Source organism: Ursus americanus, chromosome 4 (genome assembly GCF_024610735.1).
Source record: "Ursus americanus isolate L20-20 chromosome 4, mUrsAme1.1.p, whole genome shotgun sequence".
NCBI lineage: Eukaryota > Metazoa > Chordata > Mammalia > Carnivora > Ursidae > Ursus > Ursus americanus.
In genome coordinates this window covers 11,133,341-11,255,236 of record NC_142130.1, presented here as the reverse complement: position 1 = coordinate 11,255,236, position 121,896 = coordinate 11,133,341, and the positions used below count along the sequence as shown (strand labels likewise).

Here is a 121,896-nt window from a genome sequence, read left to right as displayed (position 1 = left end):
TCACACTCCCCTTGCTTGTGTTCCCTCTCTCGCTGTCTCTGTCTGTCAAATACATAAATAAAACCTTTTAAAAAAATAAATGACCGTATTAAGGTGCAAAATTATATGTATCAGGTTTTTTAAGGCCTTGTTCAATAAGTTTGGAGCTGTTCTCTTACCACCTCCTTAAAACAGTTCTTCCAAATGTTTTCCTCCTGGATCTCTGGTTGTAATTCTGCTGGTGAAGTTCTTTGCCTCATTCTATATCCACCCTCTCCCCCATGGGAAATCTGGATTCAAATGATTTTTCTGCTATCATTGACCCACTGAAAGAATTTTTTCAGGTGGCATTTCCCTATTTATTTATTCGTGTATATTATTGTAGATTCCTGGCTTTGATGTTCTTTTTAATCCATTAATTATTTATTTGGATGCTAAAATTACCCCAGCTTTAGCTATTGGGAGATTCTTCAGGCTGTCACCTGTGTTGTTTCGACCAGACCCATCATTTTTGAGCACTTCCTTATCTTCTAGCACAACAGACTGGTCTTGTACTTTACTTGTCCCGGCCTTGGAATCACCCTTTCTCCAAAGAGCTAGAAGAGTCCTGGTTCTTTTTATTGGCGAATGAGATTTGGAGACCAAGACGTGGATGCTAGATATACTACTGGCTTGTCACTGATTGAGCTATAGGAATTTATTCTTTTTCCCCCCATGTATCAGTTAGAATTTACATTCCATTGCAAGTCTGGCTCTAGAAGACTGTGGATTTTTATTATCTTTCTCAGTATCTCCATTGTGAATCAAATGGCCCACGGGCTTTGCACACACAGAGAGACTCATCACACTGAAACTATTCTGGGTTCAGCTTGGGATCCTGCAGGCAGGAGTCCTTAGTCACAGGCGTGCAATACAGACCTGTGTCCTCCAGAGTCCGCTGTGCTGCACCCAGCGCAGCCCTGGAGCTTTCTCAAACCTCCAGTGTCTGCAACACTTGCAAGGACATCGAAGAGGAGGCACGTCAGCGCTCCGACTTCCTCCCGACGCCGCCTCTGATTGGCTCCTGGGCGTATCAGAAACCGGTGAATGAGCGGCTGACCCTTACAGAAACTTGCTGGAGGTCTTTGGGTGGCACAGACCTTTCCACCGCGTCCGCGGAGCCCGGGGAGGATGAGGTCGTCCTGTGTCCTGCTCACCGCCCTGGTGGCGCTGGCCGCCTATTACATCTACATCCCCCTGCCCAGCTCCATGTCCGATCCCTGGAAGCTGATGCTGCTGGACGCGACTTTCCGGAGCGCACAGCAAGTGGTGAGACGCAGCCCAGAGCTGATTCTCTCTCCCTCGTCTTAAGTACTATTTGAAGGGGGAAGCAAGGTTTCCGGACCGCGTCCCACGAGAACGCATATTTTTCTAACGCAGTTAGGTGATCGATTTTTAAGGTGGTTCAGTCTGTCGTTTTCAGGATGTCGCATTTGCCTCCTTGCTGGCGGCGGGCTAGATCTGTATCTTCTCGTCTGCGTTGGTGACCGCGAAGGTGAAGTTCCTGAATAGAATTTGACAACTGTTTAACGCTTCGTCTGTCTTAAATACCCCCTCTCTTTCTTGGTTTGCAACGTCAAAAACAAAAAACAAAAACACCTTTCAGCATTTTATAAGCCACCCTTCCCCATTTTCCTTCTGTAGGGGCCAGCAGAGAGTGAGTTAAATGTTTTAGGAAGGCTGTGGGGAAAATAGGCTCTGATTCCTGGCGGTGTGCAGGCACCTTAAAAGCAGAAGCGGGCGCCGGCGATCTCCAGTTCCCTTGACCGTGGAGCTCTCTATTCCTGGGGGCAGTAGGCAGGGCTCCTGTAAGCACTTGAGTAACCGCGGGGATCTTTCGTTTCGTGCGTGGTGCTTATCAGCTCAGCCCAAGAAGGAGGCCAGGAGGCCTGGCTGCCGGTGGAGGGGGCCGCAGCCGCGATTAGCATGATGCACTTGTTTTCTGCCTGCCCTGCAGCATTTATTTTCTGTCCTTGATAGTCAAGGAGATAATCTTTTCCTGAGCCAGGATACTCCTGCTTACCCTGGCAGGGTAACATTTCTGTCTGTTGTATCATGGCTATGGCTTTCTTTTCCCCGTAGACAGTACAGTGTAACTGTCTGCAGTTTATTCTATAGTAAGAGACATTAATTTTAGTGCCAGAGAATCTAAAATCTAAACTGCAGTCTGCAGCCAAGGCTGGGCCCTATTATTCTAACCCTTCTTAATCTCAGGTTATTTTTGTAAGCTCCTGTTTTTTCAGGAGTGACCAGAGAAAGAGAGAAAAAAAAAATCATGATTTTCCTAGAGGGTTGATGTTCCTTTTCCCTGTCCATTCTAAATGTGTGTAAAATCACAGAGTCCCTGACGCTTTGTCCTATCAAAAAGCCCCTGAAGTAGGGTATTGTGACACACTCCTACTAGGGATTTGTTTTTCTTTTTTTTTAATTAATTTTTAAAAAGATTTTATTTTTAAGTAATCTCTACACCCAATGTGGGGCTCAAACTCACAACTCTGAGATCAAGAGCCACATGCTTCACTTACTGAGGCACCCAGGTGCCCCAGGGATTTGTTTTTCTTAAATCCAGCCATGTTTTCCATCCCAAAGTCCCCTGTTGTCTCTTAAGAATGGTCTATGAAGTTATAGATCCCCTTCCTTCCCTCCTGCTGACTGTAATGCCGACAGGGTAGAAGAATGACCATCCCCTTCTATAGCATTTGTTCCAAGAAAGCTGGTCTTCCTGTAGGAAGCCCTGAAGTCCCTCTCTTCCCTCAGAATTATGTAATTTGGGAGTGATATCCTTTAAAAGTTCTGGGGTACAATGGTCTTTACCTGGGTGGGTTATAATGGCCTTCAACAATAAGAAGAATAATGACTGGTAAGAAGAACAAGAAAAACATGAAAAAAGAATCAAACTGCTATGCTGGCTGCAGAGATTAGTCTTAGTTTTCAGGTCACCAAAGAAGTCTTCCCCATCATGTGTCATTTGGGAAAAGCCAGGTTTGGAGAAAGACCATTCTTCCCCAGCTATAGGCTGTCAGCCCATCAACGGCAAGGCCTTTGGACCCTATGATCCTCTATATAGAATGTGCCCTCAGCTGGTGTTTGGGACTGATAATGTGTTGAAAGCCAGGTCACAGAGATAAATGAAGTAACTGATTATCCTCACCTGACACTGTGGCTTGAGAGTGGGTTTGCCCAGAAGTGGCTCTCATCACTTTTCTTCTAAATTCTGAAATACTAGAAAGATCATTCAGGCCACATGGAATCATATTGTACCCAGTAAAGCAATTTACTAATGTCACTTCAAATTGTCCCGGGGAAAAAGCAACATGACTTGAGACATTGTAAGTAAATACAAGCATGCTTGCTAGAGGTATGCCTCCCTGAGTCCCATCCCAACCCCTCCACTTACTGGCACTGAGGCCAGGCAATTTACTAACCTTCTCTGGTCCTCCATTTTCCCTGTAAAATAGGTTTAACACCTACCTGCCAAGGTTGCTATGAGGTTTAACAATGTATTTAAATGCCTGAAACTTAGAGTTATTCCTCTAAGAGTTGTTCCAAAGTTCCACAACGGATTGTGGAGAAAATCTGTGGGGTTGCCCAAGTGTGTTGAAACAGTAAAACAAATGTACACTGGAAAGGGATTTATTGGGGTGCCTGGATGGCTCAGTCGTTAAGTGTCTGCCTTCGGCTCAGGGCGTGATCCCGGGGTCCTGGGATCGAGCCCCACATCGGGCTTCCTGCTTTGCTGGGAGCCTGCTTCTTCCTCTCCCACTCCCCCTGCTTGTGTTCCCTCTCTTGCTGGCTGTCTCTCTCTCTCTGTCAAATAAATAAATAAAATCTTTAAAAAAAAAAAAAAGGAAAGGGATTTATCCCCTTGAAACCTTGGGGAGCTACCACTAAATCACACGGCGTAAAGTTTGTTACCCAAGCAATTTCAGTTAGAGTTGATTTGCTCAATTAAAAAAGCCACTGAAGCCACTTCAGAGGTGAAGCTTGGCCCATACTTAGCACAGTAGGCACGTGCCCAGCATCAGGAAATGTGAATGCTGCTTTTATTCTTTGTCACTGGCAGCTGCTACACCTCTTCATGCCCATTCTTATCTTCTTTATCTTGTGCAGACGAGTCAGATCATTGAGATTTTGCTCATTGTACTTTTTTTTCCTTGGGACTCCCGTATTACCTAAGAAGAAGCTATGTGAGATCTTTCTCTAAAGTCATCTCTAACACAGATGCTGCATTAAAATCCCCTAGGGAGCTTTAAAAGTCCTGATATACTAGATTTATTCAAAATCTCTGGGAGGTGAGCCTTATTTAAAATCTCTGGGAGGTGAGTCCCGGGCATCAGTAGTTTTAAAAGCTCCCAGGTGATTTCAATGTGCAGTAACATTTGAGAAGCACTGCTCTTCAAGGTAAATCAAATGTGTTGCAGATCAGATAATATGTATTCCTTAAATTGCACTCGGTATCTTGGATGCATGTTGCTGGGAATGAGCCCTTTTACGTTAGCATGGATTAGTTTATCAGATTAGTAGGTTGACACTTCGGCTGTAAGAGTCTAAGGGGATAAAATGCCAGTTAGGCAAATTTCAGTGTTACAGCAAATCCTTCATAAGATGTGAGCTGTGGAAAAGCACAACGGAAGATTTGGGAAAGGCAATGAAGAAGACTGGTGAGCAAGAGACTAGCGGGACAAAAGTAGGGAGCTTGGGGAGGTTCTGGAGACTGATTTCAAAATGCTGTGCAAAGAAAGTTTTTCAAAATGGTAGTGCTGGTACAGGGGAAGATACTGAGAAGTGGACACTGCTGACTTTGACGATGTGCATTGGAAGCAGAAGCAGGTTTATTCTTTGACCCAACAATCCTTCAGTATGAATTAATTTTAAGTAATCAGTGATCTAGGCAAAGCTATAGCTGTAAAGATGGAAACATTGTACAGGGTCAGAAACCTTGTTCAACTAGTCCAAAAGCACTGCTTTAAAAAAAAAAAAGATTTTATTTATTTTGAGAGGGAGAGAGAGAGTGAAGGGAGGGGCAGAGGGAGAGGGAGAGAGAGAATCTCAAGCAGACTCTACACTAAGTGTAGACCTCGGCTTGGGGCTCCATCCCACCACCCCAAGATCATGACCTGAGCTGAAGTTAAGAGTCAGTCACTCAACCGACTGAGCCATCCAGGTGCCCCAGCACTGCTGTTTCGTGAGAAATATGGGGGAATGTTCAGCAACCTTGTTTTGTGTTGTTTTTGCAGCATCATTTAAAAAATGAAAGCAAGAAAAAGAAGAGAATATATAAATTATGGAACACATTTTTTAATACTATACAGTCAAAACACTTAGGTTGTAAAATAATGTTTCATGACCTACAAAAGATATGTACTTTATGTTACATGGGAAAATGCAACAAGACAGCATATATGCCATTATCCCATTTAAAATACTTATATATACCAAAACATATAGTTATGTACATCTATATCTATATCAATCTATCTATTCTTAGAGAAAAAGCAGAAGAGTATAAAGTGTAATGCTTTCTTTTCCCCCTGGGCCATCTACAATTTTCATTTCTATACATTTTAGCTTTTCTACAATGAATGTGTAGTAATAAGAAATCATTTAAAAATTTTTTGTAGGTTTCCTACTTCTAAAGAGGAATTGATGTGCACACACATACCAATGTGATTAATATTTAAGTAATTATTATATAAGAAAATCAGATTTCTTTTGAAAAAAGCATCCTGGATCCCCTGATACAGCTATCACAGTGGCATGCTTCATGCTTAGTCACTTAGACGTGACACAGATGGGAAGCCCACTGTGTGCGGTTTTAGCGAGATGCCAAATGACCTAGAAGAACCTGCAGCCTGGTAAAGTGGAGAAAACATGTTAATACACAGCTATTATAAAGGTAGTTGCTGACAGGCATTACTGAAGAGGCACAGTTCCAGAAGATCATGGGAAGGAGAGGTTACGTACGGTTTAGAGGAAGGTAAAGATGGCAGCTAAAGGCAATAGGTATCTGAAGGGAGTTCAGAGCAATGGCTGGGTTTGGCTTACCTTGATCACTTCCCAATTTACTAATTCCTCTATGATGTATCTTTTTTCTAAAGATTTTATTTATTTATTTATTTGAGAGAGAGAGAAAGAGAGAATGGGTGCAAGTGGGGGAGGAGCAGAGGGACAAACAGACTCCGAGAGGAGCACCGGAGCCTGATGCAGGGCTCGATCCCATGATCCCTAGATCATGACCTGACCTGAAATTGAGAGTGGGACGCTTAACCATCTGAGCCACCCAGGCCCTCCTCTACATCTTTTTTGATGAGATAATGTAAAACACGTTGTTGAAATTGGTGTTTTTGCTGAGTGTTCCCCCTGTTTCTTATGGACAACAGTGCTTTTGAACCAGTTGAACAAGTTTTACATCTTGTAAAATGTCTCCAAACATCAAAATGCAACGTAACTTCACCTGGATGTTCCACGCATGATGTGCTTTCAGGCAGTGTGAGTGTGGTTTAAATCCAGTGAGGCTGGATGCCATGCAGAATTCCAGTCTGCTAACTTTTTTCATAACTATTCACGAACTGAAACGTTTCTACTGTCAGGTAAATTTAACTCAAAAACATTAGTAAATAGTAAGTCTTCTCTGTCGCCTTCTAGACTTGCTGTGATACATATTACTTCATGTAAATTAGAGATTTCACCAATCTCAGTAATTTTTAGCTAACTTGATAGAATTTTTATAAACACTTGGCAGCAGAAATGCCTTAAGAATGCTTCAGGGGCAGGGCACCTTGGTGGCTCAGTCCATTAAGTGACCGACTCTTGATTTTGGCTCAGGTCTTGGTCTCCAGATCATGGGATCGAGCCCTTAACGGGGCCCCACACTCTGTGGGGAGTCTGCTGGAGATTCTCTCTCTCTCCCTCTCCATCTGCCCATCCGCCCCTAAAATAAATAAATAAATCTTAAAAGAAATTAAGGTCCGATTGATTCAACTACCAGGTGTGTTAGACTATGCCTAATTTATAGTTTTCCTGGTTATTTTTCCCAGAACTCTACAAATACAGTCTTCGACACAGGAATGCTATATTACTTAATTTTAGTGGGACCTTCTATTTCTAACGTGTGACATGGGCTTGATCTGAAGACATTTCTGGGAAGTGTGGAAGTGTAGTAATCATTCTTAAACAGTCTGTTAATGCACAATTACTTCTTTTAAAATACTGAGTCTATATTTTCACTGCCAAATGAAATGATGTGGGAGATCATTACTTATTTGCTCCATTTTATGTTTATAAAGAATTAAGAAGTGTAATTGAATGTCCAAGTGGCAAACCTGGTTGTATTCTCTACCCAATTTGTGTCCTATTATGAAATTTTAACGACCTATCTTTCAGTGTTTCCAAAATATAATTAAAATCCTACCCTTTGGAAGTCATTGCTCCTTCAATAACTATTAACTGAACACCAGTTCTAAGAACTGGCAAAACAAAAATGAAAAAGACACATACCTAATCTCAAGGAGTTTACAGTGGAGTGAAGGGAAGATAAGCCTATCGGTAGTTAGAGAGTGTGCTCTCGAATGACAGTTATTGACAGAGGCTTTATGGGTTGTTGCAAGAGCCTTGGAAGGGTCCTCTAATGTAGACCCAGGCAACAGGCCTTGAGGACTATTTCCCTTTGACACTGGCATCTAATCTGATTGTTTACAGTAAAAAAACTAACATCTATCCAGCATATACTGAGATTTACTCTGTGCCAGATACTGTGCTATATGCTTTGTGTGCGATTCATTTCGTCCATGCTGTAATTCTATGTGGTGGATGTTCTTATTCTCCTTCCCTTACATAGGAGGAAACTGAAATGCAAAGAAAAATAACTTGCTCAAGATGACACAGTTTATGAGAGGCAGAATCACAATTCAACTCCTGCCTGTCTCACTCTGAGCCCAAGAGCTTTCCCACTGCACTAGCTTGCCTTTCCATAGGAGCTGAGTGAAGGAGGTGGAGTAGGAGAAGAGGGGGGCAGAAAGGAGGGTGGAAGGGCATTCCAGATGGAAGGGACATTCCGATGGGAGAGGATGGTATAGCTAAGGGACTAAAAGTGGCTTACACCTCAGAGAGGCAAGGCTGGAAGGAAGCACAGGCCAGATAATGAATGGCTCTGTGGTCTGTGAAAGGAGCCACTGAAAGACTTTTCACAGGGAAATTGCATAGTCAAATCTGGGTTCTAGAACAGTCTTTCTCGTGACAGTGTAGAGCCTGGAGTTTAAGAAAGTAAATGAAGGTGAGAGTCCACTGAGGAAGCAATCCAGATGAGAGGTGAGAGCATGAACTTGCAGCGAAGCTGACAGACTTGCTGATGGAGCAGTAGGATGGCGTGAAGGAGAGAAGGGAGTCAAAGGTGGTACCCGAGACAGACTCTGGAGGACCTGCATGAACCGTGACCGTGACCGTGATTCAGGAAATGCAGATCGTAAAGTGAAGATTGTGGAGTTTTGGACCTTGTTTTGAAGTGTCTGTGGGACTAGCCCGAGGACAGCTTCTCATAAGTAGTTTGCATTTGTGAGACCAGAGCCCAGGAGAGGGAGAGCTGGGCTGGAGACATGGATTTGGGAGTGGTCCCGGAAGTAGTGGGAATGGAAGTGCATGGAGTGACAGCAAGACTGAGAGATACTACCAGGGATACCCCAGGGGGATGCCAGTGGCGACACACGGAGAGGAGGCCAGCACTAAGAGAAAAGAGACCCTAAAGGAACATGATGTTTTATTATATTTTACATTTATGTAGCACTCTAGATTTTACAAAAGATTTCACTTAATCTCATTTTTTTTTTTTTTCAAAAAAATCTGTGTTCAGGGGCACCTGGGTGGTGCCGTTGGTTAAGCATCCAACTCTTGATTTTGGCTCCGATTGTGATCTCAGGGTCGTGAGATCAAGCCCCAAGTCTGGCTCTGTGTTTAGTGCAGAATCTGCTTAAGACTCTCTCTGCCCCGCCTCTCTCTCTCTCTCTCCCAAATAAAACACATTTTTAAAAGATTTATTTATTTTAAGTTTTTTTTAAAGTAAGTTCTATGCCCAATGTGTAGCTTGAACTCAAAATCCCAAAAAAAGAGTCACATGCTCCACCAACTGAGCCCCCGAGGCACCCCACCCTTTATTTTATTTTTGTAAGGAATAACTGACTGGCATGAATTACTTCCATTTATCAAGTGAGGAAACAGGTTCAAAAAGGGTCAGTGACATCCCCAAGAACACATGATTCATTTATACTGGCAAAACAGAGACTAGAATCAAATGTCCTGGACTTCTATTTTCCTGCTCTCACTTGCTGAGCCAGGCTGACCGGAAAACAAAGTCCACCATGCTGGATTTCCCCTCTTCGTCTCTGGTGCTGCCTCTGTGACCCACCCTTCGTAGCTGTGGCCACGCACGTGGGAGTGCTCATGATAACTCTGATGCTAGTTCACTGAATCCTGACCTTTTTCTGAGCTCCCATAGTTAAGTTAATGTTAACTGTGGTGCCTCCCAATCTTTTTTCATGCCATAGACTTGATAACATTTGTAAAAGTACGCCAGGGGACACTGGAGAAAATAAGGAGGGATTCAATCTGTATGGGTTTGTAATAGAACTCACAAGATTAATATAGAGGATTATATGAATGGTTCTCAAATAGAATATGAACGTTGATAAGTTTTGAGTAGTAATCTATTTGTGGCACACCTGTTGGGAAGCTCTCCTCTCTACAGTTTATAACTAAATACAAGTTCATTATTATTGTTATTAAACACAGAGATCGTCCCCAACTTACATAGATCTGGATAGTCCTATAACTTATTGTCCAAACCAGGACATTTTTAAGAGTGATAGAGGCTGCTATTAATAATCATGCCAGGACAACTGTTTTAAACCAGAATTATTCCCAAATAAATCTGAGGCTCAGTCTGCTTTTATTTGGCTTACCAACATTTAGCATAACCAAGTCAAAGTTGTAGAATGGTTCCTGGCTCCCTGCTCTGCTCGAATCCAGTGAACCACCCCCCATCTCTTCCCGCACCCCTTGGCTTCCCGTCCCCTACAATAGTGGCAGAATAAAAGTACTGAGTTCCTTAACTGGCACGTAGAGCCTGCCACAGTCAGTCCCACATGGCTGGATGTAGCCTCAGTATTCGCATGATGTCTGCATGCTTGTATCTGACAACTTTCTTCCTGTTACCTCTGCCTCCCATGCCCTCCCACCCGTGGACGTTAGCTCACATTCCACACACCTTTCAACACCCACTCGAAAAGTATCTCTTTTGGAAACTTTGCTTTTTCCCCAGTCAGCCTTAATCTCTCTGTCCTGTATACTCTGCCAGCATTTGTGTGTGTGGCCCCTGTGTGTTTCTTTCCTTAGGTGGGTATTTCTTTATGTGCAAGGTCCCCACCAAATTCTGGGCTTTCTCAGCTATCGTAGACATAATTTCCCTCTTATCTGTTTTAGGGTTTGGTTTTGGTTTGAAGATCATTCATTTTAGAGAAAACCGGAATTCGTGGTTCTGCTTACTTTCAGTCTTCTGTATTACTTCATTTGCCCCGAAGAGCAGACTGAGTGCTCCCATGTGCCTGTGACTCTGAACTTACCCCCAAATGGTTTTTTGCTGCCCTTTGCAACTTTTTTTTTTTTTGCAAGGCTCACTGTTTCCTGGGTTCCTAACTTCCTCATACTATTTTTGTAGATTGATGCTTATTTTTGAGTCTGTAATGAATTTATCTGCCTGCTTCTAGTTAAACGTTAGGCCATCTCCTTAAAAGATCGCTGGTGAATTCCCGCATTCACTCGATATTGTTCTGCCTTTCCCTTTTCCTCTTGAACGGGTAATTGACAAACACTTCATGAGAAATTAATTTGACTGACCGTCTTTTGTGCTGCCTATTCCATAGTATCATCCCTGCTCTGGGATTCACATTACCTTTTCTTTGACTGTTCTGAAGCCTACTCTTCTAAAATGCAAGATGTTTATCTCACTCTTCCTAGTTTATGCCTCACTTCGAAGGGTCACTCCGTCCTAAGCTTGCAGGCCCTTCCATTTCATGGCACAGTTCTCCCCTGTTAGTGAGAAGCAAGTCCACAGCAGCAATAATTCCTGTTTCCTTGACTTTCTTAGCAAGTCAGTTCTGCTTGTAGAAAATGCTCTGCTTTTAATAGAATAAAATTGCTGGCAGATAGGAGTATAATAATGGATCCATTTACTGAATAATAAACACAACCACCAGCAAGGTTAAATGACTGCTGGCTGTGAACCGGGTCTGCTGGGCTCCATAGCCCTTTCCACAATATTCCACAACTTCCTATTATGACTGTTCCATCTTCCCTCCTTCCCTTCCACCCCTGCACTCTGAAATGTTTTGTATTAGTTGTATGACCCACATTAAGAAAGTATCACACAGGGATGTATCATGGATTTACAAATTTCAGTCCTAGAGGATTTTATGTATTATACCTTCAAAATTTTAGTCCTGGAGGATTTTAATATATATTACAAATTGAAGAAGTTCTATGGTTAAATAAGACTGGGAAATAACGAGTTAGAGTTAATCAGGATTTCTTTTTTTTTACTTGTAAGACATTTCGGAATTCCTACCATACTAATGTGTATTTTGAGTCTTAGAATATTCTTACAGTGAGTCCCAAATGTAGCTATAGATAGATCTTCATTTTACAAAAAACTTCATGCTAGGGGCACCTTGGTGGCTCAGTCGGTTAAGTGTCTGCCTTCTGCTCAGGTCGTGATCCTGGGGTCCTGGGATCCAGCCCCGTGTGGGCTAACTCCCTGCTCAGCAGGGAGTCTGCTTCTCCCTCTCCCTCTGCTCCTCCCCCGTTCATTCTCTCTCTCTCTCTCTCTTTCACTCTCTCTCTCAAATAAATAAAATTTAAAAAAGAAACCTTCGTGATACTGATGGTGTTTTACCAAATTTGGGAGACCATTTTCATAGTGCTTAAGAGCATGGATTTGGGGCTCAGGGAGACCTGTGTTCAAATCCAGACTCTGAGCTATTCAGCTGTGTGACCTTGAAGAATGTTTTTTTTTTTTTTAAGATTTTATTTATTTATTTGACAGAGAGAGAGACAGCCAGTGAGAGAGGGAACACAGGCAGCGGGAGTGGGAGAGGAAGAAGCAGGCTCATAACGGAGGAGCCTGATGTGGGGCTCGATCCCAGGACTCTGGGATCACGCCCTGAGCCGAAGGCAGGCGCTTAACGACTGAGCCACCCAGGCACCCCAGAAGAATGTATTTTTAACCTATGAGTTTTTCTTGATCATGTAAATGGTTGTGATACTTAACCCATAATGGTATTATGAAGATTGCATAAGGCAATATGTATAAAGTTTTATTGTTTGTTGTCATTATAACACGTTAGTTAATATGTAAAGGACTTGTGGGGGGAGGGGCAGTGCAGGATCCTGGAATCCGACCCTGCATTGAGCTCCCTGCTCAGTGGGGAGTCTGCTTCTGCCTCTCCCTCTGCCTTCCCCCTACCCTGCTCATGCTCTCTCTCTCTTTCTCTCTCTCTAATAAATAAATAAAGTCTTTTGAAGAAATATGTAAAGAACTTGGAACAGTACCTGACATAAGAAATATATACAGTCCAGATCTGATTTTTCACAACTGTATGCAATATACTCCAATAGTAATATGCTGTTTTGTATTCTTTTATTTTCACTGTTATTCTTGTCAGTCTGCTACTCTTCTTGCTAGCAGACTGGATTTCTATACAGATATAGATCTTCTTGACTTAAACTTTTATTGGCTGTAGCTGCTGGGTTTCACTCCTGGCTTCAGCACTAACTAGTTGTGAAACTAATTGGGGAGGTTACTTGAACTCCGACGTTAGTTTTCTCATCTGTAAAAGTGAGATGATAGTGCTTCCCTTGAGACTTGTTATATGGACTACATGTGATTGCATTTTTAAAATTTTTGCACAGTGCTTGCTGTAAAGAACTAATAACTTCTTCCTATAGTTAAAGTTTTGGAGTCTCTGGGCTGAGTTTGCTGATGTTCTCACTGACTAGATCTATGAATCTTCCTCCTGATAGCTAACTCAACCTTTATAAGAATCCTGTAAGGTAAGTATTATTACTACTCCTATATTGTAAATATAGAAACTGGGCACAGAGGGGTTAAGTATCTTGCCCAAATCGCACACCCAGAGCCAAAACTCTAATTCAGGCACTCTGCCTTTGGAGTTGGTGCTCTAAAGGTCAAAGAAATTGAATGTCTCTTAGGCTTTCACTGCCTTATATCAAAGATCTCCACTGGAGTTTGCCAAGGTATCAATTCATTTTAGAATATGATGTCACCTGAAAAGAGTTCCTAGGCTTTAGGTACCTAAGGTACAGTTGGTGACATGACATTTTGTTATATAAAGTCCTTTATTTGAATTCTGTCCCAGTAGTGAGCCATCTTGCCACACTGTGAAAGTGGTGAAGCAGGGTTGATCTTTTTCTCAACAAAGGGCTTTGAATTTGCCCAAATGCTGCCATCTTTTGTGCCTAGAGATCTGGCCTGTACCTCTAGGAAAGATGACTTTGCCTTCTAAAGTCATTAAAGGCAGGTGTCTTCAGTTGACCACCATAACAGAAGAAATTCACGGTGGCCTCTATCATTCCTTAACGACCATATACCGGGCCCTGGGGTGATAGCAGTTCACAAAACACATGACACTTGGCCTTCCTAGGCTACAATCCCATGCCAAAAATATGTGGCAAGAAAATAAAGTGAATATGGAGAAATTTGTTGGCAGGCCGATGATAATTGAATTCCTATAAAGACATGAAATTCTGTATAGAAACAAGGTTGAATGAGAAGAGAGTAGTTTTAGATCCGAGAAGAGGTGTTGCCAACAAAGGGGGCACAGCAGTCAGGGAACAGTGAGGAAAACTGGAGAAATAAAGTGTCAAAGAGACCAGCAAAGAGTAGTACCAGGAGAGGGTTGTCAACTGTGTTGAATTCTTCTGAGAGGTTGAGGGACGTGAGGTTGGAATGGGGCCCATCAGCCCTACATCCTGGTGTCCTCGAGGTATCAGCCACAAAGGTACTCCCAAGCAACTGTGGAGTTTACATTTCAGGGTGTCAACCCGTAGCCTGTTTGTTGGAATGATTTCAAGAATGTCTGCCAAAACTACTGTTTTGGGTGGTAATGCTCATCATAGTAAGCTATCATTTCTCACAGGAAATAGCCAGAATAAACTACAGCTTATGATTAAAACCTGAGATGGAAGTTATTGATGGATATTACTGAGGTACTAAATAGCTACATATAAAAAATAAATATAAAAGTTATATACATATAACTATTGAGTAGATTAAAAAATATTTGTTTAAAAAAATTTAGGGGCACCTGGCTGGCTCAGTCAGTTAAGCGGTGACTCTTGATCTTGGGGTCATGGGTTCAAGCCCCATGCTGGGTATGGAGATTGCTTAAAAATTAAAAAAAAAAAATCTTTAAAAAATTATAAAGGCAGAAAGAAAGAGTAAAATAGCTAATTTCCCCAAAAAACTAATTTTAAATTTATTTTGGTTGTTTCATCTATGTGGAAACCTATCTTAAAATGTGGACTCTTACAAGCTAAGTAGCTTTTTCTGTCCACATCAGATGAATATTAAACTTTCTCCCTTGTAGAAATGCATATACTTTACTTTCATCAAGAACAGTGGGCCAGTATTTTTTAGGACACACCATGTGCTAGATTTGAGCCTTAGTTAGCAACCATGGAAGCTCTTACTGACCAAGACCAATAACTTGTCAGTCTTATTTACTCACAGAGCAAATTCAAATTGGCATAATTCTGCAACTTAAATGAAGGTATTTTGGATAAAAACAAGAACATTGTTATTATGTCTACAGAAGGAATCTCTTTGGCAATGATTTTTAATTCCTCTACATAGATGATTTCCCAACTCCAGAAAAGCCTATTTTTGGGTAAATCATAGAACTTTAACTGCTTAAAAAGTTGGACTTTCATTTGGGTGTTGTCAGTGTTAAATGTCTTTATGCTATTCCCCCCACCATCCATTTTTTGAGTCTGAAAGGATATAAAGAAACTATCAGATGGGGAAGTAAGGGCATTCCAGGAGAACAGCAGGCGTACAGTTCCGAGGTGGGACAGCATGGCGCCTCCCGGAAGCTACTTCTATTGAGATTCTGAAAGGGATAGGAAGTTTGAAGGAGATCTCTATGTAACTGAACCATGGGTAGAACTAGTCCCAGTCTTGTGTTAAGATCTATTTCACTGTTTTAATTATGCTATCTCTATGTAAGCTAATAGTAAAAGTATGAAAACATCCAACAAAAGTATGATTTTTCATGAAAATAAGTACCACTTGGTGAGGTAAGCTTTAAACCACCTATTAAAAACATTCTGTTTCAAACCTGTAGAATAGCATTTAAATTTTGGTGCCCAAATATATAGTTTGAGAACAATTTATTTTGCTACTGTTATTTGGTTTTAGTACTCTTTTGTCTTAAACAAAAACTTCTTTAAGTCGGTCTTTCCTGTTGTGTCCCCTGTGCGCTGCTTCAGAAAACTCATTCTTTGTTTAAAGTTTAAAACAAACACTGCAGTTATTGCGAACTATGGTGCCTTACTTGAGACAAAAGCTTCTTGAATGCTCATCAGAGGGGTTGAGTCTATGGTTAGAGACCTCTTGTTTTAACCACCCAGTCTAGTTTCTGTCTCATCCCTCCTTCCTTCTGTCACTCCACCCTGTTCTTTCCCTCCATAGAACATATGCTATTGGGAATTGTCTGTTTAATTACTCCTAAGTAATTTGTCTCCCTAAGTAATTCTGTCTTTCTTTCTTGCCAGGCCGGAAGTTCTGTGAGGGGAGGGAGAGTGTCTATGGGTTTACCACCATGTACCCAACTCCTAAAAGTACCTGGCATGGAGTAAATCCTTACATATCTGCTGAGTGAATAAATGGTGACTGACCCAAAGTCCCTGGACAGCTTTTACTGTAAAGAGGGTGGTGGAAATGTCCTGACAGGAAGTTTTCCCTGTACATCCCACTTTTCCAATAAGGCATCAGTAGGACCAGCAGCAAAATGTGCTTGCTATTGTTTTTGGTTTGGGTGTTTCTTCAGATTTATTTAAATTCTAGGTAGTTAACATACAGTGCAATATTGGTTTCAGGAGTAGAATTCAGCAATTCATCACTTACATACAATACCCAGTAAATGTGCTTGCTTTTGCCCTGCATTCCTGTTCCTCTTCATGAAAAGCCCAAGTAGAAAAATGATAAGGGGTAAGCTGCCTGCTTTTTTGAGAACACGAGAACTTAAAAGCAACAAAGAAAGGAAACATAACCTGCACTTTATGAATCCATTCACAGTTAGATTGGGCAAGAGTTACCTCCCAGGGAGTGTGCCCGTCCTATGGGAACAAAGGTGAAGGAGGTAGATGTTACATTATCTCTGTTTCTACAAGTATCGAAGGTAGAAGCTTGAACCAAGCACTAGAGAGCGCAGAGGCAGGAGTGACTGTCTGAGGAGTGAGTAGGGCAGGGTGCCACAGAGGAGGGGGCATTTGCAATGGATCCTAAAGGGTGAACATGAGTTTGGTGAACATGAGAGGAAAAAGGAGAGATTCCAGTAACAGATGGAACTCTACAGTTCAGCCTTCTGTATCTTTGAGGAAGATGTATACTGCATGGGCAAGATAGGCTGTGTAGGCACAGCTGTGTACAGGGAAGTAGCGTGTAGGGATAGGAGTAGGTAAAAGGTGTGTTTGTGCAGTAGGTGGTTATCAGCAGGGAGAGAATGTCGCTGTAAGTTGTATGATCTCTACCTGTCGCAGCTGCTTTAAAATTTTTTACCATAGAAGCATAATTCCTTGAGTAAATTAGAGGACTGAATTATTTTTTATCTACCAGGAGAAATATATGATTATGCTATTGAAAATGTAGAAAATAAAACTTGACTGCAGTCTCCCCTTAACCCAGCCACCATTTCCTTTTTGTTATATTTTCTTCCAGTCTCTTTTTGTGTATGTGTTGGCTTTTGTTAGACGCTATCATACTATACATACAGTTTTACACACAACTTCTTTTACTTATCATTTACCAGAAGGATTTACCGTATCATCACTGCGTAGTATTCCCTTCCCTTGGGAATGGATGTATCAAAGAGCATGTACCATTTTTAAGCTATTTCTCTATTACCATATACTTAGACTAGTTACTTGCTATTATAAATAATGTTACAGTGAACATATTTGAGTATATAATCTTTTTGTTTTTAGGGTTTCTCCTCAAGTGATTGCCCCAAATTAGAACTACCATTCCAAAGAGTATAAATATTTTTACAGGTCTTGTTTCTTATTTCTAAGTTATTTTCCTGTATATGGTTAATAGCAGTGTGAGAGAATGCTAGTTGTTTTATACTCTTTCCAGCATGAAGTATTGGACAGCGGACCATTGAGCAGCACAGCTTTGAACTGAGCATGTCTCCTTATACATGGATTATTTTTCAGTACATACTGTAAATGTATTTTTTCTTCCTTATGCTTTTCTTAATCACATTTTCTTTTCTCTAGCTTACTCTCTGGTAAGAATACAGTATATAAGACATATATGAAATATGTGTTAATCAGTCATTATTGGTAAGTCTTCTGGTTAGCAGTAGGCTATTTGTAGTTAAGTTTGGGAGAGTCAAAAGTTATAAGCAGATTTTCGACTGTGCTAGTGGTTTGGCACCCCTCACTTCTGCGTCGTTCAAGGGTCAACTGCCATTGACTTTTTAAAACTTAATTTAATAGCTTACGTGGATACCTCATTTAACTGTAATTTCTTTGAAAACAGTTGACATTTTCTACACTGCCCTGCAAAGGAAAATATAGGGGCTTGTTAGCAGAGTGCCTATTCCTCCAAGTATCTTCCTCTGAGTTTAATGGACTGGTGAGGACATTGCTGGCACTCAGAACATGTCTGAAACATTTCTGGAGAAATTTGATTCCAAGCCATTACCTGAGGTACACATGAACATCAGTCTCATTGCTTTATAGTCTCACCTTGTTTATGAACAGAGGGCAATCCTCAGCTTCATTACACACCTTTTTATTTAGGGGGACTTTGGCTTTTCTGGAAATTAAATTCAACCTCAGAGAAAGAAGATTTGTCATCATTAAGAGTATACAAAGGAATGAACCAAAGTCCGTGAAAGCAGTTTAAAAAATACTTTAGTCAGTGGTAGCCATGTTGGATCCAACATACGAACTCCCTACTTTGCAAGGGTTAAGTCATTTCCATGCTCTAGAAGTTGCTTTGGTTTTCAGTTTATGTGAAGATTATCAGCTTCCACCCCTGCTTGTATTGTAGGGCCCAGTATGTCCAGAGCAACTCCAAGTGTTTACACATCTGTCAACCTCAAGAAGGGCCAGTGACCCTTAGCATAGTACTGGGCACCTACCATTTTAACACCCAGTTATAAATAGCCCACTTCCTGGCATCCTTGAGGGGTGGCGGTAAAGTTTGGACTTTCTTTCATACTTATACTACATCATGTTATATTATATTCTCTTTAATGTATTTCCCTTTTGAAAAAGAAAAAGGTGGGGCACCTGAATGGCTCAGTTGGTTATGCATCTGATTCTTAGTTTCTGCTCAGGTCATGATCTCATGGGTCGTGGAATCAAGCCCCCAGTTGGGCTCTGAGCTCAGCGAGGAGTCTGAGATTCTCTCCCTGTGCTCCTCCCCCTGCTTTTGTACCTGCTCTCTCTCTCTCTCTCAAGTAAATAAATAAATAAATATTTTTTAAAAAAAACATATTTCCCTTTTGTCTTCTAACTCTTACCCAGTTTATTATCTCAATAAAATTCATCCTTATCCCCCCTTTCTTTTGTAATTCCCTAAGAATGAGTATAATTACCTCTGATAAGAAGACTATACTTAAATCAGCGATAGGGAAATCCGTGTGCTTTGAAGGGAAAAGAAATTTTATTTTATTTTATTTATTTTAATTATTGCTTTGAAAGGAAAAGAAATTTTCAAAAGAAACAAGTGCATCGGCCTCTGTAGTCCTTGAGAGAACCCGTAAGTCCCACGCAGATTTTCCATAATTCCCAGGTCCGTTGTCATTGCTCTCTAAACTGCTTCTATGCATCATTGCAATCTAAAATGCCAAATAAACAAAACCCACAGTCAAATATTTCTAATTTTATGTCTTGGTTTTATTTCTTATTACCCAAGTTTGGAGTTAAAACACTGTCAATTAGGCATATTGTTTGTATGAAAAAATGTGTTCTGACTCTCAGACCACCAACTTGAGAGCCACAGACTGACCTGCAGATGTGTTATATTTGGTCCACATTGTATATTAAATATTTCTATTTTTTATGTTTTTTAAGTTTATTTATTTATTTAAGTCATCTCTACACCCAACATGGGGCTCGAACTCACAACCCCGAGTTGAAGAGTTGCATGCTCTTCCAACTGAGCCAGCCAGGCGCCCCTGTATGTGAAACATTTTTAAATTCATTGCCAATACCTAAAAATTCAGAATATTTCACACAACAGTCTGGACTTCCTGCTTCTCTTGAAAAATCCGATCATCTGGCAACGGTAGGCCAGAATTTCCATATCACACAATCACCTAGGGAGGGCAGCAGCTTCATCCTTATTCCAGGCCTTGTTTCTCCAATTTGCCACAAGCCTCCCATTCCCTGATGTCTTCTAACCTGTTTTACTTATTTGCATTAGCTGCTCTGGCCCCTGCAGACATGAGTTTAAGGCTTCTACAGTAGGCTTAGTGTTGCATGGAAGTTGGCTAGCTGAGGAAACCCAGCACACTCCTATGTGCTAATTAGACGTAGGATCAAGCTGAAATAAAATCAAACATCCACCCTTCTCACCTTCCCGCATAGGAACACTATGTGAACCTTTGTAGTCTATCCCCAGCAAAGAGTTGGACACTAGACATGCTGAAGACCAGAAAGAGTTGGATCTAGCAGGGGAGAAATAATCCTTAGAATAACACTGAGACAGTGGGCCCTGCCTGGGACTCGGAGCTGGATTGGAGGCCTGGTTCTGGCCAAATAGAGGAAGATCTCAGGGAAATCATTCAAATTCATTTTAAGTTTTGATTTGTAAAACAGCAGGGCTGGACCAGGTAAAGCAGTCCCAAACCAGTTTTAAGGGAAGTTAATGGGTGTGAGGAAGTTAAAGAGTAAGCAGAATTCAATAAATCTCTCTCTTATGTCAGGGACTTGTCAGTGTCTTAAAGAGCTGTTGTGCATTGGGAATCTCTGAGAGAAGAATTGATATGTAGTATTTCCCAAGGTTATTTAATCACAGCATCACAGAATCCTTCATCCTTTGTTCTCTGTGCAAAATTATCTCCTCAAGGTGCTGTTTTATAGAGCTCAGCTTGGGAGAAGGCGCTTTGAGCTTTCCTCTCAGCTGTGACACTCTAATATCTAAGTATGTAAGCCAGAGATGTCCAAGAGAGCTCAGAATCAGGTCACGGGACACTGCTAAAAAGATTGCAGATCGTGAGGACTTAGAAAGATGCTGGTGAAACATGGATGCTTCCAGCTCTTGGTCTGGGAAGCAGATGGAACAGTAAGGTGGGATTTTTGTACAATTACATTGTACAAAAATAAGTACAGAGTTAAGCAATTTTGCTATGAAGGGGAAGAGGTAGAAAAGTTAGTGTCTCAGAAACTTTGTGAGATGAATTGGGACTTTTTTCAGTAGAGATGTAGTAAAAACAAAAAACAAACAAACAAAAACCTGTAGCCAGATCCGCCGACCTGGGGTCTAGTTCAAACGTGTCAGTAACTGGATGATTCGGAGTTTGTCAGCTCACCTCTCTGGGCATCAGTTTCCTCAATGTTAAAGAAGAGAGACTATATAGGTAGGCGCTTTACGTTTTGAAATTATACTTTTATTTGCACCTCATTAAGTTAGTAAGGATTGAGTCCTTCAGAAGGGGATTTGGTGAGGAAAGATGTAGGAGCAATCTAGGCTGAGACCTAGATTAGAGAGAATTAGGTCAAGAGAGGTACGTTACAAGCTCCTGGAGGATAAATCTTCAATGGTACTCTGTGAAACTGTGAGTTCCAACTACTGGGGCTTCTCTATAGAATTGCACATGGACTAGAAGGTATTTGCTTGTTGGCTTCTATGCTAACATGGCTTAATTTCCCACTGAACCCCACCACACATCTGACTGGATTGAGTTATCATTACCTGCTCTAAGAAGAGGATTTATTTGATTAGTTTTCCCAGATGTATAGGTTTTTTCATTAATAGAGTACCTGGATAATCGCACTATGGTGAACTTTTGTTTGTAGTCTTGTGATGTTTTCTTGGGCACTTACCAAAGTAAAATTAGTTTTAGTAATCTTAAGATTATGAGACACAGTCATGCATGTCTCAGTAAAGAGTTTCAGATGTATGGGAAGCACCATAGCATTCCATTGTTCAAGTGTTAAATGTATACTTTTGAGTGTGATTTTGGACACTCATTCATTCCACAAGTGTTTGTTGCACACATACTGTATGCCAGGCAGGGTACTAAGTGCTAAGGATGAAGCAGTGAACAAATGTATCATCATTATCTTTATGACCCGGGTGGATGTGTACCTAGCTTCAAAGAAAGAACTGTTGCCTATGCAAACATTAACTCCCTCATTCATTTTTATCTAATGACTCTATTCATTTTAAGTTATAAGAGAATGATAAAATGGGGGCGCCTGGGTGGCTCAGTCGTTAAGCATCTGCCTTCGGCTCAGGGCATGATCCCAGAGTCCTGGGATCAAGGCCCATATCAGGCTCCTCCACTGGGAGCCTGCTTCTTCCTCTCCCACTCCCCCTGCTTGTGTTCCCTCTCTCGCTGGCTGTCTCTCTCTCCCTCTGTCAAATAAATAAATAAAATCTTTTAAAAAAATGATAAAATGGTAACTTTCGGCAAAGTTTACCAGAAAGAAAATATGCTTAGTCACTTTATCTAATATACTACATGAGAGGAAGAAAATGTTTGATAATACTAGATTTTATTAACATCATGGTGGTAAATAACCTTATACCTAGGTTTCTTTGTAAATTGCTGGGTCACATACAATTCAAAACCCCCAAAGAAAGGAACGGTCTTTAAATATGTTCTTCTTGAAAATCCTTAACTGCTGTATGCCAGTCTATCTTCAAGCAAAATTTGATTATGCACCATTTTATATTTACATAGGAAAATGATGAAGCACAACTAATGCAAGCACACTTTAACCTTGTCTCCTTCTGAGCTGGAGGCCGGGGCACACTCCCAGATTGGTGGTTTTCCTGGCCTCATTAACAGTAGTGTCCTGATCGTCAACACCAGCCTCCTCTCTTCTGAAGTGTAAAGGTGGTGGTCTCTGGGTTACAAACAATAGCATTTTTCTTGAATTATGCTTTTTCTACACTAGGACATTTCAGGGCTAAAGGAGTTGAAAAATTAAGCATTGAGGAAATGTCCAGTTTGCGCTTGGGTGTTCCATGTGTAGTGTAAGAGCAGAATGAAGGGTTTCAAAATCAAATTCTTCACTTCATACCTACTTGACAACTTTTTATAAGCCCCAATTTTCTTTTTTTTCCCTTTTTTTTAAAAGATTGTATTTATTTATTTGAGAGAGAGAAAGCCAGCGCACAAGTGGAGGGGAGGGGCAGAGGGAGAAGCAGACCCACCCAGCAGGGGCCCTAATGTGGGGCCCATGCTGGGAGGGGCAGAGGGAGAATCAGACCCACCCAGCAGGGGCCCTAATGTGGGGCCCATGCTAGCCCGACCCCAGGACCCCAGGACGATGACCCAAGCAGAAGGCAGATGCCCAGCCTACTGAGCTAGCCAGGAGCCCCTATAAGCCCCATTTTCAATCCTCATAGAACAAATCATGAAAAAAATAGACTCAAGTTTAACTCCTCTTCTCCAACACATTTGGATATATTGTATTCAGAATGAAACTCAAATTTGAAACTAACGGGCTGGCCAGGATCTGATTGCTTCCAGTTAATATCATTTAGTAATGTCAGAATAGGTTCACATTGTTATTTTACTATTATATTTATTGTTTATATCACATTGTTATATTGTTTATTATTATTTTAAAGTCCAACAATATTTTAAAATATTTTAGTGTTTCTTTTTCTTTTTCCATTTTGTTCTCCTTTTCAATTTCTGCCCCCTCTTATTTCTCTGAGTCTTGAGACACTGCAGAGTGGGGATCTTCCTCATTAGACTCGACTTCATCTTCTTCCTCTTCGTCGTCCTGCTCCCACCTTGTCAGGTCCTCAGCCTCTAAGGTCCACCTGTATCCCTGCATCCTCGGTGAGCTCATGGGTTTTGACAAGTAGGATCTTAGCGACGTCATCGTACTTCTTTCCCAGAGTCTGAAATTCTTATTACGTTTGGCCTCTACGTCCTCACGCCGCTCCTGCAGCTTTGAGCGCAAGGCCTGGGCCTTTCACAGAGCGAGGCGGCTCTCACGAAAGGCATTTGTAGGCGTTGGTGTCCCCTCTGCCCGGCCTGGGCTCCTCTGCCTAGCGCCCAGCGCGCCGTCGGGCTCCACGCCTCGCCCCGCCTGCCCTCCGTGGCCGCCTGGCTCCCTGGGGCCGCCGTCCAGGAGGACGAGAGTTAAAGGCGAAGGGCGAGGGCTTCCGGCGGGGAGGGCAGAGCGGCGGGCCTGTGACTCAGGCGCTGCACCAAACCCCGGCTGCTAGAGAGGCCAGGAAGGCGCCGCCTCCCCTGTCCCCTGTCCCCGGCGGCTTTCCGGCGACCTAAGGCCGTCTCCGCAGCCGTTCATCCCCGCGCACCGGCTGCACGCCCGCCTCGGGGCTCGTGCGCGCCGATGGCCGCAACCGGGTTTCCGCTCTCCGAGTTCAGACACAGACCAGCCCTCGCACGGAGAACGGAGAGGTGCAGCAATGGAGACGCGTTCAAGCCAAGTCGTCACACACGGATCCTGGCAGAGCCGAGCAGTTTTCTGCGGAGCGGGGTGGGGCCGCTGAGGGGTGGGGGACTTCACAGAGGAGGTGTCTGGAAGAATAAATAGGAATTCCGGGAAGGGACCGTTCAATCCTGTGGGAGGCCAGCAGTGCTCCTTCAAACCTTCTACGGTGCCTTGCGTTTGCCTTCAAACCTTCTACGGTTGCCTTAGCAACATTGTCCCAAATCTGTTCACCCGTTACCGTTGCAAAGAAGATCAGTAACAACGAGAGCTGTCCGGGGCACCTGGCTAAAAGGGCACCTGGCTGGCTCTGTCAGTAGAGCATGTGACGCTTGATCTCAGGGTTAAGGGGCTCAAGCCCCACTTAGAGTGTAGAGCTGACATTAAAAAGAACAAAGAAACAAAACTTGTTTAATGAAATACTGTTTTACACTTGGAACCAGACCAGTATTTCTCAGCCTTAAGGTGGAAAAGAACCACCTGGAGAGATTCCTAAGTCCCACCCCAGAGATACTAATTTAATAGGTAGAGTTGGGACACAAGAATTTGCATACAGATGCTGCTAGTCTGTGGACCACTCTTTGAAGAGCCTTGGGTTAGACAACTTGTCTGATTGCTTAACAGTGATAATAGAGCTAAGAGATAAAACTAGTTCTTAATAAACTCTTAAAAACAGGTGGATTTTTTAAATTAATGTTTTGCCAATCCATTGGTGAGCCAAACTCCTTTTGTCTCTTCAGTTGGGAGCTATCTCTTTTAGCTTAGTATAGCCAAAGCCATACTTTGGCTTCCCTGGGTTTTGTCCTGGGGATAGGATGGGGATGGGGGAACACATATTCGTAAAAGTATCATAAAGAACAGATGCAAAATCATCAAATTAAGGCTATTTCTACACATTATAATACAGTGCCAACCCTGTTCTTCTTAGGGCCACGGAACAGTAGTCCATCCCAACTTTCCAATAAGCCTTGCTTTTCTGGACCTTTGTGTGTTACCTTATTATTCCGCTGTGTGGAATGTCCTTCTCCCCCTTTGCTCCTGGCAAATTATTATCTGTTCTTAGAGACACAGCTCAAATGTCGCCAATGCTGTAGACACATTGCAAGCTCCTCTGGGTAGAAATTGTTACTTCTTTTTCTGTGTATGTATCCCTGGTACTTCTCACAGTATTGCATTGTATATATACCCCTTATACAGTGTCAGCTTCTTAAGGATGGAGCCTATGTATTTCCCCTTACCTCCCTACTAGTTTTGGTGTCTGGTATATAATAAAACATTCAAATGTTACTCAACAAGTGGATGAAAAATAGATCCATACCCTTTTCCTTGTAGTGGGATATCTAATGTATAAATTCACCTTAGGAGGGCAATGCAGTTATCTGGTGTATAGATACTTTTATTTAAACTTAGTATTTTAGGGGCTCCTGGGTGGCGGCTCAGTCTTTTAAGCATCTGCCTTAGGCTCAGGTCATAATCCCAGAGTCTGGGGATGGAGTCCTGCATTGGGCTCCCTGCTCAGCAGGGAGCCTGCTTCTCCCCCTGCCCTCCCCCCTTCCTCTGCTTGTGCTGTCTCTCAAAAATAAATAAATAAAATCTTTTCAAAAATAAATGTAATATTTTAGATATTAAACACATTAGATTGTTGTAATTGTGGATCTTGACTACATGTTTGTAAGGAGTAAAATTTTTTTGTTTCCTGAGTCTGTTAAAATGAGAAGCCTCTCCTGGGGCAGAGGTAAAAACCTCCATTTTTAGGGACTCCAGATTCTATCACAATGGCCTGTGCCTTCCTTCTTGAGCCTCTAGGACTGATGGGCCAAGGAATGACTGAACTATCTTAACTTGAAACTGCTGGCTCTAGAAATGCCAATTGCTGTAAAGCTCCTGTACTGTTAGTTTTCATAGGCACTGTGTAAGTTGGCAAACAGGTCCTGCTAACCAGCCTAGCAAATCTGCTGGCAAATATGCCTCTAGCAGAGTGGAGTTTGGGACACGCTTCATGACCTACTTCCCTTCCCCGCCCTGATTTTAAACTTTTCACTCTTAGGTGTGTTCAAAACCTGTGTGATGGGAGAGGCTCGGCTTTAAATAATGGCTTGGTTAATGATTTTCATCTGAGCTCTGAGTATTGACGTTGAGAATGATGGGTCGGTCAGTTGGGCTTTTGGGTTCCAGTACTTGGTTTGTCACTGAGCTTTATGATTCTGGGCAAGACATTTAACTTCTGTAAGCCTCAGATGAGCATAAAATGCGTGTAATACCTGCTCTTCCTATTTCACAGGTCCTTGTGAGATTCAAACTGGTGAAAGTTCAAACGGTCATAAACTGCAAAGCACTGTACAAAAGAGTATTACGAGTTTTATAATTTATTACATGTTTTATATAGTATGCATTAATTTATTATAATCACATTCTGAATGTACACAATGGGGCCTTAATTTATTATAATTGGCATCTGGATCTGGCCCTTCTGACATCTGCAGATATCGATAAAAATCATTTGCTCCGTGTCTTTTGGATTTATATGCCATTTAAGAAACAATTTTCAAAGGTCACATCTGATTTGCTGCTTCCTGCACTTTACCTAAAGCAGAAGATTACCCCAACTTCTGGATTATCCTGTGTAACACACTTGTGAAGTCAGGCGGGAGGCATGAGTGGGCAAGCTCTGAATTGTCATATAGCAGAAGGGAGTTTGGGAGGTTTTGTTGTGAAGTTTCGTTCTTTTGTTCTGTCTTTAGTCAGCTGCTATTTGGAACACTCAAATGAAAACAAATGCTTCTTGTCCTGGCAGTCAAGGGAGGCTTTTAGCAGCTCGGGTATCCTCATGAAGGACATTTGTTTATGACCAGCTGCACGTGGAAAAAAAATTTTTTTTGTTTTTGTTTTTGTCTGTCCCAGGGAGCTCACAATTAGTTATTGCTATTATAGATAACAGATATGTGGATAAAAAAGAATGCAAAGTAATTTTTTAAGGCTCATTTCAACTGTCATGGGTGTGTGTATGGAGAAGAGTGAGATAGGAACAGGACCGAGAAGGAGATGTTGCCAGAGAGAGAACGGTGCTGGTGAGGAAGAGCTGGAGGAGAGGGGGAGATGGAGGGTGCCTCTTCAGCCTGAGTGGTCAGGGCTAGACTGTGCTAGAGCAGCTGACCCTGGGCAAGTCATGTATCCTATCCTTTCCAGGCCTGAGTTTCCCTTTGTGTGTAATATGGGAGGCCAAATATCCATTCCAGATGTAAAATCTTCCAGTTTTCTGAATCAGGTTTGAAACTACATTGACTCTTGAGTGTCAGGTGAGGGTGATGGTTAAGGGACCTGGAACCAGAATGTCTGGTTCAAATCCAGCCCACCACTTCTTGCCTGTGTGACTTGGTCTGAGACTCCCCCAACACTGAGAACAGTGACTGGCAGAGAGCAGGTATCAGTACGTGTGAGCCATTATTGACCTTGATGTACCGTGAGAGGATGTAGGGGGCTTTTGGAGCTAAGCAAACACCTTGGCAATGTAGAACTATTTGTCTTCTGGGTCATAGTAAAAAGTAAACAAAAAGTTTTAGCAACTGGAAAAAGACGAGCCTATCTTTTTTGTGCTCCCCCAGATTGAATTGCAACCCTGGGAGTGAAAGAATAAAGTGGTTTTAGGGTGAAAGGGTTAAGGTGTCAGATCCCTCAATTCTAGGTTACCTTGCTAATTGAACGGCAGGGAGATTCTCCCCAGGTTTGCTTTGTAGCTTGTAATGAAATTCTTAGATGATGCTAAACCAATTTGAAATTTTGTAATAGAGCAATCTCATCAGAGAATCCTACTGTTACATAATTCTATTTGTGTTTCACAGGTTGGTGTAATAATTCTCTCCAGTACTTTGCTGTATGGAGAGAGTGCAGCTGTGCCCCAGCTGAATTTGTTTGGTCCATGCCTACTCTGATAAAAGTTGGTTTTTTGTTTTGTTTTGTTTTACAAAAATAATACTGAGTAAAAGAAATAAGAGAGGTGTGGGAAGGGTCCCTGACCAGATGGCGGTCTGCCACAGACCTGAGCAAGGCCTTTGCCGATTCAGGACCTTGGCGGAGAGGGAACAGCAGTAAGTAATGTGGATTTATGCCTCACATGCAGTGTTTTTCCTTTTTTATCTCGTAACTGGGGCCCACAGAACTTAGGAAGCTTGCCCAGGTCATGTAGTTAATAAATGGTAGAGCCAGGACCTGTCTTTTTGCAAAGTCTGTGCTCTTTCTTCTCAATCATTTTTCCTTAATCCTTTCTGCCCTTGTTCAAAGAATTTCAAGGCAGGGATAATATTCTTCACAGCCTTTTCTTCTGAGGAAGCCTTGAAGATGGGGTTTATATCAGTTAAAGAGCTCTGCTACTTTAAAGTCCTTGTATAGCACTCAGTTCAGGAACATGCAGCTGGTGATTTAGCCCGACTCTTCCAAGCTAATGTAGCAAGACTACATCATATGACAGGCTAAAATGCCATGAAGGCCTGACATAAGCGAATAAAAAGAGGTAACATTATGAGCACTTCTATTCTTTTTTCTTTTTTTTTAAGATTTTATTTATTTGACAGAGAGAGACACAGCGAGAGAGGGAACACAAGCAGGGGGAGTGGGAGAGGAAGAAACATGCTTCTCGCTGAGCAGGGAGCCTGACGCAGGGCTTGATGCCAGGACCCTGGGATCATGACCTGAGCCAAAGGCAGATGTTTAATGACAGAGCCACCCAGGCATCCAGCACTTATATTCTATGCCAGGTATCCTTTAAGAAGCACTATAAAGTAGATATTATGATCTCTCCAATTTTATAGGTAAAGAAACTGAGGCAGACAGAGGTTTGGTGAATTGCTCAGAATCAGCCAACTGAAAGTGTCAGAACCAGGATTGAACCTTAGCCAACTGACCTCATAGTCCACACCATAAAACACTATGCTGTGCTCTGAATGAGTAGGAAAAGGGGAGGGGTGAAGTAGAGGCAGGGGAGTGTTCTCCATGGGATGGGTACAAGAGTACAAGAGCTTGTACAACAGTACAAGAGCTTTACGGGAAGTGGGGAAACCCTGATTTATAGCTATTGTTGATTTCTATTATGTAAATATTCCCATCATGGCCAATTTCAAACTACTGACCTGATGTGAACTGACTTGTAAATTAGGAGCTGATTATAGCACATCACTGAAGGGCATTGCCTAAGAGAGTAGCAGATAGAAAAATAAGGTTATGCAAGTTATGCTTGAATACGCTTGATTCTAGAGAACTGGAAGTACAAGTGGTGGGGTGGTGAGAAATGGGGCTGGCACGTAGAGTGGGATCAGAACATGCCAATCAGAGGAGTTAAGATGGCGGAGGAGTAGGAGACACCTTTTTCAGCCGGTCCCCCGAGTCGAGCTGGGTAGGTACCAGACCAGCCTAAACAACCACGGGACCAGCCTGAGATGCAGGAAGACGCATCTGGATCTCTACAAATGAACATCTCCAGCGCTGAGTATTGAGGTATGAAGCGGGGAGCCATGAAACCGCGCACAGATATCGGAAGATAAACGGAAGGGGGAGGGAGCCGCCGCGTTCGGGCGCCGGGAAGCGGCAGCCACCTGCACGAGAGAGCGGGCGGGGCTCGCGGACAGCACCCGCAAAAACAGCAGACTGAGACCGTGAGCCGGGAGCGCGCGCCACCAGGCATCTCGCGGAACCCCGGAATCCCGGTGCGCTCACTGGATCCAGACTGAGACCGGGAGGTTCCGGAGCACGCGGGGCGGCTGGCGGCGTTAGAAACACAAAGGACAGAGACGCGCCGGCCCTGGAAGTGAGGGCTGGGATGCCGGGTGTGGGGCGCACATCCCGGGACGCTGCAGGGTTGAGCAGCACCAACAGTAGCAGAGTTAAAGTGGCCAGAACATTAGTAGAGAACGGGCCGCAATCCCTCTGTTCTGTGACAGAGGCTGAAATTCGGCCTCTGCTGCTCTGACTCTCAGAAGAGGCACAACAGACCGCCAGGGAAAGCCGACAGAGAACAAAAGCCTGGAAATACCGGCTCAGAGAGTGCCCATCGCCATCCCCCCTCGCAGGGGACACGGAGACTCTACCCAAACAGGGCTGCCTGAGTATCGGCGCGGCAGGCCCCTCCCCCAGAACACAGAAGGCAGGCTGAAAACTCAAGAAGCCCACAACCCGGGCGCCGGGGTGGCGCAGTCATTGAGCGCCTGCCTTCGGCTTAGGGCATGATCCCGGTGTTCCAGAAAGGAGTCCCTCATCGGGCTCCTCCGCTGGGAGACTGCTTCTTCCTCTCCCACTCCCCTGCTTCTGTTCCCTCTCTCGCTGGTTGGCTGCCACATAAATAAATAAATAAAATCTTTAAAGAAGAAGCCCACATCCCTAAGATCCCTATAAAACAAGGGGCACGGCCTGGGACCCAGTCAATAATTTGGGCTCTGGACAACCCCGCAACCTCTCCTCATCAGAATGACAAGAAGGAGAAGCTCCCCCCCCCAGCAAAGAAAAGACAGTGAGTCTGTGGCCTCTGCCACAGAAATAGTGGATATGGATGTAACCAAAGTATCAGAAATGGAATTCAGAGTAACGATGGTCAAAATGATGAGTTGAATTGAAAAAAGTATTAACGAAAAGGTTACTGAGAATATAGAATCCCTAAGGACAGAAATGAGAACGAATCTGACAGAAATTAAAAATTCTATGAGCCAAATGCAGGCAAAACTAGAGGCTTTGATGGCCAGGGTCACAGAAGCAGAGGAACGGGTTAGTGAATTGGAGGATGGGTTAATAGAGGAAAAAATGAAAATAGAAGATGGTCTTAAATCCACGCCCACGAATGTAGGTTACGGGAGATTACTGACTCAATGAAACGATCCAATGTTAGAATCATCGGCATCCCCGAGGGGGTGGAGAAAAACAGAGGTCTAGAAGAGATATTTGAACAAATTGTAGCTGAAAACTTCCCTAATCTAGCGAGGGAAACAAACATTCGTGTCCGAGAGGCAGAGAGGACCCCTCCCAAGCTCAACCACGACAAACCTACGCCATGTCACGTCATAGTGCATTTCGCAAATATTAGATCCAAGGATACAGTATTGAAAGTGCCCAGGGCAAAGAAATTTCTCACGTACCAAGGCAAAGGCATCAGAATTACGTCAGACCTGTCTACACAGACCTGGAATGAGAGAAAGGGTTGGGGGAGCATATTTAAAGCTCTTTCAGAGAAAAACAAGCAGCCAAGGATCCTTTATCCAGCAAGGCTGTCATTCAGAATTGATGGAGAAATAAAGACATTTCAGAATCGCCAGTCACTAACCAATTTCGTAACCACAAAACCAGCCCTACAGGAGATATTACGGGGGGTTCTATAAAAGTAAAAAGGCCCCAAGAATGATACAGAACAGAAAGTCACAGCCAATACAAACAAAGACTTTACTGGCAACATGGCATCATTAAAATCATATCTCTCAGTACTCAGTCTCAATGTGAATGGCTTACATTCTCCCATAAAACGCCACAGGGTTGCAGATTGGATAAAAAGAAATGACCCATCCATTTGCTGTCTACAAGAGACTCATTTCGAACCCAAAGATGCATTCAGACTGAGAGTAAGGGGATGGAGTACCATCTTTCACGCAAATGGACCTCAAAAGAAAGCTGGGGTAGCAATTCTCATATCAGATAGATTGGATTTTAAACTACAGACTATAGTTAGAGACGCAGAAGGGCACTATATTATTCTTAAAGGAACTATTCAACAAGTGGATATGACAATTATAAATATATATGCCCCCAACAGGGGAGCAGCAAGATACACAAGCCAACTCTTAACCAGAATAAAGAGACATATACATAAAAATACATTAATAGTAGGGGACCTCAACACTCCACTATCAGAAATAGACAGAACACCCTGGCAAAAACTAAGCAAAGAATCAAAGGCTTTGAACGCCATACTTGACGAGTTGGACCTCATAGATATATATAGGACACTACACCCCAGAACCAAAGAATACTCATTCTATTCTAATGCCCATGGAACATTCTCAAGAATAGACCATGTTCTGGGACACAAAACAGGTCTCAACCGATACCAAAAGATTGAAATTATCCCCTGCATATTCTCAGACCACAAAGCTCTGAAATTGGAACTCAACCACAAGGAAAACTTTGGAAGAAACTCAAACACTTGGAGACTAAGAACCATCCTGCTCAGGAATGACTCGATAAACCAGGAAATCAAAAATCAACTTAAACAATTTATGGAGACCAATGAGAATGAAAACACAACGGTCCAAAACCTATGGGATACTGCAAAGGCAGTCCTAAGGGGGAAATACATAGCCATCCAAGCCTCACTCAAAAGAATAGAAAAATCTAAAATGCAGTTTTTATATTCTCACCTCAAGAAGCTGGAACAGCAACAGAGGGACAGGCCTAATCCGCACAAGGAAGCAGTTGACCAAGATTAGAGCAGAAATCAATCTGTCAGAAACCAGAAGTACAGTAGAGCAGATCAACAGGACTAGAAGCTGGTTCTTTGAGAGAATCAATAAAATTGACAGACCACTGGCAAGACTTATCCAAAAGAAAAGAGAAAGGACCCAGATTATTAAAATTATGAATGAAAAAGGAGAGGTCACGACCAACACCATTGAAATTGGAAGGATTATTAGAAATTTTTATCAACAGCTATATGCCAATAAATTAAGCAATCTGGAAGAGATGGAATCCTTCCTGGAAACCTATAAACTACCAAGATTGAAACCGGAAGAAATTGATTTCTTAAACAGGCCAATTAATTATGAAGAAATTGAGTCAGTGATAAACAACCTTCCAAATAACAAAACTCCAGGCCCGGACGGTTTTCCTGGGGAATTCTACCAAACATTCAAAGAAGAAATAATACCGATTCTCCTAAAGCTATTTCAAAAAATAGAAACAGAAGGAAAGCTACCAAACTCATTCTATGAGGCCAATATTACCTTGATCCCCAAACCAGGCAAAGACCCCCTCAAAAAGGAGAATTACAGACCGATTTCCCTAATGAATATGGACACCAAAATCCCCAACAAGATACTTGCTAATAGAATCCAACAGTACATTAAAAGGATTATCCATCATGATCAAGTGGGATTCATACCTGGGATGCAAGCGTGGTTCAATATTCACAAATCAATCAGCGTGATACATCATATCAACAAGAAAAGACTCAGGAACCATATGATCTTCTCAATCGATGCCAAAAAAGCATTTGACAAAATACAGCATCCTTTCCTGATTAAAACCCTTCAGAGTGTAGGAATAGAAGGTACATTTCTCAATCTCATAAAAGCCATCTATGAAAAGCCTACTGCAAATATTATTCTCAATGGGGAAAAGCTGGAAGCCTTTCCCTTAAGATCAGGAACTCGACAAGGATGCCCACTCTCGCCACTATTATTTAACATAGTACTAGAAGTCCTTGCAACAGCAATCAGACGACAAAAAGGGATCAAAGGTATCCAAATCGGCAAAGAAGAAGTCAAAATGTCTCTCTTCGCAGATGACATGATACTCTATATGGAAAACCCAAAAGAAGCCACTCCCAAACTATTAGAAGTTATAGAGCAATTCAGTAACGTGGCGGGATACAAAGTCAATGCTCAGAAATCAGTTGCATTTCTATACACGAATAACGAGACCAAAGAAAGAGAAATTAGGAAATCCATCCCATTTACAATAGCACCAAAAACCATACGTTACCTTGGAATTAACTTAACCAGAGATGTAAAGGGTCTATATTCTAGAAACTATAAATCACTCTTGAAAGACATTGAGGAAGACATAAAAAGATGGAAAGATATTCCATGCTCATGAATCGGAAGAATGAACATAGTTAAAATGTCCATGCTACCCAGAGCAATCTACACTTTCAGTGCTATCCCGATCAAAATACCGAGGACATTTTTCAAAGAACTGGAACAAATAGTCCTTAAATTTGTGTGGAAACAGAAAAGGCCCCGAATCTCCAAGGAACTGTTGAAAAGGAAAGACAAAGCTGGGGGCATCACAATGCCGGATTTCGAGCTGTACTAAAAGCTGTGATCACAAAGACAGCATGGTACTGGCACAAAAACAGACACATAGACCAATGGAACAGAATAGAGAGCCCAGAAATGGACCCTCAGCTCTTTGGGCAACTAATATTTGATAAAGCAGGAAAAAACATCTGGTGGGAAAAAGACAGTCTCTTCAATAAATGGTGCTGGGAAAATTGGACAGCTACATGAAAAAGAATGAAACTTGACCACTGTCTCACACCATACACAAAAATAAACTCCAAATGGATGAAAGACCTCGATGTGAGACAGGAATCCATCAAAATTCTAGAGGAGAACATAGGCAGCAACCTCTACGACATCGGCCAAAGCAACTTTTTTCATGACACATCCCCAAAGGCAAGAGAAACAAAAGATAAAATGAACTTATGGGACTTCATCAAGATTAAAAGTTTCTGCACAGCCAAGGAAACAGTCAGAAAAACTAAGAGGCAGCCCACGGAGTGGGAGAATATATTTGCAAATGACACTACAGATAAAGGACTGGTATCCAAGATCTACAAAGAACTTCTCAAACTCAGTACACGAGAAACAAATAAATCAAAAAATGGGCAGAAGATATGAACAGACACTTTTCCAATGAAGACATACAAATGGCTAACAGACACATGAAAAAATGTTCAAAATCATTAGCCATCAGGGAAATTCAAATCAAAACCACACTGAGATACCACCTTACGCCAGTTAGAATGGCAAAAATAGACAAGGCAAGAGACAACAATTGTTGGAGAGGATGTGGAGAAAGGGGATCCCTCCTACATTGTTGGTGGGAATGCAAGTTGGTACAGCCACTCTGGAAAACAATGTGGAGGTCCCTTAAAAAGTTAAAAATTGAGCTACCCTATGATCCAGCCATTGCACTACTGGGTGTTTACCCCAAAGATACAGATGTAGTGAAGAGAAGGGCCATATGCACCCCAATGTTCATAGCAGCAATGTCCACAATAGCTAAATCGTGGAAGGAGCCGAGATGCCCTTCAACAGATGACTGGATTAAGAAGTTGTGGTCCATATATACAATGGAATATTACTCAGCTATCAGAAAGAATGAGTTCTCAACATTTGCTACAACATGGACGGCACTGGAGGAGATAATGCTAAGTGAAATAAGTCAAGCAGAGAAAGACAACTATCATATGATTTCTCTCATCTATGGAACATAAGAACTAGGAAGATCGGTAGGGGAAGAAAGGGATAAAGAAAGGGGGGGTAATCAGAAGGGGAATGAAACATGAGAGACTATGGACTATGAGAAACAAACTGAGGACCTCAGAGGGGAGGGGGGTGGGGGAATGGGATAGATCGGTGACGGGTAGTAAGGAGGGCACGTATTGCATGGTGCACTGGGTGTTATACGCAACTAATGAATCATCGAGCCTTACATCGGAAACCGGGGATGTACTGTATGGTGACTAACATAATATAATAAAAAATCATTAAAAAAAAAAGTTCAAAGGATTTTCTAAAGTTAATAGGTAGAATATTTTAAATGGGGAAAAATAAATTTGTGTGTACATGTATCTAGTTATTATGTGGAGTTTGCTGCCGATGAAACTTACAAAAATCAATGAGCTTTCTAAGGTTCAATTAGATACTTTCTAGAAAGAAAGTTTAAAAAACTGTTCATTTTGAGGCTTTAAAGACCTCAACTAATAATCAGGTGATCTTAGAGAAATGTCTTTCCTTTTGGAGTATTTTTCCGGCGAAGCATCTCACGTTATCCTAAGAGCTTAAGCCATAGCTTTTTATTCATCGGTCTTTCCTGAAAGTCCACAGTGTGGGGGGTACTATGGCCAGATTTAGGGGAAACGTGACCATACAGGAGATAAACCCTTGGAACACAAGTTCATCTGCGCCAGTTCCATGTCTTGGATACTAAAAGTAACTTGGATAAATTAAATCATTTCAGTAATGTTGCTTAATGAATATTCCTTTTGAACCCTTTACTGTACCATTGCTCTGATTTTTCATTATTTTTGTCACCTATGTAAAACTAATAAAACATTAAAATGTCAAAAAAAAAAAAAAAAAGAACATGCCAATCAGATTTTTCTCTGTAGGAACCTAGAAGTCAATGGACGGTTTTTAAGCAGCCAAGTAACATGATTGACTTTTCAAGGCAAGCACTCTAACAGCAATATGCAGCAGGTAATAGAAAAAGAGTTCTCTAGTATTCGAGTTAATAGGCAAATACAGGAAATAATGAGCATCTAATCAAGGCAGCAGTGTGTGTTGGTGTAGAGACTAGTGGTAAAGCAAGACTCAGAAAATGTTGGCATATGGAATTGACATGAATCAATGATTGGATATCATATGAGAGAAGGGAGAAGCTGAAGAAAATATCAACGTCTGTAGCTTGGAAGCTAGATTTATGGTTAGATTATTAATTGAGAATTTAATGGAGTTGTTGGGTTGGAGGTGAAGAAGGGAGAGTAGAACATGTTAATTTTGAAGAATTTATAGGCTAGATCCTGTATATGGTTGGAAATATGAATCTGGAGCTTAAGAATGGTAGATCAGGGACTGGAGATAGAAATCTAGAAGTCATTAGCGTATGGATGGAGGTCAGAGCCATCTAATTTAATAAACTGCTGGTAAGCACTTCCCATCTGCTGAGCATTGAGCCATAATAGTACATTGACTTGCTTAAGGAAAGCAAGAATTGTAAAGCTGAATGAAATAAAGAATGGAAACTTGGGCAACACCATCACATAAAGGACCAGTGGGCAGGAGAGGAAGAAATAATCAATAAAAGAACTTCCCCCCAAAGGAATTCATTATTAGTATGGCAAAAGAGACAAGATATTGGAGAAGTTAAAGGGGGAGAGAGTTTCAGGCGCCTGGGTGGCACAGTTCTTAAGTGTCTGCCTTCAGCTCAGGGCGTGATCCCAGCGTTCTGGGATCGAGCCCCACATCAGGCTTCTCTGCTAAGAGCCTGCTTCTTCCTCTCCCACTCTCCCTGCTTGTGTTCCCTCTCTCGCTGGCTGTCTCTCTCTGTCAAATAAACAAATAAAATCTTAAAAAAACAAAAAAAGGGGGGGGAGAGTTTCAAGGAAGAGCAAATTGTTGTTAAATGCCCACAGAGAAGCCAGGTAGGTCATTGGTGTTGGCAATGGGAGTCGTGGAGTCATTAGTGAACCTAATGAGGCCAGTTTTGTCAGAGGTATGGGGCTGGGAGTCAAGTTGTAATGAGTTGCCTTCAAAGAGAGCAAGCAGTCTTTGAAAAGCCACTGTCTGCTTTAGGTAAAGACAGAACTGATCTCAGCAGAAGTCAACTTCTAAAGATTCATCTCAGCTTCCTTCCCCACCTACCGCAAGCTCACCCCACGGCCTCCCTCAAGGCCGGTCCTTCCGAGGATCTCTTTCTTCTTCCTCCAGTGTTTCAATTCACTTGTCTTTTTTTTTTTTTTTCCTCCTGTGTAACTTTTGTCTCCCCTCGTTCACAGGCTCTTTCCCTACAACCAGGCTCAAGTCTCTCTCATCTAAAGCAAAACAAAACGGGTTTTCTTTACTTTCCCTTAGCCTGTTACCCTACGGCTTTCCTAATCTCTACAGTGGAAGTATTTATCTTCGCTGTCTCTATTTCTTCACTACCACTCACTTTGCAAAGCAATACAGTCTGGCTCCCAGTCCTATCTCTCTAACTAAATTGGTCTTATTAGGTTCACCAGGTTCACCAGTGATCCCATGACCATACTGCCAACACCCATGACCTGCTTGGCCTCCCCTTAGACGTTTAACAACTTGCTCTTTCTTGAAACTGTCTTCCCCATTAACTTCGCCAGTCTCTTGTTTCTCTTGCTATGCTAATAAATAATTCTTCCTCTTTCTCGGGGGGGAGGGAGGATGGAGTGATCTTTTAAAGATGGGTTCTTTCTTGTCTGCCCACTGTCTGCTTGAAGTGATGGTGTTCCCAAAGTTTCCGTTTTTATTTTATTCAATTTTACAACTCCTGTTTTCCCTAAGGAAGTTGATTTTCCCGAAGGAAGCGGAATTTACTATGTGGCTGAAAGCCTTCCAAAAATGGTGCTCAGACGGCTCCGCCCTTTCATCAGAGTTGGGCTGAAATGGAGATCCAGCCCTCAGCAAGCGAAGGAATTCTTTTTATACTTGTAATCTGGGTGGGAATAGGAAAGAACACTTTGATGACTTTCCACCCCAGTTGGAGGAAAGCGATGGCAAGTATTTGTGAAGCAAAGTGTGGGTGGTGGACAGAAGACTGAAATGTGGAACACCTGTCCCACAACCACGAATATCTGTGTGCCTTTTCCCACCCTCCTTTCAATCTCCAGCCAACTGAGCATTCATTAACACTTAAACTCAGCTGATACAGCCTCCGTCTCTTCTCTTCCAGGCTGGGTCACATACCTTTGTACTTTAGGGTACCATATCTCTGTTCTTGAAGTTTCTGCATCGTATCCTAATCATCTGTTGTGAACATCTAGGATGTCCCCATGTTTGTGTGGTGCTTGAGTTATTAACAGTTACTTCTGACTTCTTCCACCAGGCCTGAACTCCTTGGATCTCTGACCCATCCACCTAAATGTTCCATTGGCTTTAAATGGAACAATTCTGAAATGGAACTTATCTTACCTTCCCTGACTATTCTTCTGCCTGTATTTTCTGCTTCTCATACCCCAAGTGAAGACCCTCCAGTAACTTTGAATTCTTTCTCTATGTATCCCACCGGCCTGCCCACCTGATCCCAGTCCCTCCATTCTGTCAGCAGGTGCCAAGGCCCATTAACTCTGCCTCAGTGATCTCTTTTGTATATGTTTCCTCCTCTGTATTCTCCTGGGGCAGACATTTTTCCCTCCTGTGGAGTATTGCCAAATTCTTACAGCTGTTACCCCTGTCTCCAGTCTCTTTTCCCACCAATCTGTTGTATACACCACCGCTGAAATTCTTCCCAAAGTATAGTCTCATTAAAAAAAAAAAAAGTGTCCAAGAATATTTGCTATTTCACCATTGACAACTAGGGCCTACACTTAAAAGCATTAATCTGCCACTATCTTTCAGCTATACCTTCAGTCAGACTGGATTACCTCTACACGGGAACTTGCAACTGGTGGTTCTCAGTCCAGATGTGCCTGCAGGCGTGTTTTGTTTTGTCGGCAACTAAAAAAAAAAAAAAAAAAAAAAAAAAAAAAAGTAGTATGAATCAAAGCTTTAAAATCAGAGGACTTTCCTTAGAATTCTCAGAGAAAGTTCAGAGAACTGTGAAAGCTTAAGGAGAGATGGAAATTTGGGGAAAGGGAGGGAACCAGACAACATTTAAATTCTTAACCACTTAGGTTCTCAGTCCATCTTTTACCCACCTTTGTGTTCTTACAGCATGTAGCAGAGTCTTTACATATAGTAGGTGCCTAATTAATACTTGTTGAATTATAATTGTCTGACCTTTGGTAGTTTCTTGCCACAGACATTATGGATTTTTGTAAAACAAAATTTCTTCATTAGTGAATCACTTGGGCTTAAGTGTGATTCATATAACTTGTGTGGCAATAAAAAAAATCTGCATTTAAAAATACACTCAAACTTCACAGTATTTGAAGAATATGACCATAATTTTCATGCAGATATTCCATGATTTTTTTTTTAAGAGGCGGGAAATAGACCAGAATCTGAATAGGAGAATTTAAAAGCTGTTTGACAGCATAAAGTGGCCATCACTGGTAAAACTGGAGAACCACTGAGAGAATTGAACTTTGAATATGGGAAATGAAGCGTGTAGTGAGTTACAATAGATGTTTTAAGTATTTAATGTGGTTGGTTCATGTAGAAATTTGACCACAGGCTAAGTTATTGAGAAGGGAGCCCAACAACGAGGGTCTTGATCCCAGGACCCCGGAATCATGACTTGAGCTGAAAGCAGATGCTTAACTGACTGAGCCACCCAGGCGCCTTCAAATGAACTTTTTACAGATAATTATTTTACATCTGTTTAACCCATAATAATTTCAGAACTTGGTAATCAGCGTGGTCCTAAAAACAAATGTACATAATGGGAAAAATGATAGTCTCAGCTTCCCTAGAAACACTGGACTGTCTGTCCCTGGGCTCACATTTTTTCCTGCAAAGATCTCTGGATCAGGGGAATAATAATATTAATAATAATAATAATAATATCCAGGGGCACCTGGGTGGCTCAGTTGTTAAGCATCTGCCTTCGGCTCAGGGCGTGATCCCAGCGGTCTGGGATCGAGCCCCACATCAGGCTCCTCTGCTGGGAGCCTGTGTCTTCCTCTCCCACTCCCCCCCCCCCAGCTTGTGTTCCCTCTCTCGCTGGCTCTGTCAAATAAATAAATACAATCTTTAAAAAATAATAATAATAATATCCAATTCATATAAAGCTTAGTATGTGCCAGGTGCTGTTCTAGGTGTTTTTACCTTTTTTAAGCTTCACAACTATCTTTTGAAGTAGTTAGCATTTTATAGATGAGAAAGCCAGACACAGAGAGGTTTAGTAACTTGCCCAAGTTCCCACTACTGGTAACTGGGGGCGCTGGGCCTTTCACTCAGGCACTCTAGGGCTGGAGGGTGTGCTGTTGACCTCAGCGCTATGCGTGCCTCTTAGGTGGAGCCTTTTATCTCCACACTCCCCCGCCTCCACTTGCCTTACGTACCTGGCCTTCCCGGAGGTCTCTGAATTATAGCACTTGCCCAACACTTTTACATCTTGGTTTCCAACGCTTTTTTTTTTTTGCTACCCATGCTTCATCTTCCATTAAGCCACAATTTAGGCTAGAAGCCTTACCGGATTTCATCCCAGGAAGAACAGACAGAAATAATTCCTTCCTTCTCTGAGCTCGTGCAACCTTTTATCTAGCTCTCCCTTCGTGCTTGTATTGCTTGGCTAACATTAGTTATTATTTACAGATCTTGGTTCTCCTCTATTTCCCCAAGCTCCTGAAGACTGTCTCTTTCTCCCTGCCTTAAGCTTCCCTGCCCGTGGAATCGACTTCATAATTTACATGTTGAATGCGTTAACAGAGAACAACCCCATTCACAAACGTAACAACTAACTTGTATGTTGATAAACAGAGCACAGCTTCTGCTTTGCTTCCTTTGATTCTTGCTTGTCCTTTGATCTTCAGCCATTGCGCGTGGGTAGGGAGCCAGTGGCCCACCTTTTCTGTTGTGTCTGGTTCCACTGTGGTATAATGAGTATCCTCATCCCTTCCATGTCCTGAGGCAGAATTTCTCCCCTAGATCCTGGAATGGTTATGGGGGCAAGTTTTAAGACCCATAGCACTGCCCTAGCGTACTTCAACTGGCCAGGAATTGGTCAATTCTCAACCTGTGGGGCTTTGAAAACTTGGCCTGCTTCTTTGTGCTACTGGAATTTTCCAACTACTTCTAAGGAGATTTCAGGAAACTTTGTTAATTCGAGAATGTTTTTTGGGGTGGATCTGAATCCCACTTCACAAACTCAAGGATGCAAGAAATAAAACTTCATCTGTATTTTGAGTCTACGTTTTTAAGGTAGAACTTCATTCCCATAAATTTAGGTATTCCCCTAATTGCTGTTTACTTTTAGGTTTCAGAGGGCCTTATACAATGTTGAGGCATAATGAGTGGGGGGAGGCCATCTGGGTACTCATCCTTAGCTCACGTCATTTTTCCACATCATTGTTCCCTGTGGTCTTTGGTGTCTGAGTCCTACACATTGTCCTGGAATATCCTTTGTTCTAATTTACAAGAGCCCTTTGAGTTCATTAATGCTCTCCTCTATTCCCATTGGATCCTTGAAAGCATATAATGGGCCATGGCTAATGGAAAGGTGGTCTCAGGTCCATCTGTGAGACACTCATGCAGCCCTTGCCACTTTTATGCCTTTTTTGGAATATGGAATCATTCAGCTGCCCCTGTACTAGTGGAAGCCTGAGGAACTCTCTGAGGCCATTTGAGGCACCATCTTCTTAGACATAGCTTGCAGCCACTCTTCCCTAGGGTCTTGCCTCCTTCCAAGGTTCTGTCTGGGCACAGGGCATGTATCTACTAATGTCAGATTCCACAGACATATCTGGGGGTTGCTGTGTCTCAGGATTCTCTTTTGACTGGGTTTGAGATATCAATCCATACATTCCTCACTTCGTCTCCAATACTTTCTCCTCCCCTCTCCCACTACTTAGTTTGGAGAATCATTTTCTATTTTAGGAGACTTCTTATTCATCATGTGATCTTCTAAATCGATGTCTAATTTTTAGTTCTCCAAAGGATATAGGCTTTGAAAATCAAAAGTATGAAGTCACTCCTGCTTCTTTGCTATTTGTTCTCATACCGCCTCCCTGAAGTAACAACTACAGAAAGATTGGGATGGTAGGGGAGCAGTGAGAAGAGCTAAGGGAAACAGTACGTATCGGAGAAAAAAGATAATATTTATAATTTTTTCATGCCACATGATATCACATAGACATGTGAATGTCATCCCATCCTGAATAGGACTACCCTACCCTAGCACTGTAGGCACTCAGACAGTGATAACTATTATTAACAATAGTTAATACTGAGAGTGGTTGGTGACAGATTACTGTGTGAGTGTCTCTGTTTTCAAATTTTGAAATAATCTTGGTATTTTCTGGAGGATAACTATTTTTCATTCTCTGATTTATCAACGCAGTTCCAAGCATCAGCACCGCTTTATTTTAGCACCTGTGTGACCCTATCTTACTCCTTTCTGCTTCTCTGTTTCTCCCATATAAACTGTCCCTTTCAAATCAACACTTCTGCTCCCACCTCACCCTGCCAGTATTGTGAGCAATGCAGATAGTTGTTCAGAAATTCTGTTAGTGTGAATGATCGTAAGCCGACCTGGCAGAGGTATTTTGGAAAAGGTATGGACAAATTGAGTCATGTCTGCATGCACTCAGAGCCTGCAGAGCATAAAGGAAACTGGAGGTAGGCTGCCTGTAACATGAACAATCTTCTCTCATCTGTGATATAAAGACAATTCACCTGTTTTGCAGGTTTCCTATAGTTGAGGAAACTCATATATACTTTGTCTTAAGTATTCAGTGGTCTTCATTTAACTTAAAAAAAAAAAAATAGTCCAGAAAGTAACACAGCCAAGCCTGCGATTGCTTTGTTTATATTCATCATTTCATGCCTGTCAAGCTACTTGTTCTGTGAGAAATGGAATGGTTCCTGTGTGTTCTCTGTTAATTGATAATGATATTGACAAGGGTTTATGTGTGAACTCTAGAAATCTTAGTGAATGCAGTGATGCTTAGCTATGTCTTGGTGGAAATCAATATTCCCCAGTAAGGCTGACATTTTACCACGAAACTCAAATGATGATTGCCTTTTCCCAATTTGCCAAGGACCTTATATTAATGGTTCGAATTCTGCGTGTGTGTGAATTTATTTCATATCACACACATTTGTTTCATAGCAAACACATTATGAGTTGTTTTAACTTTTTCAATAAATTTGGGCAATTGATAGATACGGAAATTGAATTATTTTATTAATATTTATTTGCTCTGCTGCTATATTGCCAAGAAGCAAATACTAATGAAATTACTGGCCTAGCTCTTCATGGTTAGATTAATTGCCTGTTGTTTTTGTTTTTCATAAACACTGGCCAATGGTTTTATAATGCAGTGCTTTCCAACTCTTTTCATGGCTGGGCATATGTATACCATAATAATATTTTATATGGGACACCAGGGTAAGGGGCTCTCAGGACCTTGGCTTCCCAGGAGTGAGGGGATCAGTATTACAGCACACCAGTGCACCCCAGGCATGTGCTGGAAGCCGTATTATGGTGTAGCACAGACTTTTTATAGTCCTGATTTTTGCTACTAGTAACATTGTTTCCTTGACCTTATGATGGCATTACATATTTCACTAATCACCAGTGTTCTGTTTCCTATTTTCCAGAAGGGCACTGCTACTCTCTAGCTGTCCCTCTACCCTAGTTTGAGAGCCACTAAGAGATACAGTATCTAAATCCATGCATCTGTGCCAGGGAAGTTTCCAATCACTCTTTGACACTTGTGAGCCTCTCTAGTTGGACAAGTTACTGGCTGTCGGATGGCTTCCAGTTCTCTGGCTTTGAAAACATGGCCATTAAGTCTTACAGGGAGGTCAGTTTTATAAGTGCACTCAAGAGGAAGACCTTGTATAAGATGTGGAAAGAGGGGAATACACTCTGTAGGGTCTTTGCTGGGTGGATGACTTGGGTCTCTTCTCTCTTTGCTCTTTCTCTAACCGGATAACTTCCTGCAAATGCTTAATGCCGGAGCTCAATGCCCTCAGGTTCAAAGGGGAAGTGATGGCAGACTGTTTATTCCTTGCACATTTCTGAAAAGCTCCTGGTAATGTCTGAGGTGTTCTGCTTCTCAATGCTGAGGCCAGAGTTACCTCTACTCCTGGCCTCTCACACACTCATTTCTTTCCTCACTCTCAAAACAACAGACATGCTTAAGTATATAAGCTGCAAAACACTTTCAAAATACTTACAGTAAATATGAAACTTCCATATTTTTTATTGACATTTAAATAAAGTATTCTTCCTCCATTCCTAGTAGGTTGTTGGAACTGTGATGTGCTAATTGAGAGGGGGGAGTAAAGGACTAAATCCTAAAATTCACAAGTGTTAGTTTTCAGTCCCAGAACTACCACTTATCCAGCTAAATGTTCATGTTTGCTTAATTTCTAAGCCTTCTTGATAAAACGGACTGATTATACCTGTCCAATTTCCCTCTCAGAGCTGATCCAAAAAATAAGATCTCATGTATGAAAACACCTTGCAAACGCTAAAGGCAAAAAGCAAATATAATTTGTTATTGTATTAAAAGTGGCCAGTGAGTCCTGAAGAGTACTGGCAATTGCTTATAATAATTCAGACACTGGGAGTTGGTGAATGTGGCTCTGGTGATGACAAGGTTGACTGGTGTTCTCCCTCTGTATTCCCTCCCTCGTCCTGCAGAGCAACCTGATACACTGCCTGGGCCTGAGCCATCATCTGCTCGCACTGAATTTTATCATCGTTTCTTTTGGCAAGAAAAGCGCATGGTCATCGGCTCAGGTGAAGGTGACCGACACTGACTTTGACGGTGTGGAAGTCAGAGTGTTTGAGGGCTCCCCCAAGCCAGAAGAGTCTTTGAAACGCAGCGTTGTTTACATCCACGGAGGAGGCTGGGCTTTGGCTAGTGCAAGTATGTCCTAGTCACCTTCGGGTCTTTGGGGGCTGTGGTTGGCCCTGGGAGAGATGTGTGATTGAGTTTGACTTCCTTTCTGGTAAGGAGAGGAGGACCGTTTGCCTTGGTTCCCTTGAACAGTGTCAGTTACTCCTATTATCCCAGCAGAATTATTAATAGTGTCCCCTTCTCACACTTGAAAGGGTCCTGTCTTGGATGATTAATTATATGATTACCCTACATAAAGGTTTTGCCTATTTGTTTATTGCTTGTGAATTTAGGCAGACTCTTTTGAAAATATTTCCTGTGACCTAAATCATAGGCTAACTTATGCGAAGTGCTGACAATAGCTTTCGGCACCAAAACAAGTCGAAGTTTCACTGGGCCAGAATATGAGGAAATTATCTGCAGCTCTTTCACGACTCGTGTTTTGAAGACATTTTTCTATGTATTTCTGAATGTACATGTTAACTCATCCACATTTCATCTGCTAATGAAAACGAAGATGAAAATAGAAAAGGTATACCACTATTAAAAGGAAACAATGTTGCAAAAATTCAAGAATATTCTCTTTGGTGTTTGATAACTTTCATGAGCAGAACACATTCAAAATGGCAGGCAGCCAAGTGAAACAGCCCAGCAGAAAGCATACTAAGGAGGAAGTAAGGGCCTTATCTCTGCCTGTAATTATCATGGAGCTACTTTCTCATCTTCAGCCCAAAGCTACTGGCATCCCCTATGGCTTTTTTTTTTAAGGTTTTATTTATTTAAGTGATCTGTACACTCCATGGAGGCTCAAACTCATGATCCTGAGATCGAGAGTCACATGCTCTTCTAACTGAGCCAGCATCCCCTTGGATGCCCCAGCATCCCCTAGGTTTAAAGTTAATGACAACTTGTTCCCGTTTGTTTGTGGGTTTTGTATGTTTGTTTGTTTGTTTTAATACAGGCTCCACACCCAGCGTGGATTCTGACACAGGGCTTGAACTCACCCAGGCACTCCTTGTTTGTGTTTTTAAATAGCATTTTTTTAATGCGGCAAAGGCCAAAAAAGCATACCTTTTTCTAGTAATCCCATTTCATATTCATTATTTATTCTTTTATTCATGGATTTGTTCATGTTTTCAACAGATGTTTATGAAGTATGTAAGTTTGTCCAGGACTGAGGGGTTTCCTGGGGTGTAGGACTTCCAATATTCGAGCAGTTATATACAAATCTATACCTGTGGTTATCCTAATGTGTGCTAGGGGAGGAGGATACAGAAGTGAATAACAGAAATGATTGCATCTATAGTATTGGATACTTGCCAAGTGAGACATTCCTTGAGACCAGTAAGTGTAAATAGCATGAATAGCATGGATTACAAGCCCACCTGGCCTTGTCTACATGATTTTGACTGTTCACTTCTGCCAGAGGAAGAGCTTGGGCTGGAGATGCTAGGCAGATGGTTATGTAGTTATTAAAATTGTTTCTGTCACTGCAAACCTTTGGATCCTCTTTCTAAGAAATGCTAAGACTTCCTAAAATTCTAGTTTTTATATGTTGGCTTAAGCAGAATATGCTGTTCTTCAAATTGGAAGAATTCAATTGAATTGCAGCAAATGAAAGTATTAATACAAAAATTTTGTGGTTCCAAGGAGGAAACTGTTTATTTGCTGTGATTTTTGGAAGGCTACAAAATCAGAATTAATTTGGTGTATTTCATATAGTCTATTATGAAATAAATGTCTAGTTAGTTAAAAACCCATTCAAGGGTAATCTAATGTGGACTTCCTATTATTCTATACTAATTACATTTTATCAGAAACCAGATGGAATTTACATCTGTATATGTAACCCTATTAATGAGACATATGTTCACATTTGCTTATTTATTATTTTTTATTATTAATAACTTAAGTCCAAGTCTAACCGCAATCCACAATGAGCAGAATTTAAGAATGGATAGTATTGAAGAACTTGCTTAATGCTGATTGTTCCTTTGTCTCATTTAGAAATCCGGTATTATGATGAACTGTGTGCAGCAATGGCTGAAGAACTGAATGCTGTCGTTGTATCCGTTGAGTGAGTAATTAAGCCTAGTCATAGTGGGGTACCTGGGTGCCTCAGTGGGTTAAGTGTGCTGGGCGTGGAGCCTGCTTAAGATCTCTCTCACTCTCCCTCTGCCCCCCGCATCCCCTTGCATACTCTCTCTCGCAAAGAAAAATACTAGTCATAGAAAAAATAGTTTTTAGGAAGGGATCTTAGATAACCATCTACTTACTTTATTTTACAAGCAGGAAAATACAGTGCAAAATACAGGTCCAGAAAGATGAAGGGGTTTGCCCAAGGTCACATGAAATGATTCTGATATAACTTGCAATTTCTTGAACTAGCTTTATAACACCTCGAATTATCTTTTTATTTTAGTTTTGAAAACTTCTGCAAAAGGAATTAACTGAAACTGAGAAAAATATGCAATCAGTTATCTACAGCAAATAATTTTGTTTACTGCCTTTTAAAATTGAAAAACCAGTCCAGAGTTGGAAAAGTCATTCCCCCTGGAGTTCCGTTCTGTAACTCAGACCCTGTAAATAGAATGTGTTCAACGAATCCCAGTCGATGCAGTTATTGTCGTCATTATTACTAATAGTATTAAGAAGAATATGAATAAGAATTATAACAGTTGCGGTGATGGCGATAACACAAAATAATGCCGCTTCTTCCGTGGCAGGCCCTGTGCAGATGCTCTTACACGCATTGTCTCTCCTCCTTCGGATCCTTGTTCCAAGATCATCCTCCCGGCAAGGCCTTCCTTGACACTGCTATGTAAAATTGCAACCCACTTTTCCTCTGTTTCATTTTTCTCTAAAACTGTCATCAACCTCTGAGAGACCATATATTCAACTTATTAGGTATTTATTGTACTGAGTTGAAATAGACGAAGTTCGTTCTCCGGAGACAGAAATTTTCGGGATTTTGGCCTGTTTTGTTCATTGTTAATAATTGGTGCCTGGAAACATCGCTGGCAGATAGCGAGTTTCGACCAATATTTATGGAACGAATGAATAGAGTCTTTCTTAATTCTCATATACATCACCCAAGATAAATATTTTGATATTTTTTCTCTTAGATGAGGAAATGAGGTTGCGGAGCTAGCCAGTTATATAAATAGAGAGAGGCATGAAGCCCGCATCCTGAGGCCCCTATACTTTTTTGACCCAGTATCCAGCCAGTATTGAAGGACGCTGATAATGCCGAGTGACAGGGCTATGATCACATCGACCACCTTCCATGCTCCAAGCTTATCCAGAGCTCCTCTTCCCTCTGCCTCTCTCTGCCTGCTGTTCTTCTGTTCATGGCTCATCCCCTCTGTGCCCCTGCTTCAGATCTGAGACCTAAGAGAATCCTTTCTTCTGCAATCTCTCGGAAGGGCCGTCCTCCCAAGTCATTGGGCAGCGGTGATCCTTGAACATAAGGCTTAGAGTCCCGCAGAGCAGTGCTGCAGCTGCCTCTTGAGCAGATTTGCCTCCTAGACAGCTCTGGACAGCTCCTGGCTGGCCCTGGCCTCTCCGCAGGCCTCCCAGATCAGCGAAGGACCCGCGGTACAGTTTTGTAATGCAGGAACCTTCAAGTGAAGGCCTGAGTCTAGCCTGGGCAGCCAGCCAGCCAGAGGACAGCAGGGTCTGCTTAAGTAGCTGGGCCCCATTATGGAGCAAGGCCCCACAGCTCAGAGCTGAGGAACCAGCCTCAGAGACCTTCCAGTGGTTTCCTGTGTAGCTCCAGCTCCTCACAGGCCTAAGGACAGGATGGAGACTGCGCCTGCTTTACTTGGCACCATGAGGATTCCCTACACAGGCCTTACCATCCAGGCTTCAATGTAAGCAAGGGGCAACATGTCTAAATTCTTCCTATGTGCCGGTCTCCCCCTATGGGCATCTGTCTCACATAAAATAGGTGTTCTTTTAAGTCTAGGCTTATCATACAACACAGAAGGATAGCTAGGATGTTTTTAAGATTTCTTTTAAATATGGAAGGGACTGATTTCATCTAAACTTCCCATTGTGCCCCGTCTCTGTGGTGTGGTATCCATAAGTTTATCACTGGGACCCATCACAGGGGTAGGCAAGTACCCATGACCACCTGACCTCAGGCAAATCATTCACTGTCATGTGCAAACTGGGCAAAGGAATCCTTCTTGTGTGTCTAGAATGTGAGCTACTAGGAAGAGAAATCCTGTCTTCCTTCCTCTGGTTCCCATCACCCAGTACAAGACTTAGAACATATATGCTAAGTAAACATACTTTGAATTAGGTTAATGACTATCAGTTTGGACAATTGAGCTAAAAGGGCTGCAGATACTCTAAAACACTAGACAAGTCTGGAGGATTAGCGCTGTAGCCCATAGACTTACAAATTTATTTATCAACACGTGTTTGGAGCTCACAGCACACTTGTTTGCAGAAGTCAAGAGCTACGGTGGTTAGAATCCAGGCTAACCGGCTCACAAAGAGCCACATAACCTATGCTCTAGTTGAGGTACGGCCAACATCATGTGATCGTGTTTCTCTTGGAAAGTATATTCAGAGGTCTAACTTGGGAACATTATTTCTTCTCACTGCTCATCTCTTTCCCCTTTCTTTTATTCCATAAATATTTATTGAATTTCTGTTATGTGCCAGTTACTATGTTACACTCTGCTGACATCACAGTGTAAGATAGACATAATTCCTGCCCTCGGGGAGTTTACAATCTAGATGAGAAAATAAACAATGAAAAAGCAATGTTAAATTGTGATAAGTGATGTGAAGTAGAAAGCTAAGTGGTACGGAGGCATCAAATAGGTAAGGTCTTACCTAGTTTGAAGGGTCAGAAAATTCATGTCTTGGAGTCAGCGATGTTTGCATTGAGCTCCTAAGAATGAGCAGAATCTAGTTAGACAAATCGAGTTGGTCCTGGGTGTTCAAAGTGGTGTAATGAGAGGGCTTGGAGGAAGGGGAGGAAGCAGAGAGCGCTAAGGGAATGAAACACAAGAGAAGACAGGTGGAGAGATTTCTGGTGCTGACAAAGGAAAATAAGAAAGAAAAGTAGATGTCCTTGAGAGTGTTAGGAGGATGATAGACACTTGGTTCTCCTGGAATTCTTCTAGCAGGAGCTGTCTGGGGACAAGTGCTCCTTATCTTTTAGGCCCCTGGGAGTTGGGGGGTGGTGGCATGGATCAGCTTCTTATGGGATGTGGCCCTGGGGAGGATTCTAACCTGAGGAAGCTGGTAGGCAAGGGTTGGGGTCAGCCCCAGTAATGGATCGCTCCCACGCAGCCAGTACCAGGAGCTGGTGTGCCCCCATTCGTGCTGCTGGTGGGGGCACACCCACAGTTCTGGGGACAGACCCAGCAACTAAGGTAGATAAGGTCTCAAGTTATAAAATGAGGCCCTGCCTCTGCTCAGTTGTTTCTGTAACACCATGCTGTTTTTACATATTAATTGCACAGCAAGTATTTGTTAAATAAATACAAAAGTTCATCTTATACTACCTAAGATATGTGGATGTATCCTCATATAATCTGTGAATGTCCAATTTTATATTCATAAACCTATTTTCATAAATTTTAGTGCAGTTGAGCTATAACATTGTACCTTTTTACCTGTAGCTTATATAATAAGACACAGTACTGGAACCATAAGATGTAAGAGAAAAGGAAAACTTAATTTCTTTTTTTTTTTAAGATAAAATGCAAGATAATAGCAAAGTAGGCATGTGGGATATTATTAAATTCTATTGAATAAATCTATTTAATTCTATAATTAAATCCTACAAGGCATTTACATTGCTTTTTTGGATATGGAAAACTGTTTTAAGTTGCGTTTTGCTTTTAATTAAATCTTTACTATACTCAAACTCTCTATTTTATGTAGACGGAGATCTAGTCCCGTTCCATCAAATGTCAGGTGGCCTTGTGTGCAGAGCCCTTAAAACTTTACAGGGCTGTAAAGAATGTTGCTGAAGTAGATGGAAGAGAAGCTGCAGCACCTTTCTAAGTTTGCTGCTAACAGAGTTAGCAGCAGTGGGATTTTTATGCTTCTGTTGTTTTTAATTCATAAAATTAGATGAGTGCAAGCTGACAAAATCACAGTGCTTTTAGGAGGCCCGATACAACACGCATCTCAGTAAATAGTTGTACGAATAAGGTACTCAAAAAAACACAGAGTGAATGGTGACCTGGCTGTGGCTTTCTCTCTGTTCCTTTTCTGCTCTTCTTCTGAGTCCTGAGCTGAGAAATCTTCATGCATCACTCCTATCTGGGCAGCCCTGGAAGGCGGGAAGACCAAATTCCTAAGTTCTCCTCCAGGAAAGGAAAGATTTGCTGAAGACTTTCCTTTCACTCAGCCCAGGCCAACTTCAGCAAATCTAAAGGCCGGCATCAGAAATAATTTAAAACTAGAGAAAGCTAATGTTGTGCTTCTTTTAAGAAGTAGCTTGTTTTGTTTTCTTCCCTGTCATCGACTAATGAATCTCTCCTTTTTAGACATTTTCTAACTAATGTCTTCCCGTCTCTGTTTTCTAGTCACATGAAAAATCCATTGGTTTCTCTCTTGTGGTTGAGGTCTTTGAGAATTTTGGGGGAGCAGCAGGTGGGGGGGGGACTGGGGGGTAATCGGAGCTTTTACAACAAGTCTGTGTTGCCGCTGCGGAGCACCTGTTACTGCAAACCACAGCGAGGGTGTGCAGCCCAGCTCCACCCACACCTGAACTCGAGAAAGCTATGTTTAGCTCCCGAAGTCACGCAAAGAAAGGAGGTCAGAGGAGGAGGCACCAAGCCTGCTTGGGCTTTCAAAGCCACCTGGGAGTGTTCTGGCTCTTTATCTACCCTTGCAGTTATAGGCAAGATTTGCATCTGAATGGGAGGCAGTTTAGATCAACACCTAGAGCCTGGGGAGATCCCCGCTGTGTACTTAAGTAAGTCTCCCCAAGTCTTCAATTGTGAACTGTGTATCAGAGAATAGCTTCATTTCAACAGATCCCAGTGGGGCACAGTTCTAGGCTCAGTCGCTCCTAGGATTTTGGCAAAGCATCCCGACCTCTGTCAGTTCTTTTAAATGCCATTCTTACCCAATGGGTCAAGCCTTTGCTATCAGCTCTCCCTAGCTGAATGACAATAGTCCAACTATTACAGGAGCCGACATCAAACTCTTGAGTATGTAATTACGACTTTTCATCTACTACTAGAGGCAATAGAGGTGTCCTCGATGTAACCTATTGTCAGAGAGACTTAGAGGGCTCCAAGGAAGGTGGGTGACTTTTGGCTGGGCTCTCCGAAGGTTTCACGGAAGAAGCGGCATTTGAAATGAGACTTACAGGATAGGGACGTTGGATGAAGACTTGCTGGGGAAGGGCTCGGAGGATGGAGAGACCAAAGCACTGGGGATGGGAACAGGGAAATGTGTTCAGAGACCAGTGCCAGTATGGCTGGACTCGGTGATATTTCTGAACCTTGGCTGCGCATCAGAATTATTGGGGGAATTTCCCTTCAAATACGGATTCGCGAGGCTCCACCCCAGTTGGAATGTTTTGTCGAGGAGCTCAGACCTCAGTGTTTTTGTACAGCTCCCAAGATTATCTTCAGGTGCGCACAGAGTTGAGAAACGCTGAGCCATGCATAAAATGCAAGAAGTGGAGTTCTTAGAAATGTGCCCTGAGAGTGGGTGGGTTAGGAACAATTTTTTATGTTTTTAAAGCCATATGGCTTATTACTTTTCTCACAACATAAAGTGCTCTATGACATATTTTATATGTAAAAGGTACAAAATAAATATCTTTAAAATTTTGTGTGGAAGGAAGCAAAGTATGTTATTAACGATGTACCATGTGCCAGGCATTGTGGTAGGTGGTTTGTTGGAGAATACTGCAAAACTACTGAAATCATGAGACATGTTCTGGGATGTCAGAAATCTGTAGTTCTGAGAATTTCCTGCTTTGGTGAGGTAATGAGAAAACACACGTAGGCTGTAGGTTTTGAAGAAGGAGAAAATTTTCTAAGGCGGGGGTTACCCGTGGGTTTTGAAGTCAGTGGTGAGTTCACTGCACAGCTCCGCCACATACCCGCTGTTGTAGACAAGTTACGCATGCTCCTTGACCTCATGGTCTCCTTAAACCCACAGGTTTGCCCTGCGATGTGAGTGAGACACGTCTGCAGAGTACTTGGCGGGGTGCCTCACCTAGCAGGAATAAGATAATTTTTGTAGAGGGTATGCATTTATTAATTGATTAAGCTTCATTCCTGAGTTCACAACCAAATTTTGCTAGAAGGAGGCGTGTGCAATAACAGGCAGAAGCCAGCTCTGCAAAGTCATCTATCCCCGCAGTGAGTTGGGCAAACTAAGACCAAATTTGCCACAAATTCATCAGGTGCTTTAACGCAAGGTCTATCTATAATTTTGAAATTTAAAAAAGTCAGAATCCTCTTTTCATACTTTGCAGGAACATATCTTTAAACAAAAGCATCAGATAAATATATTTATACTTGCTCTGTTTGGCTCTAGCACTCATAAATTTTCTCCTGACTCTGAGTTTTCTGTGTCTACAAAAATATTACAGAACTTTTGCTATACTCTTCAGGTCAATTTCAAGTAACTTTGAAGGCTTAACTTACACTAGGCGACCTCAGACATATACAGTTTCACTATATTTTCTAATCTATGAAAATAGTGTCCCTTCTTATTGAATAAAACCAGAGAAAGTTTCCAGTGTAAACAAAGATAGGAGGTGATTAGGAGACAGATCTTTAAGGGAACTGGGAAGACTCTATTATGACTCTTTGTTTTTTTGTTGTTTACTTTGTTATCTGAGCCAATTATTAATCGACTGATAAGATTGAGGCAGTAGCAAGGTTTTTTTTAGATTACCAATTTCTCTTGATTCAGAGTCACTAAGACCTTTTGGGAAACAACATCTAACGATTCAATTCATGTGTGTGTACAGGTAGAATGTGTTCTGACACCCTGAGCTACCTGGAAAACCTGGGCATATGGAATCTTGCTGAGACAAAATAGCCTTTATTGTCACTACTTGAGTCATGAAGTGCATTTGTTTTTATTTCATTGAAAGAATTAAGAATTCAGCTTGGTGGCATCTGGGTGGCTCAGGCAGTTAAGCATCTGCCTTCAGCTCAGGTCATGATCCCAGCCAGGGTCCTGGGTCAGGCTCCCTGTAGGAAACCTGCGTCTCTCTCTCTTCCCCATCTCGATCTCATTCTTTCTCTTTCGCTATTTCACTTACTATCTCTGTCTCTCTCTCTCAAATAAACAAATAAAATCTTTAAAAAAAAATTCAGCTTGGTAAGGGGAGCCTTGGTGGCTCATTTGGTTGAGCTACTGACTCCTGATTTCCGCTCATGTTGTGATGTCGGTGTTGTGAGATCCCTCTGCCACTCTCTCCTCTCTCTCCCTCTCTCTTAAAAAAAAAAAAAAGAACTCAGCTTGGCAAAACTGAAGTTCAAACATTGAGATCTTGTCCTAGAACTGGGGGTAAATGGAATCATATGAGATGGCGCCATCTAGTGGACAAAATGGTGTGCTCCTACTCCTTTCACTCATTAACCAATAGTATAGCAGCCACTCTAGGACACAATGAAATTCAACCGGAGAAAAAACATTTTGGACGATTAATTGGTCCACAAATGGAAAAATAAAAAGGAAGTTAGAAAAATCATTTTGTCCATTATAAGGCAACCACTAAGGGAATTTTTTTTATTGCATTTAGAATTTTCAAAACGCAGTCATTCTTGGGGCTCCTGGGTGGCTCAGTCGTTAAGCGTCTGCCTTCAGCTCAGGACGTGATCCCAGGGTTGTGGGATTGAGCCCCGCATCGGGTTCCCTGCTCCGCTGGGAGCCTGCTTCTTCCTTTCCCACTCCCCCTGCTTGTGTTCCCTCTCTCGCTGGCTGTCTCTGTCAAATAAATAAATAAAATCTTTAAAAAAACAAAACAAAACGCAGTCATTCTTGAGTAACCAGATCAAAGTTCACTACTTCTCGGAGTATTTCACAAATATTTGTCCATTTGATTGTATCTGTACTGAATGTCAAAATACTTAATTAGCTAGCTGGATTTTATATTGGGGGGGAAACTTGTTTCCGAGATAAAATGGAAATTAAGAGACCTGAATTCTTAATATTATTAGATTTTAATTAAGTAATTAGTTTCTATCCCACCTTGTTTTTTATCTGTGTTTGACTTGTTTTACAAATAAAGTAACTTTTGGGTGCCTCGGTTTCTTTTGTCTGCAACAGGGAGGTACGTTAATATTCAGGGTTTACTGGATGCATGATTATGTGCCTAGCACACTGATGGATACTGGGACCGCAGTGATGAATAAAACACAGTCCTGGTATCAGAGAACACACCCTTTAGAAGAAATACATAAAGAAATCATTTTAAGACGAGGCAGAAAGAACAGCAATATACCCCAGCATGTAGAAGTATCAAGGAGTGGTACCCAGCTCAGCCCCATGAGCAAGTTGAGTTTTAGTCAAGGAACACTACCTGGAGGAGGCCAACCCCTTGAGTAAGGCTTAAAGGATGAGTAAGAATTAATAAGGAAAGAAGGAGGAGATTGAGAGGGTCCTCCACGCCGAGCCTACCAGCAAATATGGATTTGTAAGATGATATTATGGGTGGGGCATTTGACAAAACTAGGTTCTTTGAAACTGGTAAGGGCATAGGAATCCTACAAAGTATAGAGAGTAGGATCCCAAAGGGACTCTGATATTACAAAGTGGGGTGATAGGAGAAGCCTCAGAAGTGTCCCAGAGGGCTGTCCTGGCTGTCTGGCAGACTTGGCTTCCTGTTTGCTGGTTGGCTACTAGCCTTTCCGTTCCAGCCTCCCAGGGAGTGAGCACATTGCCTGGGTTTAATGCCAGGCTGGCATGACCTCTTCATCGGAGTAGTTTTACTCTATTTCTTGAGTAAATCATGAAGGATACCATATGGAGTCATTAAACATGAGACTAATGAAATGGTTAATGTTGACAGGTCACCTTCTAATCCATCAGTGTTGTGAATTGGATCACTAACTTCCAGAAATAAAATTTCAAAATCTGTTGTGGTTCTACCCATATCTTAATAGTCAACACTCAGCTTTAACTTTGAAGTTTTATTTTCCACTGGTGATGGTCTAGGTGTTTGTTTTGTTTGGTGGCTGATAATAGAAAGGGGGGAGGGAGGACTATTGCTAATAGAAAATCATTACATTCTTTAAGTATCTGATTTACAAGAAAATGAATGGTTTGGGACGCCTGGGTGGCTCAGTCGGTTAAACGCCTGCCTTCAGCTCAGGTAATTATCCCAGGGTGCTGGGATTGAGTCCCACGTCAGGCTCCCTGCTCAGTGGTGATCCTGCTTCTCCCTCTGCCTCTGCTCCCCCTGCTTGTGCTCACTCTCTCTGACAAAAAATAAATAAATAAAATCTTAAAAAAAAAAAAAAGAAAGAAAATGGATGGTTCATTTTTATATTTATTTTACTATTATTGTTTTTTAAAGTAAGCTTTGTGCCCAATGTGGGGCTCGAACTCCCAACCCTGAGATCAAGAGTTGCGTGGTCTACCGACTGAGCCAGCCAGGCACCTCTTTATATTTATTTTAATTCCTCACTTGCATATTTCTGTGTCAAAAGAACCAGTTGCCCCTTAAACTTTAAATGGCCTATGAAGACTTGGTGTAGCCCTTAAATGAATACAACTTTTGTCTTCACAGATACAGGCTAGTTCCAAAGGTTTATTTTCCTACACAAATTCACGATGTTGTGCGTGCCACAAAATATTTCCTGCAGCCGGAAGTCTTACACGAGTATTCGGTTGACCCAGACAGAATTGGCATCTCTGGTGACAGCGCTGGTGGGAATTTGGCTGCAGCTGTGAGCCAGCAGGTAACAGCTTGCCCTGTCGTGCTGGTGGTAGGAGGGCTCTGGCTACCTCCGGCAGACCAACACACACATTCTCCACCATGTATGGCAAAGGCGTAGCAGGTGGGCTGGTCGGTAGGGGGCCAGGTTATTCCAATGACTGCACTTGGAGAGTTCTCAGATCTTTTTGAAGTAGAAAGAGGGGTCAATGAAAGAAGTGTCATCTCTCAGTCCTCGGAAAGGCCCTGATTATGATTAATATGAAAGAAAGGCTACTATTGTATAGGGCTCGCTTGCTGCTCAGGGATAGGCATAGAAATCAGGCATCCCTGGCTTCCGTTCCATGTCGGACTTGGAAAATGTATTTGTGCTTAAATTCCAGTCGCTAAGATTGCTTCCTTAAGAACTTTGAGTCAAATTGACAAGTTAAAAAGCGTTTCCTCCAAAGTTTTTTTTTAAATACAAAAGAAAAAATTAAAATGGGTCAGCCACTTCAAATGTTATCATACAAGTTCACCTGAGCTTACTAGGTTAAATTCTTGGGAAACTATCTAGCTCTAAGAGCACCCGGAATTTTGGGCAGCTGTGTAAACTCAAAGATAAATACATTTTCTTCCTCTGATGGATTCAATAAGTTTAGAAGAGCAGCTCTGTCTTCTCGCCTCCAAATTTCTTTTGGTGTTCTCAAATAGTATCCCCCTTCTTATCTGTGGTGTACCTCAGTCTCTTCTCCTTTGCTGTCTGTAAAGAACTTTGGTTTCTGGCGTTGCCACGTTTGCTATACCTGTGTCCAAATGTGGTAAGAAGAAAGTGCTGGTGCAGTGGGGAGAGCCTCATGGGCTTTCCAAGGAACCAGAACTGGGATGGAATCCAGGCCCCCTGCTTTGAGAGCTATAGGGCTTTGGGCAAGCACCTGAACATCTCTAAGCCTCCGGAAAATGAGGATAATGCCATCTGATGGCAGGGCTGTTGCCAGAACTTAGTGAAATGATGTATATACAATTCCTGGCACGTAGTAATAGTGATATTAACCAATCATTTCCTTTTGCTTTGATAGAACAGTGACATCTTTCCTGGCGATGGGGTTCTAAACTCTGACATGAAACAAAATTGTATAGTTAAAATGGCCTGAAGACGGTTTAGTCGCCTATAAAACACAGGGACCACAGAGGTTGTGTGAACATATATATATCACCGTAGACACGAGAACTGTGTATAAAATGAGGCCGTGTGTTCGCATTTTGTGGGGGTGTAGGGGAATTGAGATCTGCCGAGGTGGAGGAGGCATTCACGTTCCCATTTCAGCCTCAGCTCTGGGGTGCATGCTCGTTAAGGAGAACGGAGGGCACATTGCCAGCACCATTCACATTCTGTCTCTCTCACCCAGCACGAACTGCTCATCAGAGGGGATATCCCGAGGTCCTACTCAAACACTGTGGAGCCCCATCATCCATTCCTTTAGCCTTTCCTGCCCCTCTCCTCTGGAAGGGTCACACTAGTTTGTTTCTCTCCAGGAAGCCATTGCCTTTTTGGGCCTTGCAGAGAATACCGAACTAAATAAGGGATAAATAAGGTTATCCATCCGTCATACCCAGCAAGGCGTGCTAGTGCCAAAGAATAGAGACAAGTAAAGTGTGCACGGGAGTTTAGGACCTAAGAGATCGCATACATTTGCAGGGGCCACTCAGACATCATACCTTTCTTAGTAAATATCCAGCAGCTTGATCGGGGTGGTGGTGGTGGGTGATGGGGGGGAAGTTTTATTTTTTAAACTACATTACTTAATCCCATGGTGGTAGAAATTTCGTACTTTTACCCTTTGCAAAGAAAGGCATCAAGCTACTTTATAAGGTGTGGTTTCTGTGAAAGGAGCCATGCAAAAAGAAATAATGCGTTTGCTTCCTCTTCTCCAGTTTATTCAAGATGCCAACCTCAAGAACAAGCTCAAAGTACAAGCTTTAATTTACCCGGTTCTTCAAGCTTTAGATTTTAACACACCCTCTTACCAGCAGAACGTGAACACGCCAGTCCTGCCCCGTTCTGTCATGGTGAAGTACTGGGTGGACTACCTCCGAGGCAACTATGACTTTGTCCAGGCGATGATAGTTAACAACCACACTTCACTTGACGTGGAAGAGGCCGTTGCCCTCAGGGCCCGTCTAAACTGGACGTCCCTCTTGCCTGCCTCCATCACAAAGAACTACAAGCCTGTCGTGCAGACCACTGGCAACACCAGGATCGTGCGGGAGATCCCTCAGCTGCTGGATGCCCGGGCAGCCCCGCTCCTCGCCGAGCAGGAAGTCCTGCGGCACCTGCCGAAGACCTACATTCTGACGTGTGAGCACGACGTCCTAAGAGACGATGGGATCATGTATGCCAAGCGTCTGGAGAGCGCAGGTGTGGAGGTGACCCTAGATCACTTCGAGGATGGCTTCCACGGCTGCGTGATTTTCACCAGCTGGCCCACCAACTTCTCCGTGGGAATCCGGACTAGGAATAGTTACATCAAGTGGCTGGATCAAAACCTGTAAACGAGTCACATTTCTAGAATGCTTGAGCCCGTCTTGACCTCCTGCACCTGCTTTGGAAAGAGATGCACTTTTTAGTTGACTGATTTCCCCTTGTGACTTGTGAGTGATGGAATCTCTATTCCCTACATACTTTATGTTAATTGAATTTTTGGAAATGTGTTTGACAAACGTACGTACAAAATGTCGGAAGCTGGTTCTCAAAGTGGGCCAGTCTCTCTGTTGTTGTTTTAGCCAAACTGCTACCAATACTCATGGCTGTAGACAGCAGGACAAGGAGCTGAAATAGCTTTGGGTTCTGTCTTCATCAAGAAATTCTTTCTAGAAGAAATTCTTCCAGCTGCGGATGACATAGTGACCTTTAATGAGTAAAGAAAATGTGGGCTCTTCTTCAACTTGCTAGGGTTTACTTTAAATTCAGAGCAGTGTTACTTGTGTTCATGTACAGGTCAGTGCTGGGTACCAAGTGCCCTCTGTTCTTTATGGATAGATGGTTTTGTTTCCTATGGGAATTTCAGCAAAGGCGTTCTAGCAAGGACAAGTTTCTCAAATGACTTTCTTCCTTTAGAGTATTAATTTTATGGGATAGCTATCTGAAAGTCCAGTTGGATTAGGACGATACTTGAAAGTTACTTTCTACCACTATTATTAGAAAATATAAAGTTGCATGGACTGGATATCTGTACATTGTTAAATTTTTTGGTTATGCTATCTCCGTGGGGGAGATCTTCTGGGAGCAAATTCATTTAGATTTAGGATAAATTTTCCATTACGGAACAAGTAAAGACAGACAAACTAACCAACCTATTTATTTTCATAATGAATACTTCTGATGTAAATTACCAAGAGCAGTGTGTAATATATTTGGCATAGTCAGAAAAGAAGATACATTTAATATTGAAATTATGAAAAATACCTTTAGAGTGTCTAGTTTATTCTTGAAAACTCAATTTTTTCACTTACGTGGCTTTAAAATGGGGCTATTTTGGTATATATAATGTATTGTTTATTTTTTTAAGTTATTTAATGTTAATATATGCAACTAGACTTAAGATTTTTCAGAATAACATCTATAATGAATATTAAAAATAATGATATTTTTTAAAAACTACCTTAGAATTATATCAACATGTAATTTTATGGGAAGAGGTAAAGTAGCTATTAATACTACTACACATTAGGCTTAAATATTTCGATGTTTATATGTAATCACAAATGAAAATAATTAGAAACTATGAGTACACCTGGTAAAGTCGTCTAAGTTTATAGTTCAATAACTTAGGTAAGACACACACTGCTCATTTCTGCCCGCTGTGGTCAGAGGAACGCTAGCTCATATTCTCCTGGGGGAAGCATACATCGGCACCTGGTGCTTTCACCTCTTTTATCTCCTTCCAGCCTGGTCTTGAAGTTACAGTAGCCCAAGCTTGACTTCGTGTAAAGCCTTCACTACCAGTGGGAAGGTCTTTGGCATAGCAAGGGACTCCAATTCTGGGAACCTTTTCACTGCTTTGAAAGGGGGGGCACTTCCCACTTCTGCAATCAAAACAATGAAAATGTGCACCCTTATTTCTCATTTGTTGTACAAGCCAGTAGCATTTTATGTACAAAATGTGTGTGTGTGTGTGTGTGTGCCTGTGTGTATAAAAAATAATCATGCAGATTAACATGCTAATGGACGGAGACAAGTCATTTACGATCTCTGGGCCTTTTTCCCTTTCCTCTAAAATCAGCAATTTGAATTACTCAATCTACGAGGTCTCTTCCAACTGTAAATTGCAACCATTCTGTCAGACTGGCAAATTGTATTGGCTTCTTCTCCAGTGTTTTGTTTTTTTGTTTTCTGGGGGGCTTTTTGTAGGTCATTTTTTCATATACATAGACACAAATATCATCAAAGATTTTTTTTTTTCTAAAAATCCAGGATTTTGGTTCTTACTCTTTGACAGCTACTCTCCTCATTTAATACTATTGGGGTTATTTTTTATACCATTTGAAGGGACCAACATCTGGGCCTTAGTTTGAGGTTATCTACCTCTAGAAAGACAAGGGAAATATACATGCAAAGAGTTTCTTAAAATGGCATATGTTCCCCCAGAATTATGAGCCAAATGCTATAGTAATTACAGATAACAAATGATTCTAGATCTTTAAAGGGTTCTCTTGGATGAAAAGGGAGTGGAAGAAAAGGGGTCAACCACTGTTTCGAACGAACACTTGAGCTTCATTAAAGCTTTTATGTGTGTGAATAATTTGTCCAATGACTTGCACTGGAACCCACCTCAGACCTTGCTTGAAGTTCTTTCTTGAAATTCTCCCTGGAAAATAACAGTTGGGAATCAGGATACACAAAAACCAGTAGGTATAAGAGAGGCTAAACCAATCAAAAACCTAAGTGCTAAGAACTCCTTTGGGAAGCCTACTGAGTTTCTGGTGAAGATATTTTAGCGGGGGGTGAATTTGCTTTCAATTGGTGTTCTTATATTAAAAAGTTTATGCTCTGCAGATTGATTTTGTAGTATGATGGCTTTGTTTCATTTTCCCATTTTATGAAAAAGTTGATAGTCTTTTTTAATATTGTTGCTTGTGAAATATGAACATAGATATATGAAGAAAAATCCTTGAAGTGCTGCAAATATCGTGGAGTGTAAATTAGTCTTAATGTTTTATTGTTGATTTGTGAAGAATTTGAGACTATTGTATAATTATCTTGGTGGCTATGATATTTTATGCATGACCTTTTAACCTTTGACTTTTTGTTTATTTCCCACTGCCAAGAGGAAGGCAGATTTTATGAAGGATTTTGGTAGCGAATCTATTTTATAAGATGAAAATCCAGGGTGGAGATAGGAAAGTCTGTATTTGTTTCAACTCAAGTTTAGAAATAAAATGGCTCCATCTGGGAATGTGCCTCTTTTACTTCTTCTTGTCTCTTTTTCTGGTTCCCATCTCTCTCTCTGGATCCTCTCTTCCCAGCTCTGCCCAAATCTTCTGCCCACCAGAGTCCCTCAGCTGCCTTGTGATCACTGAGAGGTTGGTCAGTGGCCTCCTTGATGACATTCATTTCATGTCTGGGTCCAGTATGTGCTGTTCATGTTGGGGAAACCTGCCTCAGACTGGCTAGAGTCCTCCTAAAAGTGAGGCAGGCCCTGAGACTCTCTGGCGACTTTCGATACTCATATTAGAAAGGGATGATCCTGGTGCAAATGAATTGGATTTGAAGTAGTTCAGCCACAGAAGTATCAATATCACTGGAGGCAAGTTTTCAAACGGACGCTGACATTACAAGCAAATCTGATAATTTCACACTTGAGTTTATTATGCTTAGTTTATACCAATGTTATAGGAATGTTTAAAATTCAAAGTGAATTGTTCATATTGGTTCTAAACGGTCACATACCTGTGTGTAAATTATGTTTTTCTAACTCAGTTGTGGTTTCTTTCATCTCCTCCAACAAAATCTCTGGGGTATGGCTATATTTTGTTGGAGAGATCCACTAACAGTTCCAGCAATTCTCCTTTGGAGCACTGAAGATGTAATCTGTGTTTTGATATTGTTTCTCTTGTGATTGTCATTTTTTTATCCCCCATTTTTTTTTAAATAACATCTCCTATTTTCCAATAGATCCTGTATTTAAACATCTAGATGTTGGTATCAGTACCAGAGTCCCCAAATCTGAGAGACTAGAGATGGAAGTATGATTTCCAATAGGCATACATGGGCTGCATAGCCCCATCACTTTAGAACCAGCATCTTGTGTCATTAGAGAGACCGATGACATCTTGTGTCTTGGGTGGAAGGCTCCCTCCCTAGATTTTCTCACAGCTGGCCCACCTTCTGGAGAGACTGTCAGCTCAGAGGAGACCCAGCCCTTTCAGTCCCCAGGCTTTCTTCAGCCCCCTCTGATTGCAGTTGATTGCTGCCCTTTGCCATCTCACTTCTCTGTCTGCAGTTCTCAATATTAGATCATGTTTGCTTTCTGTTTTCCCCATATTTAAATGTAAGCTCCATGAAGGCAGGGACTTTGTTTTGTGCATTCCTGTTTCCTCAGCATTTAGAACAGAGCACATAATGAACCATCAAAACCTGTTTTTGTTTTAAGGAAGGAGAGAGAGAGCGGTGGGAGGAGGAGGGGCAGAGGGGGAGGGAAGGAGAGAATCCCAAGCAGACTCCATTCCATGCCCAGTGCAGAGTCCAATGCCGGGCTCAGTCTCACAACTCTGAGATCACGACCTGAGCTGAAATCAAGAGTTGGACACTCAACTGACTGAGCCACCCAGGCGTCCCTCAAAATGTGTTTTTGAAGAAATAAATCCTCACTGAGAAAAACTGCGCTTACATGAATTAGGTTATTATTTTTCATGTGTTTCTTTTAGAAGTAAATTAAGTTTATGTCAAATATAAAAAACTACTTTAAATGAAAATTACTTATTAACTTAAAAACTTAACATTTCCAAGAGAAATTAAATAATTCAAAGTAATTTCATACCTGTTTTTAACTACTAAATTTTAAAGCAAAAAAAAAATGTTTTTAAGTGAATGGACAATGATGTGGAGAACAAAGACAAAAGAAATGTAGAAAAAAATTATATTTCCTTTGCAGCCCACTAACAAGTACTCAAGACAGGCAGGGTGACCTTCCTCCAGGAACTCAGCTGCCTCAATATTATTACATTGCTAGAGGCAAAAAGGCAACCTTAGGCTGACATTAGCCTGACCGCCAGGATCCTGTAAGTCTTCTTTAACATACAAAAATCCTTTTGGCGGGGCGCCTGGTTAAGCGTCTGCCTTCAGCTCAGGGCGTGATCCCGGCGTTACGTGATCGAGCCCCACGTCAGGCTCCTCCGTTATGAGCCTGCTTCTTCCTCTCCCACTCCCCCTGCTTGTGTTCCCTCTCTCGCTGGCTGTCTCTATCTCTGTCAAATAAATAAATAAAATCTTTAAAAAAAAAATCCTTTTGGCAACTTGCTTTATCTCTACCCTCCTCCCGCAAGATATATGTTAACAATCATCTTCCTAACATATGGTCCACTGATAAACATCTGAAGGCTCTGAAGACTAAGGTTTTACAAGACAGTAGTAAATGACCTTATCTTAAACAGCAGCTAGCCCCTCAAGGTCCTGAAAACCTTGCTTCCAAATTCCTTAGAGACACACTATCCTTATCCCCCCCACCTTAAAAGTATATAATCATTGAGGAGGGTATGTGCTATGGTGAGTACTGTGAATTGTGTAAGACTGATGAATCACAGACCTGTACCCCTGAAACAAATAATACGTTACATGCTAATAAAAATAAATTAAAAAAAAAAAAGTATTTGATCAATCACCTGTCACAACCCCAGTGCAGCTCTTTCTGCCCACGGGTCCTGTCCCCGTGCCTTACTAAAACCACCTTTTTTGCACTGAAGACATCCCAAGAATTCTTTCTTGACTATTCGTTCCTGGACCCCAAACATTATATCACATCAGTTAAAGTGAAGGGTTTTTTTTCTTTCTTCCATAGCTCAAGTCCTTCCTGTATTTTTCTTAACAGATATTGACCAAAGCTTTCACTGTGTTAAATAAAACTGTTGCAAACTGCCCTTAAAAAATGATCTATGTAATACATTTCACCAAGTGTTCCACGGAAGTCAATTTAAGAACTTGAGAAGGGAAACAACAGCGATAATGAACTTTTGGGACTTCATCAAGATAAAATGCTTCTGCAAAGCAAGGGAAACAGTCACCAAAACAAAGAGGCAGCCCACAGAATGGGAGAGGATATTTGCAAATGACACTACAGATAAAGGGCTGGTATCCAAGATCTACAAAGAACTTCTCAAACTTAACACCCAAAAAACAAATAATCAAGTCAAAAAACGGGCAGAAGACATGAACACACACTTTTCCAAAGAAGACATACAAATGGCTAACAGACACATGAAAAAATGCTCAACATCATTAGCCATCAGGGAAATACAAATCAAACCACATTGAGATACCACCTTACACCAGTTAGAATGGCAAAAATTGACACAGCAGGAAACAACAAATGCTGGAGAGGATGTGGAGAAAGGGGATCCCTCTTACATTGCTGGTGGGAATGCAGGTTGGTGCAGCCACTTTGAAAAACAGTGTGGAATTCCTCAAAAAGTTAAAAATAGAGCTACCCTATGACCCAGCAATTGCACTACTGGGTATTTACCCTGAAGATACAGAGGTAGTGAAAAGAAGGGCCACATGCACCCCAAGAATTAAAGTCATCTTTAATGCACCACAATTCTTTCCTGGAGAGAATTTTCATTTCAGCAAGTCATTGACAAGAACAAAATCCTCTGCTTACATTCATAGTGCATTGGACGATGGGGAGAATTTTCCATAGATTACTTCTGGCCCCGTACATTCTTAAACTTGTTTTTCCTCCACTACCCCTTGAATTTCTGGTGCTGGTGCAATAGTTCATATTTTAATACATCTGGTCCCCTCCTTCAGCAGAGGGAGGGGGAGGGGTATTCCTGGAAGTTATTCCCCTACTGCGTGAGTCAGCAGTAGCTGAAGAAGCTACATACCCCACTAAACCCAAGCTAAATGCACCACCAGCTCAATTTTTCCCTTGACTGGATCTCCCAAAATGTCCGCAGCCACTCCAAGCATCTAACACCCAGGGAATTTGTGATGGAGAAACTGGGATGGAGTCACTGACACTAACCAACTGCAGTTTAAAGGTATTTTAACTTTCGTGTATTTAAAAAAGGCCATAATCTTGTGCGCCTATGAGTGGGGTCCTTCTAGTTCCCTGAAGGGAACCCATGTGTGTGAGGGGCCCTGAGCTCAATTTTATGGTAAATCTGCTCCTGCACAAGATTCAGAGTCATGCTTTCACCCTCGTTCTAAATGCCTCTCCTGGGTCATCCGAGAGCCCCACCGGGGCAGCAAGTCCCTAAGTAAATACAGGCATTGCCCGCTCCCTCTGCATTGATGTGACCTTATCTAGGCCTTCCATACTGCCTTCTCTCTGGTCGCCCAAGCTAGGACTGTGACGGTTGTCTTTATCTCCTTAGTCCTTCAACTTTAAAAAAAAACAAACTTTATTTTTGGGAGAGAGAGAGAGAGAGCGAGCGCCTGCGCACATGAGCGGTGCAGGAGGGGTGGGAGGAGAAGAGGGAGAAGCAGACTGCCTGCTGAGCAGGGAGCCTCTATGCAGGGCTCCATCCACCCAGGACCTGGGATCATGACTTGAGCTGAAGGCAGACATTTAACTGACTGACCCACGCAGGCGCCCCTTAGTCCTTCAACTTTGTCAGTCACCAAGTCAAATCAATTCTACTTCCCAAATATTTCTAGATAAAATACTTATGTATTTAATATTTATAACATATTTGTATAAAAAATACTTATATATCAAATATGTGTGTCTCAAACATGCAAAATCCATTGCCTTCTTTCCATGCCTGGACACTGCTGTAGTTCCAAGCTTAAAGTCCTTCAGGCCATTGGTTTGGTTCAGGGCCCCTAATGTGACATGTTGCAGCGCCCCCTCATGGCCCCACCCCTGCAGACTTGTGCAGCCACGGCTCTCCAAGTGTGGTCCGGGCACCCTTGGGGACCCACAGAATCAAAACAATTCTCATAATAACACTATGACGTTATTTGCCTTTATCACTGTTTTCCTGTCCCGAGTGGAGTTTCCCAGCTGCTACCGGGCATGTGGTTTCAACAGGTGGGATGTTGAGGCAGGTGGGAAAATCCAGCTGGCTCCTGTTAAGCTAGATAGGAAAAGAGGTTTTGCAAAGATGTAAAACAGTGCCACACACCTCACTCATTTGTGTTGGGAAAATTTAGCATTTTGTTTTCCATAAAATGTGGCTTAAGCTTAACATGTAATTAAATACATTAATAACTATGTTTAAAATTTGTTTCAATTCCTAATATGGTACACATCAATAAATAAAGCCCATATGAACAAAAGCTCCTTGGGCCCTCAATGATTTTTAAGAATGTAAGGTCCCGAGACCAAAACATTGGAGCTCAGCCGTTCTACGAGCCCCGTAGGTTGTGCTAAGCTGCAGGCCGCCAGTGCTGAACTTACTATCACGGTTCGAAACACCCGCCCTGTGTTCCCTTCCCTCTGCCTTTCTTTCTTTCTTTTTTTTTTTTTTTTAATTATTTTATTTTTATTTTTTTAAATTTTTTTATTTTTTGATTTTTTATTATATTATGTTAGTCACCATACAGTACATCCCCGGTTTCCGATGTAAGGCTCGGTGATTCATTAGTTGTGTATAACACCCAGTGCGCCATGCAATACGTGCCCTCCTTACTACCCATCACCGGCCTATTCCATTCCCCCCCCCCCCCCCTCTGAAGCCCTCAGTTTGTTTCTCAGAGTCCATAGTCTCTCATGTTTCTTTGTCCTGTCCTCGTCTTCCTTTGCCAGCCTCTTCCAGAGTACTTCTCCTAACTCCTCCCTCCTCGGGAGGACTCAGGCATCCCTCCACCTTGGTCTTGTTGCAGGATGTTCCCCCCCCCCCCCCCCCCCCCCCCCGTGCCCGTGGTTCTTGGTCGCACCACTTCTAAGAATGAAGAGGTAGACCAGACAGAGTGGTGGCAGCAGAGCAAGGTTTATTGAACGAGAGTAAAGTGACAGTACAAAGCTTCCGAGGAGGGAGGGGACCCAAAAGGGGTGCCACCAGAGTTGCTAACTTTGGGGGGTTTTGGGGGCTTATTGACAGGCCATTTTAATCTGATTAACCCTTCCTGCGCCTGTCACCCAATCAGGTTTTTGTCACCTATCATGTGGGAAAGGGTGGAGGGCTCCTTCCAGGGCGGTGCAAAATCCTTTCAAGGGTGGTTTCCTCTTGGGGGGAGGGGGGGGCTCCTGCCTTCGAATTACCCTTCATGGCGCTCAACACCCGATGCGAGGTAATTGTTAGTGGGTCTGACTTCCTCACAAGACTGTGGGATCCTCGATGTGGTCATGTCAGCACTACCTTTGTCGCCCCAGTGGCTGACACAGTGCCTCTCACAGAATATGCACTCAAGAAATCTTTGCTGAATTCTTATGTTCCCACAAAGTAAAACACTGTTCTCCCTAACACATATTATGCCTGATACTATGATATTTATGTATTTGCTTAGTTACGTCCTTCAGATAAAATCTCTGTTTTGTTTTGTTTTTCTGCAGATGTTTCCTTTCACTAACAAAAACTTACTTGGTCGCAGTGCCTGGGTGGTTCAGTCCGTTAATCATCTGCCTTTGGCTCAGGTCATGATCCCGGGATCCTGGAATCGAGTGCCGCCTTGGGCTCCCTGCTCCGCGGAGAATCTGCTTCTCCCTCTCCCTCCCCTGCTTGTGTGCTCGTGCTCTCTCTCTCCGTCAAACAAACAAATAAAATAAAATAAAATAAAATAAAATAAAATAAAATAAAATAAAATAAAATAAAATAAAATAAAATAAAATAAAATAAAATAAAATAAAATAAAATAAAATAAAATAAAATAAAATAAAATAAAATAAAATAAAATAAAATAAAATAAAATAAAATAAAATAAAATAAAATAAAAAAGACGTAGGGGCCTAATTGTTAAAAAAAAAAACAACAACAACAAAACTTAACTTGGTCAACGAATGAAATCCTGAAGCCTACCATAGAATATTTTTAAATTCAAGGCAACTGCCAGCAGAGGGCACTCTTGAAAGTAGATGGCATTGACCATCCTCCACATTGTTGTGTTTCACCTGAATTTTAAAAAAAGATTTCCCAGTAGCTTTCTGTAACGTTTGATGTTTATAACAGGTAGATAAAAAGCCATGCTATGTTTCATAATAGAATAAATTAAGTTGGGTATTTTTTTAAAGTAGAGAGACTTTAAAATCCTCATTAAGGACGACTGAATTCTCAAAACAAAGGGAAATAAAACAGAAAAAGGACTTATACTGATCCTTTGTTAAAGCATGACTCACCTCCCGGCCCACCAAAGTGTTTGTCTTTTTTTTCTTACATGTTTTTATTCAATGTAGGTATTTGCCATCCAATTGGAAAGAAGCCGATGGAAAAATGTTGTTCTGCATTTTTGAAGGACCATTTTAGTGCAGCAGAAAATATAGGACTCTCATCTTTTGTTGTGCCTGTTGGCAAACCCCAGGCACCCAGCATAGGGTGGGTCCTTAAATGTGAGGAAATTGCCTTTGAAAACAATCCGTAAGGCAAGCTAGGTGGCCTTCAAAAGCTAAAGCACATTTTCAATTCAGAGAACATTCAGCAGTGACATTTGCAGGACTGCCATACTTTTAAAAAACATAATATGTTCTATGGTTAAGGGGAAAAAGCTTGTCACTCAGTCAGCTCACATGGAACAGAGAAAATTGCATGAACTAGCAGTAAACCACAAATCCATTTCCAGCTCTGCCAGCACATATCTCAGCAAATATAGGTAAGTCTTGTTAGTGCCTTGTTTCTACCATTTAAAAGGTTATATTTATCTAAACTTCTTCCTTATGCCACAATAATACTTGGAGCAGCTTATAATTAAACAAAATTTACAAAGAATAGTGACATAGAAATAGGAGCTCATAGCCAAGGAAAAGAACAAATATCTGCCAGCTAGGAAAATCGGTTGTTTTGGGGCACCTGGCTGGCTCAGATGGTAGAGCATTTGACTCTTAATCTCGGGGTTGTGAGTTCAAGCCCCACTTGGGCATAAAGTGTACTTAAAAAAAAGAAAAAGAAAATCAGTTGCTTTGCTTAATTTCTGTTTTGATTCCGAGCACCCTGGCAGTTGAGGCAAAAAGAAAAAACCATGGTCAGTGATTTCAGCCTGCTACGCAATGAAGCATTCCAATTTCTCAGGGGTGGCGGTCTTCCCCTAGCACTAAATTCTAAAAGAAAATTCCTACGTGTGCTTATGGATTATGTCTTCAAATATTTTAAAGCAGATACAACAGGAACTTTCACGTAACTATTTATTTATGAGCCTCAATGAAAACTGAGAACGTAATTTTAAACCTCAGCATATCCATACTTTAAATCCATGACAGTTACAGCGTTTGCACTATTGCAGTCCTCCAAGGACTATTTTATAAATAATAAGCTATAGAAGGGCATTTTTAAAAGTTTTAAGTTAAGCAAATGTTAGATACTTTTAAATGTATCTCTCCAGGCATACTGACAGTCAGCTTTCTTTCCTTTCTTTTCCTTTCCTCTTTTCTTTTCTTTTCTTTTGGAAAAGTTAAAAATTCCTTAATTTTTTATTTTGGGTACCACCACCACAGTTTACAGGGCAATATAGCTGATGTAATGAAAAGAAAAAGAAACAGACAAAGCTACAACAGGTTAAAGACCTCAGGAATGTACATGTAATTGACACCACATTGCTTTAATCAATAGCTGCACTGTTTGCAAAGTCTGGCTCTGACCCTCTGACCAAGAAGGGGTTCCTGTTTAAGCTGCAGTAACTTTTCTGACTATAGATCGTCATTCCTTCTGTGGCAGATTTTTATAGTTCCCTTAGTGCATTTGGGATGACTGTCTCAAAGTAACCTGCAGCTTTCCTGACAATGCCTGGCTCGCTCTCCTGGGAAGAACTGGAGCCCTTTTCTTCTGAGTTTTTTTTAGAACCTTCTGCTGCCATATCCACCACTTACACCACCAGATCCATAACCACCACCATAGCGACTGCCCGAGCTTCTTCCACCAAAACTGCCCCCCTTCATGGGTCCATAATCTGATTGCTATTGTCCACTATAATTTCCAAAATCATTATGGTTCCCATCATCACCATAGTTAGCTCCAAATTTTCCTCCTTTACTGTAACCATCATATCCTCCATCACCACCATCACATCCGCCTCCGTGGTGTCCATATCCTGGTCCGCCGCCACCATAGCCTCCTCTACTGCTAGAACCAGGACCACCACCAGGGTTGCCACCATCACCTCCATATCCGTTATATCCACTCTCACCTCATGCATATCTGCCTCTGCTGCCATCACCTCCACCACCAGAGCCTCCCCTTCCGCCGGAGTTTCCAGCACGGCCCATAAAGTGGCCAGATCCATCTCCACGACCTGCTTGCGATCTAGCAGATGGCATCTCTTGTTTAGAAAGGGCCCTTTTTTCACTGTTATGCCCATTCATAGTGTGGTGTTTCTGAACTACAATTTTATCAACTGTATCATGATCTTCAAAAGATACAAAAGCAGGGGTGCCTGGGTGGCTCAGTTGGTGAAGCGTCTCCCTTCGGCTCAGGTCATGATTCCAGGGTCCTGGGATGGAGCCCTGCATCTGGTTCCCTGCTCAGTGGGGAGTCTGCTTCTCCCTCTCCCTCTGCCCCTTCCCCCACTTGTGCACCTGCTCTCTCGCTCTCTCTCTCAAATAAATAAATAAAATCTTCAAAAAAGTTACAAAAGCAAATCCTTTCTTTTTTCCCCTCTGCCTGCCTTCCATAACTTCTATGGTTTCAATTGTGCCATACCTTTCGAAATCGTCTCTCAAATTATATTCTTCTGTATCTTCTTTAATACCACCGACAAGTGTTCTTCCCTGTGAGATGGGCACCAGGCTTTACAGAATCCTCTCTAGAAACAGGTCTCTTCGGTTCCACTCCACGCCCATCAACCTCGTGTGGGCCGGCACAACTGCTGCATCTGCCTCTTCCACACGAGAGTAAGTCACAACACCAAAACCCCTGGAACGTTTTGTTTGGAGGAAGGGTCTCTCATCACCGCACAGTCTGTAAGTGTGCCCCATTCTCCAAAATGTTTTCTTTAACAATCATCTGTAGTTTCAAAGCTCAAACCCCCAAAGAACATTTTCTCAACTGCTCTGGTTCCCTTGGACCATGGCTCTCCACTTTGGGGTTGGACTTGCCTCTTTCAACTCAAGTTCAATATGGGACTGAGAGCCAGCTGTCTTTTTTTAATTGGTGCCAAGGGAAAAAACAGGGCTGGTTATAGGTACGTAGAAAAAATTATTTAAGGTTATACAAGATACTGTTAACCATTTACCTCTACGGAATAGGAAGAAGGCTCTTAGGGGAAGAAAGACCTTTTTTCTCTTTTGCTTCTCTCTGAAACTTTGGAATTTTTCATAATGACTCTGTATTATTTAAAAATTTTTTAAAAGTAGTTTACTCGTAAATAATACCTATACAATATACTCTATAAATGACTCCAAATATCTATTTTAATTTTCTTTTCATTGTGATTTTGTTCACCTCTTTGCAAGTTATCTGTTGCCAGAAACAGACACTCATGCAAGCTAAATTAAGTAAAAAGGGAGGTTTATTGTAATGATACAACCAGAAATGAAAGAAAGCCTGCTATTGGGGAGCCTAATATAGAAAATTCAAGAAATCAGCTACTTTCTCTGTTTCTCTATGCATCTAATATCTACTTCTTTCTTCTTGTTTTCCCAAATAGCCACCTGCTCTCAGCAGACAGGCTTTCTTAATTTCTTTAAGAATCTATCATAATTTTATATAATAAAAACTGACCACCAGGGTGCCTGGGTGGCTCAGTCAGTTAAGTGTCAGCCTTCGGCTCAGGTCATGATCCGGGGGTCCTGGGATCAGGCCGTGTGTCTGGCTCCCTGCTCAGTGGGGAGTCTGTTTCTCCCTCTGCCCCTCCCCTCTCCCCCCCAACTCATGCTCTCTCTCTCCCTCTCTCTTTCACTCTCAAATAAATAAATAAAATCTTTTTTAAAAAAAAAATGACCACCAATTCTGGATAGGATTGAAGTATCCACTCCCGAGTCTCTAAAACGTTCATGTCCCTTTAACCAGAGCTTCCAAACATCAGTCTGCATGTGAATCACCTGGGGATCTTGTTAGGCTGCAGATTCTAACTCAGTAGGTCTAGGTGGGTCCAGAGAAACCCAGGTGATAGCTTGATGCTGCTGGTCCGCAGACCACTCTTTGAGTGGCAAGGTCTTAGTGCACATTTGTGAGAGAAAGAGTCTCATTGGTGGCTAGCCGGCCAGGGATTTGGGGTGGATGCAATCATCTGTGGCCTGGGATAACTGTACGGCATGGCACTTGGCAGGAGCTGTGGATGGGAGTAGAGTCTATGAGAAAGGGAGGAATGGGACGGCAGACACCTTCAAAGCACAGGTCAGACGTTTGACTGTTGTCTGCATCCAAGGTTGCCGTGAACGACGTGATCCAGCTGTATACAGTAGGAAACCTTACCCTCCTGTTGCTGGAACACAACAAACTAAAGTCAGGTGCAAAGGTCATTCTGGTTCCTTAGAGCTCACCACACCCAGACGAGATACATTCTTCGAGCTTTGTTCTATCTATTCCAGGTGTGGTTCTCAACCATTTGAGCGGATGGAGGGATCGGTGGTTCTCAAACTTGAAATTCTGATCACTGAATCTAGTGTGGGAACTAGGCATTGGGATTTTGAACAAGCTCCCTGAATGGGTCGTTCTGGGGCACTAGCATACTCCCGTCCGAGCAGACCACCGAACCGGAAAAAGGAAAGTCCTTTCCGGTGGCGTGGGGGATGGGTAGAACAGGATGGGGTTCCTTACATTAAAATACATACGTAGCCGTATGTTACATTGGTGGTTTTCGAACTTCAGCATGTATTAGAATCCTCTGGAAGGCTTGTTACAACGCGAACAGCTGCACAGATTGCTGGCTTCACTCCCCAGATTTCTGACTCAGTCGGTCTGGGACAGGGCCCAGTAGTTTACATTTTTATAAGGTCCCAGGCGCCGCTGCTGCTGCCGAGCCCATTGTGAGAACCCGTGTCGGGTGTTCATGCTACTGCTGCTTGCCCACCTCACCCACAGGACCGGTGGAAAGAAGGCGTGTAAATATTTATGAAATTACTTAGAGCCATAAAAATGATAGTAGTTAGTGAACTGCTCCGAGAAATGAATAGAAGACGATTCCCATCCAGGCTTTGGCTAGTATTTAAGGATCTAAGACACAGAGGCCAACTCCCAGATGCATTCTAGTCTCTCTTCACGGGAGGTGTTATCAGTTAGGGGCGCGGCGGGAAGGAGGCATGCTTCCACTGGTTCATTTGAGAAGCGTTTAACAAAGGCCCTCTGGGCAAAGATGTGGGCAGGGATTACTGAAACCACCAACAGATAGGGCACCCTTTGGGGCCAGGAGCGACAAGGAGCTGTTATCTCATCTGGACCCGCTCACAAGAAGGAGGAAGTAATCCCCACTCGAAGAAAGGGGGGCTCTGTGGAGAAAGCCTGGCACCCACTGTGTCCTCTGCTGAGTTATTAGAGAAGAAACCAGGGATTAAATACCCCACACTTTATTTTCCTTCTGCCCTCCATTCTGCTGACCTGGAATGAGGGACCCTGTGTGTGCAGCCCATTGTCCAGATTCTGTGGGCCCACAGCAGCATGGACAAAGGTGGAAGGTGGATCTGGAAACTAAAGAAACTCAGCACACAGAGTATGTAGGCTGTGCCCCACTGCGAATGCTTTAGTAGTACAGGGATAGTACAGGGAGATAGGGGGTTTTCATGTTGATTTCACACAAGCAAATTTTAGCCCTGCAGGCTCTCTGGAATAATTACACTTAAAAAAAAAAAAATACGAGTGACTTTTAATGTTGGATGGCACTTAACAGAAATAAGAGGTGTCACCCTGTTTCAATATCCAGGCCTAGTGGTCATCTTGGCTCAAAATTCATAGGCACAATAACTAACTAAAAATACACTACTAGCCTTTCCTTTTAAGTATGAGTTTCAGGATCGAATGCTTTTTTTCTCCCTGCTTCTGAGCACTAATTTTGGCTTCTGGTGGACAGAAAAAGGACCTCATCAACTGTAACTCCAACATGTGTAGGGGTGAATACTTCCCATAAACTGTCAGTTTATTGGTCAATCAAAAAAGAGGACCCTTCTTCACTCCTGTGTCCAATGAGGACGGTCCAGGCAGAAAGGGATGCACGGATGATGCATCCAGCTGAATACTGGATCCCAAAACACCCGCTTGCCCCATGGGCTGTCATTCCTGCACACGTTCACTCATTCATTTAATGAACGTTGTTGCATCCTTCCTCAATGCTCGGCATAGCGTCAGTCCTTGGGGATCAGTGGTGAACAAGACACCCTCCGGGCCCTCAAGAATCCTGTGAAGGGAATGGAAAAGTTATTGGTATTGATCTAATTATAAAAATAACTAACATTGTTGGGCGCCTGGGTGGCTCAGTCAGTTAAGCACCCAACTCTTGGTTTCAGCTCAGATCATGATCTCAGGGTCGTGAGATCGAACCCCACATCTGGCTTCATCCTTAGCAGGGAGTCTGCTTAAGATTGTCTCTCCCTCTACCCCTCCCTCCACTTGTGCACGCTCTCTCTCCCTCTCAATAAATAAATTAAAAAAATTTTTAAAAAGTAACAGTGTTTATAGCAATCCAAGCATTGGATTACCAAAGCATGTTTTTAGAGATGTTTTCTTATTGAGTCCTCACTCAACTCGGGAAGTCATTTTTATTGTCCTGATTTTACAAGCAAGTAACTGAGAGGCTGATGGGTACCAAGTAATGAGTGGTGGAGAAGGGAATTGAACCCCAAGTTGTACCTCTCGGCCAGCACTGCGCTGTAATTGCCATCTTTGTTTGAAACCCACATACGCCCGGAAGGGTAAAATACCAAGTCACTAATTCCAAAACACAAATCAGCTTTAACTGTGGCAGGAACAGAGGCCTTGAGAAAATACAGAAAAGAAAGAAGGTACGTAATGAAAGTTGGCCTGGAGAGGAGAAAAATAGTGTGAAAACAGAAAATGAGGGTCACCGAGAGACAACGCTCACTGCTTCACAGCTCCACTCCCGGCAGCCCCCATCCATGACTGCTGTCTGCGAGAGTCGTCTCTAGGGTCGAGTCTATCACCAGGTCAGTTATTATTAAGCCTGGATTATTTGTCCCAGCTTCGCTGCGCGGGAGTAGGAAACCAAGTCAACGGGGCAGGCAGTGTTCTATGTGCCCTCACGGTCAGTATTTGTTCTTTTCACTGGGGCCACAGTGAGTTTGTGCTCCAAACAGCACAGGAAGCACTACGTAGCCAAATTAAAATGCCCTGTTAGTGGTCCCAACACCATGTTTTTCTCCAAACGGGCATGACCTAATGGGGAGGGCGCAGTAAACAAGAAGGACCGCTCTGCTGACCGCTGACGCTGACGGAGATACGCCCTCGGCTTGCCTTGCCAAATTGGGCACGTGGAGACTCAGGGAAGATTCAGGATGTCTCAAAATCAAAGCACATTATAGAGGAATGTGGAGTATATAAAGAATTAATATCACGGTCTGGTTTTCAAGACTTTAAAGTTGCGGATACATTTTGATGATTAAAAAAAAAAAACACTGAACAGACCTTCGAAAATACTACATTCAGGCTACTCTGATTTCTCTTCCTTCTACAAACAATTTTCTATGTTACCTAAAGTACTAAGGGCAGAATAGTTATTTTTTGGAACATTGCTATATAAACCCTGAGGGAAGCACTAATGATGACAGATATAATGTACTAAGTGCTTACGTATGTGGCAATCCCATCACAAGTAGTTTCCCTAATAATCTGCAATATTTTGTGCTTTGTGGGTGAGGAAATTGAGAGGTTAATCAGTTTGTCCAAGATCACACAGCTAAGAAGTGGCTGAGATGTGGGGATTTCAATCCAGACCAATTTGACTCCAAAGCCTGAGCTCCGTCATCACGTCACTCTCCCCCAGAGGAGGTGAGTCTTCTGACCCTAAGCTCCAACTTTGAGAGCTGCATTGCTTGTTTTGGGCACTGGGGAAAATCCTGTTAAAACAACCTGTGATGGTAATTTTATGTGTCAGCTTGACTGGGTCACAAAGGGCCGGCATTTGGTCAAACATTATTCCGGTCAAACTTGATTCCGAGCCAGGCGGTGAGGGTGTTTTGAATGAAATTAACATTTGAATTAGTAGCCTGAGTAGCAGATTACCTTTTCCCACGTGGGTGGGATTCATTCAATCAACTGAAGACCAAAATAGAACAGAAAGTCGGCCCCTTCTGTTAATAAGAAGGCACTCCCCCCTTCTTCAACCTTCTTCAAGCTGGATGTCTTGTCTTCTTTTCCTTTGCACTTGACTGAAACAGCAGCCCGCCTAGGTCTTGGCTTGCTGACTGCAAGTATTGGGAGTCCTCAGCCTCCATATCTGTGTGAACTGTGAGCCAGTTTCTTAAAATGAATCCATTTATCCTTTTATATATCTATCTATCTCCTATTGGTTTTGTTTCTCTAGAGAGCTCAGACTAATACACAACTCTTCCCAGCAAAAAATCTGAGATCAATCAGCCAGTTGTTATGTTTCTTCTGGTTCATCTCCAAGCCACTGACACGCTCATCTCTGATAATACTCTGGAAATTCCCACTACACTTCCCTGTTGGCAAAATTCACACCCGCTTACCATTGGTGGTACTGAGAATTTCTGGAGATAAAAGGTGGCTCATGATTCAAACAGCTAAAGCCTTCTATTTTTTTTTAATTCAAAACTTGTAAACATCAAATTTATTTTTTAAAAGCACAGATTCTTTGGCTCAAAATAACAATTTATTTTTATATTTTTTACTGTGCACATTCAGTTCAATATTTATGAACAGACAAAATATCCCGTATAAAGTACTTCAAATATGTCTCAAGCCATATGACTCTCATAAGTCAGACATTAAAAAATTTAAATGCATAAAAATGGAAATGCATAATTCACCTAATTTCTAGGACCACATTTTGCATTAGATAAATTGTGCCATATGAAGAGGATTTTTCTATCATCTCATTCATACTGAGAAGTCTGTTAAACAAATCAGTTGAATATGATGTCGCCCTGGGCAGGAGCATCCTGACCCACCGGGGGAAATGTGGGCTTCGTATCTGCTGCCAGGAAGCTCTGACCCCAGCCCTCTGATCTGTTTGACATTCTGGGAATTTTCTGAGTGCCCCATCTCTGTGGCTTGTAGGAGTTAATGTGCCCGCAAAGGAGAACAAATTCATTTCCAGTATATTAATGAGGTCAGATCCAAGGACAACTGAGCAAGAATTGTATTTTTAAAACCTCAAAAAAATGTTCATGAATGAAATGCAACTAGAATCTGCAAGTCCCTCGCTACATTCAAATATCCCAACAAAGGGAGGTGTTTTTGTGTGCCATGACTTGTGCCCCAAGCTTGTCTCATTAAGCACATATTAAAATGTGTACCTATTTGCCTGCTACATCATCAACTCACTAACCCATCCATTCAAAGTCATCTTCCTTTGTGAGCCATGATGCTGGGTACTACAAGAGTTTTTAAAATAAATAATGGAAATGGAGGGGGAAGCAAATACGGAGAAACAATTGAAATGCGGAACAGCATTAGGAGAGCTGAGTAGGAGGAAAAACAAAGGTTATCAGGATTCAAAGAGGCTAAAATTGAACGGAGTACTGCATGAAGAAAAGTAGGGAATACTTTATGAAGGATGAGAATGTGATTTTAGCTTTGATGAATGGCAGGCGGGCGCTGGCAAAGAGCCACTGCGAGCGGGCACAGGGCTGTAAGTGGGGAAGTTCACTGATCAGCAGTTTGGTTGTTGGGAAGAGCATGGAGAGTGCAGTGGGGTGATGGACCCAGCTCAGATCAAAAGAGAAATCAGAGAACCCTATAGGAATCAAAGGTTAAAGTCAACCTGAAAGAAATTACCCTGTGTATGCTGTGGCTGGTGTGATGTGATGGACCAGGAGTCGGAAGACCTGCTTTAACCTGAGCTCTTGTCTTTTGGGGGTTCCTTTTGCCTCTTTGGGCCTCATGTATGTCCACTTGCATAAAATGGTGGTACTACTCTGCCTCCTTCATGGAGTCGTTATGAGGATTACATAATGCAAGTAATTGCTGATTTCCAATGTGGATTGGTAGACCAGTTGGTTAAAGCTATGCTATTCAGCTTTTGAGAACTCAGCACACTAAATAATTTTTAAAGTAAAATAGCCTTCAAAATTTTCTACAAACAATATTACTAGACCCACAGAGATCTAGAGCAAACACAATTTAATCGTATATCCTAGCAGTGACAGTAATAAACAGTACTTATTATTTTTTTACAACCCCCTTTAGATATGGCTGCTATTATCACCCCCAAATCAGAGAAAACGAACTTAGAGTGGGTGAGTCACTTGCCTGCAGTCATGGACTGGAACATAGTACAGCTGAGTCTATGCACTCTGGCGGTCAGACACGAACCCACATGCTTCACACCAGGCTGTACTGCTTTCAGATGAAGCAAGAGAGACACAACATTGCATATGGCTTTAATAAAAGAAAAAATGGGGGCATCTGGGTGACTCAGACGGTTAAGCGTCTGCCTTCTACTCAGGTCATGATTCTGGGGTCCTGCGATTGAGCCCCAAATCGGGCTCCCTGCTCAGTGGGGAGTCCTCTTCTCCCTCTTCCTCTGCCGTTCCTCTCACTAGTGTTCTCTCCCAAATAAATAAATAAATAAATAAATAAATAAATAAATAAATAAAATCTTTGAAAAAAAAAGAAAAGAAAAAATATGTACCTTCAGCGTCTATTATCCAGAAGAGTATTAGCTCAAAGAGACATAATTTTCAGTTCTCTCTTTTATTAAAAAAATACACAGAGGAAAACTATTTAATGTTATAACTCAATGAATTGAAATTAAAGATCCTACTTTTAGTTGACATTTTAGCACATACTTTAAAAATTATTTGCATATTTTTTATCTGATTATAAATTAAGGCAGGCTCACCATAGAAAATTGAAAAAATATTGAAAAGTATAAAGGAGACAATAAAAAACAACCAACAATCCCATGTTAACATCTTATTAAATGTCTTTCCAGTCTTCTTTTTTTTTTTAATTACTTTATTTATTTGAGAGAGAGAGAGAAGGAGGGGGTGGAGCAGAGGGAGAGGGAGAGAGACTCTCAAGCAGACTTTGTGCTAAACTCAGAGCCTGACTTGGGGCTCCATCTTATGAACCTGAGACCATGACCTGAGGTGAAACCAAGAGTCAGATGCTTAGCCAACTGAGCCAGCCAGGTGCCCCATCTAGTCTTTTTTTTATGAGAAGATAATATTTTTAGGGTTTTCTGTCCCCAGTGAAATATGCTACGTTGTTAAGATTTGAAAATGTTTGCCTTTGAAGGTATAGGTTCCTTAGCAACAGAATTTTCACTCACTGCTAGCTTGTTTCCTATATTATATATAGTTAAATATTACATGTATAGTAATGTATAAAAATATATGAATAATATATATGTATACATGTCTAGCTCATTTAATTTTTACATATACCCATGGACAGCACCACCCATCTAAAAATATAAAACATTTACAATACCCCAGAAGGTTTACTTGTGTTACCTCCCTGTCCGTACTGCCCCCTCCCCAGGATTACTGTTGTCCTCATCTCTATCATCATTGATTGGCTTCATCTGTTTTTGAACTCTGTATAATTCACACATTATGATTTACCACATTGGTGCATATCTCAGTAGTTCATTTTCATTTCTATGTAGTATTCCAATAGAAGTGACGACGATTTATTCATCCGTTCTACTGTACTGAGTTCTTTCCAGTCTGAGGCTATAAATAAAGACGCTATAAATAGTTTTGCTTTGTTGGTGAACATAGCATGGATTTCTGTTGGGCATATACTCAAAAGTCGAATTGCTGGGTCATAGAGTGCACATGTGCTCTGTTTCAGTAGATACTGTCAGGCCATTTTTCTAAATGAGGCTATGCAATTGATACTTTTTTTAAAAAGATTTTATTCATTCATTTGAGAGAGAGAGAGCATGAACACAAGCAGGGGGAGCAGCAGAGGGAGAGGCGGAAGCAGGCTCCCCACTGAGCAATGAGCCCGATGCGGGACTCGATCCCAGGACCCTGGGATCATGACCCGAGCCGAAGGCAGATGCCCAACCAACTGAGCCACCCAGGCGTCCCTATATAATTTATACTCTTTTTTTTTTAAAGATTTTATTTATTTATTCGACAGAGATAGAGACAGCCAGCGAGAGAGGGAACACAAGCAGGGGGAGTGGGAGAGGAAGAAGCAGGCTCCTAGCGGAGGAGCCTGATGTGGGGCTCGATCCCACAACGCTGGGATCACGTCCTGAGCCGAAGGCAGACGCCTAACCAACTGAGCCACCCAGGCGTCCCTATATAATTTATACTCTTATTTATGAGAGTTCTAGTCACTCCACATCTACACCAACACACGTATTGCCAGCCTTTTTAATTTAAGCCATTTGGCCCAGGTATATTGGTATCTCACTGAGGTCTTAATCTGTTGTTGTCTTTTTTAGTGTAGAGTTTAAAGCTGTGTTTACACTCTACTTTTTTTTTTTTTTTAAGATTTTATTTATTTATTTGACAGAGAGAGACAGAGAGCACAAGCAGGGGGAGCAGCAGGCAGAGGGAGAAGCAGACTTCCTGCAGAGCAGGGAGCCCGATGTGGGACTGGATCCCAGGACCCCGGGATTATGACCTGAGCCAAAGGCAGACGCTTAACTGACTGAGCCACCCGGGCAGCCTGTCTTTTAATTATTTGGATACACACTTTAGTGAAATGCCTATTAAACACTTGCTCATTTTTAAACATTAGGTTTTACACCTGGATACAAGTCGTTCGTTGAATATATGTATTAAGAACATCTTCTCCCAATCTTTCATTCTGTTAGTCGTGCTTTTAATTAAACTACCAACTTTTTATAGGACAAAAAATAAACTATAGTCTTTACTGGTAGAAACAATAAATTCAGTAAGTTGTCATTTTTTAGTTTTGTTTGACATTAAGTTATCGATAGTTTTAATAAAATACAAAATTATTTCCCAAAGTTAGCATTCCTAAACTCAGACTGGGAACTGACAAGCAAATGTTGTTCCTTTATATAACAGTAAATATGGGTTAGCCTAAATACATTATGGCTGAATCAACAAACACAGAAAAGAATTTTCTGTTGGAAGAAGCATTATCAGGCACTTATCTGGGTTTTCATTACCCAAATTCCTTTAAAACATGGTTTTACAGAAAGGAAGTTTGTCATTACATGAAAGTATTCACTGATGAGGTGTATATTTATGAAATTGTTCCCCTTTCGCCCAAGTTCCCCAGCTTGGCTTGAATGACTATTCCTGATCAACCAGTCAAAATTTTTTTCAGTCTGTCTCTTACTGATGGTAGAATATTATAAACATCTGACAACACAAAGCAACTAGGTGGCAAAGTGAAGGTGCAATTCTTGCAAAAGGTGCAGGCTTTCATGAAATTAATGAAAATGATGTTGGAGAACTGCTCCAGTCTCATGTATAGTCATGTGTCAAGAGACTAAGTGAAAACCAAAGAAGTAAAAATACACAAAGAATCAGGTAAATTTACCTAAAGAAGAGAAAATGGGTAAAGATGATAGCACAATAAATGATTCCAAAATGTGCTGGTTTAAATATCAAAGAATGTCACAGATCCTTCTAGAAGACTGATTTTTTTAAAAAACTTACTTATTTACTTATTCATAAAAAATGATCCTCCTGGGGCGCCTGGGTGGCTCAGTCGTTAAGCGTCTGCCTTCGGCTCAGGGCGTGGTCCCAGGGTCCTGGGATCGAGCCCCGCGTTGGGCTCCCTGCTCCGCTGAGAGCCTGCTTCTTCCTCTCCCACTCCCCCTGCTTGTGTTCCCTCTCTCGCTGGCTGTCTCTATCTCTGTCAAATAAATAAATAAAATCTTTAAAAAAAAGAGTGATCCTCTTTGATGGTGTTGCCCAGGGTAACATGAGCTAAAGGATGCTGTACTGTGCCATCCTATAATCTTGTCCAAGAAAATATATGTCCTCTCCACATCAGTCAGCTCCCCAACATTCTTTGGGCTAGGAATTAGAGCATCATTACAACTAATTATAAAAATTCTGTTAACTTCATGGTAATTATTTTCATTATCTACCTTGAAATTTGCTGCTTATTATAATGATAAAAGGACTAATTCACTTCAGCTCTTTGCTGATACCACTTATGCTTAAATAATGAGTGCTTCTTACAACTCTGGTCTCTGTGAAGAACTTGAGAGATGTAATGCGCCTCTTGTATCCACACTGTTCCTCATTTTGCTGATCGTGTAATAGAAGCATAGAGCAGATGTGAGACCTACAAAAACCGCAGTGACAGTATTTGCATCCATGTCTGTCTGACTCCAGAGTCTGTTCTTTTTAGATCAGAATGCTTCCTAGGACCTCAAGCATGGAAACAGACAGAAACCTAGGGTGATTCATTTTATTTTCCAATCCTCAGTCCTTTGCATGCAAAATGATGTTTGCACGCATTCTTACTCTTCTTAGGCAGCTACTAACACCAGTACTTCATGTTTGCATAAACTAAGCACCTCCACTCCTCATTTGGTCTTTATTACCAGCTGGAGGTGATGGAGACGTGGGCAGGATGGAATCTCAGGCTCAGAAAACTGAATGACTTGTCCAAGGACCCACAGCTCAAACACAGCAGTGCTCTGACCAGAATGATCTCCTTTAGACGACAGTGCATGCTCCTTTCTCTTTCTCACTCTGTCTCCTGGTGTGAACGGAGGGCGAGGGAAGTTAGAAGAGACATTTATGAACCAAATACATGGCCCTTGTGCTGTGACATTTTCCAGGTGAACAACTGTGGCATCTCCTTCCTGAGACGGCTGCCCACAGTAGCAAGAGGGAGGCTTTTTTTTTTCTTTTTCCAAAGATTTTATTTATTTATTTTGACAGCGAGAGACAGCCAGCGAGAGAGGGAACACAAGCAGGGGGAGTGGGAGAGGAAGAAGCAGGCTCATAGCGGAGGAGCCTGATGTGGGGCTCGATCCCAGAACGCCGGGATCACGCCCTGAGCCGAAGGCAGACGCTTAATGACTGCGCCACCCAGGCGCCCGGAGGGAGGCTTTAAGATCACAATTCTCCTCACTTTGGAGGCTGAATAAGGTTCTGGCTTTTGACTTCTGCAGTAGTGAGAAAACCAGCAAAAAGACCCCTCTCGTGTCTCCGTCCCATCTAGTGCACTCTGCAGGGGAACCAACAGAGGGCAGTTACCCAACACAGATCCTATGAAAATTCACAGTCTGAGTTATTTTCTTTGAAATGACGTTGTCTGTTTTACTTTCTATTCTTTTTTTTTTTTTTTTTTTTACAGTCTGCAGGTCTTTTATTTTCTTTACATTTATCATGCCATGAATTCATAGGGAATGGGTTCCAGCAGTTCGGGCTCCTTTCCACTGGTTCTCACAAAGTGTGCTTCTCTGGGGGGGGGGGGGGCAGGCTGGCGCTTTAGTTGCACCCAAGTACCTTTCTCTTTGGCTTCTTTCTTTTTCTGATCATTTTCCTTCACATGCTTCAGGAAGCTATCTCGGCTCTCCGAGTGTTTAATATGCTCAATGTGTACATTAATTTTCTCGGCAAGTGTCTTGCCCTTAACTTGCTGTTTACAGCAATGCCAATGGCATGCTGGGTAACATTGTAGACTCTTCCAGTCTTGCCATGGTAACATTTGTGGGGCCTTCCTTTTTGAACAGCGCCCACTCCCTTGATGTCCCCAACATCACCTTTCTTGTAGATTCGCATGTATGTGGCCCAAGGAACAGCCCCATGTTTTCTGAAAGGCCTAGACAACATACAGCGGGTACCTCTCCTTTTTCCCTTTGTGTTGGTCATTTTGGCGAATTACTGGAAGATGGCGGTTCCGGCTGAAAAAAAGGCTACTTTCTATTCTTGAATTAAGTGCTCATTGTCCACGCCAGGGGGAGGTCATGACCACAGAAGCGACACAGCCAGGACTTGTAAACTCATTTCTCGTAGAACTCTAAGCTCTTTAAATTTATAAGGTTTATTCTAATAAGCCCTGAAATTGATTGGACTTATCAATGCACACTCCCTCCTCCTCCTAATAATTTGTAATTACACAAAAAGTGACAGGGTCAAATTTTGGACTCAATGATAGGGTGGGGAAAAAGTACAAAATCTTTTGGTCTCGGGGTGCCTGGGTGACTTAGTCGGTCGAGCGTCTGACTCTTGATTTGGGCCCAGGTCATGATCTCAGGGTCGTGCTCAGGTCCAAGCTCTGCAGGGAGTCTTCTTGTCCCCCTGCTCCTCCCCCACCCCCCATCCCTGTGCTCACTTCCCTCCACCCCCAAATAAACAAATAAAATCTTGAAAAAAACAAAAACCTTTGATCTCACACAGCCTATGAAGGGAAGCCACAACTTGAAATAAAAACAAACTACTTCAAATACTCTTTCTGAGCTCATCTACACCCAAAGACAATTTTTAAAAACTATTATTATTACTCCTTTTCCCTTATCATGTTTATTAGGATCTCCTAATCTTTTTTCTTTGATTAATAAAGCTTTTGCTCAGTTTCTTAATTAAATATGAACATGCACTCTTATATTATCTTGAATTCATTTCAAAACTTATCTAAAACACCCCACCCAGTGCTTGGGAAATTCCAGAACGATTTCCTGACAGTTGTAGTTGATTAGCTAAGCACGGGGTTGGTCACTCAAGGGAGCAGTTTCCAGTTGACTGTTCTCACCTAAGAGAACAGCAAGTTGGAAAAGACATTTCAGCAGCTTTAAGGATAGAGGCATGCAAGCTAGTATATATTAATTTTATATACATGAATATATATTATGTGGTGTATCTTCGTAGCTAGCTGATCAAGTAATAATTCCTTACCTCCAGAGACCCCAAAGTGTAATTACAGCTATGACTTTCTTGTCTGCATTGTCCTTGGAGAGGAGGGAAGGCAGGAATGAGGAAGGGCGGGAAGGAGGGAGAAACTGAAGCTGAGGTCCCTCAGAGGTCACTCGGTGAATTTGGCCCAGTGAACAGGAACACCTGCTTGTTAGTCTTTGACTTGTAGCAAAACCTACAAACAAAACTTCCATACACACGGCCTTGACTGCCTCGGAGTCACTTAGAATAGATTTACGCAAAGTTCTCGAGCCTCCTTAATTTTAAGGAGAAATAATAAATCCTTCCTTGGTCTTTGTTGTGCTTAGAACAAAGCCAGCATGATAATCATATTCCCAGGGGTATGTGGAGAAAGTTTTCTCAGAGTTCCGGAATCTTCCCATCACAGCACACACTAACACACATGCACATTATGGCTCAGAACCATGTCCCTGGGAGGCCCGGTGTCACTGGGCAGGAAAGGAAATGGGGGCACCTCTGTCTGGCCTCTGCACCTCTGCCCATCTATTGGTCACCTCAACTAAGAAAGACAAAAGACTTTAAGGAAAGTTCACCAGTAGAGGCCTTGGAGGCCTCAGGGGTGCGGGGGGGGGGGGGGGGTGTGCCTTGATGGCTCAGTCAGTAGAGCACGGAACTCCTGATCTTGGGGTCGTGAGTTCAAGCCCCATGCTGGGCATATGGGTCACTGAAAGAAAGAAAGAAAGAAAGAAAGAAATTTAAAGAAAAGAAAGAAACGAAAATCTACTGGGATACTTAGTGGACAGACCTGATGTTTTCTTTCCTTTCGTATTTCAGTATTATCCTCAGAACCTCTGTCAGGCCCCAGGTAGTCGCTGTTGCTCAGATCTCAAGGGAGTCCGATCTCTTATGGCATCAAATCCGGGAGTCTGGAAGCTCTGCTCCCGCACCAGACCAGGGAAGAGTGGCAGCTGGGACCAGGAAAAGCACTGACTAACTCTTCCCTCATCCTACCCCAGCAAACAGGGGAAAGCTGTCTTCTCTGAATGTAACGCTGTGCCTGTCCTGTCAGGATTCACCTTACCTTATTTTGTGTGTGTGGGGACAGGAGGGGTCTCGCTAACAAGGATTCAGGTCTGTTTAAAAGCTATGTCCTCAACCCCCAAGGTTCTCTCTGGAGAATGATTATTATTTCAAACAAATAAAAGTACACGGGGAGAATAAGCACATATATTTCATTTGTAAAGAAGAAATGCAAAATATGTTTTTCTGTTTTTTACTTTAGAAAATGACTGAACTGTATCTTTGCAGTTGTTTTATCTTACAGCAAACACATTTAAGAGATATGTATGGAGGGCACGTATTGCACGGAGCACTGGGTGTTATACACAACTAATGAATCATGGAACTTTACATCAGAAACCAGGGATGTACTGTGTGGTGACTAACATAATATAATAAAAAATATTATTATTAAAAAAAAGAGATATTTTTCTTTTGCTGAGACCTACATCCTTTTTCTGTGTTTTCATTTTCTTCCTCTCTTTAATTCTCCTCTTTTCATCTTGAATGTTCCTGTTTCTGAAAATAGACTCGGGAAAAGAAAAGAAAGAAAAAGGCTACGTGTGTGCTGATACTTTTCAGACTTCCAGAATGTGTTTATATGGGTGTAAAAATGTAGAAGGATATAAGTCTGAGCATGCCTAGATTAGCTGGCCAAGTTTTCCTTAAATATTCTCAGTTTAAGCAGAGAGGGATCATTGTACTAAAGGTTGAGATCCTAGAAGGGACACAAAAACAAAAACAAAAACCCGCCCAGGATACTATCTCATGCTGGATTCACTAATGCCATCCTTGGGTGCTTTTATGAGGTGCCTTCTTAACTGTGTGAATATCAGTGTGTGTTTTTATTCACTGCACACTTCCTTGCCAAATTTCAAGTAGATATCTGATTTCCTAGAATTCACCGTGTTTAAGAGTAGTGTTAAGTTTCCTTTTACTTAGTTCTTTCACTTTTGCTTTACACCAAGTGGAATCATAAACAGAGTTGAAAGGATTTTTAAGCCTCTCCTTTTACACAGACAGAAAATTAGAACCAGTGGCTTGCCTTTCCCAGCACCACATGGTACTCTTTTTTTTTTTTAATGTCTTTACTCTGGTTTTATAGTTTAGGGGAAAATCCATATTATTCTATTAGTTGATTAAAGTTTAGATTGATAACTACACTAGAAACTATCTCAAGTATATTAAGCAAGACAGTCATCCAGGAACAAAAAATACATTCAAAGCACAATTCAGATCAGTGTGATCAGTGTCTCCCTCTCAATTAGACATGCTATTCAAAATATTTAATAACTGGTGGAATGCAGGTGCTGACTCATTGGTGTGAACACTAGCTGTAAATACCTGGCTTGGCTGGGATGAGCACTGGGGAGAATTCACTGTCTGGGGAATGTCCTACATTAGTCTATTTCCAGTCGGTGTGGGTTTTGATGCCTGGGGGGTTCACCAGGAGCTCTATTTTTGCAGGGTTTTGGCTTCTTGGGTAACAGGCTTGGGGTCTCTCTGGCAGCCTGTTTCCTTTAAAGTCTATTAGCCTCTGTCTATTTATATTTATTCAACCCGACAGATCTTGACTAGTTATGGTTCTTGAATCAAGAGCTAAATCTGAGGGATTCTGTAACATAGCAACAAGTTCTTTTTTGTTGTAGTTTAAGAGAGAGCACGTATGCAAGGACACACTAGAGTGGGGGAGGGGGGCAGAGGGAGAGGGAGAGAGAGAATCTCAAGCAGACTCCCCACTGAGTGTGGCTCCTGATGCAGGGCTCCATTGCACAACCCTGAGATCGTGACCCGGGCCAAAGCCAAGAGATGGCCGCTTAACCGACTAAGCCAGCCAGGCGCCCCATGTAGCAGCAGGTCCGAATGCTTCATCCATTCTGTAAGTTTTCAGCATTCAACTTGACAGCAGGCCTTTTGACTGTGAAAAACTATATCAAGAAGAGCTATAGAATAGTTCACCTTCCCTTTGCCCCAAGTTACATGTCTTAGAGTGGTTTTTACAATGGAGGTGATTGTCATCCTTGCCAATAAAAAGAACCCCAAAGCATGTGTTTCGGGCTGTCCACGTCTCAGTCTCATATCCAGCCACATTTCCTCTTATTGCTTCCTCTACCTTTACCTTTGTGCAGAGATTCCAGCTTTTTAACTCTGCAAAACTCAAGTCCAGCAGCCACTCAACCATATTGGATTTGTGGCTATAGAAAAATGTATCTTTCTTAGAAAAACTGTATTTTCCTTCCTCCCTGTCTCTCAGGCAGGCCACATTTGATAGAAACTTGTCACCTGTATAACTTTACCAAAGTTTGTAAGAAGTAGTCAACACACCCTAATTTCCTGATATCTTTCCACCAAACCCCCCCCCCCCCAAATCAAGGCTTGGTACAAGCATATACTCTGATTTTTTTTTTTTAAGAGGGAAAATATTTGCAAAAGGCATCCCTGATAACAAGTTGTTATCCAAAGTTTACAAAGAACTCTTTAACCAATATAAGAAAACAAACAAACTTTTGGAAATGGGCAAAGACCTGACCTGACCCCCCACCAGAGGAGATACCCAGAGAGCAAATAAGCATATGAGAAGATGGTCAACATCCCATGTCTTTGGAGAATTGCTAGTTAAAATAACAATGAGATACCACTACAAAAATCCAAAACACTGAGAACACCAAATGCTGGCGAGGACATGGAGCAACAGGAACTCTCATTCATTGCAGGTAGGATTGCAAAACAGCACAGCCACTTTGGAAGACAGCTTGGCAGTTCCTTACAAAACTAAACAGACTTTATCATACGATCCAGCCGGCACACTCCTTAGTATCCACCCAAATGAATTAAAACCTATGTCCACACAAAATCCTGCACACAGATGTTTATATCAATTTTATTCATAATTGCCAAGACCTTGAAGTAATCAAGATGTCTTCCAGTAGATGAATGGATGGATAAATAAAATGGTACATCCAGACAATGGTGTATTTATTATTCAAGTATTAAAAAGAAATGAGCTATCAAGCCATGAAAAGACATAGAGGAAACTTAACTGTATATTACTAAGTAAAGGAAGCCAGTTGGAAAAGCCAGTCATACTTACTGTATGATTCCAATTATATGATTTTCTGGAAAAGGGAAAACAGTAGAGACAGTAAAAAGTGGTTACAGGGGATTAGGAGGAGGGAAGGGGGAAGAGGTGGAGCACAGAGGAGTCTTAGGGCAGTAAAACTATTCTCCATGCTACCATAATAGTGGACACATGTCATTATACATTTGCCAAAGTCCACAGACCCTGTGGCTCTGTGACGGAATGAACTCCACGGTAATACAAGGGACTCTGGGTCATAAGGATGTGCCCGTATAGGTTTATCAGTTATAACAAGTGAACCACCCTGGGGTAGGACCTTGATAGTGGGGGATTTGTGCATGTGTGGGGGCAGGAGATATATAACAACCCTCTCTACTTTCTGCTCAGTTTTGCTGTGAATCTAAAACTTCTTTAAAAAAGTAAAGTCTACTTAAAAGAGATGGCAAGAGTTGAGCTAGTTGTTTCTGCTATCACCTATCAGGCATCATTCCTTCTCAGCAAGGACAGGAGGGTTTTCACTGCCCTGTGATTCATGTGGTCTTGCACAAGTCCATAACTTAGGGTCTGTTTCATGTCAAACCTCATTTCCATAGACTAATTTTCAGAGTAGTTAAGACCTTTCAAGTCATTCAGAAATCCAACTCAAACTGGCTCAATCAAAAATGAGACTGTATTGACTATGTAACTAGAAAGTGTAAGAATAGGCTGGATTGGGGCATAACTGAAACCAAGTGCTTAAAAGATGTAGTTGGACCTCTCTCTGTCTCTTTTGTCTCTGTCTCTCTCTCTCTCCACTTCCAAACCCACGTTGACCTCAATCTCACAAGGGCTCGCTCTCTCCGTGTGCAGGCTATATGGATACCAGCATCTCTGGACTTATATCACACTGGTTGCAACAGTTAGAAAGAAGAATGATCCTTTCTCAGCAAAAAAAATAACTAGTGTATCAAAGTTTCTGTTTTGCTTTGGATGAGGCTGAAAGATAAAGAAAGGTAGTAACTCACTTCTCAGGGTTAGGAGTTTCACTTAGCAATGTTCAGGCATGGGAATGTTTCAAACCTTTGGCAATCTGAATTGTTCACCAAGACTTCACCTTTTGCATGTAGGCAAAGTGTTACACAGGCAGAAAAATCTAGTCACTAGTTCATATGTGGGGGAAAGTTTGGGGTGATTGAAGTCCTTCAAAGAGTCTGGAAAAATCCATTGCATGTGATTATTCATAAGGCAGCTTTTGAAATGAAGTCACTATGTCCGAAATGGTATTTGATGGTTTCACATTCAATATTATAGCTGATAAACGAAAGATAGACCTCCGTGGAACATGAAAGCCATTCACAGTATCACTTTTGTAGCATCTAGGGGAGTTTGAATTAATGAGATATATAGCCCTAGAGGGTAACTAAAATCTTTATCCCACTTAGGAAGAAACGGCATCATTGACGTATAAAGCAAAACTAGTTACATGACTGACCCATCCACAGTTAAGTTCCTTGTCAACTAAAATTATGTAACTGATTTTGTTCCTTCTGATGTATTTTAATACAGTTTGATTACCAAGAGGAAGCAAGCTTCCTTTTTAAGTTTAATTCTATTGCAGGACCAAACAGAAACTGTTTCCTTTTACTTTTTTTTGTTTTTTTTTTTTTTAGGTTATCACTTTTGCTACTTTGTGGTTTTGCTAAGAAGTCACTCGAGGTAGAAGAAGGCTGGTTATATTTGTATTTCTGCTCTTGAGCTAATTCTCTTTAGAAGTTCTTCAGATAATCAAGTATGTAGTTATAATGTAATTTTCATTTATTTGCAATAGTAAAAATTTATGAGGATTCATCCTTCATGAAAACATACAATAAAGTCTCCTCACTTTCTGTATATGATCATTTTACATGATGATTGACATACCAGACCCCATGCTCTGTATCCTTCTTATGGCCATTGTTTCTTTTTACCCATTTTGTCACACTTTTATGTTCATTGGTTGAAAGCTGGACATGAAAAGGCTTCATCGAATCTGTGCTCAGAATTGCGGCAAGGTAAAACTGAAGATCCATCTGAACAATGGTCAAGACAGAAAAGAACTGAAAATATAAAATGAGCCCATGTGAACTAAGGGAAGAAAGGACATGGATATTTACGGAGTAGTTACGGATAGTTACGGAGTAGTTTACTACCCATGTACTTAGTTACACAGATACACAGTAGGTACACAGTAATCACATGGGGGATGTTATCTCTGGAGATACAGATGTATCTATATATATCTTTTTAAAGTAATTTCAAGGTTAAATAACTTTCTCAAGGTCATCCAGCTTGTAAGTGGTATTTTGTTTGACTCCAGAGGAGTTCCTTTACCAGTCAGCCTCAGGAAGAACAATCAGTTTACCTTATTTAAAACTCTTTGGGATATCTTTTGTGCATTCTGTGCATTCTAATTTATTCTGCCTTGTTAGAAGGTGATTTCTCTAGTAAAATGGACTGGGGGCCAGAAGAACCATTATTTGGCTAATCAATTTCTTGAGACCAGGAAGAGTGAAAGGTTTTGCTCAATAACCCAAGAGGCAGACATCCTGGGAACCCATAAGTATAATGCAAAGGATAGTAGGGAGCAGCTCATAAAACTGTAAAGGGTCATGCAAATATCATTATCCAGTTATAATTTTTTCTTGCCCAAGCACCCTCGAAGGAACAGGTCGTGAAATTCAATGTTACAAACTGTAGGTAGGGAAGGGGACATTTGAGGCATTTTGTTTTTAAGTCGAAAGTAAAGAGCAACGACCAGCTGAAACAATATAATGGAGCAAGGCCTGCAACAGAGAAGCCATTGGAACAAGGGGCAGCCAGGACTGGCTGAACAAAGAGGGACTGTTGAAACCCGCGTGTGGCCTTATTGCCAGTCACGGGAGACACATGGCTCTACCACACTTTGCTATTATGATCATATCAATAACGGCCATGTTAATAATACTTTATCATAGGTGTTTTTGATATATTACTTCATATTCTCAAAACAACACTGCAAGGTTAGTATTGGCCTCTTAGAGCAAGGATCAGTGAAGTTCAGAAAGGCAAAGCAACCCAGCAAAAATTACAGCTGGGCTGGATGCCACCCAGGTCCTGGGCTATTTGACTCCTCAGTCCCTGCTCTTTACACAACTATGCAAAGCAGAACACACATGTTAAATGTGTGGTTTTTCACTTAGTATATAATAGGGCACTCAATAAATTTTAGTTCTATTCTTCCTGCCTGTGACTTGCCTGTTGGAAAGAACTTCTGGCCCTGTTTTACTCTTGGGTCTGACTGTCAGCCATCTGTATTACTATCTTATTGCTGCTCAAATTTAATGGTTTAAAACATCACAGAGTTATCATCTTACATTCCTGGAGGTCAGAAGTTCAAAATCGATCTCACTGGCCTAAAATCAAGATGGTGGCAAGACAGGTTCCTTCTTGAGGCTGTAGGAGAGAATCTTTTGCCTTCTCCAGCTTCTAGAAGCCGCCTGCATTCCTTGGCTTGTGGCCTCACATCGCCTCTCCTTACTCTCCCCCTGCTTCTGTCAGCCCATCATCAGGACTCCTGCCTCCGGCCTCTCTCTTGTTAAACTCTTTGATTGCACCAGACTCACCTGGATAATTCAGGATATGCTCCTTAACTCAAGAGCCTTCATTTAATCCCACCTGCAAAATCCCTTTTGCCAAGTCAAGTCACATGTTCACAGTTTTGGGGAATTAGAACATGAACATCTTGGAGGGGCCACTTTTAGCCCATCACACCATCTCTCTCTGTTTCACCCTTCACTGGATGGCCACGCTCTGCCTCAGGGTAGAACACAGTACGAGTGGGGTCAAGGCTAAAAAGCAGGTAAGGTTACCCAGGGAAGAAACCAGTGCACGATTCGAGGTAACAGAGCAGACACCACGCACACCAAGTTCAAGTGGTACAGCATTGAATAGCAAGAGGAGAGAATGCGTGCAAAGGAGAGAAAGTGTGCAAAGGACTGCTATGTGCCAGTCCCCCACGTCCAGCTATTTCATGCTGCTGAAGGCCTGCCTCTGACCCCACCCCTGTGAGGTCTGGCATGCAGAAAACTGGAGGTGTGCCTGCCCCACTGACACAGGCATTTGGCAGAACAGAGGAGGACACACTGAGTCTGAAAGCTGTTCTCCCACAGGACAATAAGCCCAGTACAGGTGCAGAGGTTCCCTGTCTCGTGGTAAGAAAGTATCCCAGGCATGAGATCCATTCTTCTATGGCGCAGTGGGGGCCAAAGGACTGCATGCACCGCGCTGCCTTTACCAACACTTTTTTTCCCCATCCCCCTTCCCTGGTTTGGGAGCTATAACCAAGAAGTATAGGAATCGCTTCAATTCCTACCACACCCTCAAAACCATCTACAACTCTCAGATACCTGTTTTTTCAAGGAACACTCTCCCAGGTGTTCACCTTCTTCCTTCTGCCCTTCTCCTCCCCGCCAGTGTTGTTGCTAAGGGCTTCATACTATGCATCCTCCCAGATAGACCTCTCCAGCCAGGAGTCCCCAGAGCGATCTTAGGCTCAGGTTGTGAACGACATAACCCTAGGGGTGCCATTCATATAATAGATATTACAGATTTGTATATTTTTTACATCAATTTTCCAACAGATGGAAGTGTCTTGAGAAAAGAGTTCCTATTTCTGATCTGCACAAGGGTGTGGTGCTGGCAGGCAGGGGCTCTGCTCTGCCCTGAGAAGAAGAAAAGCAGCTCAGGCAAGAGGGGAGCAGGGGAAAGAAAGCCTCATCACAAAGAAAGATAGTTCTCGTAAAGAGTTCCTTCCCTGCTTGCTCAAGGGACTAGGCTGAAGGATGTTTAAAAAAAAAAAAAAACAATTATCACTTGAAGATACCAAGTAGATTGGGAAGTCAAGCCACCTCCTATTCTGAAATTTTGAGTTGAAGATCTCCATTTTCACAGTATTTTGTAATATGTCTTAGTCTTGGGAGATTTGGAACAATTCCTATCAAAATCCAGCAGAAGTGATTGCAGGATGAGAAACAGTGATAAGCTAAAGTCTTGCTTATATTTTTTTGCTTCCTTTTTTCCCTCCAAGGCTGCCTAAACTGGGCTCTAATCCTGCACTGTATTCAGTTCAAAAAGCTCTGTCATCTAAAGGTGGAAAGGAAAATGGGCTTTTTGTCTGTCCATCTATCTGCCTAGCTTCTGTGTTATTCCACCTCATGTATTTTCTGTAAGATCTGTAAGAAGAATGGTGTCCAGCTTGCATCCCTAGGCAAAAACTTCCCGCTATGGACATACCTAGTGCACAAATTGGAAGGGAGCCCCACCTACGTTCATGTGTGCTGGACCATTATGGTCACCAATCTGTGAAATATTTTAAAATTTGGAATAGATAAACAGAAATGACTTCAAAGGGTAGTTTCCCTTTGATAGATTTTGAAATATCTAAGAAAATCATGGGAAATGTTCTTCTTGCCTAGATTTGGGGTGTGTGTGTGTGATTAGGGGAGATAAGGCTTACTACCAAATACCCAAGACTTCACTGAAGACCTTGAGAAGAAATCTCAGTGGGCATCTCTTCAACCACCTGTAAAGTCCCTCTGGAAAATGGCTCTGGTCTCTACCCCACTCCACCCTTGACAGGAGCCTAAATCTCCTATTTAGTTAGGCTTCTTTCCTCCTCCGCCTTCTAAACCCCCTAGACCTCCCTGTACTGAATACTCAAGAGCTTCCCAGGTAATCATGCAATTGCTTCAAAATAAGATTGAGCCTTTGAGACACACTACAAAACTGCACTCCCAAAACTCTCAGGAAGCCCCGGTCTTAGAAATAATGGATTCACTATCTGGGACATTTTTTTTTTTAAAAGATTTTATTTATTTGACAGAGATAGAGACAGCCAGCGAGAGAGGGAACACAAGCAGGGGGAGTGGGAGAGGAAGAAGCAGGCTCATAGTGGAGGAGCCCGATGTGGGACTCGATCCCGGAACGCCGGGATCACGCCCTGAGCCGGAGGCAGACGCTTTAACGACTGCGCTACCCAGGCGCCCCCACTATCTGGGACATTTTATCTCCATAGCTGGAAATTAGAAAATGAAGTAGCCGTGTCCTCAGAGTAAGCCTAGACTGGGAACAGTAAAAAATAGAGCCATTGGTTGTATCAAAGACTTTGAATCTAGCAAGCAGCATTGATACTGAAATTTGAATGAATATAACTGGAAGTACTTTGCTCTTAAATGTGAAGTAATCTGTTTTGTAGATTCAAAAAACCTTTCCACAGGAGCCTAGGCATAATAGTAACATACTTTTTGATTATCAACTAGTGAAAGGAGCATTGTTTGGCCCAGCTTGAATTCACGCATTCCATGAGTAATCTAAACTTACACATACCATTCATTTAGTAACTGCTGATGAATCATACGGTGGCTTAAGTGAAACTCACACACAGAACTTTGGATGCTCAGTGAGTGACTTCTTCCCTCCTGTCTCTTAAGAGACTTTCGTTTTCTCCTGAAAAAGAAACTAAAAGCTTCTAAAACTGAGGATGCTCACCTATGAGCCTATTAACAACCTCAAATTGAAAGGGAACAGAAACAATCATACATTAGATAAGTGTTTCTGTCACATGTAGAAATGAGCACGCGGGAGTGACTTTAGGCCAAAATCAGTTGGCTATACGTCCATACTGAGGTGTATTCTGAGGACGGAAAGAACAGAAAGAAACCCTGAACTTTGTCCTCTTCTCTTATTGTTTGGATTAATGGGGTTACTGTTTAAGAATTATTTTCTTTTTATTGTTGGGTAAAATGAGCAGTAATCTTTTGTTTAAAAAATCAAGATTTTTCAGCATAAGAGAAATGGAGGTACCATTATGGACAGTAATTTCAGTAAGACCACAATGTTAGAACTCAGAAATATCAGTATAAACTCATGCCTTGAGAGAGAAAAAAATACATCTTTCCTGGGACTATCCACTAAGATTGTTTACTTACGGTGGCGTCCCAGAGGGGGCACACTTAGTTTGTATGCTCAGCACACATATTATGGTTTATAATTCCATCTTTCCACAAAAACAGACCAGGACTCCTTGGAAAAGGAGCCAGTTCCATGTCTGGGCCTAAGAAGGTACAAGAGGCAGAAGATAGAAAAGGTTTCAAAAATTAATCTGCGTAGGTGGTTTTTAAAATTTTTTTTCTTTTTCTTTAAAAAGATTTATTTATTTATTTATTTATTTATTTATTTATTTATTTGAGAGAGAGAGAGAGAGAATGAGTGGGAGAGGGGCAGAGGGAGAGGGAGAGAGAGAATCTCCAGCAGACTCCCCACTGAGTGTGGAGCCTGATGTGGGGCTGCATCTCACGACCCTGAGATCATGACCTGAGTCAGATGCTCAACCAGCTGAGCCACTTAGGTGCCCCTCAAATTATTTTTCATTTTGATGGAATTTCAGTCTTGCAAAGAAGTTGCAGGATTACTACTATCAAGACTACCAAATGCTCTTTATCCAGATTTCCCAAATGTTAATATTTCAGTATCTTTGATTTATTTTTATCTCAGTCAATATATATTCTGAAAAGTTTGAAAATAAGTTGCAGGCATGACACCCCCTTACTACTAAATGCTTTAGTACATTCTTTTATATAATTACACAACAATTAACATTTAACAATTAACAGGAAATCAACATTGACACAATTCCATTATCTAATATATAGATCTTATTCAGAGATGGCCATTTATTCCAATAATGTTCTTTATAATAAATGAAAACCTTGGGTCGTGCATTGCATTCAATTATCATGTCTTTTAAGTCTCCATTATTCTGGAACAGTTCCTCAGACTTTCTGTGTTTCAGGACATCAACATTTTTAAAGCATATCAACCAGTTATTTTGCAGAATGTCCCTCAGTTTGGGTTTGTCTGATGTTGCCTCACCATTAGATTCAACTTGTCTTTGGCAGGAATCACTCAAGTGTTGCTGTGTCTTCTCAGTGCATTGAACCAGCAGTCACGTGATGTTGATTTCTCGCTAATGGATGAGGTGAACTTTGGCCCCTTGGCTAAAGTTGTATGGTAGAGGACTGTTTCTGCATATTTCTTGGTTACTTTCAGCTTGCTTTGTTGGGGCTTTGGAAGAAGACAACTAATTCACATTTGTTAGGAACTAAAAGTAAAAAATTAGAATACTTTCTAATTCCAGCAGAGATTATATATGAGAAAGCATTATATAAACTGGAAAAGCACTTAAATTAATATAAAGGTTTGTTTTTATTTTTAGCAATGATTCCACTATAACATTTCCCAGGAAAAGTGATTTAATATGTAAAAGAGCTAAGCCTCTCAGCTTTTGCATCTGAGTTTTGTCAGGGAAAACAATCACATGAAAGTAGCATCAATCCAAAGTCAAATGCCTTAGAAGTCCCAATGAAGAATAACTTCTGTTTTTCCTCAACGTCTTATGATCTCAGCTCATTTGACTACCCCTTGGATAAACTACTTAGAGTCTCTGAGTTTTAAATTTTTCCTTCTTTGAGAGAGAGAGAGACAGAAAGAGGGGGGAGAAAGGGGAGGGTGGAAGGAACAGAGAGCGGGGGGAGGGAGAGAGGGAGGGAGAAAAACCACTCCAGTGGCAGAAGAGTTGGGAAGAACAGATAGAAAAGGCGATGCGCTTGGCATAATGCATAATGCTTGGCAAAGTCAACGTAAACAAGAAGACAAATTATTGTGAAAGTGGTCTGTATCAGTATTCCCTGTGGGCCCCCATGAGGCAGGTGGGATAGGTATTTGTTATTATTTCCATTTTAGAGGTGGTCACTGTCTCCAAGATCACATAAACCAAGCCAGAAGTGGGGCTGGTACCTGCTTTGGGGTTACTATTTATTACTCTTTCTTCTACATATGGCCATAACCTTGCATTTGCTGCTTGGAGAACTCACTCTATGTTTAAATGAATATCCAGTTTTGCTTGCATTTCTTAATGATTCTGCTCAGACCAAAATGTGATCATGTAAAAGATAATAAGAGCCTCTATTTAAGATCCCGGAAGCCATTTTGTTCTGTTATCTCCTGTGTTTAAAAGAAAGTTCCCAGGAGCATGAAAGGTGACTTGCATGTGACTGCAAAACAAAGTTATCTATCACTGTCATAGGCATCGGCATTAAACATTTCTCTAATTTGAATTCAAGGGCGTTCTCACCAATCATGCTGCCGGAATGCAAAGCAACATTTCTTTTACCCAGCACAACCTCCACTTGACCGATGACCATAAAAAAAGTATGATTCATTCCGTTGAAAATGTATTACCTTGAAAAGCCCCCTGGAGAGACCAATAAGTCTCTCTCTGTGGCATTCTGTTTTCTAATTGCAAGTTCACTTTAATCAAACAGTTTCTCAGATCTAGATCTTTAACTTATGAATACACTTGCTCAAATGTGAAGAAAATTTATGACTTCTCTTTAGTTGGCCATTTTCTGTGCTTTGGTGTTATGTAACCCAGAAATCAAAAGGAATCAGAACATTGCCAAATAAACAACTTAAATTGCTTAATACCTTGAAAAGGGCCCAATTAGTAGGAAAGAATGCCAATAGGAGGCTTCCAAGGCAGTGTCTGTTCTCAGAACTTTCCTTGGCTCAGGGAATCCAGGAGCAGGGCAGCAAACCCACCCTCACTCCTACCCCCAGACTGCATCCTTCCTCCCACCGCCCTCTCTTGGTCTCTCTCCGCTTTCTGTTTCCTGACTCCCGCATGTTCTGAAGAAACAATGTAACATGAATTTTAAAAGTAAAAGGTTAATGCTGACAAGTCAATCTTAAAATAACTTTTGAGAAAAACCCGCTTTGCTCTTCTTAAATGTAAATGCAGATTATACTGTGGTTGTTATCTGTCCTTATTTAGCAACTCAGGACCGTGATCATCAGGGTGCGGAATTAACTCATACTGACTTGGTTTTCGTCACCAAAGGTAGCCTGTGGCCAAACTGTAAAATGGGTAAAATTTTGCTTCATTTCCTCCATCTCACAAATATGTTTTTTCTTTTTTTTAAGATTTTATTTATTTATTTGACAGAGACAGCCAGCGAGAGAGGGAACACAAGCAGGGAGAGTGGGAGAGGAAGAAGCAGACTCCCAGCGGAGGAGCCTGATGTGGGGCTCGATCCCAGGACCTTGGGATCACGCCCTGAGCCGAAGGCAGACGCTTAACCGCTGTGCCACGCAGGCGCCCCCACAAATATGTTTTTGATTTTCCCCTTAGGATTCTGGGTTTTCAGGTTGTACAGATTTTTTTCAGTCAGTGGTGTAAAGCATTCTGACAAACACCCCAGACCCAGGAAGCCTAAAGAGTTCCAAATAAGATGAATAAAATGAATCGTAAGAAACCCACACTGAGACACATTATAATTAAATAGCCGAAAGTTAAAGACAAGAGAATCTTAAAGGCAGCAGGAGAAAAACAACTTGTTATGCACCAGGGAACCCATAAGACTATCAGCAGAGCCTTCAGCAGAAATGACAGGCCACGAGGGAGGACAATGTACCCAGCAGGCTGAAAGAAAAAACCCTGCCAACTGGGGATGCTATACACGGCAACACTATTCTTCAAAAATGAAGCAGGGATGAAGACTTTCCCAGACAAACACAAGTGGAAGGAATTCATCACCACAAGACCTGCCTTACAAAAAGTACTAAAGGGAGTTCTTCCAGTTGAAATGGAAGGATATTAAACAGCAAGATCAGGACATTGGAACATAGTGAGACACCAGGGGAGGGGGGCACACAGAGGAAAGACCATGTGAGGACACAGGGAGAAGGCAGGCAGCTGCAAGCCAAAGAGAGAGACCTCAGAAGAAACCAAACGTGCGACACCTTCATCTTTGAGTTCTAGGCTCTGGAACTGAGAGAATGTAAGTTTCTGTTGTTTGAGTCACCCAATCCATGATACTTGATTATGGTAACCCTTGTGAACTAATAGAGGAGTCTATCCTGACCCTTGACGTACCGTGTGACTTAGCAGGACCCTTCTCCTCTCTGGGCTTCGGTTTCCACATCTGGAAAGGACAGGTTGGGCCACTTGGTATATGAAGTTCCCATCTGTTTTTGTGGTAAACAGAAAGGTTCCAGAATTGTCATTAATTTTTATGGGGCAGATTTTACTGTGAGAGGATAATCGCCAGGACAGATGGGCTTTTGTTTTTTAACCTAACTCGTCTCTAAAAGCCAGCAGCAAGGGGGTTATAATGAGGTACGGGCATCAAAGATCCCCCGGCACATCAGTATTCATTTGCTAGGGCTGCCATAACAGACCGGGGCCGTCAACAGCACACATTTATTGTCTCTCGGTTCTGGAGGTGGGAAGCCTGAAGTGAAGATGTCCGCAGGGTTGGCTCCTTCTGAGGGCTGTGAGGGAGAGTGTGTTCCTGCCTCTCCTCTCGCTTCTGGTGGTTTGCTGGCAATCTTTGGCATCCTGGGTGTACAGGAGCTTCACCCTGCTCTCCGCCTTCATCTTATGGCATCCTTCTGTGTGCATAGGTGTGACCACGTTCCCCCAACTAGTCCTATTTGGATTTGGGCCCATCCTAAAGACCTCACTTTCATTTAATTACCCCTGCAAAGACTTGTCTTCAAATGAGGTCACATTCTGAGGTAGTGGGGGTTAGAACTCCACTGTAAAAACTTGGGGGGACATAACTCAACCCATAAATAATAGCATCCCTAACTGCTTACCTCCCACCTACCAAAGAAAATGTCCCAGAGAATCCCCCACGGTTTGTGTCCCACCCACATGCTTATCCTGGATTTTCCTGCTTGCTCTTCTGTACCCAATACCTGCTTTTCTAACTCTGGCTGTTCCAGAGTTGGCGACTTGAGAATCTGTTTGGTAACTAAGCTCACCTTCCAGTAGAGGCTACAACAGGGCAGATACATATTCTCTAGCCTCCCTTGGATCCGTATTCTCCAGCCCATGCATGTGCCCATTTCCAAACCCATCCAGGCCAAGAATTAGTCAAAAGCCTCGGCCACCTCTGGCCATTCATCTAAAAGGGGGGGGGGGGTGAACAAAAAGACCCTCACGGATCCTGAGGTACGGGATTTGAAATGGCCTCTAAAGCAATACACAGAAGTAGAAAAAAGACAATAGGCCAAGGCGAACCCCTAAAATCTGCAAAAACATTTATTTGCTATACCCCATCTCCTTCCTAGCAGGCTACTTTCATGCTCTTAGAAGCTTGGGTAGCTCGGTTTTACAGGTCAACAGTAGGCTCCTTGCTTTCATAAACACAGAAGAAACATCAGCCAGGTCCAGGTGAGAAAACCAATTCACATTCTCTGAACTGCTCGGAAGCCCTGGTGTAAGAATTAATTCACTCCACTGGGGAAGCACAATTCTCATTTGTCATTCAAGGATGTTGGTTCATTGAAGGATAGGAATTAAATAACATACATAAAAAAGATGATTACTTAAAAAAAATATCTATCCCTACAGAAATATCCCATTGATACTCAGTATATGAAAGCACTATTAGAAATGGCATTTTCTGGGGCCAGCACTGAGGTTGCCATGGTAAGAACAATTTTTTTTTTAGTTACCTAGAGAAAGAATAAAGTATCAGAAACATGTGTGGTTTGTTAGGGTCTAAACACTAGCATAGGGATTTTTTTCTTTCCGAAAAGGAGATTTTAATGGAAAATAAAACCTATCCTAGACCATGACTCCCCACAAGGGTTCCCATTTCAAAGAAAACCGCTTGGGCGGGGGGCTTGCATTGTATATTGTATAAAGCAGTTGGGTTTTTTCAGTACGGCTTGAGGAGCTGGAGATAACATCACCTCTCTTTCAGGGTTGTTGCTCAGGTGTGCAATCATCAGGGATCTTTCCCCTGGCCCCTGTGTCTGGCATGTGCTATGTGTTTCATGCTGAGCAAATCCGGACCCACAGTGTAAAGCCTCTCAGCTCTTTGAGTGACTGAAGAGAATTCACATGCATAACACTATTCTAGGCCTTCTGCAAATGTTAGAGGGGAAATGAAGGTCGGTTTGAATTGCACAACTCTTCCTTCTCCCCATCTCTCTCTCTTAAGTATTTCTATTCTCTAATGTTCCTTCTTTGGCTGTTTTAGCCACCAAAGGCTTCTCTTTGGTGTCCTCTTTCCATTCATGGCCCAGGCTCACAGGCCACTCTTTCTCCCCAAATCCTTGTCCCTATTTTTTCTCCTCCCCTCCATTTTGTTGACGAATTCAGTTCTTTAATTCTACGCTCACAAGTTACACAATCTAAACCATCATGGTTGGATTGGTTCAGCAGAAGTCCTGGGTTACGTAAGGGCTAGAAACACTGTGTGCTAAGGACCTTGCCTACTGCCCAGCACAAACTGGGCCTTCCAGAGTGTAGTATTAGATAACTCTCTTCCAAAAACAGTGTCCTTGAAATTCAGCTTCTTTCTACTTCAGCTCTTTCCCTTCCCCACATTGGTCCCTGCAGTTCCCAGAATCAAAGACTCCTAAAAACTCAGAGCTGGAAAACCTCTGGTTTTACAGCGATCATTACAGCCCAGAGAATCCTCATTCTTACCTGCCCAAGCTCACACGGAAATTCTAGTGATGAAACTTGGACGACACCCCGGATGTCTCAGTTCCTCACATCTCCCAACACTCTCGTTGAAGCATAAGTGACATTCAAGATGTTTTCGACCATAAGCTACAGTTAGAAATACATTTTACGCCAGCCCCTTGAATATCTGTATGTGTGTAAATACATGATATGCGATAGTTATCATTACTACATGTGATGCATGCTGGTATTTCCTCTTCCGTTATATTCAATTTCACTTCTTAAAATATTGGTCATAACTCTCTAACTTGATTTCAGGCCCCAGTAATGGGTTGTAACACAGGGTTTGAAAAACACTGTACTACAACCCACTATCAATGTCATTTGAAGTCGGGGAAGCTTCCATAGAAAAGTTAATTCCTGGTGTGGAACTCAAAATGTAAGCAGAATAAACTGAGATGAGTAGATGAGATAGAACGAGGATCAGGAAATGTGGTGGTTAACAGCATATGTGTGAGCAGATAGACTTAGATAAACTATTTGAAGAAATGAAGATAATTTAGGAACCAACACGTGGTAAATTCTGGTAGAAGTGTATCGGTGAGAATAAGAAATGGAGGGAATCCTTATCATCAGTTCAAAAGTAAAACCATTGTATACTCTAGAGGCACTCTTAGTTGTACAAATTATGCGCAAGTGTGCAGGGATGAGATGAGTTGCAACCATAAGGTTTCATAGTTCATAGTGACTCACAAGCTTGTCCTGGATTTAAAGCACTGACTTTTCCTTTCCTGTCCTCACTGGCGTTGCCTATAAATCAGCCTCCATCTTCCTCATTTTCTCCCCATTCTAGATAAAGCTGAGTTTTCTCTCAACTGCCTGTATCTCTATGGATCAGGGTTCTTTAATGACAAGGACTCAGGAGCATCTTTCTTTCTTTCTTTCTTTCTTTCTTTCTTTCTTTCTTTCTTTCTTCTTTCTTTCAGATTTTATTTATTTATTTGACAGAGAGAGAGAGCACAGGCAGGGGGAGAGGGAGAGGGAGCAGCAGAGTCCCCGCTGATCAGGGACCTAATGCGGGGCTTAATCCCAGGACCCTGGGGTCATGATCTGAGCTGAAGGCAGACACTTAACCGACTGAGCCACCCAGGGGCCCCAGGAACATCTTTCTTGGTTCAAACCTCTCTCTCTAGCTATGTGTATTCTAACCCATGACTACCAGACGCTTCCCATAGACATTCCCAGCCAGGCCTTGCCCTCAGCTCTGCACCCTCAGCCTCCAACCCCTCCTCCTGTACAGAGCCTTCACTCTGGAGCCTGTTCCTTCTGCGGTCTCTGGATATGCTCTGCTACCGCTCTTGGGGGTTCCCAGTGGGCTACTTCCACACCCTACTCCTCACTCTCAGTTAGTCCATATGTTTAACCCTTCTTTCCTTTTGAGCTTCCAGAATTCAGGAAAGGACTAAGTTCTTTCAGAGCTCACTACTCCATTCTTGATCCCAGGCATTGACTGCTTACCTCAGACTCCATTTTGGTCCTTTCTGGGGACAATCACTTAGAGATCCCTGCAGCAGCAATCCTAGGAGTTCTCAGAATGAGAGAATCTTAGAACCAGACCAGAAGTAGAGAAAGAGCAGAGGGGGCCACAGAGCAAAAGCCCTGAGACTCAGGGCGCTGGGGTGGTACAGTCAGTTAAGCACCCAACTCTTGGTTTCAGCTCAGGTCCTGATCTCAAGGTCATGAGATGAACCCTTCATTGGGCTCCACACTTAGCACATAGTCTGCTTAAGACTTTCTCTCCCGGGGCGCCTGGGTGGCGCAGTCGTTAAGCGTCTGCCTTCGGCTCAGGGCGTGATCCTGGCGTTGTGGGATCGAGCCCCACATCAGGCTCCTCCGCTAGGAGCCTGCTTCTTCCTTTCCCACTCCCCCTGCTTGTGTTCCCTCTCTCGCTGGCTGTCTCTGTCAAATAAATAAATAAAATCTTTAAAAAAAAAAAAAAAAAAAAAGACTTTCTCTCCCTCTCCCTCTGCCCCTCCCCTCTGCACGTGCTTTCTCTCTCTCTCTTTAAAAATTTTTTAAATTTTTTTTTGAAAGATTTTATTTATTTATTCGACAGAGATAGAGACAGCCAGCGAGAGAGGGAACACAGGCAGGGGGAGTGGGAGAGGAAGAAGCAGGCTCATAGTGGAGGAGCCTGATGTGGGGCTCGATCCCAGAACGCTGGGATCATGCCCTGAGCTGAAGGCAGACGCTTAACAACTACACCACCCAGGCGCCCCCCCCCCTTAAATAAATTAATTAATTAAAATTAAAATAAAATAAAATAAAATAAAATAAAATAAAATAAAATAAAAAAGCCCAGAGACCCAATAGCAGCCAGGTTGGAAAAATTCTGAGCACTTCATTCCTTCCTTCATATGACTTCCTTCTTAGTCTTACCCCACCACTCTAGCTGAATTCAGTTGTTGGACTCCTACAACATCAACATTGCCCCTGTACGAAAGCACTTTTTTGCACTCCGATTTTAATTATAGGTTTTTAGGTTTATACCTCAATGTCTGTATATGTCTCTATGGCTGTCAGTGCTCAGACCCGTGCTATATCCAGAGCAGCCACGTGATCAACGACGTCGAGTTGCGGTCATGATCCCACATGCGATCTGGGTTGCTGCTGCACTCCACTCTGTCTCTGCCATCCTCCAGCCCATAGTTCCCAAGATAATCCTCTTTCCAAAATGAAAGTAACTGACAAGAGGTCTCTAGCTGGATATTTGCCATGACACATAAACTCGGGCAATATCCTACCAAACCCAGAGATGTGATCACCCCAGCCCTTAGGAAACTTTACAACTTTGTAAGTTTTATGATATCGTAGATATTGTCAGTGCTATATTGAGTGTGCGGATTTTGTCTCTTCCTTCAAAGGGTGTTATTTTGTCCTGGTGGGCACTTAATATTCCTGCAGAGCAGGCTGAACTTTTGGAGAGTGTTTTGAAGATTTGTTATGGAAGACCTTGAGTTGCATGTATTCTAGAGGGAGATTAGCCCTCTTCCCAATGCCTCCCCTTTCAAGGGCCGCCCCCGAATGCCCAGAAGGTACAGGGAGGTCCCTCTACTCTGGGAGGTCAAAACTGAAACATCTTCCAGCCCTCTGGAAACCCCAAGTGTTGTTCAGCTCACAGTTTCCTGGTGGTTTTTCTTTCCTCAGGAGTTTCTTGTGTAGCCTCATGAAGTTGCATCCGGGGAAGGAGCAGATTACTAGGCGGATACTCTAGGAACCGCTGCGTCGATTTCTCTAGGCAGCAACCTTCTCCTGGTCCCCAGCTCAGTGAGATGGCCGTGCCATGCTTGAGTGACTCCTCTCAGTGCCGCAGTCTGAAAAATGCCTACAGGCAGAAAGTGGGAGATCCCTGGGCTTGCCTTGTTCGTTTTTAATCTCAGGGGCCACCACAGGTGCCTGATGTTTAACATCTGAAAACCGTCATTGCACACATACAGCCCGTTGTTAATGGTGGGAACACTGGTCCAGTATCACATGCCCCATAGTGCTTGGAATAGGACGTTATGTTAGTTAATTTAAATCTACACTCAACCCGAATTGGGAACACACTCAATTTATAGAAACTTTAAAAAAAAATTTTCCATAGCAAGAATTAATGCAACAAAGTGGTTATTAAAAAGCACTGCACATATACTAGGTATTTGTTTGTTTTTATGATAACATATGATGTATTATTTGTTTCAGGGTACAGGTCTGTGATTCATCAGTCTTACACAATACCCAGCGCTCACCACAACACAGGCCCTCTCCAGTGTCCATCACCCAGCCCTCCCATCCCTCCACCCCCGCCCCTCCAGCAACCCTCAGTTTGTTTCCTGAGATTAAGAGTCTCTTATGGGTTGTCTCCCTCTCTGGTTTCTTCTTGTCTCATCATCTGTGTACTCAGAGGAAGTCACGCTTTTATCTTGACTTTATTTGGAGTTCTTGCCCCAACGTTTATCCTTCACTTACATATCTTGTGCTCTCCAATCCACCAAGCCTATTTTTTAAAAAATAACATTCTGTTTTAAACGATCCTTGGGGATGGTGACTCATGATTTTTTTAGCAGCTGATGGTAGTCACTGCAGAAGGTTGAAGTGGGTGAGAGTCCACGTGACCTTGCTACCAGGGTGATGCAAGCGAGTCTCAGATGGTAGCCGGTCCACGTATCTTAGATACCTTTAATTTCCCTGGTGAGAACTCAGTCCTATCACTTGTCAGGCTAATCAGCCATAATTTTTACTAGTAAAATAATTCTTAGTATTTACTCTGCCCATTAGCAACCTAGGGTGTTTTTTGAGGTACACATCACAGAAGCATTTTAAATAACGAGTTCTGTAGTTTAGAAGGCTGGATGACAGCCTAAAATAGGGCAGCTTTCTTTTAGGGCCACAGACCGAGCCCATGCTGAAGTTATTGTAAAGTAAGTTGCAGCTTTCTTAACATAGTTTCAAACTTAATCACAGGTACTTCTGTTGTAAAAGGCAGTGTGAAATAAAGCTCAATGGGTTTTGGGTTCCTTTAAAGCATTAATATGCTGTGTGCATGGTCAGTTTCCAAAGAGGTGACGGGGAGGCTGGAGGTGACTCCAGTGGCCCGCACTTCCTAACCGCAGCTGGCCATGCGAGCCTTTTTCTTAGGGGACTCGTGCTCTTTAGAAACCATCTTGGCCAACACCAGTCTAGCCGAATTATGTAAACAGATTTCAAGGGAAAAACCTGAAGCCTGGAAGACTGGAAATGGTGCTGTAATAGATAAGAGATAATAAGATCCTGACTAAGTCTGGGAAAGCAAGAAATCTTGAAAAATCCAATTAGACATTTAAAAGAGAGAAATGGAATAACACGGAACATTAGTTCAACTTTAGTACCTTGACTGTAGAGACAGGCAAAGCCTTCACAGATACACGTAATCCAATGGGATGTCACCTTTATATCTGTAAGCACGATTTATCCTGGCAGGAATCACATAAAAAGACGAATTCAGTATAGAATCCAGAAGTTAACAGAATAGGTGAATTCAGTCAAGTGGTGAAGCAATCCGTGTGTGTGTGTGTGTGTGCACGCGTGTGTGCGTGGGTGTAGGATAGGCTGTGCAACAGATTTAGAGCCTCTCCCCTTTACAACAAAACTCCTTGATAGAACAGTCTATTCTTTTTAGTGTCTCTGTTTATTCTCCTCGCATCCAGTACTCCACTGAAACCAGTCTCGTCAAGGTCGCCAACTGTCTCTAATTGTCAACTTGAGTGGGTGATTTTCAGTCTTTTTGAGTCAGTTTAATGTATCATACATTTTCAGAAGTTCATCTATTTCACCTAAATTTTCACATTTATTGACATAAAATATTTCGGTGTCCTCTTATTACCTCTCCAACAGCCACAGCAATTCCAAACCTAGCTGTTGATCTCTGCCTCTGTCACTCTGAAAACCTCTTTTAGAAGCTTCTTGGCCCCTTTATGTTTGCACGGCACTTTTCTGTTGATACTTTGCAGGATTTTCAGTGCTATTACTTACACAACTTTGGTTAACCATTGATGATTGAAAGTACTTTACAAAATACCAAATAAATTACAGAAAAAGAAGTTACAGTGGCGAGAACGACATGTTTCGGAAATCACAGAGCTCAGGACAGCATGCCAAAGTACTCATCAGCCATAGTCTTCGTGCTTAGAGCTGAAGCTCATTGGCCGAGAGTGAGAAAAAGTCTGCAACCCTTGCTTTTATTTCCTAAAAATGTACCATACCATTCCAATCGCAGAAACAGGTAAATGTTAATATATAAATAAACACAGTACATCACCTTGGAGATACACACATTTTTTAAAACTGATTTCTGAGGTAAATAGCCATAAAACAAATCAGTGTTGACCCAGTCAGTATATAATGGGGTGTGCTTCTACATATAAAAGGACAGGGACAAGTGTCCGTGTAAGACAAAAAACCTGAGTCCTCGTATGTACCCTATGACAGTATCCAGACACTGGGTAGGACTTTGTCACCTTATGTGCGTAGTTTGGCCCTTTAAAGTTTAATTCCATGCAATTCAACTAACAACCCATACTGATTAGGTGTAAGGTACCGGCATTTGTAGTTATGCGTTGTAAACATTGATAACTATTAACCCTTTAAGACAAAATGCAGCAGTATCTGCTAAGTGATAGGATGCTAACATACCCAGTTCTCTACTCATCGAATTGCTCCTTCTAGGTTTTGCCTTGGGGTTAATGTGAGCACGAGTAGGGGGCTGGGGAAAATGACAAGTCTCTTCTGTCAAGTGTGGCAAGTGTGGCAAGAGCCGACTTGTCATTAGGCACAGTGGGCACCATAGCTTGGGACCACAGTGTTTGTGGGGGCCCATGAAAATGCTTTAATTTCTTTTAAAATCAGAAGGAAAGGGGTGCCTGGGTGGCTCAATCGTTAAGCGTCTGCCGTCAGCTCAGGGCGTGATCCCAGCATTCTGGGATCGAGCCCCACATCAGGCTCCTCTGCTATGAGCCTGCTTCTTCCTCTCCCACTCCCCCTGCTTGTGTTCCCTCTCTCGCTGGCTGTCTCTCTCTGTCAAATAAATAAATAAAATCTTAAAAGAAATCAGAAGGAAAAAAAACCCTAAATGTTTAGGCTGAATAAAATATTTTAATATATAATATTGATATATTCAACTTTATACCAACACAATCATAAAATGTAATGTAATATTTTTTTATGGAGAAAGGGGCCCGCAAAACAAATGTGCCCAGAGCCTGTGAGAGTCCTCCCGTAGTCCTGCCCTTGGCCGCAGGGAAAGGCAGTTCTCTCATCTGATTGCAAAATTTTCAAGTAGAAGACAGAGTACTGCAGAGAAATGGCCTCTTTGGGTTTTCCCACGACAAAGCAAGACACAGTGCCTTAGAGACATCCCCATGTATTGATTCTTCCTGCCCCCAGTCACAGGGCTGTTCCATAACAGAATGTGTCCACAGTATAGACTCTGAGTGGCTGTTTCCTGCTCAGGGAGACGGCACGACTCCCCAAGGGTTCAGAGTGGGTTGGCTAGTGCTCAGAGTGTGTAGATGCAAAGAGAACGCCCGAGGTAGGTGTGGTATTAGAAACCTCAGCAAACTGTCGCAAAACAATAACAATTTGAAATGGGGGGGGGTGTCTGGGAACTGTTTCATCAAGACCAGCAAGTCACCAAAGAGATAGTTGGGTCAGTACAGATGAGAGGGGTATGGTGCATCACCCTATTGTCAAAATAATCCAGAGAGATTTTACAAAGAGAGGGACCCCACTAAGAGTCTAATACCCCCCCCCACACACACACATGGGAAGTTCCTTACCCTTTCTCTAAAAATCATTGTCATACTAAGCTGCCATTATTGATGAGAAGATACTGTGTTTCTCACTGTGATGGATCAGGACAAGAATAAACAATGTAATAACTACTGGTGTCGGAGACAAGGAAGTCTTAGATGCTGGCAGCTAACGCTTCCCTCCCATTCGCTAGGTCCAGTTATTATAGTACTTTACATAGTGTAACTCATTTCAAGTCTTCACGATAATCCATCAAGGGGGTTATTATTACTACGCTCATTTTATAGAGAAACAGACACAGCGGGGTTGGGTATGTTGACTAAGGTCACACAGTGAGTGGCAGTGCTGGTTTCAAACCCAGGCAGCCTAGCTCTGGAGCTGGTGCTATTACTAGTCCCTGAGTATGGGAATCAGTAGTTAACATGACACCTACATATGGCACAATACCTGTCCACGTGAACTATTTAGTAAGTCTATACATTTTACCACTAACATCGCTTGTGTTTTTCTCAATTCCTTGTTTTTATAAAACCCTAGGGAAGAACTCCCTTCATGATCACTGAGATAGGAATTCTAAAATCCTAGGTGGATCCAGGAAGTTCATCGGGAGAGCCCTAGCAAGGGCTCTCTCTCTCTCTCTCTCTCTTTGAGATTTATTTATTTATTTTGAGAGGAGTCGGGTGCCGAGGGACAGGGACAGAAAGCATCTCAAGCAGACTCTCCACTGAGTGAGGAGCCCCATGCAGGGCTGGTCTCATGATCCTGAGATCATGACCAAGCCAAAATCAAGAGTCAGATGCTTAATGACTGAGCCAGCCAGGCTCCCCCACTTTTTTTTTTTAAGATTTATTTATTTAGTTCTAGAGGCAGAGAGGCGGAGAGGGAGAGGGAGAGAAGGGAAGAAGTATCTTGTTTCAAATTTCCTAAATGAAGTAACTTGCCAAATTATGAAGTAACTAAACTCATACTTCAAGATGTTACATGTTTTGAAACAAGTCCTATTTATAATCATTTACCCTAACGCTGCAACATGTTTTTCCTCTCTCCGGTGGATTATGGAATCCAGTTCAAATAGATTTCTCAACTGAATGTGAACCTAAGTACTAGAGGGAACACCAAGAATTCCCTTAATTCACCCTCATGTCCCAAGGTGCCAAGGTATGAGAAGCGCATTGCTTTTGTTTTGTTTTTATCTTATGTTTCCACCCCCCACTGTGGAGTATCGTAGGCCTGCAGGAGCGCCAGGCTCTTCTTTCCTCAGCCTTCCTGCCCTGCCCATGTCCTGCTCCCACACGGGCCTTGGATGCTCAGCCTTTGCATGTGACCTCTGTGCCCTTCCCCCAACCTAGGGAGAATTTCACGTCTCAGAGAAGAAGGCCATCTTTTGAGAGGTTCCTGTTAAAGATTCTTCAGCCATCTGGAAAACACAGGGAATGCCTTTTTTTCCCTGAGGGCACATCTCTCCTCTCCAAATTAACTGTCTAAACCTAAAGCCAACCTTCATTTAAGGGTGGACAATAACTTGTTTTACATCCATGATGATCCGCAAAGTTGCAAATGGAAACGGATCCATGACAAGAATTGTGGAAAGCTGTGAAGGGAAGCAAAGTGCTTTGTCTACCGAACTAAAATGGCGTGGAAATAGTCTGCCATTTCTTTTTACTGAGGGGTGTGTGTGTGTTGTAGCTAGTATATATATATACATATTTAAGATTTTATTTATTTATTCGACAGAGATAGAGATAGCCAGCGAGAGAGGGAACACAAGCAGGGGGAGTGGGAGAGGAAGAAGCAGGCTCATAGCGGAGGAGCCTGATGTGGGGCTCGATCCCATAACGCCAGGATCACGCCCTGAGCCGAAGGCAGACACTTAACCGCTCTGCCACCCAGGCGCCCCGTAGCTAGTATATTTTTGTGATTGCAAAAATTAATGGCTAGTTGGAAAACAGAGGCACAAAGTAAATATAAAATAATCCATAGTGCCACAGCCAGAGATAATATATGTTAAACATGCTAATTCATAGGTGGATATCTATCTAGTCACTAAAAGAAGGACACGTCCTGTTCACTCTTTTGTTATCTGATTTTTTTCCCTTCTAATCAATATGTTGTGATGCTTTTCCCATCATTAAGTGTATCTTCTACTACATGATTCTTTATCGATGTATCTGGTCTATAAACTGGATCTAAAAAAATAGATTGGATATCTATTTAGGGTGAACTACATTAAATTGCCATTTTGGCAGGTCAAAATAGTTGAATTCATCAATTTTATATGTTTCAATCAAATATTTTCCTATTGCTGGATTCTTAGGTTATTTCCAATTTTTTATTTTATAAATAAGGATGTGATGAACATTTTGCACATAAATCTTTTTGCAAGACTACGATTATTTTCTTAGGATAAATTCCTAGTAGTGAAATTGCTGAGTCAAGAAGGATGGACATTTTTATGGCCTTTGATACATGTTGCCAATTTTCCCCCCCTAATAATGCTAATTTATAATCTCTGTGGCAGCTTTAATGCTTTAAAAAAAAAAAAAACCTCAATTATTCTGTTCATACTACTATCATGAAATCATGTGACTGTTGTTCACCTTCCCCACATCGTCTTTTAGTTTAAATGTCATCAAACGATATTTTTTAAATGCCCAGAACCTTTATAAATCCATAGTTAATGTAGATGTAAAGATAGAGCTTGCTTGTATCCAGCACCGAGCTGTTTAGTTCAAGAAAGCGTAAAGAACTGGAAGGACTGCCCTACCCTCCACTCATGTCAATTTCCCTAGACTGGATACCAGGTATGGTGCTAGGCAATGGCCGATGCTTCCTTTATGGTTATCGAGTTGAATTGCAGGAGAAGATGCAAAAGCCACTATTTTGGTTTGTTTCCTGGTTTTAAATTTTTTTTTAAAGATTTATTTATTTATTTATTTATTTATTTATTTATTTATTTGAGAGAGAGAGACAGTATGCAGGGAGAACAGAGGAAGAGGGAGAGAAGCAGACTACACTGAGCATGGAGCCCAGCATGGGCTTGATCCCACGATCCTGAGATCAGGACCTGAGCCGAAACCAAGAGTCAGTCGCTTCACTGACTGAGCCACCCAGGCGCCCCTGTGTTTTGGTTGTTCTAGACGGAGTGTGGAGATAGTGAAGGAAAGCTGAGGGAGGACGTGGTATATTTCCAGGGGTGCACACAGATATGTGTACGAGCACATATTCGGGAATCCTGGGGCTCACCCTTCTACAGGAAACAGCTGATTTGGGTGTAAAGGAAAGATGTTAGTCAGCAGGTCCTAAAACAATATTTTTTTAAATGTGAACCAGCCATAATGGGTCAAAAGCTTAGGCGACAATGCCTGTGATTGAAAGTTCTTGCTTAAAATCTTGTCACAGTTTAGATATTATAGTAAGAGACTTTAATGACATGGTTGCACTTAACTTGAAAAATGTTATCCAAAATATTCTTACTACGTGGACATCCAGGCAATTTAGAATCAACATCTTTGTAGAGAAAGGAAACCAAAAGCAATTTCTCTTCCACATGTTGTCTGTGTTAGTGGTGTTTCAAGTGCTACTTTGGAGTCTTCCGAAATACCTTTCTATACAAATCATATAACTTATCAGCCCCAAACGTCTTTTGCCGGTGGAGCTTATCTAGTAATTGCTAGTTTTATAGCTTTCAAACTGCTTTGGGGAAAATTGCTTTTGGGAGACAAGAAAAGACTTTGATGATCTTTAGACTCAGATTAAACTACCTACGTTTGAAAGAGGGTCCGGCAATAGACAATTTACAGCCTGATATAGAAAATATATCCACATAATTTGCTTATACAGAAAACAGACAATATGCACATGGGGTTATCGAGTCATAGAAAGAAAATGCAGTCAATGTAGTCTTTCTCCTTTCCTAGAAAACGTTAACTCAGACTAGACATTTTTCTGATAAAGAATATGTTTTAAAAATCATCTACACCCCTCCCCTAACAAGCTGTACACCTGTAAATCTGGAATGACACATGAATAACAACTCTGATGATCAAAGCAAGAGCAGAATTCATACCTTAAAGGTTGTTAAACAACACTGAGATTATAATTGTCCAGATAGTAATAATTTTTAAAAATGACAGTATTGAGATTGGTACTCACGTAAGCGCCGCTGAGAGTGTAAACAGTGCAAGCTCTCTGAAGACGGTGTGACAATATGCTTTAATAAACTTAACATTTTATCTCTCTCTTTTTTTTAAAGATTTTTTAAAAATTTATTTGTGGGGTGAAGAGTGTGGCGGGGAGGGGCAGAAGGAGAGGGAGGGAGGGAATCCCAAGCAGACTCCATTGCCAAGCGTGGAGCCCAATGCAGGGCTGAATCCCACGACCCTGAGATCATGACCTCAGCTGAAACCAAGAGTCAGAAGCTCAACTGACTGCACCATCCAGGTGCTCCAACATTTTATATCCCTTCGCATTGTAGTTCTGCCAAAGTAAAAGGGCAATTTGATATGTGGGGAAAGAGTTATGAACAAATGAAACATTTATAGTACTATTTTTTTTAAGATTTGTTTATTTATTTTAGAGAGAGAGAAAGTGTGCACAAGTGGGGGGAGGGGCAGAGGGAGAGAATCTCAAGCAGACTCCCCACTGAGCTCAGAGCCAGCCATGGGGCTTCATCTCACAACCCTTGAGATTACGACCTGAGCAGAAACCAAGAGTCAAACGCTTAACTGACTGAGCCACCAAGGTGCCTCTGTTTTTTAGCTTTTTTTCTTTTTTAAGTTCCTATATTTATTTAAGTAATCTCAACACCTAACATGGGACTCGAACTCACAAGATCAAGCGTCCCATGCTTCTCCAACTGAGTCAGCCAGGTGCCCCCCTAATATTATTTTGATTATAGTATTTAGAAATAACCCAAATGTTGTTAGAATAACAGATAAAATGTTATAGCATATGCTAAAATATTATGTAATAAAATGACGTCTTCAAATGGTTTTATAAAATGGAAAATGAAAACATTAAGTGGGTAAAGCAGAATATATAATACATTTATTATATATACATAAATTATACACGCATAAATCTTTTCGCAGTAACAATTTCTTGGTACAGTTTTGTTACTATAGATTTGAATGAACAGGAAAAAAATCTTGAAGGAAATATACCAAAGAACCAAAAACAAAAAACCTATGGCAATGGCAGAATGACTACTTATGATCACTGCTTTCTGTTTTACATTTTTCTGCCTGTTCTAATTCCTCTAATATGAACATATATTAAAGTGAAATAATATTTTGAATAATAACATTCATAAAATGAAATTTTTGAAAGAAGAAAAAAGAATGTAAGGAAGGAAGGGAAGGAAGGAGGGAGGGAGGGAAGAAATATTGATTTCAGAGTGATTTGGAAGTGAATTTAAGGAAAATATTATTCTGAAAAAGAACACAAGAAAATTTTTGTTGGACTGCTGAATGTGGTAGTACAGATATGATTATTTCTCCTTTTCAAACTGTTTCATGGTATGGGGAAGAAAGGCATGTGAACTGAAAGATAATGAGACCTAATAGTACACGTCAGGTAGACGTCGATCCCTGGAGTTTACAAACAAAATATGGTCGGCGTAAATATGGTGCCAGTGTATTTTGGTAACGTCAGTAACTAGGTATCAGCTATCTCGGGCATAATTCAAGCGTCTCCCCTTTAACGAGACCCTTCCCCACCTTGAACGTCTGCCACACAGATTTATCTACTTATTCTCTCTTGGCCTGGTATTTCTTTCTAGGGGCCGCAGTTGATGTCTTTCTGTTACCTAGCACTGCCTACCTTGTCAGTTGCTTTGTTTTTGCTCACGGAGGAGTGTATATTAGTCCTGCTTCTTGGTGCCAAACCAGAAACTGATTCTGAATAATTTAGTAAGTAAAGGAAATCACTGGAGTAGTCTTGGGTTGCAGACAAAATGGAGAAAAGGCCAGAGATCCAGATCCCTACAAAAACAATGGAGGAAAGCAGAGCCAAGAACTTTTCACAGAAACTACCTCTTGGGACATCATCTCTACTGCTGTTGCTGTGGACACATGGCTGCACTTGCAGTGACTGTTGGCTAACTGGTCCCCCTTGGGAGTCAACACCTGGTAGAGACGTCTGCCTGGCCACTCTATTTGCCAGGGGCAGGGGAAGTGTGGTGGTAACAACCCACAATGATGGGGGTGCCAAACTTCAAGGTGCAATATATACCTTAAACCAATGGCCAGGAGGTGATGCTAAATTCAACAGGGAGAATACACGAGTCTGGAAAACAAGAGGTAGAAGCACTTACCGTCGCTTTCAGACACACTTGGGGAATTTATACTTCCTACTCCTGCACCTTGAGTCTCCGCGGGCCTGAATGTCCTGGTTCCCACAACGAGGTCAATTACACCACGCACATAGTAAGAGTACCACTAAATTTAAAGCTCCAGCTGCCCCTTTGTCATTTGAGGCTGCTAGTGCCAATAGAGCAGTGAACACGAGAAGAAGTTGGCATAGTGGCGGGAGTAACTGACTGATGATTATGAGAAGATAGAGCTTGTACTCCATAACGGGCTAGGGAGGAAAAGGTTTGCCTGGCGTATATATTAGCACTTCCGTGCCCAGTTTTAGCTGCACACGGACCAGTGCAACAACCACCACCTGTGTAGGCCATGGTCATTAGTGGCTCAGACCACCCCAGGGAGGAAGGTCTGGGTCACTTAACCAGGCCAGCCATGCGGGCTAGCGTAAGTACTGATGGAAAGGGATGGGAATCTAAGACGAATGGAGGAGGAAGATGACAGAGTGTCCCAGGACCAATTGCAGCAGCGGGGACTACAGCGCATCCCATCTGATCTGTCCTTGCAAGTTTTCTTTAGAAACTGTGGCCAAAAAGGATCCTGAAGAATCTATACATCGATGAATGGAACTTGATAGAAGAAGCAAGTGGATCTGACTTTACATGGGAGGATAAGGTGCGTGCTGTTCATGTGTCACCCAGATCTGCTTTGCCCACCTAGGGCCTCGGTCACCACCCAGCCGCTGTGCTCCTTCTCCAGAGAATTATCTCCGGCCAACAGGAGCTGCCTCAAGAAGTTTTGGGATGTCCGGGTGGCTCAGTTGGTTCAGCGTCTGCTTTCGGTTCAGGTTATGATCCCGGCGTCCTGGGATCGAGCCCCACATTGGGCTCTCTCCCTTTCCTCCCCACTTGTGCTTTCTCTCACTATCTCTGTTGCTATCTCTCAAATAAACGTATAAAATCTTAAAAGAAAAGAAAAAGTTTTGCCCTCCCACCTCACCATGCACAGAAGCAGCATGAAACCAAAGACTGACTCACGCAGGCCTGCAAAAAGCCAGTGCCCTTGCTTCAATATGGGCTAAGCGATGCGGTGCGATTCACGCTCCAGGGCCCACTGAGGCCGCATCCTTGCCCAGCCTTCTTCGCTTGCCCTATCCCAGTCCATGGTTCCCCCTCTCCCTCATTAATCTCCCACACAGCATGCCCCTCTCAGGCTCTGCTTCTGGGTGAACCCAAACAGCCACAATTAAATAGGTTTTAGAGAGGCTTTCTTATTAATTACGAAGGATTTGATGTCTTAGAGGGTATTTTAGTTGTACATCTGTAAGAAAAGATCCTTTTCACCAATTAAAACTGATATATTTGGGTCACTTTTCTCCAGTTTTTATGTTTTTCCAGGGTGTGCTTTGTGGGAAACAAGTTTCTCAAGATAGTCCACCACTTACACACACACACACACACACACACACACACACACACACACACACCAGTAAAAGATTTTGTGTTAAGTGATTTGAGAAACCCTGTAGTATACATGCGAGTTGGGGAGACTCACCGCGCATGTGACATGGAAGTCTGTGAGGTAGCAGTACCAGTGGTTACATGACCCAGCAGATCAGCTCCCAAATCCTAGCTCAGCCACTCCTCGTGACTAGGGTCATCACTTAACTTCTCTGATCCCCGGTTCTTATACATAAAATTCATGGGTACACACCTCACAGTTACGCTGCAAGAAGGAAATGATAGATTGCATGAAAAGCACTTAGCACAGTGCCGGACATGCAGTAACCGGCAATAAATCATAACAAGTAAATAAATAAAAATAAGTGCCTTGAGCTGCAGGGGAGAAGAGGACTGTTAAATTCTTTTGACCACAGAACACTTAAAAAAAGAAACAAACATAAAGGTCAGAGAAAAAACATGAGATGCATTTTACAAAATGTGAATTTGGTGAAATTGAATCACACTCCCCACAAAGTAGAGAGCATTATCTAAAGAATATGAACAAGGTAAACAGCAAGATCACTTCAGGCAAATACCCGACAATTCAGAGATCTCTGCATTAAAAATAAAACAAAACAACCCCCAAAATAAAGAGTCATTATTTTAATTCTAAGAAAATTAGCATCTGCCTTGCTTGTATTTTCCAAATCAACATTAATTTTCCACCTTGGAGATAAATTTTCCCCCAAATGTTCTTGATAGTTGTTTACCTAATTACATGTTATATGTCGACTTGAAAACTGCAATCCGCCTGCATCTTGAGTCTGGGTGACCCAAGTTTTCAGTATCCCCCTCACCCAGCCCCAAGCAGATCTGAGATCTGGAGAGGGCACGATGGGGCTGGAGAGTAGGAGGTTTCTGCATGGCACGCCTGGGGGGCTCAGTCGGTTAAGCATCTGCCTTCAGCTCAGGTCATGATCCCTGGGTCCTGGGATCAAGCCCCACATCGGGCTTCCTGCTCAGCAGAGAGTCTGCTTCTCCCTCTCTCTCTGCCCCTTCCCCCTGCTTGTGCTCTCTCTCTCTCTCTCTCAAATAAATAAATAAATAAAATATTTAAAAAGAAAAAAATCAAATAACAAATTAAAGGGGGAAAAAAAGAGACAGTGCAGTATCAGAGCAGTAGCGGGAGCCAAGGTGTGTGTGCTTGGTTTGGTAGGAACAGGAGGCTTCAGCCAGAGTATTTTTATAGAATTAAGTCAATAAAACAATTCTTCTTGTTCCCAAGATAATCATGAGTAAATTTCAGAAAAGGAGATTCAGTAGATATTATATTAGTTTGCTAGGGCTGCTGTATAACAAGCCATCACAGACTGGGTGGCTTAAAGAACAGTAATCACTTCGTCAGGGTCTGAAGGCTGGAAGTCCAAGATCAAGGTACTGGCAGGTGTGGCTTCTCCTGAGGTCTCTCTTGGCCTTGAAGATGGCTACCCTCTCACGAAGTCTTTGTATAGCCTTTTCTCTGCATGTGCCCATCCCTGATGGCTCTTCTTTCTCTTATAAGGACACCAGTCCTAGTGGATGAGGATGCCATACTTAAGACCTCCTAACCTTACTTGCCTCCTTAAAGGTCCCATCTTTAAAACTGGTCACAATTCTAAGGTTGGGTTTCAACATATGATTTTGGGAGGAACATAATTCAGTCCATGACAGGTATTAATATAGATTGGACATATTTTTTGACTGCCATAAATTCTATCTCCTGAAGAAATATTGATTAGCCTTGACTCAGTGAAAGAGTTGTATCTATGAATATTTACCTCTGTAGTGTACTGCAAGGCATGATTTCCCTTTCTGGACTCCGAGGAAAATGTTATTTGCATTTAGAGTAATCATTCTAAAATCATTTCAACGTTTAGAAGAGAGTGGATCTCCTCTCTCACAGAGCCTTCCCCAAAAGGCTGTGTCAGATTCGTACATTTCTATGTGGAGAAAGAGCCAGTTTGGGATTGGAATCAGAATTCTAGTCATGGTTTCACCTTTATGTAGTTGGAAGGTTCTCTTGCCTTCCCAGGGCAAGGCAAATTCACCCTGCAGCATTCACTTGGGAAACAGGTTCCCTTTCAGCTTTTTTCACTTAGGTTCAAATGTGTCAAAGATCATTGGTGTTCACTGTTTTTCAGCTCCTTTGTTACCATAGCTAACATTTGGAGAGCGTACAAAGTAGCTAGTACATTACCGTGGCAGGAGTCCAGGCTTACCAGCTAAACAAGGTAAAAAGTGAATAGAAACATAGAACTTGATGATACAAGACTCTGATTTCAACAAGGAAAAAGAAAAAAAAAAACCCACCAAGGTTTTGTTTTGTTTTGTTTTATTGGCACAGATACGGGTTTTTCTCCCTTCTTCCTTAAAAAAAAAGTTTCTTTAAAATAGAAAAACATGTCTCTTCCAAGTTTTTTTCTTGGATGAGTCATTGCAGATTATCTGTGTTTTGACGGCCTTCATATGGGAGGGGAATAAAAAGAGCTGTCATATGGAAATTCATCAAATGTTAGAGCTAAGAAAACAGCATTACAATAATACAGTATAAGCAGTTCATTTTTCATATGGAGAAAAAACCCGCAAAAACTTGAGTTTCTGGAAACTAACTAAGCAAATCCAGATGTAGTCAGAGATAGCACTGGGTCATTGCCATGTCTCCCCAGCTAAAATAGGTTTTCTTCCGCACCAGAGACCGTGATTTATGCTTTGTTACATTTCTTGTAAATCCCAGGCAACTGCCAGGCACATGTTAATACTCTATATAAATACTTGTATATCGACAATGCCATTATCGTAACGTGATGGTAGAGTCTGAGAGCATTAACATTCTCAACAACAAACAAAAG

At 42.0% G+C, this 121,896-nt stretch overlaps 1 protein-coding gene and 2 pseudogenes across 1 annotated transcript; 1 reads left to right on the top strand and 2 right to left on the bottom strand.

Annotated features, from left to right (window-relative positions):
* Positions 1–968: 968 nt before the first annotated feature.
* Positions 969–62,500, top strand: NCEH1 (neutral cholesterol ester hydrolase 1). The gene is made up of 5 exons (XM_045788656.2): positions 969–1,287; positions 44,980–45,208; positions 47,186–47,255; positions 56,919–57,090; positions 58,980–62,500. The coding sequence occupies exons 1-5, from the start codon at positions 1,150–1,152 to the stop codon at positions 59,595–59,597; spliced, it is 1,227 nt and encodes a 408-aa protein (XP_045644612.1). The 5' UTR covers positions 969–1,149; the 3' UTR covers positions 59,598–62,500.
* An 8,426-nt stretch (positions 62,501–70,926) lies between these two features.
* LOC123786440 (heterogeneous nuclear ribonucleoprotein A3-like) lies at positions 70,927–76,180 on the bottom strand (annotated as a pseudogene).
* A 7,099-nt stretch (positions 76,181–83,279) lies between these two features.
* LOC148110206 (large ribosomal subunit protein eL21 pseudogene) lies at positions 83,280–85,258 on the bottom strand (annotated as a pseudogene).
* Positions 85,259–121,896: the final 36,638 nt, after the last annotated feature.

Excerpts from the sequence above, each read along its gene's own strand:
- NCEH1 (XM_045788656.2), top strand. The coding sequence starts at position 1,150 with ATGAGGTCGTCCTGTGTCCTGCTCACCGCCCTGGTGGCGCTGGCCGCC. Across the intron at positions 1,288-44,979 it reads TCCGGAGCGCACAGCAAGTG|AGCAACCTGATACACTGCCT; the intron begins GTGAGACGCAGC and ends CTCGTCCTGCAG. Across the intron at positions 47,256-56,918 it reads GCTGTCGTTGTATCCGTTGA|ATACAGGCTAGTTCCAAAGG; the intron begins GTGAGTAATTAA and ends TTGTCTTCACAG.